Below are 108,601 nucleotides of genomic sequence, written 5' to 3'. Positions count from 1 at the left end.
AAACGCCTTCTATAAGCTGAAAGTTTGCAGCTAGGATGCAGGATTCATGTTACACAATAATACCCTTAGCTTTGCTGACCACCCTTTCGGGCAAGTCTTCCTGCTGCATCCCACTTATTTTGGAACATACCTTCAAAATTTTATTCAGCAAGCTTTTGTCTTTTACACCCATGCCATTTGAACCAAGAAATGAATGAAAAAGTTAAACGTCTTTTGATAAAAGACTTCTAAAACAAGCACTGTACCCTCCTACTTACATTACATTAGTTCAGCCTTCTGAGAAGATTAATCTTTTATTGTCCTTTGGCACTCACCTCTGTATTGACATCAAATTGTCTCAAAAACAATCCCCAAATATTTGTAGGAATCTGCAATGTCCACATCCATGTCATGGATGAAGTTAGCAACAGATTTGCTTTAATTCTTGCTAAAACTGTGTGCACACACGTTTAACGCACAAATCTGGGATTCATCAATTTCTTACCCAAATTTTTTCCTACTCCATGAACAAATTAATAACTCCCTCAGACCATGAAAGAAATTTTCTTGGAAATGTTAACACACACCCTTTTAAATAAATACATTCTATAATATTTAATCTTTTTTTATCTGAAAAAAAGGCTTTAACCATAACAATAATTGAATTTACTAATGTATGGGCCAAACATAACTGCCATGTCATCCTCATAATCTATTATCACAATTAAAATCGTCAATCATAGCAATTCTGTTATGAATATAGCTGCAAGCAGCAATGAGGGGTCCAAGCAGTTATGGACTCCATACAGCAAAATAACGCCATGGGGAGATGAAAAAACCCGGCTGTCAGCGGTTCATTTAAAAAGAAATTTTCAAATGAACCCTGCGGGATAGATGTGAAAAAATTGACCAGCAGTGGTTCATATGAAGAGACAATTGAAAATGTGTGGTCTTTGAGCTCCCCCTAGTGGGAAATGAAAAGTAGTTCAGGCCCACATGCAAACACGTCAAGCGATATGAGGCAACACGACATTTGTGCTACCTACAGCGCCTCCGAATGGCCTAATGACACCAAATTTGGCATGTGTCATAGGGGTGGGGTCTGGAGATATAGTGCTAAATTGCATTTTGATATGCGTTCCTGAGATATGACCTCATCTCCCGTCGGGCCCAATGTCTGGCTTTTGAACTCCCCCTGGTGGGAGATATGTGGGTCTTTGAGCTCCACCTAGTGGGAAATGAAAAGCAGTTCAGGTCTATATCCAAACACATCAAGTGACATGAGGGAACGTGACATTTTTGCTACCTGCAGCAGCCCCGAGTGGCCTAATGACACCAAATTTGGCATGTCTCCTTGGGGCAGGGACAGGGTCTGGAGACGGATTATTAAATTTCATTTCGATATGTCTAAGCATTCCCGAGATATGACCTGATATTCCGCCGGGCCGAAATGTGTGGCCTTTGAGTTCGCCCTGGGGGGACAGATGTAAAAAAAATGGGCCAGCAGTAGTTCATATGAAGAGACAGTAGAAAATGTGTGGTCTTTGAGCTCCCCCTAGTGGGAAATGAAAAGCAGTTCAGGTCTACATCCAAATACATTAAGGTATATGAGACAACGCAACATTTTTGCTGACTGCAGTGCCCCGGAGTGGCCTAATGACACCAAATTTAGCATGTCTCCTTGGGATGGGTGCTGGAGACGCATGGGAAAATTTTATTTCGATACGTCAAGGCGTTCCTGAGATATGACCTCACATCCCATCTGGAACCTTCGCTGGCTTCACTTTTACTACCTGCAACACCCCCGAGTGGCCTAAAGACACCAAATTTGGCATGTGTACTTGGGGCAGGCTCTAGAGACGTGTTGCTAAATTTAATTTCTATACGTCAAAGCGTTCCCGAGATATGACCTCACATCCCGTCTGGAACCTTTGCCACCTATTTCGATTGGCTATTGCGGACAAATGGATTGGACAATGAAAACACCACTAGGTAACTTTTGTGCGGCTCGGTCTGAAGATAGTCTGTGTCGATTTTCGTGAGGATCAGACAAAATTTGCGACCCGTGAAACTTTTTAAAAGTTTTTGACAAAATCCAATATGGCGGCCAAATTCTTCCGATTGCGTGAAAACTTTTGCCAGATCCTGAAAGGGGACATTCCACAGTATCAGTAAACATGAAAATGTACTCGGAAATCCTAATACATCAAAAGAGCAAAAACGCCCCCTCGTGCCTAAATGACACCAAATTTGGCATGTCTCCATGGGTGCTGGAGACGTACAGGCAAATTTTATTGCAATATGTCAAAGCGTTCCCGAGATATGACCTCACATCCCGTCTGGAATCTTCGCCGCCAATTTTGATTGGCTGTTGCGGGCAAACGGATTGGAAAATGAAAATGCCACTAAGTAACTTTTGTGCAGCTCGGTCTGAAGATAGTCTGTGATGGTTTTTGTGAGAATTGGAGAAAATTTTTAGGCGCGTGAAATTTTTAAAGGTTTTTGACAAAATCCAATATGGTGGCCAAATCCTTACGATAGCGTGAAAAGTTTTGCCAGATCCTGAAAGGGGACATTCCACAGTATCAGCGTGCATGAAAGTCTAGTGGGAAATCCTAACGCAATTTTGTTAATTTCGACACCAAATTTTTATTGCGCATTTCAGAGGGAGTCCCAAAGTGTCCGACCAAGTTTGGTCTTTGCAAGTCAAAGCGTCGCCGAGATACGCGCAAATTTCCTGTTTGGCGGCGTTGCCGCCGACAACGATTGGCTAACACCAAAACTTGGCATGAACTATCAATGGGGCACCCTATAGTACGTGTGGATGTCACAAAGTCATTTCAAATACAAACCCATCAAGAGATATGAGCAAAAAAGACGTTTTTCTAATTACAGCGCCCCTTAGAGGCCAAACAACACCAAATTCATTGTGTCCACTTGGGACCGAGTCAGGACCCATATTCTTAAATGTGGTGTCAATATGTCTCACCGTTGCCGAGATATGAGCTCACATCGAAAACGCCGCCTCCGCCGCCACATTTGATTGGCTGTGGTGGGCGTACACATGTGACGGCAAGGATAGCAATTTGTAACTTTTGTGCAGCTTGGTCTAAAGATAGTCTGTGCCGATTTTTGTGAGAATCGGACAAAATTTGCGATGCGTGAAACTTTTAAAAAGTTTTTGACAAAATCCAAGATGGTGGAAAATCTATCATGACTCATTTTGACGTCATAGGGTAGGCTGAACTCAGCATCATCCAAGGATCACAAAGACACCTTGTTTGTAAATTTCGGGCGTACAGTTCAAAAGTTACGTGCACAAATGTACTTCCAACTTTGACCCATTGGTGGCACTAGAGCGTACTTACTGGCAACATATAACTCAGGCAAATTAAAGATCCTACTGTCCTTAATCAATGTGCAAAATTAGACAACTTTTTACCATATGGTTCTATGGACTGCCATAGACTCCAATGGCAGAAGACGGAAGAATAATAATAACTAGAAAATTCCCAAGAGGAAATTTTGAACGAGGCAATGCTGCTTGTGCCGACTAATGCCGAGTTCGACCTATGGCAAACATCTGAGGTGGTCATGATGTTTTGGCAGGTTGTCTGAGATCCAGCATTGTGTCGGTAGAGAGACCAGAACCACAGCTGGGCCACGAGTGTCGCGTTAATGACGGTCCCTGCCCCATTTTATTGCCGTAATGGCCTGGATGGTCATAATGTTTTGGCAGACTTATTTGAATGTGAGGTCAGGGTTGGCTGCGCAGTTGGTTGTGCGGAAGGAGCATGTGGTCATACGCTACAGTGGGGTGTTTGTGGAGTGAGTGGCCTCCTTCTCCTTCTCCGTCCATGTCTAAGGTGGTCATAATAATTTAGCGGTGTGAGTGATTTAGTGTTCCATTATGATGGCCAGCAGGTACACAGCTGTTGTGTTAATGAAAGCCCCCCTCCTTAGGTACTGCAGCAAACATCATGAGCAGGTACACACCTGCTGTTAATTAGACCCTCCTCCCTATATAATGCTGTCACTATGAGATCCTCCCTCCTCCTCCATTGCTGGGAGCTCCTCCATGCGTGTGGGTTTTGTAACCATGGTTACGGCCCCTCTCCTGCTCTCTCACAGCTTACATAAGAACTTTAGTTCTTATGTAAGTGGGGGGTAGCTATCTCTGTACCATACGATTAGGCCTCCGAACAAATGTTCATAACTCCCCAACGATAGGTTGTACGGGGAAAATGAACGCATTGTGAGCGTCAGACGAGGGTCCTCTTAAATTTAATGTTGGTTCCACGCATGTACAGAGAAAATTGTGGCCGCTGTGACGAGAGAGAGAACACCTCGCGCTGTCGTTTTTCACCCCAAATCTGACTTCTTTTAACATGGGAGCGGATGGGCGGAATGTTGGTTGCACTCCTCACTCGGAAGGGCCTGGAGTCCAAACCGTAGGACGACGCCAACAAAAATCGGAAAGCCAACAAAAATTCCTACGTTTTTATGTCATTTTTATTTCTGTAGCTCCAAATTTGTGGCCGCCAGACCACTTTGAACCATTTTTTTTCGGTTAAAACTAAAAAATCCTCTAGCTAGAGTGCGATTAGAGTGCGGCCATAGGGTCCCATGTTAAACGATAATTTCAACTTTTTTAGCAGGTACAGAAACGCCGTTTTGTGGAAAAGAAAGCTACACTTGTCGTGCCTCGTACAAACTTTTCAGAATTTCTCTACTCCAAAGCATGGCCGAGTAATCATTCAGCAAAGCGAGCGAGGCAATTTTGGAATGTTGGCGCTTTTTTCTGGCTTTCCCATTCATTCCTATGGGACGAAAATCTCACTTTTTTGTCGTTTATTCTCACCCCGTTTCATCAATCCCTTATAAAAGTCATAGCACACGATTCCCGATCAAGTCCCAAGTCTTGATATAACATTGTCCATATCGCTCAGGAACTCTGGGACAAGCAGCGCGCCGAAAAATGCGCCGGAAGAAGTTTAAGAAGAATAAGTATGCACAATAACAATATAGAGGCACCGCGTTGCATTGCCTCGGAAACTAGAAAATTCCCAAGGGGAAATTTTGAACGAGGCAATGCTGCTTGTGCCGCGTACTGGCAATATCGCCAACATCTGAGGTGGTCATGATGTTTTGGCAGGTTCTCTGAGATCCAGCATTGTGTCAGTTAGCAGTCCAGAACTGCAGCTGTGCTACTAGTGTCGGGTCAATAACGGTCCCCGCCCCATTGTAGTGTTGTAATAGCCTGAGTGGTCATAATGTTTTGGCAGACTTATTTTAATATGAGGTCAGGGTTGGCTGCTCAGTTGGGTGTGCGGAAGGAGCAGGTGGTCTCACGCTACAGTGGGGTGTCTGTGGAGTGAGATCTGGCCTCATTCACCATCTCTGTCCATGTCTAAGGTGGTCATAATGATTTGGCGGTGTGAGTGACGTTATCAAGTAACGGGTGAAGTTTAGTACTAGAGTAAAAGTACTCAGTTACTCTATTAATGGTGGAGTCCAGTAGTCATGTAAAAGTACTCAGTTACTTGATAACGGGTGGAGTCTAGTACTAGAGTAAAAGTACTACGGTTACTCTATTAATGGTGGAGTCCAGTAGTCGAGTAAAAGTACTCAGTTACTTCATTAATTGTGGAATCCAGTACTAGAGTAAAAGTACTCAGTTACTTTATTAATGTGGAGTCCAGTACTAGAGTAAAAGTACTCAGTTACTTTATTAATGTGGAGTCCAGTACTAGGGGACAAGTACTCAGTTACTTCATTAATTGTGGAGTCCAGTACTACAGTAAAAGCCCCCCTCCTTAGGTACTACAGCAAACATCATGAGCAGGTACACACCTGCTGTTAATTAGACCCTACTTCCTATATAATGCTGTCACTATGAGATCCTCCCTCCTCCTCCATTGCTGGGAGCTCCTCCGTGCGTGTGGGTTTTGTAACCATGGTTACGGCCCCTCTCCTTCTCTCTCACAGCTTACATAGGGGGGTAGCTATCTCTGTACCCTAGGATTTGGCCTCCGAACAAATGTTCATAACTCCCCAACGATAGGTCGTACAGGGAAAATGTGAGCATCAGACGAGTGTCCTCTTCAATTTATTGTTGGTTCCACACACGTATGGCCAAAACTGTGGCCGCTGTGATGAGAGAGAGAACACCTCGCGTTGCCGTTTTTCACCCCAAATCTGACTTTTATTTCACATGGGAACGGATGGGTGGAATGTTGGTCGCACTCCTCGCTTGGAAGGGCCTGGAGTCCAAACCGTAGGACTTAAACGAATCAGAGACGCACCATCGGAAAACCAACATAAATTCCTACGTTTTTATGTAATTTTTATTTCTGTAGCTCCAAATTTGTGGCCGCGAGACAACTTTGAACCACTTTTTTTCGGTTAAAACTGAAAAATCCTCCCGCTAGAGTGCGATTAGAGTGCGGCCATAGGGTCCCATGTTAAACGATAATTTCAACTTTTTTAGCAGGTACAGAAACGCTGTTTTGTGGAAAAGAAAGCTACACTTGTCGTGCCTCGTACAAACTTTTCAGAATATCTCTACTCCAAAGCATGGCCGAGTAATCATTCAGCAAAGCGAGCAAGGCGATTTCGGAATGTTGGCGCTTTTTTCTGGCTTTCCCATTCATTCCTATGGGACGAATGGGAATGTGACGATCTCACTTTTTTGTTGTTTATTCTCACCCCGTTTCATCAATCCCTTATAAAAGTCATAGCACACGATTCCCGATCGGGTCGCACCTTTTGATATAACATTGTCCATATCGCTCAGGAACTCTGGGACAAGAAGCGCGCCGAAATTTGCGCCGGAAGAAAGTTAAAAAGAATAAACACGAGCAATAACAATATAGAGGCATTGCGTTGTATTGCCTCGATAATAAACGCCGAGCAATAACAGTATAGAGGCATCGCTTTGCATTGCCTCGATAATTAGAAGAAGAAAACGTAGAAAAACAATGGGTTCCAGCAGCTTCGCTGCTTGGACCCCAATAATAATAATAATAATAATAAAACGTAGAAACACAATGGGTTCCTGCAGCTTCGCTGCTTGGACCCCAATGATAACACTAACAAAAACAATGGGGCTCCTGTAGCTTCGCTTCTTGGACCCCCAATAATAATAATAATAATAATAATAATAATAATAACAACACTAACAAAAACAATGGGGTTCCTGCAGCTTCGCTGCTTGGACCCCCAAATATAGCTGCATACAGCAATGAGGGGGTCCAAGCACATGGGCCAATCGGCCATAAGGCTAGACGAGAAGTTTTGAGCGAATCGAAAGTCAATATGGCGGACAAAGTTTTGCAATTTCCTGAAAAGTTTTGCCAGATCCTGAAGGGGGACATTCCACAGTTTAGGTAAACATGAAAATTTACTCTGAAACCTAACACATCAAGAGAAAAAAGCAAAAATGCAATTTGTTAATTACAGCACCCTCTAGAGGCCGAATGACACTGAATTTTTAATACGCATTTCGGATGGAGTCTTGAAGAGTCCGACCAAGTTTGGTCTTCGGAAGTCAAAGCGTCGCCGAGATACGAGCAAACTTCCTGTTTGGCGGCGCCGCCGACTATTGGCTAACACGAAAAGTTCTCGTGACCTATCAATGGGGCACCCCACAGTACCTGTGGATGTCACAAAGTCATTTCAAATATATACCCATCAAGAGTTATGAGCAAAAACAATGTGTTTCTAATTACAGCGCCCCCTAGAGGCCAAATGACACCAAATTCATGGTGTCCACTTTGGACCGGGTCAGGACCCATGCTGCCAAATTGGATGTCAATATGTCACACCGTTGCCCAGATATGAGCTCACATGGAAAACGGCGCATTCCCCGCTGATGTCGATTGGCCGCAGCAGACGAACGAAGTGGAAATTAAAAATCCCATCTAGTAACTTTTGTGTGGATTGCTCTGAAGATAGTCTGTGCAGATTTTCGTGAGAATCCGAAAAAATTTGCGACCCGTGAATCTTTTTAAAGGTTTTTGACAAAATCCAAAATGGCGGAAAATCTATCACGAAGCGTCATCACGTCATAGGTAAGGTTGAACTCAGCATGATCCAAGGATTCGCTTCGCTACTTGGACCCCCGATAACACTAACAAAAACGTATAATAAGAAAACGTAGAAAACGTAGAAAAACAATGGGTTCCAGCAGCTTCGCTGCTTGGACCCCAATAATAATAACACTAACAAAAACAATGGGGTTCCTGCAGCTTCGCTTCTTGGACCCCCAATAACAAGATGGAGAAGAAGAAGAAAACATAAAAAAACAATGGGTTCCAGCAGCTTCGCTGCTTGGACCCCAATAAGAAGAAAACATAGAAAAACAATGGGTTCCAGCAGCTTCGCTGATTGGACCCCAATAACACTAACAAAACAATAGGGTTCCTGCAGCTTCACTGCTTGGATCCCCAACTCGAAAATTCCCTCTGGGAAATTTTGAAGGGGCTACGGAAGTGCGCGGAGTGTGTGAGTCTATGTGTGAGTCAATGTGTGAGTCAGGACACAGTGCGCGGAGTGTGTGAGTCTATGTGTGAGTCTATGTGTGAGTCAGGACACAGAAAAGAGCTAGATTTCCCGCCTTTTCGCTTGCCTCACATTTGGGCTCACTATAACAAAACGGTAGCTCCTATCAGAAAAACAAGCAGACCGTGGATGTCGTAAGACCTCCCTGAAGACATTGATTTGTTTTTTGTCCTCCTGGAGTAAATCTTTTGGACACACTCGCGAGTTAAACACAAAGGTCCCTTCTCCTTCTCACAGAAAATCTTTACATTGGAGCGAATGGAAAGCAGGCAGGTACTTTACCGTGAACAGAGGCTCGCAATTTGAATTCTGTATGTCTCACTGCTTTGCAAGCACTTTGTGAGAGACACTTGGAGACACAACAAGTTTGTCTACAAATGTGGAAAAAATCATGTGTCTAGTGTGTAAATTGTGGCCGGGACGAGCATGTAAAGAGAAAAATGTCAGGCGATTTCACACACACTCTCTCACTCTAAGTACCAACATTCCGCACTCTAAAACGAGATTTTTCAAAAAGATCATGGTCACTGAACAGTGATTGATCAACAACGATAAGACCTATCAAAACGAGAAAATAATACACCAATACACAAGGCTCGTGTCTACATTTTCAAGTTCAAATGTGGTGAAAGTATGCCTGAGCAATAGACCTTTGAAAAACTGTCTTTTTTGGGTTATTTTTTTCGTCTGTCCCATTCATTTTCAATGGGACATTTTTCGACAATTCCCTCTGAGAAACTTTGAAGGGGCTATGTCAGCTAATGCCGGGGTTGAAAATATGTGGGACACTGGGATCATGGGAATTAGCACAGTTAGCCTACATTTAGCACAATTAGCTTACAGTTAGTACAGTATCTGCAGTTAACACCTTGAATATATAGTATACCTTGAAAATGTTTTATTGCAATGGACGACGTGGAGGGGAAAAATTTCAACCCCAAGATATCTAAAGCTTTTAACTACTGATATATGAGGTGGCAGGTGAACTTGAATTGCAGCTGAGTTTAAATGCATCAACACTGACTTTCCAGTTAATTTTGTATCCAGAGAGTGAGCTGAATGTATCAAAAGAGGAAAGCAAATGTGGGATTGAGGAACCAGCACTGCCTACATAAAGAAGGATGTCATCAGTGTACAAGGATATACGATGCTCTGTATTACAAAAAGTGATGGGATATACTGATGGATGTTGTCTTATTTTCTGCGCCAGTGGCTCAAGGGAAAGAGCAAAACGTGATATTGGGTACAGAGCAGAGCAGATGTGGCCTGTGCAGACCATTGCTGAGGGATTTGCATGTAAAACCTTAATCATATTAATAAAATGTATACCTAGTCCAAATTTGTCCAACGCTGTCCAGAGATATTCCCATTCTAACCGGTCAAACGCTTTTTCAGCGTCCAACGACAGAACCGAGCAAGGGGGATCAATGCTACTAGCTGCATGGATGATGTGTAACAGGCGGCGCACATTGTCAGATGCTAGGCGAGTTCTGATAAAACCAGTTTGGTTGTTGTGTATAAGTTTTGTAAGATGTATCTCCAATCTGGTTGCAAGCACTTTAGCATATAGTTTAATATCCCCATTCAGGAGGGAGAGAGGTCGGTAGTTACCACATTTAGTTAAATATTTATTTGGTTTGGGCAAAACTGTAATTATAGCTGTGTTAATGCTAGAGTTAAATGCGCCCTTATCAATGGCTGTATTAATCATATCCAATAGTGGTTTTCCCAGTACATCCCAGAAAGTAAGATATAGCTCAGGTGGAATTCCTTCCCACCCTGGGGATTTGCCCTTTTTCATATTAACAAGAGCCTTCCTCAATTCTTCTAGAGAAATTGGGGTATTGAGTAATTCTGATTCATTGTCAGACAGAGAAGGTAGATTTAGATCCTGAAAAAAATCTGCACACGCCTCCGCATCAAGGGAGATTTCAGAGTTGTAAAGAGATGAGTAGAAAGATTTAAATTCCAAATTGATATCAAGTGGATTGCTTAGGGCGCAAAGAGGTGTTTTAATGGGTGTAATATTTGAATATTTTTCATGTTTTTTCAGTCTTGGGGCTAAAAGGTGACTTGGTCTGGCGCCATTGAAATAATATGTTCTTCTGGTTCTGTGCATTAAAAACTCTTTCCTACATCTTAACAAAGAGTTCAACTCCGTTCTTGTCACAGCTATTCTGCCTTGTAATGCCTTAGAATACATGGTTTGTTGTTGGACCTCTAGCTGGGTGAGAGTATTCTCCAGTTCAGTTATCTTGTTTAATCTGCTCTTATTAAGGTGGGATGAGAATGAGATTGAAGAGTCCCTGATACAACCCTTTATAGCATCCCATACAAATCTAGGATCATCTACTGAGCCTGCATTAACGTCTATGAAAGTGTTTAACTTTTCTCTGAGAAAAGTGAAAAAATTTCCATTTTTAAGCAATGAGGCATTGAACCACCAGCAAGGAGCTCTAAGGGGTGTACCTAGGAGCGTGAAGCGACAATGCTATGATCTGATACAGAACAAGGCTTGATAACAACATCGTGTATTTCAGAAAGGGAAGTAGCTGAAGTTAATATATAATCTATTCTGGAGAAACTCTGATGTCTTGCTGAATAAAAAGTGTATTGTTTAGATGTAGGGTTGACAATACAGTAAAGGTCTGTTAAGCTAAGTACTGACAGAAAGTTCTGAAAGTCTTTTGATGCTTGAAGCCTCAATACTACTAGTGAACCCCTAGTTTTGGTGTCCAGTGATGCTGAGGCAGCCACATAATAGTGTTTGTTTGAAAATCGGTGGACATCTATAGTTCTTAAGTGGGACTCCTGTATAAAGGCAACATCCACATGTTGTCTGCGTAAGAGGTCTAAGCAAGCTGTACGCTTAATTTGACCATTCAGCCCGTTTACATTCCAGCTAATTACATGCATACTACTCATAATGACTAATAGAGGCTAGTATAGTGAGATATACAAGATGCAGCGTGGAGAAACAACCTATAGTGCAGCTGATTGACCAAAATGTGAAATTAAAATGCTGAGAGAGATCCATCCCACCCCAAACTCCCTGTCGCCATGAACCTGCCACTCTCCAATGAACGAGAGAGGGCTTGAAGACAAAAACCCACACAAATGTGAAAACATAGAGAAAACAAAAACAAACTTTGACTCCTCGTAGGGAGCCCGACTTCCCTCCACAAGTTGGACCTGTGATCCTCGAGAGGCGTGTTCCTTCCCAGCTCGCGCGCAGGTCCCCCTCCCAACAATTACAATTATTATATCATACCATAGTACTGATCATAATAATTGAAAATGAGCTACACAGAGTGGTCAAACATGTTCTAAGTAATAGGTGCATATTAGTACTGAGTACAAATAGAGCATGGCTGGTAAAATTTAACAATTTATAGTAAAGCTGGCAACATGCCAGCACTATAACACCAGCCTTTCTTTTTGAAAACAGAGCTCGAGATCCCAAACAAAAATAAAACAGAAAATAAACTAACAACAGCAACATTAAATCCGTAGCATTGTGCAAGATTGTGAGATTGGTGCTACTAACTGAGCAGAAGAACAAAAACAAGAAAGAGGAATATATATATGAGGCCAGCTGAACTTATTCAGAGCATGAAGAGCTAGAGTCTGTTAACATTCACGTATCTTTACAGTTAGAACATAGGCAATGTAGGGTCATTGTAAAGCATGTTAAGCCGGCTTTTATCATTGAAAAGAGAGTAAAATGAACTAATAAAATAAAATAAATAACCAAAAATCTCCCTGTAGAAAATCAGTGAGAATGTCATCGCAGGCTATGCCTGGTAGTCCACACCAGACATCTGGTCAAAGTTGCCTATTAGCCTACATGCAGAACATTAAGCATTAAACTAGTCAGCTGGTCGGATTACCTGTGTAGTTGTAGACTATTCACCGAGAGAATTGATGAAATCCTTTACCTCCCGTGGGGTGCTGAAAAGATGGTTCACTCCTCCTCGTGTCGCCTTAAGTTTAGCAGGATAGAGTAGAAAAGTGCGAAAGTCCAGTTTCTGCAGAGCATCCATTGCCTCGGAAAAGGCCAGCCTGCGCTTGAAGGTGTGTGGGCTGTAGTCCGGGGTGAAGCGGATGGTCCTTCCCTCCAACTCCAAGGCCACACCCCCCGCTGCTTTCAGGATCTTATCTCTGTTTGTGAAGCGCAGCAGCTTAAGGATGATGGTGCGAGGCACAGGTCTGCCATTCGTGTCTTCTTTGGGGGCACCTACGCGGTGTGCGCGCATAATTTCAACAGAGCTCAGGTTAGGAAACCACTTTGGTATGGCATCCGACAGGAAAGCAAGTACATGCAATGTCTCTGCGTTTTCAGGGACTCCGTGCACCCGTAGGTTGTCTCTGCGCGACCTGTCATGTCGGCAATTTTGTCCTCCAGCTGGACGTGCTTTGCTGCCAGTTTGCTCACCGACGAAGAGAGCCGGCTGTCCACCTCCGCCACACGGTTCTCGTCCTTCTCCATATAGTCTGTTGGGTTTAAAGGGGTTAATAAGGCCTCCAGCCTGTGTATCAACTTGGGAAGAATCAAGTAGAATGTTACTTACGCTATCTCACCATATCAATCGTTGTGTTTAGCTTCGCTACAGCTTACTCACAGACTAGGACACATTACACCTAAATATCTCACATGCTGGAGACCAGATAAAGCCAATCGGCTACACATAGAAACTCACTGACACATGAGAGGCAGTACTCCTCCCCATTTTCTTACGGGCGGGGTCAAGGTAGAATAAGATCACTGTACGCCCCTGAAGTGGGGCTTTTTGCTCTTTTTACCCCTAAGGTGAACTGACCGAAGCCTCAGCGCTGAATCAATATCTATTCTCTGTGTACCAAATAAATATCCAAAATGTGAGAAATTGTCATATGATTTGTGCGTAGGTGAACTACCCTTTCCAAACGGTATAAAGATCCTGGGCTGAAGGAGAGGAAAAGATTCCTCCTTCACAAATTGGGGGCTCGTCCGGGATACCAGGAAAGGAATGTAATTACACTGGAGGAGCATCTCTTACAGTCAGCGGCCGCAACTAAGTAAAAGGTGAGCAGAAAACCTCTTAACCAAATTTTTGCATGTCTTATGAGACATCTCGTGGCTGTGAGAGCATGTTTCAACAGTAGTACTGTTTGTAAGAATAAAACACAGAGAATACGTACGGATTAGTCTACCAGAGAAGGGTTTAGAAGGTCCCCTCGTCCAGATAGTCAGGCTGGATATTGCCTGATTGGCTGGATGTAAAAGCTGCCCTCTGAGTTTATGAGAAAAGGCCAGAAAAGAAGATAAGATAAGAAAAAGGGCCGAGTGCACGGTTAAGAGGCCGGAGGGGTCTGATCAGCCCCCAAAAAGGACCGCCGTCTAGGAGTTAAGGGTTTAGAAGGTCCCCTTTGTCTAAATATTCAGGCTCGTAGATCGCCTATGTATTCAGAGAATAGAAGCTGCCACTCCGAACGCCCTGTAGCCAGACTAAACGAGTTAGGGTTTAAAAGGTCTCCCTTTGTCGGAATATCTAGGCTTGTAGATCGCCTAGGTATTCAGACAATTAAAGCTACCACTCTGAGTGTCTGAGTAGATAAGACTAAAAGAGTTAGGGTTTAAAAGGTCTCCCTTTGTCGGAATATCTAGGCTTGTAGATCGCCTAGGTATTCAAACAATAAAAGCCACCACTCTGAGGGTCTTGAGTAGAAGAGACTAGGAATCAGGGTTTAAAAGGCCTCCCTTTGTTTGAATACTTAGGCATGTGGATCCCCTGGGTGTTCAAAGAAAAAAAGCTGCCACTCCGAGTGCTCGAGTAGAACAGACTAGGAGTTAGGGTTTAGAAGGCCCCCTTTGTCTGAATATTTAGGCAGTGGATCCCCTGGATATTCAGAGAATAAAAGCTACCACTTCGATGTCTGAGTAGATAGATAGATTACTTAATTCATCCCCGAAGGGAAATGAGGTAAGGGAGTAGGAATAGGAGAAGTACAGGAGAAGAATTTAGAGGTCTCTCATTCAGACGATTTGGGCCCGATATTGCCTGTGTGTCTGAGTGTAAAAGACACCCTCTGAGGTAATAGAATAAAAAAATAAGAAATCATTATAAAATAGCAGAAATAGAGAAAGATAAAAGAGCCTAGGAGGTTTATGTAGGTATTAAAAAGGTGTTTTTTGTTTTTACTGTTGTGAGTGAGATCTTCAGAGCATGCCGAAGCAGCGGGTGGACGGAAACCTAACAGTGATAACATAAGTCCACTGTCTGTTGAAGTAAGCTGTTCAATGGTCTAAATAAGCTCTGGTGTCGTGACCGGGTCCTTACGTGAATGGTCACTTGGGCTGAGAACTCGGGACATAGTGTGCCGTACCTCTCAGCTGGCCAGAGTGTGTGAATGAGAACACAGTATGTGTGATTCAGGACACAGCTGAACCAGGGACTTTAGGAGCCCATATAAAGGAAAGGAGGGACAGAATAAAAGGATCCTTCCTGGAGAAGAGAGCAAAACAGTAGCTTAAAGATTTTGAAAAATGGTGCAGAGACGTAACAACAGATGGTCTGTTCGGTGGCTTAGGGGGGGCCCCCCCACCGACAACCACTCTATACGGGAACTCTCTAAAATATAAAAACCAAACAAAGACAATTGATTCAGCTGATGACACAATTTGAAAAATCGGGAAGGTTATCAAAGGGAAAGAAAGAAAATTAATGAAGAACTCTAATGAACAATATAGCCCAAATAATTTGTTTGTACTGATGCCACAAATGATTGTAACCAAAGGCATGCTTACATGTGAATTAAAAACCCACGCCAGAGGAGGCTGTTGAGCAAGCATATAAAGAAGCGGTAAGAGATGAGCAGTTAAAAGAAATGAAAAGTACGTTGAATGAATTAAAAGATGAGACTCCAAATTAACCGTTAAAGCCAGTGAAGTAGAGTCAAGGACAGAGTATGGAGACACAGGAGGGAGTGAGGGAGATAGAGCATGGGGGTTAAGAAAGTGGATGACAGGGACATGATAAGATATCTGGAAGAACAAACAACCAAACCATATGATACAACACAACTAACAAAGGTCCTGAAACAGTTGGGAGAGCAAGCCACAGAACGGATAGAAGCCTTGGAAGGATTAGAACACGGGCCGCAACACAGTTGTAACAAACCGCGTCCTAAACACACTAGTACAGAAACAAAAATTATGGAGCCAGACCGAAAACAAGCTGTTCTGTTTTACAATTGGACAGCGACACAGAACAAGGGGGGGGCTACACCAACATACATGCTGTATCCACGTGACTTGACCCAAGATACAGAACGGGTATATGGACAAAAAAGGGACAGGTCATTATTAGCTGAGGTCTGGACAGAAGAATGAGGCTCCTGATCAGTTCCCCCTGATAGAAACTAGGACCAGTGTGGGACAAATAAAGGAGAGACAGTACAACCCACTGTCCTATGCAGACCAAGCACTGCTAAAAACCACACTGCCAGAAGCCACAAACGGAGGAAATAACTGGATAAGAGAATTTCTAAAAACCTTTAGTGGGCAGGTGCTGGCCATGGGAGACGTAAAAGCGTGTTTGGTTGCACACTTGGAACCCCATGAATTAGCCCGGTTGGAAACAGTCGCCGGAACCGTACAGGTCGTTACAGCGGAACCTCTTGAATGCCTGGCCCCCAGGCTCTGGGTGGCTTTGAGAACTCAATACCCAGTAAAAACTGACTCTAATCAAATGAAAGATATCTACAAAAAGCCCAGGGAAGCAGGGAAGGAGTATATAAACCGTTAGTAAAAACTATGGGAGGGTTACACAGGGTCCAGCCCATTAGCTGACTCGCTACAGAGACTGTTTAAGCAAGCCGTGATAAAAGGACAAACAGGTGCGGTTAGAGAAGAAATGGAGAAATTGGTAATCGGAAACAGCATGCCCCTGGAAATGTGGATTGTCACTTTGGTTCACCACTTAGATCGGGAAGATGAGAGTAAAAAGAGACATACAGGGAGTTTGAAAAACTTAATATGCAGCTGCTGCAAGAACAGTTGAAGGAGCTGAAAGACAAGGTCACTGATAAAATTAAAGAAACCAAAAAGATTAAAGCCCAAATGCCTGCTGTATCTACAGCTCTGCTTAGTGGCCAAATTCAAATACCCCTGCCAGCAGATGAAGGGCCGGTACGCATATATCAAATGTATCAACAATATCCCCCAGGTGGCCAATACAGGGGAAGCTAAGAACTTAGGACCTATGATAACACAAGCTATTGATGCAAATGATTGGCAGGCAGTGACAGGGACCACGCTAATGGAATACAGTCCCTCTTGTAAATGCTACAAGCTAAAGTATAATGGAACAATGCCAGAGAAAACACTGACTCTGAATTGGCTATGCAACTCTTGAAACAAATACCAGACGAAGTGTGGGCAACTGGACCTTTTGATGTAGGACATTGCAGAGAAATACCTCCTATCATACTACAGATGAAAACACCAGAGATCATAAACCAACCTCAATATCCCCTATCGAGTGAGAAGGTAAATGGAATCAGTGGAACGATTGAAAGCCTGCTTAAAGCTGGAGTATTGATACCATGTAAGTCCGATTACAACACACCTATCACTCCCGTGGCTAAACCAGGGAGGGAAGATCATAGGTTAGTGCACGATCTCAGAAAAATAAATGCAGGATTAAAGACTTCACATTTTGAGACACCCAACCCATACACAATGCTCTGTAATCTAGATCAAAAATTTAAATGGTTTATGGTGATGGATCTATCAAATGCATTCTTCTGCATCCCTATAGCGCCAGAGTGTAGACACCTGTTTGCGTTCACTTTTGAAGGGAAGCAATATACCTATATTAGATTACCACAAGGCCTCACGGATAGTCCTTCCCTGTTTAACCACTCACTATGGGTTCTAAGGTCCAAATTCCAAATTCCAAAATCTGTTGTATATTGCAATATGTTGATGACATTCTAATCTCAGGCGAGACTGAGGAAAACGTAGCACAACTGACAACCACTTTGCTTACATGGTTAGGGGAGAAAGGGTTACATATCAGAGTATGCTGAAACTGGGTCCCCTTTAAGGAGACTCATTACAGATACAGGACATAGCCAGCTAAAAGCTAACCTTACCTGGACTAAGGAAGCAGAAGAGGGCTTCATCACCTTAAAACAACAGCTAGCACAGGCTAGTGAGCTCGCCGCTCCTGATTTGGGGAAAATGTTTGAACTTGATGTGAAAGAAAAAGATGGTTTTGTGAGCCCCGCACTGTGGCAGCCCGGAGCTCAAGGGAGGACCGTGTTATGCTATTATAGCACTAAATTAGAACCAGTGGAAAAAGACCATCCTACTTGCACCAGAGCACCATGTGCTATAGCTAAAACACCAAAAGGGACAGCTCACATCACACGAGGACAGGACATCACAGTACACATAAGCCATGCGGTAACAAGCTACATTTAAAGCCAAAATGTTCACCTTAAGCCAACAAAGGACCAGTAGAATGCATTATGTCAGTTCATGAAGGAAGAAATGAATGAGACTATGAAACAGAAAGTCATTAGTGAAGTAAGAGTATGTAAGAGTATGTAAGAGAATGAGTACGTTGAGTATGCAAGCTAAAGCAGCCCCTCATGAAAAACAGGCGTGGGTTGACAAAAGAGAAAAAAAAATGTGAAATAACAGGCATATGGAGGTCACATGATGGGAGAATTGTTACCTCCTCTACCTTACTGATGATGTTATGTGAAGAGGGACATAAAAGGGGACATCAATCAGGGAGAAGGCTTACTGAAATGATAGGGGGAAAAATGGTGGCATCCCTATCTATCAGAAGTGTGTAAATATTTTGTAGATACATGTTCCAGTTACTCCAAGTTTAACCCACGAGCAACTCTTAAGATGGGGATGGGAGCGTTTCCCGTCCCAAACAGACCATGGCAAGAAGTGGTGATTGACTTCACAGACATGGGAATTAATCAAAGAGTAAAAGGCTGTAGATATTTGCTTGTTTGTGTTGATACTTTTTCTAGATGGGTGGAAGCTAAACCCACCACAACTGAAACAGCTCAAGAGGTCATAAATTGGTTGATATATGACTTAATACCTTGCTACAGGGTCCTAGAAAGTATCTGTTCGGATAATGGGACCCATTTTATAGAAGAGTCCTTAAAGTTGGACAGAGGCTAAACCTCTGGTCCTATTCCCATTGAGATCCAGCCCAAGTGACACAACAGGACTCTCGCCTCACGAGCTGAAGAAAAATGCCCTGTCCATTCACAAATAACCTACATAGTGGTGAAGCTCCTGACCTGGCCAGTCAGGAGAAAGAGATGCAGGAAGCAGTTTAGTTTTTGTCTCCCTGGATACAGAAAATCCTTAAAAAAGGAGCCCACTGGAGCTCCACCAGAGGAGATAAAAGAAGGAGAGTGGATTTACAGAAGAGTGTTCCACAGGACGTGGGAGGAGCCAAGGTGGATCGGCCCGTTCAAGGTAGTATCATCAACTACATATGGTGTGAGAGTCTGACTGGATGAGGAGCAGACTAAGCTAAGTAAATATTGGCGCAAAACACACTGTAGAAAAGGACTGCCGTCCACAGAGAGAAACCTTAGAGAAATCAGAAAGCACCTAAGGGACATAGGCGAAGAGACAGAGGGAGAATAAGATGATGACCTACAGGTCATGGCTTACACTGGCCTGTTTGGCAGTGGTAAGTCTAATAGCGGCCGTGCTGTTAGTATGGCTAAATGTAGAGGAGAGATCACAGATTAAGGAAAAGGATGCTGTAAGTATCCGCCACAAAATAATTATTCCAACAGGGGGACCTAAAATTTGAACACGATGAGAAACTCACCAAGATCAATATATACAGAAGTACGAGTGCTTGAGCTTTATTATGAACGGGGTACCAGATAAGTATAAATTAGCTGATCAGATCGCAGCCGGGTGGGGAATCCACATTCCTCTGGATCACCCCTAACAAAAATGTGAAGGGAATAAATTATTTACATTACAATATCTAGAGATTGGCAAACTATACAAGAGATGGGTCTCTTACTGCACACCAGAATAGACTTGCTTCTGCTCTGATCCTGACTGAAAAGGGAGGTGTCTGTAGCATGTTTGGAGAAGTGTGCTGTACATTCATCCCCTTCAATACTGCCCCTGATGGATCCCTGACCAAAACCTTGAGAGGCCTTAGAGCCCTCTCGAATGAATTAAAAGAACATTCTGGGGTCACAGACCCCTTATCTGGCCTGTTTGACAAAATCTTTGGTAAATTGGGAAAAATTAGTAGTTAGCGTAGCTACCTCACTGGCTATTGCATTTGTGGTGGTTGCTCTGTGTGGTTGTTGTTGTATCCCATGTACTAGGGCTCTCATCGTGCGGTGTATCGACAAGGCGCTGGGGAATATGGAGTTCAAGGGAGCGCCACCAGCGCATCAGATGAACCTAGCAGAGGGCGTGCCTCTGCTTGATCCAAGTGCTGAGATACAGGAGAGGCCATTCCAATATTCAGATGGGGACTCTGACAATGAGCCTGACCTGGATGATGTAGTATGAGCTCAGGGTCTACAATAACTGATCTTACTATGTTAGAATAGCATTTTGCTTTGTGGCTTGCTTCTAGGCTTTGGCTTTTGATATATACGTATATGTGCATTTTATACACATATAGTGAATGTTAGTTAATTTTCCAAAGATGTTGCACACACAACCTGAGCCTACCGGAGAGATGGCAATGTGTTTGGGGGAGCACGTTCACGTGAATGCTGGAAGGAGACCCAGGTTACAAATATAGTTTAGATTGCATCCATACACCCATTTCATACTGGGTTTTTACATTACATGATAATTTAGGGGTGGCGTACCCTTAAGGCACGCCAACAGGGGGATTTGTTGGGTTTAAAGGGGTTAATAAGGCCTTCAGCCTGTGTATCAACTTGGGAAGAATCAAGTAGAATGTTACTTATGCTATCTCACCATATCAATCGTTGTGTTTAGCTTCGCTACAGCTTACTCACAGACTAGGACACATTACACCCAAATATCTCACATGCTGGAGACCAGATAAAGCCAATCGGCTACACATAGAAACTCACTGACACATGAGAGGCAGTACTCCTCCCCATTTTCTTACGGGCGGGGTCAAGGTAGAATAAGATCACTGTACGTCCCTGAAGTGGGGCTTTTTGCTCTTTTTACCCCTAAGGTGAACTGACCGAAGCCTCAGCGCTGAATCAATATCTATTCTCTGTGTACCAAATAAATATCCAAAACGTGAGAAATTGTCGCGTGATTTGTGCGTAGGTGAACTACCCTTTCCAAACGTGTATAAAGATCCTGGGCTGAAGGAGAGGAAAATATTCCTCCTTCACAAGTCCATACACTTAGACATATCAGCCTGCATGGTAACCATCTCACCACGGAATACCGCGACCTGTGCATCCACCAGAGCCTGTGTCTTGCTTGTCAGCTAAGATACCACGTCCTCCATGAGTGAGGGGATAGCCTCCTTAATAGCTTCTGTGACTGCTAGCTTAACTAGCTCAGCGAGCTCCACATTGTCAGTTAAACGAGTTGTTGCTGGCTGTTTATTTGTCGTTTTTTTCGAACTTGCTGCCATCTCAGTGTGCACAAAGTTTCCACAAAACAGAAAAATTAACCGAAGCTTAAAAGGTAGCGTTGGGTATGAAAATAAAGTATAAGTATCGGGGGTTTCTGTGGAGCGACGAAACGAAGCGTCTACATCCCTCGCGATGGTCACGTGACCCTCCATCTTCTAGTTTATTGAGGGGAGATCTGCTAACACAGTTTAGGTCGATTATTTCATAACCAATAGCATTTATTTTGTTTTTGGCAAATTTCATGATTCTAAATTTTTTTCTTTCTCTCTGCAGATAAGTGGTGAGAGCTGATTTCATGTCATAAATCGGTGGTTTAACTGGTGGCCACTCCTTTCCATGCTGAACTGTTTAGGGAAGCAGTGCGCTCTGCAGTACAAGAAACCTTAGTCAAAGAACCCAATGTTGAGCAGCTACCAAGGTGCAGTGGAAAGGCACTCAGTACAAAAGGGGACTCCTGTGTTTAAACCAAGGTGAGGCACTTGGCATTCGGACAGATTGAGCTCATGCTGTATACTTTATTGTTACACCTCATGATGTGTCCTATATGCCAGCATTTGCATTGTATGAAGTGAAACAAGCAAGACAAAGCATGAAATGTTGGAAGCCTGAGCGGAAACTAGATTATTACCATTTGCCTGTGTACAAGCTTTGTGGGACAAGACTAATTTCACTTAAGCATAGCACTGTTGACTCCGAGTCACCTGGAGTTTGAAAGATTAAAATCTGACAGTAACAGTATTTTTCATCCCTTCTAGTCCTCCTAGTCATGGATGCAGAGAGTCCGCTTCTGTCTTTCATCAAATCAGTGCCTAAACTGAGAGACCCTAAGCGTTTGCTGGAGCATCTGCAATGTTTAGGAGTTGAGGACCTGAGCTACCTGCAGGATAGTGACCTCCTTTCTGTCCTGAAGTAGCAACACCTGATCTGCTGAAACAAGCCGTGCAGAAAATGAGAACATTTAATAAGGACATGGGTGAAGGACCATACGTCTTTTTGTATCCTGACTGCTCAGAGGTGGGCCATGTGCCTGGGACAGAAAGGCCATTCAAATTGACTGAATATAAAAAGGAAAATGGGAAGGCATATTGCAGGATCACTTTTTTCCTTTGCCTAGAAACACACTTTAAAGGAGGTTTGTGGATTTCATAATTCAATTTTTTTTTTTACATATTTACATACTCTAGCTTACATAATATTAATTATGTGTTGGCTTTTTTGTTTTTACCATAGTGGATGATACCCCAGACTCTGATTCCTCAGATTCTGAAATTGTGATCACATCCAGCAGCATAGCTCAATTCAATCGGGCTGACACTGTGGTACGTTGATTTTTTTTTTACTCTTTTTGTTTGTTTAAATTACTTCTTTTTTCATTTTGATTGATTTATCATTTATTTATTGGACATATATTTGAGCATTAAAGCATTAAATCCATATTCTGGTCAATATTTTACAAGAACCAAGTTTTGTTTTGATTATTTCTATGTTAGCATTACAAAAACACAATCTTTCACCATTGATATATACTGTATGTGGTAAGGAAATGATAATGGAAGCTGTTTAATATTGTAGATAATTGTATGCTTTCCCTCTCAGGTGTTTGAACCACAAAACCAAAGTACACCCAAGCGCAAACCTGAAGATAAAGGGTGAGTAATAATTTTCACAAAAGAAGTCATTTATCTTTATGTTGTGTGTGTGTGTGTGTGTGTGTGATGTGATTAGCTGAGAGTATTTGCTATGGTGAACATAAAGTACAAAATATCGTACATGTAATGTGATTTATAACAAAATAATCTCTTATTTACAAATCTTTCCTCTACCTCTAAATGTTTCTCAAAACTCCACATATTCATAAAGGTAATGATTTTATTAATTGTATTGTGTTTCAGAGATGCTCCTGGGAATTCAAGCACAGTTCAACCTGGACAGGTATTAAGGCAGACTGTGCCAGCCATGTTTGTTGCTCTCAGTGTTATTTTAGACCTTTTAATTTGTTTTTCAGATTGTAATATCTGAGCATGAGGATCTGGAGCCACATGAAGCAAATCCACACAGGACTACTTGCTACAGGTTAATAAAAAATGATGGTGACTCAGTTAATTTTCATTAGTTGATTACGTTTTGTCATGTTATGTTTTAACATGCAAAAGTTAATTTTCCAACAGTAAATACACAGACCTGTATGCACCGTGTATTGACGAAGAGGATGAGGAGTTGGTTGCAGACAATATGAAGAGTGTACAACACACACCAATGTAAACTGAGCTATTGGCACTCTGTACAATATTTCTGGTCTTTAAATAATTTTTGTAAAAGTAGAAAATCCACTAATTAGGTCCTTTTTGTCATTACAGCGAGAAGATGAACATTACACTACCTGACATTATTGCCAACCTATCGCATCCCATTGATCATGAAAGAGTCAGCAGGTTCAACATCTCAAGAACTAATGTTTGGGATGGAGCAGTCAGAGGTTTCAAGCGTACAACATACTCTGAAACCTGTGACATGCTGGTCAAATTTACTGATGATGCTGGTGTATTAGGGTCAAAGACGTATAAGGATTTTAAAAGTGAAAAAAAAAATCTAAATCAGCTGCTATTAATAATAATAAAAGAACAACAGTACAACATCAAATCAATGTCTAAAAACCTACAGCTACTGAATTGATTAACATGTCCAGTGTCTCTAACAGAGGACATGTGCTGGGTAACAGAATACCTTCATTATCCAGGAAGGACATATCGTTACCCAGGAAGGACAAAACAATGTTTTTTCTTTATAATCAGGCACTAAACTGGGTCTACTGTGTAAAACATTAGCTTAATCTTCAACACATCAATGTCATATTTCACATGAAATAGGTCATTTTAAAATTTAAAAAATTATAACTGTGTTATTAGCGTTATCCAGAAAGACACATCATGGTGATACATCACATACCACTGAGCGAAAAGGTCAAAATATCAACATTTTAAGAGAGATTTATTGATATTGTCCTCTCTTTTGGGGGTCCTTCAGAATCTGTTGGCTGATACAACACCCTGTAATATGGCTGTCCAAATCCAATTATGGTCATATAGGAACTTTATGTGTGATACACAGGAAGGACATTTGAGAATCCAAAAATGGGGACAAAAGTATTTCTTGAATAAAAATGTAAATGAGCTTAGTGTTGTTACTATATTTGTAGGTATCATTACAAACACCAACACAATTATGCCCCAGTGTATCATTAATGCCTTTATTAAGATTTTTGACATTTTTAGCATAATTTTGCTCTTTGATCTTTAGCCCGGACGTTATCCAGGAAGGACAGTTTTGTACTTTTGAGCTAAATAGGTCCTTAAATTTTCATTTCTTACAGTAAATACTCATATGAGCAAGTAAGGTGGGGAGAATTGAGTAACAAATTGTACTTTTTAAATTTTTTTATTTATTTTTACTATTATAAATATGCCTCTGACACCACAATTGACATGTCTCGTCTTTGACCCATTAGAAGAAGGAATTGACAAGGCGAGAGTTTTTAACTCTGCTAATGAAACCATTTTCATTTTTAATGGACCAGAAGGACATCAGTTCTTGGTCTACAATGCAAATGGTATGCATAGGGTTAGATGTGTACTATACTAATGGTTAATGATTAATAGCCATATATATCACGTGACATATACTTAGTTGCTTGAGTTTCATCTTAATACATTATAGTGTACATAATACATTGCATGTTTTGAATTTGCTATATGACTTCATTCACAGCTGTTAGGGAGGATGAGTACTACCTGGCAGGAAAGATGATTGCGGTGTCAATTGTGCATGGAGGTCCAGGACCCCATTTCCTGTCAGAAGATCTTGTACATTATCTTGCTGGCCAGCCTTCATTTAAAGCAACAGTTAATTCAATAACTGATGAAGAAATAGGGAAAGCAAGAGGTGAGAATAGCATAAGGCTGCAGTGTGGTATAGCAGAGTATTACATAGTCTCTGCAGTGTTTTGAAAAGATTTTTACTTCCTTAATCAGATACACAGAATTGTCTTCATTTATCATTTTGTGATTGACTTGAGTGGTTATATTTCTTTTTATGGTATTCAGATTGAGAATGCTGCTTCAGTTGATGCTCTGCGAGAATTTACCATGAGACACAGCACAATGTTACAGACAGCAGGTTGTCTGAAACATGTGGCTACTATTGAAGCAAAGAAAGAAATTGTGTCTGACTACCTCCACTTGTATATTATTGACTGCAACTCATCTGTAATTCAATTCAATTCAATTCAATTCAATTCAATTCAGTTTTATTTATATAGCACCAATAACAATACAAATCGTCTCAAGATGTTTCAGAAAAACCAGCCTGCAACCTCCAGAGCAAGTTTGAGGGCAATGGCGGCAAAGAAAAACTCCCTTTTAACAGGAAGAAACCTTGAGCAGAACCCAGGTCAAATGGAGGGACCCATCTGCCGAAGGCCAGGGGGGAGTGAGACACAATGGTTAGTAAATTATAAGAGATAGAAAATAAAATGATAAGATATTAGAGGACAGGAGCCAGAGAAGAAAGAGGAGAGGTCATGTCCTCAGTGCATCGTCCCCCTGCAGCCTAGACCTATAGCATAACTAAGGGATGGTTAAGTCCAGCCCTAACTATAAGCTTTGTCAACAAGGAAAGTCTTAAGCCTGACCTTAAACGTAGAGACTGTGTCTGCCCCCCTAACCCAAACTGGGAGCTGGTTCCATAGGAGAGGAGCCTGATAGCTGAAGGCTCTACCTCCCATTCTACTTTTAGAAACTCTAGGAACCACAAGTAGACCTGCACTTAGAGATCATAGTGATCTGTTGGGACAGCATGGTACTATGAGGTCTTTCATATGTGATGGAGCTAGGCCTTTCAACCCCTTGTATGTAAGGAGGAGGATTTTAAATTCAATTCTAGATTTTAAAGGGAGCCAATGAAGAGAAGACAATACTGGAGTAATATGATCTCTCTTGCTAATTCCTCTCAGTGCTCTTGCTGCAGCGTTTTGAATCAATAGGAGACTTTTTAAAGAGCTACTTGGACAGCCAGACAGTAACGAGTTACAATAATCCAGCCTGGAAGACACAAATGCATGAACTAGTTTTTCCGCATCACTCTGAGAAAGGATGTTCCTAATTTTGTTGCATTAACAAAAGCAGGTGATTAGATAATGAATCTCTGACATGTTTAGAGTCAAATACAATAACTTCAGTTTTGTCTGAGTTAAAAAGTAGAAAATTAGAGGTTATCCAAGCCTTTATGTCTTTAAGGCATGCTTGGAGTTTAACCAGCTGATTAGTTTCATCTGGTTTTATGGATAAATATAGCTGGGTATCATCTGTGTAGCAATGGAAGTTTATGCTGTGCTTTCTAATGATATTGCCTAAGGGAAGCATGTATAATGTGAATAATATTGGTCCTAGCACAGAACCCTGAGGAACTCCATAGCTTACTTTGGTATTTATAGAAGAATTGTTGTTTACATGGACAAACTGGAATCTGTCTGACAGATATGATTCAAACCAGTCTAGTGCAGTTTCTGTAATCTTGATCACACTTTCAAGTCTCTGTAGTAGAATATTGTGATCAATAGTGTCAAATGCAGCACTGAGATCTAGCAGGACAAGTATAGAGACAAGTCCATCGTCTGAAGCCATGAGGAGATCATTGGTAACTTTAACCAGAGCCGTTTCTGTACTATGATGAGCTGTAAAACCTGACTGAAACTCTTCAAACAAACCATTCCTGTTTAAATGATCAACCAACTGATTGACAACAACCCTTTCCAAAACTTTAGAGATAAAAGGAAGGTTGGAAATTGGCCTATAGTTGGCTAAAACATCTGGGTCAAGAGTGGGTTTCTTAAGTAATAGTTTAATTACAGCAGTTTTAAAAGACTGGGGCACATATTCTGTTAATAAAGAGAGGTTTATCTGATTTAATATGGAGGTATTAATTAATGGAAAAACCTCCTTGAGCAACTTAGTCAGGATGGGGTCTAGAAGACAAGTTGATGGTTTAGATGCTGTAATAACTGAAGTGAGCTCAGGAAGATCAATTAGAGAGAAAGAATCCAAATATTGACTAGGTCCTACAGAGGTTTCTAATGCCACTGTACTTACATCTTTGACAGATGGAAGGGTGCTATGAATTTTATCTCTAATGCCAACAATTTTATCAGTGAAGAAGCTCAACAGAGCTGTGACTCTTTGTCAGCCTGGCTACAGTGCTGAAAAGAAACCTGGGGTTGTTCTTGATTTCTTCTATTAATGAAGAATAATATGCTGTTCTAATCTTACGGAGAGTTTTTTTTTTTGTATAAGTTGTTAAACTGTCTTTCCAGGCTATGTGAGCTTCTTCAGAATTAGTGGAATGCCAAATTCTTTCCAGCTTTTTCGAACTGCCTGCTTTGAACTACACAACTGTGAATTATACCATGGAGCTACCCTCCTACAATTTATCACCTTCTTTTTAAGAGGAGCAACTAGATTTAGAGTTGTACCAAGCGATGCTGTCGTGCTGTCAACAAAATAATCTATTTGTGATTGTGTTGGATTGTGGTTGCTGACATCCACATCACTGACATAAGGCACTGAGGTAAATACTGAAGGTATTAATTCCTTATATCTAGTTATAGCATCATCGGATAAGTGTCTACAATTGACAGGTAAGATCATATTTGTAATGATGGGATTTTTGTGGGGGGGTTAAGAATGCCTCATGGTCTCCCTCTCTGGTTTATACTAGCATGCATATCTGTAGTATACCTGATATTTGATGTTTGTCTCTTCTTTCCCTGTCTGGTGCCAGTGTAAAAGAGCTTAAGCCACCCTGCTCTCTGTGTCATTCCAGACTTGCCATGTGCAGAGCAAGACATGGGATTCTTTAGATTAGTTATGATCAACACACAATCAATTCATATAAAATCAATTTATAGAATATTTAATAGTTTTCTTTGGGTAATTTAAATGTCATTGTCACTACACAAAAATGAAACATTTGTGTTCACTCTTTAGATTCAAAGATGGTCTTCCAGCCCTTAAGTTTTTCACTGTAGTTAAGCAACACCTTGCTTTGTTGTCCCCTGTCCTGACCCACTCGGAAAAGGGGCAAAATGCTCTTGAACTTGAGAGACTCTTCAAACCTGATCTCAGTCCACCAGGGAATAACAGGAGACTTAAAGAAAGTGAAACTTTGGGCTACTGGATGAACTATCTCCTTGACTGTGAAGGTTTGTAAATCACTCATATTTTTCATAACTAGTTGAGAAAGCACATTGCCAAGGTGCTGAACATTTTTTCTTTGCAGAAGGTCAGGCTGCTGTATCTGTGGAAGATGTTTTCATGTTTGCAACTGGACTGACGTCACTTCCCCCATCTGGATTGGAACCATCAACAAGAATAGAGTTCCTGGATGACTTTCCATTCCCAAGGGCAAAAACATTTTGCCCCAAAAATTCCCCAGGATTTGGATGTTTTTAAGCCATGAGGTGACCCCTGGGGACTCTGAAAAGGTTGTTATTAAAGGTTAAGAATCTTTAAAATGTAAAGATATGTGAGCTTGTTTTTTTCTCACAGTTAACATTTTGGCCATTCTACTTTAGACAAAATAAACAAAAAAGAAGTCCAAGGAAGAAGGCCAAAAGGTTTTTGATCTTTGTACTTACAAAAATGTAATAAATATGCATTACTTTACTAGTACTTGATTCATTTATGTCACCAAAAAACTGTGGGTGACATTCAGACATTCAGTGTTCCACCACTACAAATCAGATTTCAGGACAAAGAAAAAAAAAAAACATCTTAAACACTCTGAAAAAAAAATATAAAAAAAAAATAGCAGGAAGAAAAGAAAAGCCTCAATGAGCAAGCACTTGGCTACTAACTTTGTTATTGTTTTATAGCTGAGCAATTTCTTTTAGCTTCATGTACAGTCCTGTTGCCCACTCCTAGTTTTCTGGCTTCTGTAGAAAGTCCAAGTCCCCCTGCATGTTTGGGTCCCCACATGTAGCTATTGATAGGCTTGCCTCAGGAAAGCCATCCAATTCAGTGTTCAATTTCAAATCCACAGTTTCTGGAGCCAATCTATAGAAGACATAACATTAACTTACATTTAAATTAAAAAATAAGACAGAAGACATCAAAGTTTTACCTGTGTGGTAAGTAGTATAGTTCATTGGGCACTCCTCCTGGACATGATGCTGTTCTGGAAGTGCGAATCCTGTGACTGTTCCACACTCACACACTCATCCAAGTCTTTTCTGAAGAACAGCACCATAGCAAAATCTCAAAAGGCACTGATGCTCATGACTCCCGTTGAAGTATCCTGCATCTCTGAGGTCTGCAAATAACTCCATTCAGAACTGAGATCTATAGACATGGATGTATGACATAATGATATGTCTCTGTGTGTATACATATAACATATATTTAAATATAAAATTACTTTATGAAGGTCACTTACCTTCCCTTTCTGAATATGGACCACCAGGACTCAATGCACTGGTTATTAGTGGATGAGCCATGCATGTGGCTGGACGCTTCAGAGTAGTAGTCATGGTGATGGTGATGTAGGGTACACTGAATCGCAGCCATACTTCTGTTCACCGTGCTGCAATCAGTTCTCAGTCTCATGGGGATGACACCAAGGTTTTGCATGCATGACAGAAAATTGTGAGCAATCACACTTGGGTTATTATTTGTTGGTCTACATTTAAGCCACAGTACTTTACGTGAAAATCCATCTATGCATCCTCAAAGGGCCAGACAGAATGGTTTAAGTTTATCATAGCCATCAGCATGCCACATATAGTTTGGTCCCATTGAATGGTAGGTTCTTCTTATGAACCTTCTGCGTGCTCTCCTCTCGCACAGTTCCCGGAGCAAATTCATCACATCTACTCTCCTCACTCAAGGGTTGTACTTTTGTCTGAGTACCTGCCCCATTGTTCCAACACGAAGTTCCAACCTGATGGCATTAATTACGTCACTTGGAGAGGAATAATCCTTTCTGCGGTACAACCCTGCTTGACTGAGTATACTTTTTAAAGTTCGCAAGCTGATGTTTTTACAATGTAACCTTGATATCATGTCCACGATTACATGGTATGAGTGTCCCTCATTAAAATATTGTGTGCAATAATGCAATGTATCTGGTCCTTCCGTCTGGTTCGTGTCTTTTAAAAACTCCAGAGACCGTCCACCGGAATGCAAAATTGCGGTAACAGATTGAAATGGTTTCCACAAAACGGGCAAAACATCATACAACTCCATATAAACTACACAACACTACTCGCTCAGTACAGGATTTTCAAAACAAACCGCTCACTCAATCACTTCCGGTTAGATCTGGCTTTTGGTTGGATTTTGTAGGAGTTTGTAGAAGTGTTTCAGAGTTTGTAAATTTGTTTCAGAGTTTGTAAAAGTGTTTTGCACTTACCAGCCACCCTAATGAACAGACTGTGACTCGCACAGAAGTCCAATAACTGAACACCAACTGGGTTCATATCAGGCATGCTGTTCTTCCCAATCACGCCGCTCAAAATCACGGTGTCATTGCACACATGCGCGTTGAAGACCCCAAGCAGCACAAGGGAGTCCCCAGTTGGGGACGTAATCCAATGTCTGTCCTAGGGCCTCCAAAAAGGGTGGGTACTTTGAACTGCTGTTTGGCGCATAGACACAAACAACAGTCAGGACCCATTACCCAGCCCAAGGGCACAGTGAAGCAACCCTTTCGTCCACCCAGGAGAACCCCAACATGCAGGCAGGGTGTCTTGGGGCAAGCAAAGATCTGGGCTATGTTTAATAGTGAAAACCAACAACCAACATGGCTAACCGGAGAAAAAAGACTTCAGGTTGCTAGGGAGCATACAGATTGGAGCATATAGATAGACAGACATATAGATAGATAATCTGACATATTGAAGAATGTAGACTGCTTTAATTTCAAGGTATAATCAAGTAATAACATGGAGGAGACATTGTGGGGGCTTAGGCATGAATGGTTTCCAGTGGCACTGTATCACAGATTCATTACAAAGATAGATTCATGTAAAAGTATATTGTCTGCTCAGTCGAGTTCAGCAAAGTTGACTGCAATGACTGGCTCTGCCAAATTAGTCAAATCCAAAAATGTACTTTACTTGGTGAAACAACAAACTATAAAGGCAGACAGCCCCCAAAATACAACTGTACACAATGACACATTTCAAAATTACACACATACAGTAAAATATGAATTACTTAGGATATAATTCAGTATTATCTTCTGTAAAAGAAAGTTCTCATGATGTGACATACATTGTGCTGTCTCATTAAGCAAATCAGACAGTGGTGAGAGTGAAGCGAGTGACATGATGGTACTCCTCCCCAGGATGCAGAAGACAGTCAGGAAATGAAGGCTGAAAACACACACACACACACACACACACACACACACACACACACACACACACACACACACACACACACACACACACACACACACACACACAGGTATTTGTAATATTTGTATAGCTATCTTCACAGTACACATTTATCTTACGTAATTCTTTTAAAGATAAGTACTATGTCTTCTTTTAAGGAGATATTTTGTTACCGACTTGACAGTTTTGACTGTGTCTACAGTCTTCCTCAGAAGCGTAATCTGATGTGTTGCTGACGATATCATTTATCAGCTGTGTAGCTCTGGTTGAGATCATCAAACCACTCCTCGGTAAAACCCCAAAACAACTGTCACAAGACCTCAACAATATCACAGTAGGAAAAAATTAAATATTCATATCACACAACATAGTAACACTATTCAGAAAAACCTGTGTTGATGTTACATTACTGTTGACTCAAAAAAACTTAAAAGTTAAGACATTTTCACACTCTTACACTTTGTTGCGAAATTCACCTATTTTTAGTTCAAAGGCACCATATATAGACATATAGAAGGCTTCGCAATGGGAGATATACTATCCGCAATAATGAGCAGCTTTTTCATGCAGGAACTGGAAACCAAAGCCATCCACTTCCACAGACTATAAACCCACTCTCTGGAAAAGATACGTTGATGACATCCTGGAAAAAACAAACAAACAAACAAAAAAAAACGGACACACAGAAGAACTCATAGATCATTTGAACACTATGGACAACAATGGCAACATACAATTCACACACAAAGAAAACAAATAAACCGGATTTCTCGTCATGCTTCTCTTCACCATAGAGAAGCATAAAAATCAAGGTTTACAGGAAATCCACGCAGATATAAGATTCAGGAAGTCTATATGATAACATCACATACTAATATCTAGGCAATGTTAGAAACCCACTTGACAACTCATTTGAGGATGGTCAACTATTGATAAAAGGATACAGTAATTACAGGAGGGACAGAAATATTTATGGGGGAGGAGTTGCATTCTATGTGCAAAGTCACAATCCAGTCAAGTACAGAGACAACTTGATGTCAAGTGATGTAGAAATATTGTGGCTGCAAGTTCATCACAAATACTTGTCAGGGGATGGAAGTCGGAGGGGGTATCCTCTTTGCAAGAGTGGGCTGTGAGATGGCACGAGTCGCAGTGAAAAAATGTTATATAAACAACTGGGTAGAGGGGATCTGTATGAAGCAAAGTGGGGCAAATACTTAACATTCTTAAAAGGTCCCTGAAAGGGGGTATATAGTGGAGAGATGCAAATTTTCAGTTAATTGTGTATAGATATATAACTGTGCTTCTTATTTTTGTATGAATTTTATTTTGATATTGTTATTTTAATCTTTTTGTTAACAAAATATTTCTGTGCTTATTTTATTTATTTCTGATACTGACTTTCCTTCGAATAATTTTCTTTGTTTAGTTTTGTTGGTTTATTTTACATCATATCTTCATTGATGGAGTCAGTACTTCTGTAATATTTGTACATGAAGGAGCACGGGAAATGATATTGGTAACCTGAAAAGGATTAGCACAGTTGGTGGTGTTTGTTTGGGTGGGGGATTTTTGTTGTTGTTATTGTTGATAATGAAAATGAAAAATAAAAAACTGTTAATCACAAAAAAAACAGCAAACAACCCTCGCTACAGTGGGAGTTAAAGTGTGTCCAAAGACTCCAATGTCAAATGAGATTTTTCAGCATTTTTATCCAAAATTTCACCAAAACATAAACTGAAAATCAATCCAAACTTTTAATAATTTCTGTACTCCAAAGAATGGCTCCACTGCATGTTTTGTTATAATATTATCCATATTGCTTCAACGGTTCAGGAGCCTTAGTGAACCAAAAAACGGCAGAAGAAGAATAAGTATGTACGATTGCAACATAGGAGTCAGTGCGTTGCATTGCCTCCTACATGGCTATTGTTGCTAACAATGTCATCCCTTTATGACCACAGTGTATCCATCTTCTGGCAGATACTTCCAGCAGGATAATGCACTATGTCACAAAGCTCATATCAGACCAAACTGGTTTCATGAACATGGAATTAGTTCACTGTACTCCAATGGCATCCACAGTCACCAGATCTCAATCCAATAGAGCCCCTTTGGGATGTGGTGGAACGAGAGATTCGCATCATAGATGTGCAGTCAACAAATCTGCAGTGACTGCGTGAGGCTGTCATGTCAGTATGGACCAAAATCTATGAGGAATGTTTCCAACACCTTGTTGAAAGTATGCCACGAAAAATTAAGACACTTCTGAAGGCAAAAGGGGGTCCAACCTTTTACTAGCAAGGTGTACCTAATAAAGTGTCCGGTGAGTGTATAAGATTAATAAAACATCCCACCTTTATAATCAATTAACTTTAAACTCTGTTATACATGCATATCCAACAAGACATGCCACAAGACGTTGCTATCAATTGCCTAAAGCTAAAAAAAACAGTGCTGTATTGAGCAATGGTAGCATGGAATGCACTGCCAAAACATATTATTAAAGAAATCAGGCTTCAAAAACCAACAAAAAAGTCACCTAGCAGCTCGTAAGGAATTGAGGTGTGGACTGGACACATACATGCATGCACACATGCACACACATATACACATGGACATATACATTGGTATTCTATTGATATTATTGCAATGATGGTGATTGTTAATAATGACTGTTGCTGTTGGTGATAATTGTTGTTGTTTATTGTTGTTATTGTCATTTATAAGTATTATTCCATTGGCTTTCAGTTTGGTTTAAGGAAAGAATGTCAAGTCCATGAATCCTAATATCACCAAGGGTTATCGTTTTATTGTTGTTATTGTGTTATTCTATTTCTATTTTTACTGTTTTTATTTTATGTGTGTACCCCAGGAAGAGTAGCAGCTGATATGCAGCAGCTGATGGGTATTCCAATGAACACATTAACACGCAGACCAGTACCTCCTCTGGATATCAGAACATCCCAGAGCGCACAAACTCTCATACATCAGAACACTCTACAAACGAGCCAGCATCATCAACAGACAGGAGGAGGAAAACCACATAAGCCTAGAACATGCACTCACACTCTTTCAGTATCCGAGATGGGCCATAAACAAAGAAAAACAACAAGTAAAAAACAAAGAGAAGAAGCAAAAAGAAAGAAGAACAAAATACATCTAAAATGCGCTGGGGGCAAACTGACAAACTGACAGGTCAGCTCGGCCAGATGATAAATGACACATCTGGCTTCTCAGGAAGACTGGAGGCACAGTCGAAACTGTCAAGCAGGTAACAAAACATCTTTAAAAAATTGTCTGAAGATAAGAAAGCACAGTACATACACAGACAAACTGCAAAACACCCTGTTGACTGATACGAAATCACAGTTTCTCAACTCTCAAATCAGAACATTATAAGGAGACAAGAATGTAGGAGATTTGTCAGGCTAGCAGAAGTGGGAAAACTATTAAGTATTAAGGTTTATTGAGCCTTTATCAGCAACGGCAAGTAAAACAAACCAACTAACCACTAGAAAAACACTAAATTCAGCCATTTCCATATTATAAGGCCATGCATTAAATGTTCATCTTTTCAGTAGTTTTTGTACTTGAGCTTAGCAGGCTGTCTTAGTGTGTGTGTGTGTGTACACAAAGTCATATATGTACTCTTTCAAGGAAATAAAAATGTGGGCCCAATTCTCTCACTGCATGTCAATGTGGAGAAATCTGGCTGGAGTCCTGTCATAAACTATATGGAACCAAGCTGTCCAGTCATTTCATTCCTTTGACAACCAAGGAGCAAAATGAAGGAGTGCTTCTCTGTGGAAAAGGTTCAGGGTGAAAACATTTGATGTGTAACTCCCAGAGACAAATGCAGGAACGTGAAACATCTTCAGAAGGAAACTCTAATGGTAGGTGGATTTTCAAGATCCCTTGTAATCAAGAAGGTTGTGTACAAGTTCTCCCTCTCTGGAACGACCTTCCCCACACTGTCCCAGCACCAGTCAAGAGTCTAGGGAAGATGTTCAACCACAGCCTTAAAGACAAAGCTGCCATCCAGAGGAGCAGGAAGAACTTTGAGATCTGGCTAGCAAAGGTAGACAAATCTGGGCTACCAGGTCAAGTCATGGGTGTACCACCATGCGGTCTTCAAGATTCAAGATTCAAGATTCAAGATGACTTTATTGATCCCTGCAGGGAAATTGTTTTGTTCAAGTCTCAAGCAAACAGACAACATAAATGTGACCAGACATAGACATAAGAGTATGAGTCAAGGAGAAAAAATAGAATAAGATAAAAAATAAAAAAAATATTGTAGCGTAAGAATGAGGTAGTAATTACAAGAAAATATTCTGAAAATATACAATCCAATCTACAATCACAGACATGAGATATATATATGTACATTTTAAAGTGTCAGTCGGGATCCAAAGTGTCTCAGTGTTTGTTAAATAAAGTTTCTATAAAGTAAAGTGTCTTGTATGCAGATACAGATGCGCAACAGACAGTGCAATCACCCAAGCCATTAGCCGTTAGCCTGCTGACAGTTAGCGTTGTGTGTTCTGATGGCTGTGGGGATGAATGACCTCCTGAAGTGCTCCATCCTACAGCTCAGTGACAGGAGACGTTGGCTGCGGCTGTTTTCCTGTCCAGCCAGGGTGGGGTGAAGGGGGTGGCTGCTACAGTCCAGGATGCTCTGAACTTTCCTCCTCCCGGGGCGCTAGCGAGCAATGAACGAGTAAGCTGCACCTCCAGATAGCTCGTCAAAAATCCGTTAAAAACTGAACAAAAACGCAAAATTACTGAACATTACCCACTTTTTGAAGAACATAAACGCAGCAGGATTCACGGGAGCATAATATTCTGCTCATTTTTCACAATGGTTAAACCGAGAGGCAAGAAGAACAAGTCACCAGAATCAGGACCTGAAGCCTCGAGCACGCCAAACTCGGAGGCCCCGGAAGCTGACAACAGTAGCATGGATGAACCCTCTAATAAGACGGTACTTGAGGCCATCGGTGCTTTAAGCTCACAGGTGAACCGGATCAAATCAGAGGTCTGCGCTACCACAGAAAACCGCATCAAAGAAGTTTCTGCTACCATCATGGGCGAGATTTCATCACTAAGTGAAAATGTCCAGAAGTCTATTTCGGAGCTCAGAGGCAAATCAGCACGAAGCCACTCTTAAAGAGATAGAAGAAAGCGCTTCATCCCACTCCAACATGCTTTCCACACTGCAATCTAGAGTGGACCATCTGACAACGAAAATTAAACACCTGGATGAAAAATGTGAGGACCTTGTGGCGCGCTCAAGGAGGAACAATATTAGGATCATAGGAATACCGGAGGGAAAAGAAGGACCATGGCCCAGAGATTTCATCGCACAACTTCTAACCGAAGCGCTGTCTCTGCCGGAGGAACCGCTGATTGACCGGGCACACAGGATAAACCGCCAGAAACCGAAACCCAAAGACCCCCCGCGTAGGGCCACAGAAAAGAATAACCTGGAATACCAGGGGCGGAAAATATTCATATTTCCAGACTTTCCCTCTTCTGTGGTCAAGCAGAGAGCCGCATTCACTAAAGTTAGAGGAATGTTACGAGGAAGATCAGACGTCAGATACGGACTGATTTATCCGGCCAGACTGATGGTGACGCACGGAGGAGTGAAGACGTCGTTTACCGACCCGAAGGAAGCTCAACATTACGCCGAGAAACATTTTGGACAGCCACAGTAGGCTTTGACATTGAACTGGACACACCAGGCTGCCTGACCGAGTGGATAATGAGCTGCATATAGACATTCATCTTCCAGAACGGAGGGCTACGAGAGGACACTGACTGTCGTGAGACATCACCGATGTGGCGAACTTGGTGGTACTCTTTCCTCTCTCTCTCGCCCTCTTCTCCGTCCTTTGCTCGTTTGTTCGCGGGGAGAGTAATAGCCTGCATTTCCGAATAGCATATGTTTAATGTGTTGAATCTGAACAGATGAACCGCCCTAGCAGATATGCATACTGGTTTCATTTCCCAAAATTCAGGGTAGGACTGTGTTACAGTTAAATTGTTTTCAAGCTACAGTGAAAATGTTTTTGTTATATTCAAACTTAAGACATTTGACGAGCTATATATTTTGAGAAACGCTAGTTACTTAGGTTAACAAGGGTTAACAGTAACAGCTCAGGGAAGTATTAGATTTTGGTTGGATTATTATTATTATTATTATTTTTATCTTTCTTTCTACGTTTTGAACACTTCTCGAAGCATTCTCGCACCATGCCCGTTTGGTACTGGCTAGAAATGTCTTTGTTTTTGGTCTACTCAGTTTGTTCAAGGGGATTGAAGGGAGTTTATGGGAAGGGAGAGGGAGGGATGGGACTTAGCCGTCTAGCTACTGTAAAATCACAACCTAAAGGTGGACTAATTGAAACAGATATTTACTCAGCTTTTTTGTGATGTCAACACAAAATGATCTATATACAAGAGAAAGGGGAAGTTTAACTTTAGCTAGCTGGAATGTGCGTGGACTGAACAACCTGATAAAAAGGGGTAAAGTCTTTGCTCATCTTAAATCATTAGCCCCAGATATGATATTCTTACAAGAAACCCATTTGAAAAAGGACTCTCATACCAGATTAAGGTGTAAAAGGATGAATAATATTTTCCACTCATCTTTTAATGCTAAAGCGAGAGGTACAGCGATAATAAGGAAAGGCGTCCCCTTCATCCACAAAGACACCATTTCTGATAAGGAAGGTCGCTTTTTGATTGTAACTGGGGAAATATATTCTACACCTCTCACCTTGATGAATATATATGCTCCGAACATAGACAATCCATCATTCTTTCAGAAGGTGATGTCTCTTATACCAGATTTGTCCCAAACTAATTTAATTATCACAGGAGATTTCAATTGTGTGTTATATCCGTATTTAGATAGATCTTCCACTTGGAGAATGGAGAAAAGCAACTCAAGTGTCTTTCTTAATACATTTATCAACAATACTAATTTGTCTGACATTTGGAGAACTGCTAATCCGACTGGCAGGGATTACTCCTTTTTCTCGGCAAGGCATAACTCATACAGCAGGATAGATTATTTTCTCATAGATGCAAAACTGATGCCATATGCCATAACTGCGAAATACCACAACATTCTGATCTCAGATCACAGCCCCCTCACGTGCACTCTGAATATTTTAAATATGGTGAAGCCGCAGACAAACTGGAGGTTAAACCCTCTGTTATTAACCGAAAAAGAGTTTTGTGATTGTTTAGAAGCTCAGATATCCCTCTATTTTGATACTAATGATAATTCAGAAACGACCCCTGCTACACTCTGGGAGGCATTTAAAGCTTTTCTTAGAGGCTCTATTATTTCATTTGAAGCATTCAGAAGGAAAAGGAACAAGGCTAGGTTACTTGAACTAGACAACCAAATTAACCTTCTCGATAAAGAGAATGCCCAGTCTCCTTCCAGTGATTTACATAAAAAAATATCAGTCTTAAAATATGAATATAACAAGATACTCTCGGCAAGGATTAGTAAGGCATTTTTGTATACTAAACAGAAATATTTTGAGTTTAGTGACAAGCCACACAGACTCTTAGCCCGACAACTCAGAAAACAGGAAAATGATCGCACAATACATAAAATTAAATCTGAAAAAGGTGAGGTTCTCATCAAACCCAAGGATATTAACGATCGGTTTCTCCAATTTTATAAAAACTTGTACACTTCCAAAAATGTTACAGATAGCTATGCAGAATTTCTTAGATAAATGTAATCTCTCCCAACTAGATGAACACGAGTCGGCTCAGCTGAACTCTGAAATTTCTATTGAAGAAGTTAAAAAAGCCATCCCTTCACTTAAAAGCAATAAAGCCTCTGGCCCTGATGGCCTCTCTTTGGCCATCAGGGCTTTTGCCCTTATCTACATAAGGTGTTTACTCAAGCCCGCATCGATGGTGTCCTACCTTAACAGAAGCAGTCATTACTGCTATACATAAAAAGGGTAAGGACCCAGAAGAGGTAGGCTCTTTTCATCCTGTTTCCCTCTTAAACCAAGATGGGAAATTATTTTCTAAAATTTTAGCAAATAGATTAAGCCCCTTTTTAGAGAAATTAGTGCATTCAGACCAGACTGGTTTTATACCTAGCAGAAATTCCTTTTTCAATCTTAGACGATTATTTAACATCATGTATGCTACAGACAGACCAAAAGAAGAGTTAGCCATTCTCTCACTCGATGCTGAGAAGGCATTTGACCAAGTTGAGTGGCCTTATCTATTTGAAATCTTAAAAAGATTCAATTTTGGGGAAAAATTTATTTCAATGGTAAAACTTCTCTATAAGGACCTTTGTGCTCAGATACTCACAAACCAAATATTGTCTCCCCATTTTAATCTACATAGAGGAATGAGACAAGGGTGCCCCCTATCGCCCTTGATTTTTGCTTTAGCAATCAAACCCCTTGCCGAGAGTATCCGCTCAGACCCTTTGATTCATGGTTACAACACACATAAATCTTTAAAAAAAAAAAATCATTATATGCTGATGATGTTTTGTTATTCATCTCTCAGCCGCAAGTCATGATTCCGCAGGTACTCGATAAAATCAATTCTTTTGGGACCTTTTCTGGTTATAAGATAAATTGGAATAAAAGTGAGCCAATGCCCGTACATGTACAGAATAATGCCTGGTTACAGAACCTCCCTTTTCGTATTTCTCCAGAAAAAATTACATATTTCAGAATTCAGATCACAAAGTGCCACTCCCATTTATTTAAGGAGAATTTCCCACCACTGTTGTCTAAATTACAGTCAAATATACAGTTTTGGAAGTCCTTACCAATATCATTACTGGGCAGAGTCAATGGTATTAAAATGATTTTCTTGCCCCAGTTACTGTATTTATTTCAGAACATTCCAGTGTTTCTTCCTAAATCCTTATTTAAAAAAATAGACTTGAACGTGCTTCCTTTTTTTGGGACTACAAAACTACTACAAAACACCATTGTAAATCTAAATTGGAGGGGGGCTTGGCACTCCCAAATTTTTTTATCATATTATTGGGCCTCACAAATTAGGATGATGGCATACTGGCTAGATGACACAGCAACCCCACCAAACTGGCTCGAATTAGAACAAGAGACATGCCAGCCTAACTCTATGGGTGCCATTCTTCTAGCACCTTGCACTATTGAGAAGTCTTTATACAATTGCAATGTGATGATCCATAGTACAGTGCGCATTTGGAAACAAATAAAGTCACACTTTAAGTTGAAACCCATATTTTATGTACTTCCTATCGCTGGAAACCCTACCTTTTCACCATCCATTATGGATAATACCTTCAATCTCTGGAGGAATATAGGCATCCATACAATAGGAGACCTATACATTGAGGGCATATTCACATCCTTTGCACAATTACAGAGTAAGTATAATCTACCAGAAAGTAGTTTTTTTTAGGTATTTGCAAATTAGAGACTATGTAAGAACACATCTGCAAGACTTTGAGACTTTTAGAGGCTCTTGTCTTGATCGATGCCTCCGGCCCATGTCTTGCTCAGAAAAAACGATATCTTACATATATGACACTTTGCAATCTATCAGTCCAGTGAACTCCACCCTAATAAAGACAAAATTGGAGGAAGAGACACTGAGATCTCGGACACTCTGTGGGAAAAGAGTTTGGAACACACTCACTGATGCTCCAATAATGCTAGGCACTGCCTAATCCAATTTAAAATTTTACATCGTCTTCATTACTCTAAGGAAAGGTTACATAGAATATACCCTGAGTTGGCCCCTACATGTGACAGATGCCACGCAACAGACGACATGCTGCGTCAAAGCTTTGCTATATGTGATAGGGTCAAGATCTTTTGGTTTAATATCGTCAGTTTAATATCTGAAATACTTCACATATAGTTAGATCCTAAACCACTCACTATTATTCTGGGAGTGTTAGATGATGTTAAAAAGTTAAACAACTCCCAACAATGTTTCCTCTCTTCTTGTCTCATCGTTGCAAAGAAGTTACTTCTCATGCACTGGAAAAAGAAAGAAGCACCCACCACAAAGATGTGGCTTAGTGATCTTACTAACACTCTCCATTTAGAGAGAATAAAATATACTCTTATGGATAAACTCCTCTATTTGACAAAATTTGGTCACCTCTCATTCAGTATCTCACACCTCGTAGTGGCAATTAATTTTTCTCCTTTATTACAACAAAGTAGTGAATAGACGGTAGGGTACGGCTGGGTGGGTGGATAGGTGGGTAGGTGGGGGGTATTTGCTTAGGTTTTGTCTTTTTAGTTTATCATTTCTTCATCTGTATTTTGCATCCTACATGTTTGACTGTCCTTTCATTTTCCTTTGTTATATCATAAAACAAAAAGAGGGCGCTTTGTCCTAGCTGCACACATTCCTGTGTGGATATACATTGCTCACTTGTATGTTTGTTGTAACTGTGTGACACTGGAACAGTGTGCTCTAATGAAAATATTTGAAACTTTCCTTCTCCCCCACAGAGTCCAAACTCCTCCTCACAACCGAACCAGCCCTACGGATGAGCTTGTCCAGATGTCTCCTGTTCTTCTCTGTCAGGCTGCCCTCCCAACAGTTCATCTTCCATCTAGTTTGTTATCGATGTGGACACCCAGGTCAATGTCAACCCCTTCACTGTTGACTGGAAGTGTGTGTGTGTGTGTGTGTAGTGGTGGTGGTGGTGGTGGTGGTGGGGGGGGGGTTGTGGCACCATCCCTTGGGGGGCCTCTGTGCTGCTCCTGACAGACCCTGTTCTCGGCCGCTCCTCCAGGTGCGAGTGAGCCCTGTGGAGCATGTAGAGCACTGCATCTTCAACCCCAATGTGCTCCTGATAAGCAAACTGAAGAGGGTCCTGAGCATGTTCTACCTGAGGCCTCAGGTGGTGAAGAACCAGTCTCTCCAGAGTCTTCATCAGACTGGAGGTGAGGGCCACTGGCCTGTAGTCATTCATCTCAGCCAGCCACCTAACTTTAGGGACTGGCACGAGACACAATGTCTTCCACAGAACCGGTACCCTCCCCAGATGGAGGCTCCTGTTGAAGGTAGTTCAAGTGAAGAAGATTCACTGGAGGGGCACAGCCAGTTGAGCTGCACAATCCTTAAGCAGCCTGGGGCACACACCATCTGGTCCAGCTGCTTTATGTGGTCGTAGTCTCCTGAGCTCCGTCCTCACCTCGTCCATAGTCAGTGCCAGAGGCAGGCTGACGTTGCCGCTGCTGGTGTGCGTGGTGTTGACCCCAGATGTTCAGCTGCTTGTCTCATAAGTTGACCAAGAGATAGAGGTGCTCCATCTGCTCTTGGTGGGTGTGCAGTAGCTGTCAATGAAGGTGGATTTGGAGTTGAGGGGGGAGGAGGTGGAATGGGGGCAGGGAGGGTGACTGGCCCAGCTGCAGGGGAGGTGTCAAACCTGTTGAAAAACTGATTGAGCTGGTTGGCCTTTTCCACACCTCCTTCTGTCGCCTGGCTGCTTCCATAGCCTGTGATTGTCCTTATCCCCCTCAACACTTCTCTGGTGTCATTGTTCCTCAGCTTGCCCTCCACCTTCCATCTGTAGTCCTGCTTTGCTTGACTCAGACTCTTCTTCAGTTGTTGCTGAGTGAGTCTGAGCTTTTCCCTGTCATGCTCCCTGAAGGTCTGTTTCTTCCTGTTGAGAAGCTCCTCGATGTTACTGTTGATCCAGTGTTTATTGTTAGGGCGAACTGTCCACCTTGGATGAGAGTTTTCCTGCAGAAGTTTATGTAGTCTGTGATACAGTCCACCGTGTTGTTAATTCCACAGTCTACATCTTCTCCATAAACTCTAGAAGCCCCCAACAATACACTCCAATCTGTTTCTGCCAAAACAGTCCTTCAGGGCTTCACCGGCCTCAGTTGTCCACTTCCTGGATGTGTGGTTAGATGCATGCAACCTCCGTATGGAGGGGATGTATGAGGGCTGGAGGTAGACCAGGTTGATGTCTGATCTACCCAGCGGTGGTAAGGCTGCAGCACTGTAAGCGTCTAGGTCCAGTGTGTTGTTTCCTCTTGTAGGACAGTCAACATATTGCACAAAGCTGGGCAGACTAGAAGTGAGGCTGGCATGGTTAAAGTCCCCAGAAATCACAATAACTGCCTTGGGGTGTTGCGCCTGTACACAACCAGCCCCCCTCCTTTCTTCTTACCGCAGGCTTTAAAGTCTCTGTCTGGTCGTACCGTTGTGAAGCCGGTTATATCTACACACGAGTCCTCAACATGGTTATCCAGCCAGGACTCAGTGAAGAGAAACAGACTCCATTCCCAATACTTGTAATGAGTCTTCACAAGTGCTTCCAGTTCTTCGCACTTGTTGGGCAGGGAGTTAACGTTCCCCATGAGAATCAACAGTAGGCATGGTTTGTATCTCCGCCTATTAGCCCTCAGCTTATTGTGGCTCTGCATCCATGGAACCGTGCTCTCAACTCTGAAGGAATATCATGCCAGATTCCATGTTTATTCCTCCATAGAGCCAGTAGATCCATCCTTGCATAGGTTCTCCTCTCCATGTTGCCCAGAGTTGAGAGAAAGTCATCAGAAAACATAAGAAAAACACATAAAAACAGCACAACGCTTGCGAGGTACTTGGACTTCATTCGGCGCATGTGCACCAGTCAGACTTGCCCAGAATTGTGTTTTGCCCTTGGACCTGTATAAGTTCCTGATGTCATACGTGGAAACCCTGGAGAAGAAAATCAGCAGCTTCCTGCAAAGACAGCTTGGCTTGCCCAGAAACCTGAGCAATTCTGCCCTCTATGGCACTTTGAATGCCCTTCTAAAGCCTCACTGAGGATTTTGTGGTCTTAAGAACAAAAGCACGGCAGTAGCTCAGGAGGTATAATAACTGAAAGTTTGGTGGATCAATTCCACCCTATCCCTAGTGTGTGAGGAAGAGAAGGGGGTCCATGTTTTTATTTTGCTGAAAGAGTGCATATATGTGTGTGTACACATACAGCATGCACACACACAACTCTGAACATGGCTTTGAGATTAAAATGGAACTTATTGGTACATTTTTGTCCACCAATTACTCAAGAGGGTAGTAAATTTAAAATCTGATGCTACACACATAACCTAAATTACAATTACAACAATTAATAGAATAGAATATGCATATAAAATATAAGGCGCTAATCTGAATCTCCATATCTGTTTAAAACCCCTCATCACTTACACACATAAAAGACACAACTGCCCTCTATATAGTTTAAATGGCATCATGAGTATTATCATAATATGAATTACATTACATTTACAAAGAATACTATAGCTGTTTGTAACAGATATCATAACATCATGGTATGACTGACTTTTTTTATTCTTCATACCTGGTTGACAGCATCAGGCCAGTTCTGTGTCTCTAGACAGAAGGAGCTGTGCTTTCCATATTTACACCCACCCTTTCCCATTATAGAGCCATCCAGGAAGTTGGCAGTATAGAACTGCACTCCTGGTTGGTTGGTCCAAACATCCAAGACACGGCCACTGGCTGGATGACAGACTCTGAAATTAAGAAAGTTTTCCTTAGACTTTACTAAAGAGAACAGTATGTGTGTAATGTATGTAAGGAAGGAAATGTCTGCTTCAGCAAACCTGGCGACATGTCTCTCTTCCCAGGTATCTCTGGGTGATGACAGACAGAAATTGTGGTCAAATCCCAGACCTGGAACTTCTTTGAGTCGAGGGCCAATGAGAACCAGCTTTCTGAGGTCAAAGGGTGTACCTTCCACTGATCTGATTTCTCCTGTGGATAATTGATTAATGATTGGTATTTCAATACTATTATCAGATACAGTGACACATCCCTTTCTCTGAAAACACCATAGGACATTTATGGTTAATTCGTTGTTTATTAAAGCACAATGCCTACAATGCAGCAGCTAAACAAAAAATGTAAACAAGAAATGTGCAAACTTTGGGAGTATATATAAAAAAATAAAATAGATAAAATATATTGTGTATATAAAAAGCCCAAACTTAATGAAAATGCTCCATATAATCACCTCACTCGGAATAAACAAAGCCAAACCAAACCAATGGAATTTCATTCAATTTCACAAGGGTAGAATAGTTGTTTTTCCAAACCAATTGAAAGTTATGTAAATGGTGAATCGGAATGAAGTCAGGCTCCGTTCTGTCTGCGCATGCTCTGTCTTGACGTAAATGCTTTTTTCATAACAGCTGTGAAAGAACTAGACATTATCACACACTTAAGTGGCAGAAAAAATAGAAATACTAAATTGTTTAAAAAGGTCCATCAAATATTAATTGAAGCTGGGATAGACCGAAGCATGGAACAAATTTCGAACTGCTGGAAAACCTGAAAGACCAGCTACTACTGCTAAACAACACAATAGCAAAAGTGGACATGACCCCACAAACTTTGTTTGTTTCTTTAATAGTGTACAAACTATAGGAACTACAATAGCAACTACTATGGTGATTAGATGAGAGATTAGTCACGTGATGTTTCCATCAATCTGCGCATGTCACACATCTGTAAAACAGCTGTTCTGATTAAAAGTAGTTGCACATACATCAGATTAGAATAGATCACCTCACATGTATAGTTCACCTGAAACCTTCGAAAGGACAAAAAAGCTTGAGTTTGGGATTTAAATACTTTACCTGTAGGAACTGATGTATCATCCACAGGAAGGTAGGACGGTGCATTAATGAACACTTGGTGGTCGTAGATATCTGCTGCACCCTAAATCCATGAGCACACACATGCATTTTCAGAAACAAACACAACTTATACATAACCATCACAACAGTTAGGTGGAGACAAAACCACAGAGAAGAATAGGTGGCTACTGATATCAAAATGTCATCTTGCTGTGTTGTAGGAAACCATAATCTAAGGACTAAGGTTAAGAACTCCAAACTCCAATTTTATTGTATACCAGCTGCCACTCCAAGCCAAAAAGATTGGTGGTTTAATGAGAAAAAGCCAAGGCATCATCAAAATGATTTTATGTGCATCTACAAATTAGGCATTTGTAGGTTTGGTTACTGCTTTGAAGATTGTTCATGTCCAACTAATCACAAATTAGTGCATTAGATAACTTCTAGTTGTATGTCTGCTTGTGCAGTTTGCTGTTCAGTTCAATTCAGTGTACACACTGGTTTCTCTATCAAGTGTAATCCTGTCAGATTGTCCATCATAGTGTTATTGTGTAGGGATATACCAAGAAGCAAAAACTGTTACCACCAGGCTCTGAGGTGGCAACAAGGAGGGAGGCTAAATTAACTTATTTACAAATGAATGAGATATGTAGGAAAGTAAGGTGTCAGTCATGTCAGCAGTGTGTGGTTGCGTGGTCAATGTGGTGAGGTGTATGTTGTATGGTGCAATAAACCAAACAAAAGAAGCCACAACGGCAGGTCTGGGGCCTGTTGGGAGAGAGCTGTGAGAGAGAGAGAAGCTAAACAGAAGGTCGTCTTTATTGCCCTCTGGATAGCCCAGCCTACATGGGCAGGCAGAAGTACGACCCTCCCACTCTACCCCTTAACTACTCCCCGTACCTGCCACAGACAGCAGAAGTAAACAGGTAGGCAGAGTGGGAGGGATCTTCACAAAACAAACTTGCGTTTTCTTCCCCCTTTTGTCAAAAACAAGACACAAACAAGACTCAAACTGCTAGTCAGAGTGTATAGTATAATGTGTAATGTATAATCTATTCATGTGGGTTGTTTCGCCTCCTGCTAAGCCCCACCTTCCAAAACACAGCATCATGTGTACTGACACAAAAGAAGCCAATACAGCTGATAATTTGACCATACCTGTCCAGCCAGGTTGAAGTAGGAGTGGTTGGTGAGGTTAATGGGGGTTGTTTTGGTAGACCTGGCTCGGTATTCAGCAGTTAGGGTTTCCCCCTAAAAAACAACTCAAATCTTACTCAATTCACAAAATAAACAACTGATGTTCTCAACCTACAAGTTGGTTTGTTTGACATACACAGACACCATATTACAGTTTTCTTATCTTCAGACATAATTATGAGGAGATGTTGGTGTTCCCTGCTTGACAGCTTCAACTGTGACTTGAGTTCTTGTGCCAGTTGTTTTGAGTTTTTGCAATGGTGTTCTGATCCGATGCTGTCAACTATTGGGCGGAGAGGGGTTTCTTTTTTGGGAATTTTTGGTGTTCTGTATGTCCAGGGGGTGGTGTTGGCTGTGGGTATCAGGTGTTCGTATGTGTCCGGTGTTGTTTTGTTACTTTGTAGCAAAGGTTTTAGTAATGATTTCAAAGTCCTGTCTCCTAACATGGATTCCATCTGTTTTTCGTATGTTTCTGTGTCCATGACGACTGTTGTTCTTCCTTTATCGGCCAGTAGGATGGTAATGGTTTTGTTTCTTTTTAGTGGTTTAATTGCCTGTTGTTGTTCCTTCGTGATGTTGCTTGGTGGAAGTTTGGCAGACTTTAAAATTCCTGACACTCCATTCTGGAGTTCTGCTTTTTGTCCGTGATCTTGATTGGCATGCCAATTCTGTTGCTAGGGTGTATTCTTCGTGTGGTATTTTTACGGGTGTAATGGTGAAATTTAGGCCTTTTGCTAGGACCCTTTTTTCTGTTTCGGTCAGGGTGTGTTTGAACAGGTTTTGCACCCATTTTTCATTGGTTTGTAGTTGGTTTGGTTTGTTTGGTTTGTTTGCCTCTGCTTTTTTCTTTCCATTAGTTTGTTTAGTTTCTTGATGATGCGTTGTTTGGATAGGTTAGGTTAGGATAGGTTTTTTTATTTGTCAATCTTATGAGTCACATAAAAATGAAATTGTGTTTCACAAAACCACTGTTTGAGATCAGTGCATTAATTTCAACAATAAATAAATAAAACATGGATAATAAAAATAACATATGAAATAAATGATCATGAATAAAAGAAGATAAAAATTATCATTGGATAAACACCCTAAAATCAGTTCATGCAATTCACATTCTTTTGCTAAGGAGTCTGATCACTGTGGGGAAGAAGCTGTTCAACGTGCGAGTGGTCCTTGCTTTGATACTTCGATACCTTCTTCCAGACTGCATGATTGTGAACATGCTGTGAGGGGGATGTGTGGGGTCCTTTAGAATGTCCTCTGCTCTGCATGGGCTCTGTAGATGTCCGGCAGATGTGGCAGTGACCCACCAATGATTTTCTCTGCTGTTCTCACTACCCTTTTTAGATTATGCCTCTCTTCTGCTGTGTTCCTCCAGGTCTATACAATGCCTGGATGTGGCAAAGCAGCCTTGTAGAGCTGTAATGGCCTCCTGTGGCCACACTCTAACTTCCCCGGTGGCTCTTGTCTCACCTTTGGTCTATATGCACAGCTGCCGATATGGTAAATGGTAAGTGGTCTTGCTCTTATATAACGCTTTTCTACCTACTCAAAGGTACTCAAAGCGCTTTTACAGTCAGAGACACATCCACCCATTCACTCACACAAGCACACACACATTCACACACCAGCGCCAGTTGCAACTGGGGGTTCAGTGTCTTGCTCAAGGACACTTCGGCATATGGCACACTCGGGGGATCGAACCGCTAACCCTTCCACCGTCCACCGTTCATGGACAACCCGCTCTACCTACTGAGCCATAGACGCCCCAAATATGGGGTAATGGGGCCGCAGTGTATGCATTCTTCAGGTTTGTATACAAGTGGTCCAATATTTTTTCCCCTCTTGTTGCACATGTCACATGCTGGTGGAAGTGAGGTAGGACGGACTTCAGTTTGGCCCTGTTGAAGTCCCCAGCTATGATATAAAGGGCATGGGGGTGCACAGTCTGTAACTGACTGATTGTGGTATAAAGTTCTTCAACAAAATGTAGGTGTGCATTTATTTCCTCTTCCATATTGTGCTCCAGTGTGTAATGTTCTTTGAAACCGTCCATTTCCTTTTTTATTTGTGTGTTGATTTTGTCTATTTTGTTTGCTGTTGTTATAATCCGTTCTCTGATAAGAGACTTTTTTTTGCTTTGTTGATGATATTTTCGGCGTTTTTTGTTGAATTAGGGCTTTTTATTTTCAGGCTTGTCGGTGTTACTTCCTCAGCTTTGCAACGAAGGTTGAATCTCAGAGGTTTTTTTTTGGTGTGCTTGCTTTTTTCCCCGAATTTCTCCAGTTGACGAAATGTCTTAACACAATCATATCCAAAATTTCCACGTAATACATTAATGAGGTTCATTATGTCTTATTTTAGATATATATTACGGTTTTCTTATCTTCAGACATAATTATGAGGCCGGCCTGACAGACTCTGATAGGTCTGGCAGGCCGGCCAGCTGATAAATGACATACGTCAGATGACGCTTCTGAGGAAGACTGGAGTCACAGTTGAAACTGACAAGCAGGTAACACGAACATCTCCTCATAATTATGTCTGAAAATAAGAAAACCATAATATATATCGAAAATAAGACATAATGAACCTCATTAATCTACATACACAGACACCATCCCAGCCAAAAGATAAATAAAAAAGTTAGGGCTATGAAGATCACTCGTGTGTTTTTACCTGTAGGGTGTAGGCAACAGATGCCTGAACCTCTCCAGGATAACCTTGGTCTCCATCTGGGCTGGTAAGACTCAGCTGCACTCCACTTTTCATTGCTGTAGCACACCAGATAGCCTGGACACACACATGCGCGCACAAATGTGAATGTGCTCACATGCACACACAAAGTGGAAGTAGCCAGAGCCAAGTCTTGTGTGACATGATGTGTGTCATGATGTAAAATGAAATATTGCTGCTATATTTATTAATTCAGCTGTTGAATATTAATTCTGGTCCAAGCAACTAATAATGTGAAAGAATTATCATTAGTGCTTGCAAGATTGATAGTGGACAGAGAAAATAATTGTTTAATGTTTAGACCAGGGGTGCCCACTACGTCCATCGTGATTGATCAATATAGCACCAGCACCAACTGCGCCAGTTACCAGAAACATTTAGCTGCTGATCTTGCTGCAGAATGCCTTCAAAGCACAAAGTCAATGAAACATAGATTTCACTTAGTCCTACCTTATTAAAGGCCTTCAGGCCTCCATGCAGTGAATTTGGTCCATTGTTGATATCTAGTTGGTATTCTTGTCCCTCTACTGTAAAGCGTCCCTGTGCAATCCTGTTGGCCACACGGCCCACCACAGCACCCAGATACCGTTTATCAGCCACATATCCTGAAACCACAACACAAAATAAGTTTTTTAATATCCAAATCCAGCCTGCCAGAAATTGTATTTCCTAGTTAGGCTATTAAGCTATGGAAGCCAGCCCATCTCCTTCTGCCCTTTGCTTCCGTCTGTGTGCTGGAGGAATGTTGCTTAATTCATTACATGTAACATGTCTTTCAGAGCCATTTTGTTACATTCTTTAACTTTTATATCCCAAATCATCGTTATATCATGTTTACAAATAGAACTTCAGCATACATTTGGCACTGATGAACATGACTTAAATACAAGACCATACATTGTTTAACTGTAAGGGGTGATAGAGAAAAACACATAAATACCAAAGTCTTCAGGTGATTTTGTCTCTTGATCTCAGTGTCTCGCTGGATATAAATAAACACAGACGAAATGCTGCTGCTGTCTCTTATAGATCTCTATTGACCCTCTGACCTGAAGCATATCCGCTCTGTTTGTTGTTTCTATGGCCTAAAGTTTTTGACATAGCTGTCCACAATTCAGATTATAACTATAAATGTAGCATGCATGCAATGATCATACCAATATGATGGTAGCAGCAGTGAAAATAAATATTCTGTTAAAACATACAGATTTTTGTTAACATTGAGGAAAATGTATTAACATATTAATATTTTTATACATTAATAATATATGGCTAATCAACTACTAGTCAATACCACATGTATTATGGAATTACAGACAGTCAACTCACAGTCAAATGCTTTTTGTTAATTCTGATATGGATTAATTGTTTTATTTTTGTTATTTTTTAATTCATTACCAAATCAACTTAAAGCATGTTTAGTCAGATAATACCAAAATGCACCAATATCACTAATGATGATGGCGTTTATATACATACAGCAGATAAAATAAATATTGAAAACATCACAATTAGTAGTCATAATAAGCAGATGCTTAAAGGTGCTATTGACATGAAATTCTCACCAGGTGTTGGTAACAACTCAAGTAATCCATACATGGAAAGAAACCAAAACAAATAATAAAAATACATCTAATAATGTAAAATAACAGAGGGAAAAAGTATTGAACATACGCAGAAAGGGAGGTGGAAAAAAGCATGGAAAGCCAAGACACCAACTGAAATTTGTCAGTGATCAGAAAGCCATCCTGAACCTTGTCAATGCAAATGAATATTAGCTGGTTTTAGTTCTCTCCATAGATTTTCAATTGGACATTAAAGGCCTTCTTAACAGGACGAAGAGAGGCTTCATGGCAAAAGATCATGGACTGTTCAAAAGGAGCTGAGAGGGACACTGAGTGAGGCTAGGAACAACTATAAGGAGAAGATTGAGGCCAAGATGGGACAGAACAACACAAAAGAGGTGTGGAAAGAGATGAAAAAGATAACAGTCTCGACTTCCGGTGGCTGCCCAGACGTGATGCGTGTGTAGTTCTGAGCTCCGTCTTAAAAGTCCAATAAATACACGAAATATCCCACAATTCAGAAACTATTCTAGTCTGAATTACGTGTATCACTACAAAATGTCGAGTGGGAGAGGAGCGAAGAGTAAACCGCCATCTTGTTAGCATTGCGTGTGCAAGAGAAAAGGCTAACTGGAAAAGTTAAGTCGGCTGTGAAAGAGGCAGTCGAGAAAATGCTTGCCCTGAAAACTATGATTGAAGCCTCTAATTCAGCAGTGAACAAACTCAGTATCGCAAAGCAAGCCGAGGCCGGTAAAAAGCTACAGGGGAGGCTAGATGCTACATCGGCTAATGTCAGAGATGGAGGACAGATCACAGAGGCGTAATCTCCGGCTTGTCGGCCTGCCAGAGTCAGCAGAGGGTGAAAACGGCATTCGATTTTTGCAAGATAATTTGCCCGTGTGGATCTCCTCTCTGGCCGGGGAGAAGATTAAAATTCAGTGGGCACATCGTATTCACCACCTAGGACAAGACCAACCATCCACGGACACTCATCTTCCGGCTGCTTCGCTACCAGGACAGAGAGAAAATTCTTAACAGAGCCCTCGTCTGCGCCCACACACCAAACATCCAGCGACGGGCGGACATCGACATCCAGGTTGCTCTTTTTTCCCGACTACAGCAATGATACTGCTCAGAGGAGGAAGGCATTCGACGTGGTGAGAAAACAGCTTGTCAACAGAGGACTGCAGCCATTCCTGAGATATCCAGCTACCCTGAAGGTGAGACACAACGGCTCACTGTATTTTTTTCGAATGTGTGGCAGATGCCGGGGCATTCATGGCCAGGCATGGAATGGATGGAATGTTTTGTTGTAATTGTTCTGTGTTTGTCTCAGAATAGATATTATAAGTGCGTTGCTCATTCTTCAGGGACAAATAGGACAAAGGGAGTGGCTATTGTATTCAGTAGGAAGTTAGGGGTGAAGGTGGAAAAAGCGGGTAATGATGACATTGGTAGACTGACTGACGTCTGTGTTACAATTAATAATACAAAAATTGGGAGTCACATGGGTGCAGCATCCAAGATGGCCGCAAGTTAGGGGAGCCTGCACATGCTAATGTTTTGAGTTAATAGTGTAAAACGCACATTTTAAAGTAATTTAACACTCACTCCAAGTACTTTAATTGCTAAAACGGAATATTGTAGGTAAAGGAAAGGCCTCAAAGATATGACGACTTCAAAATACTTCGAAAATTCTTCTCGCATGTCCACCCGGCTAAGACAGGCGCATGAGGATGACCAGTTGCCGCTGTTGACTGTTATCCGTTTTCTGAGGCAATCTGCGAGGGAAAAGGTGATCAATGCAACTAAGGAAAAGCGAGGATTTGTCTGGGAAAAATGACGCCTTTCTGTATTTCCAGACATGTCCAGAGAGTTAGCGCAGAAGAGGAAGGCATTCACACCGGTGAAGCGCAAACTACACGAGCTTAACATCAGATACACGCTGTCTTTCCCCGCAACGCTACACTTCAAGTGGAGGGGGAAAGACGTGGGGTGCAACACTGTCAAAGCTGCGAAGAAAGTCATTAATGAGCAATAATCGGGAGGAATTGCGGATTGAGAATAATGGAGTGAGGTGAGCTGCTGTTTACCAATGTAGGTTTATGCGTTTTGTACTGAACTGAACGGTCCCCTGTGCAGGCCTGTGAGAGGCATCTCTTGACAAGAACGGTTACAATGGGAGCAGCGTTAATCCCACGGACCTTTTGGGAGTCATACTTTTTCTTTTCTTTTTTCTTCTTTTTTTTTCCAACAGCGTGAAGCGTCCAGCACCCGGACACTGGTTGCATTATAGCAGCCAGACACCTTTTGTTTCATATTCATGTGCAAGTTCAGTTTGCATTGTTACATTGTGGTTTTGTTATATTTGTTCAAAAACAGGCAGGTACAAGGTAATAAGTGATTATTATATGGAACCAAAAATGATAACATTTTCCAATACAAATGGTTACAGTCAGACATTCAAAGCACAGAGTGCTTTCATCTTCATCTTCCTTCTGTTTTTTTTTCCTCTCCTTCTTTTATTTCCTATTGGTATTATCATTATTATTATTATAGAGAGATTATCTAGAAGGGAAAGAAAGACATGACTAGTAGACCAGTTAAGTTTATTTCTTGGAACATAAATGGATGCAGTAGTCCTATTAAAAGAAGGAAGATACTATCATTTCTGAAAAATAATCAGGCAGACATTGTTCTAATACAGGAAACTCACATGCAAGGTTTGGAAGCGGAGAAATTTAAAGGGGGATGGGTGGGACATATATTCCATAGCTCTTTCTCAAATAAATGTAATGGGGTTTTGATTTTGGTTCACAAAAACGTAAGTTTCATTTTGCGAAAACAAACTAAAGATGCAGAGGGAAGGATTATTTGTGTTGAAGCAGTGGTCGAGGGAGTACCTCTGGTATTATGCAACATATATGCTCCTAATAAAGGAGATCCCAATTTTTTCCACAACGTAAATAAAATACTAGGAGATACTGAGGGTGAAATTGTTCTAGCCGGGGACTTTAATGAAGTTATGGATCTAGTACTGGATAGGAGTTTATTCAGACCTCCTCTCGCGAGTAGGGAGAGAGAGGCCTTACATATGTTGAAAAGAGATGTGGGACTAATAGATATATGGAGGTTGACAAACCCAAATGCGAAGGATTTTACTTTTTTTTCCCACTGCCATAAAACTTACTCCAGAATAGATTTTTTTCTAATAAGTACTTCCCTGGCAGGCAATGTGGCAAATTGTGACATAAAGACAATCTCTCTAACAGATCATGCAAGAGTCGAGCTATTCATTAAGGCCAGTCTAAAGACTGAAAGGAGAGGTAGATGGAGACTAAACACTGGATTAAGGTCGGACTCAACTTTTAGAAAGACAATAGAAGAGGACTTAAAAACCTTTTTTGAAATTAACATTGGTAGCACGGAAGAAATAACGACTATGTGGGAAGCCTCAAAGGCATACATAAGGGGAAAATTCAGAGCACAGGCTGCTAAAAAGAAAAAAGAGAATCTTACCAGAATTAAAGATTTAGAAAAAGAGATAAAAGATAAGGAGTTAGACCTGTCGAAACACTTTTCCAACGGGAAATTTCAAGAACTCTGCTTAAATACTCTTTGCATGAGATTTATAATAAAAAAGCAGAATGTGCACTTTATAGATTGAAAACAAACTTTTATGAAGGGGGAGAAAAATGGGGAAACTATTAGCAAGACAGTTAAAGGAAAAAATCTCTGCTAATACCATACCAGTTATAAGGCAAGGGGATGCACAATTTTTTGCCGCTACAGATATAAATAGAATATTCCAACAATATTATGAGAAGTTATACACATCTTCTATATCTCCAAATGCCTCACAAGAAGATATAGAGCAGTTTCTCCTTAACATAGATGTACCCAAGCTCCCACCTCAGGAGGCAGCTGGATTGGAATTACCCATAACTGAAGATGAAATTAGGGAGGCAATTTCTTCAATGAAAAATGGGAAGTCACCGGGTTATGACGGACTCCCAGTGGAATATTATAAAACCTTTATAGACATTGTTGTACCAGTATTACAGAGTGTGTATCAGGAGATGTTTGACAAGGGTCGTGTAGCACCAACTTTTAATGAAGCTGTAGTCTCACTAATTCCCAAAACAGGTAAAGATGTTGCAGACCCCGTCAATTTTAGACCTATAAGTCTGCTCAATCTTGATTGTAAGATTCTTAGAAAAATTGTAGCGACACGTTTACAAGTGGTTTTGCCGAGTATCATCCACCCCAACCAGGTTGGTTTCATGAAAAATAGAACTTCAACTGATAATGTCAGACTCCTTTTACACTTGATGTGGCTGAGTCATTCCCAAAATGTTCCCATAACTGCTATTTCTTTAGACGCAGAGAAAGCTTTTGATAGGGTGGAGTGGCAGTTTCTGTTCTAAACCCTATCTCATTTTGGCTTCAACTCCAATTTTGTTAAATGGATAAAGATGTTGTATAAAGAACCCAAAGCGGCAGTGATGACAAATGGAATAATCTCCCCCTTCTTTAATCTGACCCGTGGAACTCGACAGGGATGTTCATTGAGCCCTTTTTTGTTTATCATCTTTTTAGAGGTTCTAGCAGTGTCTGTTAGAGCACACCCTGGAATAAGAGGAGTAAGGGGAGGAGATAATGAACATAAGTTATTATTATACGCTGATGATATTTTAGCAGTAGTATCTGAGCCTTTAACTTCTCTGCCGCATCTGATGGACACCATAAAATCCTTTTCAAAATTTTCGGGGTACTCCATCAACTGTAGCAAATCTGAGGCAATGCCTCTCTCCAGGACATGTATTTCATCTATGGTGGAGAAGTTTAATTTTAGATGGGTACGAGAGGATATGAAGTATCTTAGCATCAAACTTTCTGAGGACATAGACAAAATTGTGGCATTAAACTTTAATCCTTTACTTCAAAAGATGAAGACAAACCTTGGTAAGTGGGGAAAATTAAAACTAACATTGTGGGGAAAAATTAATGTTATAAAAATGGTAGTTGCCCCACAATTAAGTTATATGGCAATGATGTTACCAATTAAGATACCACCAACCACTTTTAGACAACTGGATGATGTAATAAAAATTTTTCTGTGGGGTGGGAAAAGACCGTGAATTAAACTGAGAAAGTTATGTACACATAAAGAAAAGGGAGGGCTGGGCCTCCCTGATTTCAGATTGTATTATTTAGCTTTCAAGATGGCCAAAACAGCAAAGTACTGGCCAACTGCAGAGGGTAAAGCAGCCTGGATGGAGGTAGAAAAGGAGATATGCTTGCCTTTCCAACCAATAGAGGTATTAGCACAAAAAGGTCAAACATTACAAATCCAATACTTCTACACTCAAAGGATGTTTTGAGCAAAGTACACAAAATGTTTAAACTTAAACACACTCTACAAAGATATTCATCGTTCTCGTAAAATCCTGATGTCTGTATTGGGAAGAAACCTGTGTTTTGGAAACAGTGGCACGCTAAAGGTTTAAGCACCATTAACGACCTATTTGAAGATGGGGTGTTTTTGTCATATTTAAGTTGACGGAAAAAGATAACTTTTGGAAATTTCTGCAAATACGGAGTTGTATCTCATCAAAACCATACAATATTATTGATAATGTGCTGATAGACTATATGAAACTTCCACTTGGAAAATGAAAAGCCTCACAATTTTACAAAATCGCTAATTCTTCTCTTGGTAACGACTCTAATCAGTTAAAGATGACTTGGCAGAGGGATTTGGGTGAAGAGATCAGAGGTGATAGATGGGAAATAACTATGGCTGATTGTGGTAAATATGTTAGAGAGGCGAGGGGTAAACTTACCCAGTATAATGTATTACATAGATACTACTACACGCCATCTAGACTGTATAGGAGGAAATTACTGGATAATGATTTGTGCTGGGATTGTAAACGGGTAACTGGAACCCTTCTCCACTGTTTGTGGGAATGTGTGTTAATTAGACCTTTCTGGACTCAGATTTTAAATATTTTGAGTAATTGGCTTGGAGCAGAAATCCCCTCAAGCCCAGGATTCTGTTTACTGTGGGATAGATCTCAGTTACCCAATATTACTAAATGTAACTTTTCTGTAATTTCGGTAGGCACAACAACAGCCTGTCGAGTAATTTTAACGCATTGGAAAGCATCAGAAATTCCACAGGTGAAAGAATGGGTCAGTACTATAACTGAAACTGCATCCTATGAATGTATGCTTAGTAGACTGAGTGGTGACAGGGGGGAGGGGGTGACCCCTTGGGGTAGGTTCTGGGACCACATAAGGGTAAACGATAACCCTCAATAGAATCCAGGATTTTGGTTTTCTGATTTTGTTATACTTCTGATACTGATTGATTTTGTTGTGTGCTCATTTCTTTTGTTTTCTTTTTTTTTTTTTTTGAGAGAGACTATGTGTTATGTGCTAGCTCTGTCGTAGGGGACTTCAACCAGGTGTGTGACACACATTTAGACAAATCTATGAATACAAGTTCAAGCCCAGACTCCCCTTGTGGGATCAACACCTTTATTTCTGAGCTCAATATTATCGATCCATGGCGCTTTTGTTAAGAATTATACTTTTTTCTCAACCAGACATAAGACATATTCGAGAATTGATTAAATGTTCATTTCCCGCTCCCTGAAGCACTGTATCAATTCCACTGATATCCTCCCTATCATAATATCAGATCATGTCCTTGTGTTATATAATTGTAAGTTCCTACTGACACAGTAAAGACACACACAGGTGGCGGTTCAATACAGCATTACTCCAGAATGCAGAATTTTTTAAAGAAAAAAAGAGAAATGATCTTAAAGTATTTTTAGAAATTAATTCTGAGACAGCAGCCTCACCCCAAATACTTTGGGAAACAACTAAATGCTTTATAAGGGGAGAGACTATGTAATTTTCCTCCCATTTGAGCAGGGTCACGCAATTAGAAGATGAGATACAAACTTTGGAATCTAACCTAAAACAGCAGTTTTCTGAACAAAACCACTCAGCTCTCTTGGCCCTGAAATTTGAACTGAATAATTTGCTCAAGGCTAAAGCTGAGTTTATAATTCACCGTACGAGACGCACATATTATTAGCAAAAGATCTATCAAGATTTTAGCTGCCAGATTAAAACAAAATGAAACCTTTTCCACTATCAGTGCAATCGAAACATCACGTGAACCTGTCACCTATGATCCTGGTGAAATAAATAATACTTTTGCAGAATTTTATTCACATCCCTGTACAGTGGATCCTGCTCCTGACTTGGCTGCCCTTACATTTTATCTCTCAGAACTTAAATTACCATGGCTATCTGACAATGATGTAGAATCCCTTGAAACACCATTTACTCTTTTAGAACTTAGAGAGGCATTGAGCTCGATGCAAAAGGGAAATCACCTGGCCTCCTTAAGAAAGATAAACCACCTTTGAAATGTGGTAGTTACAGGCCAATATCATTTATCACAACAGAACTAAAGCTATTTGCCAAAGAGTTAGTTAAAAGACTGGAGCCATATTTTGGTAAATTAATTCATTGTGACCAAACGGGTTTTTTAAAGGGGAGACTTGCATCGGACAATATCCGACATCTTTTCCATATATTACATGCGTCAGAATTGGATACACACCCCGCAGCTATATTCAATCAAGTGAGCTGGATATATCTGTGGCAGGTTTTGTAGGATTTTGGATTTGGCCAGAAATTTATATTAAATGATCAAACTAACTACTGTGTCTTACTCTCTCCCCTCCGCCCCTCCGCCCCTCCGCGCCCCTCCCCCTCCATCATCTTGTGAGGGTCTCTGGTCTGGAGTGCTGAATATCTGACCTGTGGAGTTCTAAGCTACATCTGCCCCAGTCATCATGGCCTCCTCCAGTTGTCCACTCCTACCCAGATGAACAATTCACCAACCTGCCCATGATTCCTGTTATACTCACAAACTGTCACAGATCATCAGCTATGTGTTATATTACTAGACCCTACATGTTTCAGCTTGATGTATGTATCTATGACAGAAGTTTGTTTATCTTGTTTCTCCTGCTCTTCTTTTCTCTCTATCTTCTCTGTTTCTACCCGGCTGGCCTTCGGCAGATGGGTCCCTCCATATGAGCTGGGTTCTGCTCAAGGTTTCTTCCTGTTAAAAGGGAGTTTTTTCTTGCCACCGTCGCCCTCAGGCTTGCTCTGGAGGTTGCAGGCTGGTTTTTGTGAAGCATCTTAAGATGATTTGTATTGTTATTGGCGCTATACAAATAAAATTGAATTGAAAACACTATACACTAACCCTTGTGCAGTCGTACAAACAAATAATACTCTGTATAAAATGTTCCCCCTGCAGCGTGGAACTCAGCAAGGCTGCCCACTGTCCCCACTCCTTTTCACTCTGTCACTCAAACCACTTGCCCAGACTGGACCGCATCATCTCACCCATTAGTGTACAAAGCACACAACATAAAAGTTCGCTTTACGCGGATGATGTTTTGCTATTTTTTACTAAAATTTCTGAGTCTCTACATCAAATACTCAAAGTTTTCACACAGTTTTTTCTATTTTTTGGTTATAAAATTAACTGGGATAAATCCCTCCCCATTCCTATAAATGCCCTGCATTCCTATAAGATGCCACTGCAGGGCAGAATTGCAATACTGAAAATGAATGTTGTCGGCTGATTGAATTTTCTGTTCTCTATGATTCCTTTGCCCCCACCACCTAAGTATTTTGATGAACTACAATCCCTCACCACTAAATTCATATGGAGTGATAAAAGAGCTCGCATTTGCCTACGCACGTTCCGACGACCAAAACACTCTGGAGGCTTGGCAGTACCTGACTTTAAATTGTACTATTGGTCATTTCAAATAAAGTAACTGACAGTTTGGTGCAATGAGAATGTCACACCCTGGTGTCAGATTGAGAAAGAGATGGTGAAGCCACATAGGTTGATGGACATACTATTTTGTGGGTTAAAACCTCTGTGTGTAGAAAATTTGGACCAATCATAGGCAACTCCTTGAAAATCTGGTCTGCTATCCAGAAATGAGTAATGGTATGGAATGGAATGGAAAGTTTTGTGACCGTTCCCCTGTTTGGTACAACTACAATTTATTGCAGCATACTGTTCCATATTTTAACGACAGTTGGGCTTCTGGAGGAATTCATACTTTCAAAGACCTGCATGACAGAAATGGTTTGATTTCACTCCGAGAGCTTAAAGAACGCTATTCTCTCCCTGGGTTTCCTTGGATCTTGTATTTCCAGCTAAGGTCGGCAATCCATGCCCAAGGAGTTCCATGGGATTCACCATTACTCTTTCATCCGGTGGACACTTGGATTTCCTCTCAAACACCCTCTACTGGATTAGTATCCACTATTTACAATGACCTGCTCACTAAAAATGGCAAACCTCTGGGAGTGATCAGTTCCTGGAACCGTGAACTTGGGGGTCTTGGTTGTGATCTGGATTTCATGACTCCATTCTTAGTGGCAATACTAGATACTAGATGGCACAGAGGAAAATTATATTTGCAGGACTGACTGCTGCTAAGAAAACCATAATACAGTCATGGTTTTCTCCAGACACCCTATCTGCAAAAGAATGGCTAAATTGCTTTAGAGACATTGCTCTTTTAGAAAGGTCACTGGCTGTCATACACAAAGCCCAAGCATTTATGCAGGCCCGGGGTGCCCCTATCAGTTCTCTGTCTGACGTAACTTTATTCCCATATAAGGTGTTACTGTGTTACCCTCTATTTTTTCTTACTAAAATCTTTAATGGCAGGGCAATGGCATTATGTTTGTTAGGTTCAGAGGGAGTTTTCCAGGCTGAGGCAGAATAAAGCCAAAGGGCCAGATGACATCAGCCCCAGGCTCCTTGGGGTGTGTGCTGGGCAGCTGGCTGGAATCTTTCAGCACCTCTTTAACCTCTCCCTGAGGTTGATGAAGGTATCCGACCTCTGGAAGACCTCTTGCATTATTCCAGTACTGAAGAAGGGACGTCCCAGTGCTTCCAATTACTACAGGCCAGTGGCATTTATATGTTACATGCATGTCATGAAGTCATTTGAGAGGCTGGTTCTCCTGCACCGGAGGGATCTGTCGTCTGTTTTCCTGGACCCCCTGCAGTTTGCTTACCAGCAGCACATGGGTGTTGAGGACGCCATCATCTTCCTCACACACAAGACCCTTTCTCATCTGAAGAGTGCAGGAAGCACTGTGAGAGTCACTTTCCTTGACTTCTCCACTGCCTTCAACAGCATCCAACCCATCTTCCTGAGAGACAAGTTACTGGACATACACCTTCACCCTGACATGGCTGCCTGGATTTTGGACTATCCTCACAGGATGGCCACAGTGTGTCAAGGTGGATGGACGCACATCAGCGGTCCTGACGAGCAACACGGAGGTGCCCCAAGGAATGGTACTGGTACCATTCTTCTTCACCCTCTACACCTCCAACTTCCGCAACCACTCCGACACCAACCACCTCCAAAAGTTTTCCGATGACTGTACCATAATCGGATGTATCACCAATGACGACCAGGAGGAGTACAGAGGACTGATCGAGAGCTTTGTTGAGTGGAGTAACCTGAACCACCTACAACTCAACATCAGCAAGACTAAGGATGTGATGGTGGCCTACAGGAGGAACCGGAGACCTGTCCCAGTCACCATCCAGGGTGAGGAGGTGGAGATTGTGGACCCGTACCTTAGGGTCCACATCAACAATAAACTGGACTGGTCTCATAATACAGTCGCCCTCTACAGTAAAGGACAAAGCAGGATGTTCTTCCTGAGAAGACTGAGGTCGTTTGGCGTCTGTAGTACACTCCTCAAGACCTTCTACCAGTCTATGGTGGCCAGTGTGTTCTTCTCTGCTGTGGAGTGCTGGTGGGGCGGGGCCAAGACTGTTGAGGTCAACAGATTCAATTAACTGGTGAGGAAAGCCCGCTTGGTGGTGAGATTGAACTTGGACTGCTTAAAAACAGTGGCTGGGAGGAGGGTGAAGGACAAAATCTGTGCAATATTGGACAATCCCTCTCACCCTCTGCACAACGAGCTGTAGCTGATGGGCAGCTCATTCAGCCAGCGGATCATCTCACCCCGTTGCAGAACTGAATGCTTCAGACGCTCCTTTGTGCCCACTGCCATCAGACTGTACAATATCAGTGTGAAGAGCACACAGCTGTGACCTCACTGAGCCCATACAGTGGGGGAAATAAGTATTTGATCCCCTGCTGAATTTGTAAGTTTGCCCACTTCCATAGAAATGATCAGAATCTGGTTTTTATGGTTGTTTACTGGTTATGGGTATAGACAGAATATCAGTCGAAAATGCATAAAAAACACACAATCTAAAAGTTATAAATTGTTATGTATTTTATTAAGGGAAATAAGTATTTGATCCCCAAGCACAACACAAGTCAGTACTTTGTAGAGAAACCTTTGTTGGCAAGCACAGCGATGAGACGTTTCTTGTAGTTGGTCACCAGGTTTGCACACAGCGCAGGAGGGATTTTGGCCCATTCATCTTTACAGACAGTCTCTAAATCCTTCAAGTTTCTTGGCTGCCTCTTGGAAACTCGGAGCTTCAGCTCCCTCCACAGGTTTTCAATCGGGTTAAGGTCTGGAGACTGACTAGGCCACTCCATGACCTTAATATGCTTCTTCTTGAGCCACTCCTTTGTTGTCCTGGCAGTATGTTTTGGGTCATTGTCATGTTGGAAAACCCACCCACGAGGCATCTTCAGTGTTCTTGCTGAGGAAAGAAGGTTTTTGTCCAAGATGTTACAGTACATGGCTGCATTCATTGGCCCCATAATGCGGTGAAGTTGCCCTGTACCCTTTGCTGAAAAACAGCCCCAAAACATGATGTTTCCACCTCCATGCTTAACCGTGGGTATGGTGTTCTTTGGGTCATACTCACGTTTTTTCATCCTCCAAACACGGCGCGTCGAGTTAATGCCAAATAGCTCAACTTTGGTTTCGTCAGACCACAGCACTTTCTCCCAAGCCTTCTCTGAGTCATTTAGATGTTCACTGGCAAACTTAAGGCGGGCCTGTACATGTGCCTTCTTGAGCAGGGGGACCTTGCGGGCACTGCAAGAGTTCAATCCATAACGGCGCAGTGTGTTGCCACCTTTTTCTTGGTGACGGAGGTCCCAACTGCTTCCAGATCATTAACAAGCTCCTGCCGTGTTGATTTAGGCTGCTCCCTCACCTTTCTCATCATCATCCTCACTCCATGAGGCGAGATTTTGCGGGGAGCTCCAGACCGAGGACAGTTGATGGTCCTTTTATGGGTCTTCCACTTGCGAATAATGGCACCAATAGTTGTCACCTTCTCACCAAGCCTTTTGCTGATGGTTTTGTAACCTATACCAGCCTTGTGCAGGTCTACAATCTTGTCCCTGACATCTTTTGACAGCTCTTTGGTCTTGTCCATGGTGCTGTAGAAGTTGGAATGTAAGAAACTGATTCTTAGAGCAGGTGTGCTTTATATACATGACGAGTTAAGATCAGGAGTATTGGTAATTAGTTGACTGAGCATAGCTGTGTGCCACATGCGCACCAGCCAATCTGTAGGAGCTTGAATTCTAAGTGAATTGTTGGGGATCAAATACTTATTTCCCTTAATAAAATACATAACAATTTATAACTTTTAGATTGTGTGTTTTTTATGCATTTTCGACTGATATTCTGTCTATACCCATAACCAGTAAACAACCATAAAAACCAGAGTCTGATCATTTCTATGGAAGTGGGCAAACTTACAAATTCAGCAGGGGATCAAATACTTATTTCCCCCACTGTATGTAGCATTTTTCCTAGTGTCCAACTGATTGATTGATTGGAAAGGTTTTTTTCTAATTTACCGAGAAACAATGCCCAGGTCAGCAATGCATACTCAAAAACACGTCATTCATTCGTCTCCTCCATAAAACCACACACAATCAAACCAAGCCAGAATGACGATGATAAATCATAAGTGATCCCACGTTGTGTCGGGGAGACTAGTGCTTTCTTGGTTAAATCATTTTAGCATATATTAAACTGTAACCCTTTGGTGCTTATTTGCAAACTGCTAACGTCACTCATGTAATACTACTGCTGAGACAAAATCTGCGCTTATATAGCAAAGGTGCCTCGCAGGTATTTTACACCGGAGATTTTGGCCAGGGACACTTTGGAAAGGGGCAATGAATTGTGGCCTATAATTGTTGTTACCATGAGTTGTCACACTTTTTTTTTTTTTCTATTGGCACAACATTTCACCAATACGATAGAACCCCCAATAGAAATGGAGCCGCCGCCATATTGGCCCCCGATATATCGTGACCGATAATCGGTCGGTCACTAATACTTACACCATCACTTCATCCACAACTGCTGTCACTTTGTGTACTGTACTTTTTGTACTGTACTTTTTGTTGCTGTTGCTCTGTTTAATGTTGTTGTCCTATTTAATTTCTTTAATTTCTTTCTGGTCACTGTTGTGCTGCTGTAACATTTGAATTTCCCTAATGGGGATCAATAAAGTACTACCTTATCTTATTCAAGTCAGCTTTATTTTCTTTCTCTGAAGCCAGTTGAGAGTTTCCTTGGCTCTGTGTTTGGGATCATTGTCTTGTTGAAATGTCCACCCTCGTTTCATCTTCATCGTTCTGGTAGATGGCAGCAGATTTTTCTTAGTACATTTTTCCATTCCTCCTCCCTTCAATTATATGAAATTTGCCAGTAGCATATACAGAAAAACTGCCCCAGAACCATGATGTTCCCACCTCCAAACTTCACTGCCAGTATGGTGTTTTTGGGTTGATGTGCAGTGCAGTTTGTCCTCTAAACATGGTGTGTGTTATGGCATCCTATGTTATGGAGTTCAACTTTGCTCTCATCTAACCAGACTATGTTCTCCCAGTATTTTCAGGCTTGTCCAAATGTTGTGCAGCAAACTTTAAACAAGCTTCAACATGCTTTTTCTTACATAGTGCGCGTGCATACGGGCCATGGCCGTCGAGTGCATGGCTATTTATTTTCTTAGACTTAGACAGACTTTAATGATCCACGAGGGAAATTACTTTGCCACCACAGTTTCGTTGCATATAAAAGTAAACACAAAAAAGATCAAATAAAATGAGATTAGACTAAAATAAAATAAAAATAAAAAGTGTAAAAAAATTTGCGGAATTAGAATTATGACAAAATGTTTAAAAAAAATGGTTGGCAAAACAGAGTCTGAGGTTGTTTGGTCAGTTGCATGGCAACAGCGGCATGGATCGTGCCATGGCATGGTGTCTCCTCTCCACTGAGGGAAGGATGTAAACGCCAACAGCGTGTGTCCGACCACAGAGTCTGAAGCCGGGTATAGACGCACCATGGTCCTATGAACCAGGTCTCCATAGCACCTCTCATGACACACTCCCTCTGGGTCCCATCAAGCGCACACAATCCATCTATTCCACTGACAAAGACCCCGCGTTTCCCATGAATACAGACGGCACTGCCAACCTGAACCTCCTTCTCCGCTCCTCCATCTCCGACTCCAGTCCGGCATCTCCAGCACCTCTCCTGAAGTTCAGCGGGACTCTCAGGCCTCACTCCAGGCAGCTCAGCGCTAGCAGCTGATCACAGGAACACACCAACAGACACAACGGCCGCTCTGCCGAACTCCACAACCAACGACAGTGTCGAAAAAAACAAAATGAAAACAGCACGAAAAGACCAAAAATGATTTGACTGGTTCAAGACACAGAAAAAAATAAGTTACACAAAAAGCAACCATTAACACACAGAATAACCTAAAAATGTTATTCTTGGCGGAGCTACTGGTGACATGCAGCCACTCATTCAGGCTCTGTCAGAAATCTTGCTGGTTGTGGCCGGTTTATGGTCAAATGATGTTCTTTCCACTTCCGAATTATGGCCCCAACAGTGCTCACTGGAACGATCAGAAGCTTAGAAATCCTTCTGTAACCAATGGCATCAGAATTTTGTTATTATTTATTTTGCAATAAATGTTCCATGTCTTTTTCCACCTCCTTTTCTAAATATGTTCAATACTTTTTCCCTATGTTATTTTACATTTTAACACGTAACTTAATTTCTTATTTGTTTTGGTTTCTTTCTATGTATGGATTACTTGGGTTGTTACCAACACCTGGTGGTTTCATGTCAATAGCACCTTTAGAAATATGCTTACTATGAAAAAGTGATGTATTCAAAACTTATTTTACCTGCTGTATGTATGCGATTACATTAGTGCCAAAAACCTGCGCGCATAAAAACCATAGCAGCGCACATTAAGACCGCTCTCTGTGCTCTCACTGTCTCTTACTACGCGCTCGCTGTCACTCTCGCAGTCTCTCTCTATGTGCTTGCCGTCACTCTCTGCACGCTCATGGTTTCTCTCTACGCTCGCTGTCTCTCTCTGCGTGCTTGCTGTTAATTTCTGTGTCTCTCTACATGCTCGACTTTGATGACTTTTGCTCACATTAAACGCTACTGTCTCCAGGTCAGAGGCAGGCGCGATGAAGCCCGTACGGAAGCCTTGGTCTCTCTGCTAGTCCTCACCTGGGCTTATTACATCCACTCAGCTGAGTTCGAGGTTCTGGTCCATTTTTGGATCATTTTAAATAAAAAATAATAGTTGTCTGCTTTGCTGCACCTCCTATAAGGCCATCTGCTAAGTGAATTTGGAGAATTATTTTCATATTTATTTTTTCAATCAAACAAATCAAAAACATTGTTACACAATCGTCAACGGAAGCGCATAGGTGAACGGCGACTGTGCGACTGTGTTTATAGTTTGTACAGCGATCTCCCACACTTTAACAATCATGACTTTGTTTACAGTTGGAGATGGAGTAATGTTAAAATTAATATTATAGTCTGAAAGGATTTGCCGTGTATTTTTGTTGATTTTTCTGTGCTTTCCACAACTTAAATGGTGTTTTTGTTGTTCTGTTGACAGAAACGTGTAGCACGGAGCTAGCTTAGTTTAACATGATGCTGCTTTCTTCCGTAGACATGTGCCCATGAAAAAGGAGGAAAATGTTACCTACCATTCCCTGTTTTTCTGTCATACAACCAGGTGTGTGTGTGAGGATGAGACAGCAGAGGTGTCGTTATGTTATGTTTATGTCATGTTCATCCCACGCCAGTTACCGTTATGTTGAATATAAAAATGTAAAAGGTAATAGGTAATAGAAATAGAAATTGCACTTTATTTTCATTTTTTCATTTATATTTAATACACATTCCCACTTTTATTTACAGTATATTTACAATTCATACCTTGCTGTTACTTTTCATTTTATTCAGACATTCCAGTATAAAAAAATTAAGTTAAAAGTATTTTATTTTATTTTGTTTGTCTCATAGCTACACTTTATTGTGATATGTAGAAGAAATGAGGATTCCACCAAGGAGACGTGTGCCCATGAAAAAGGAGAAAAGTGTTACCTACCATTCCCTGTTTTTACAACCAGATGTGAAGATTCAGCAAAAAGACAATAAACTGGCTGTTACCACTACTACCGGCTTCAAGTGATTATTGCCTGACTGAGAGGACATCAAAACCAAGAGGGTTACAAAAGCACCAAAGGCGAGTTGACCTGGGTCGACCCGGATCTTCGCCGTGGAAGCGGTACATGTGTACAAGTTGGGGTCTGAGGTGCAATAAATATTAAAAGTTCTGTGTAAGTACGCATCTATGCAATGCTACTCTATGCAACTGGCTTGTGAAACCTGCTAAGAAAAAAATAAAAATTATTAAACATACTTAAACTTAATATAAGAAGAGTCACAATAGTTACTTTCCCTGGTAACTAGTTACTTTTATAATGGAGTAATTTAGTTACAAACTCAGTTACACATAGGATCATCAGCTATGTGTCATATTATTAGATCCTACGTGTTTCCTTCAGCTTGATATATGTATCTATGACAGAAGTTTGTTTATCTTGTTTCTCCTGCTCTTCTTTTCTCTCTATCTTCTCTGTTTCTACCCGGCTGGCCTTCGGCAGATGGGTCCCTCCATATGAGCTGGGTTCTGCTCAAGGTTTCTTCCTGCTTGTACCCAGAGCAAGCTACAGCAAGAGGTACCATTCATTAGGATTTACTTTCACCGGGGATGCTCTGTTGTGCTTGGTGTGTGGTGAAAAGCTATCCAACAGTGCTATGGTACCAAGCCAGCTAAAGTGCCACCTCGAAAACGAAACTAAAACACAGACTATTTTGTTCGCTTGCATGAACACACGGAAAAACAGGCAACTTTTATGAGAAAAATCACAAAGGTAAATGTGAGAGCCTTTAAAGCTAGCTAGCAACTCTTCATATTTCTCAGTGTGGAAAAGTGACATTTTTGGGGGTCCAAGCAGCAAAGCTGCAGGAACCCCATTCTTTTTGTTAGTGTGTATTGGGGGTCCAAGCAGCGAAGCTGCAGGAACCCCATTCTTTTTGTTAGTGTTAGTGGGGTCCAAGCAGCAAAGCTGAAGGAACACTATTGTTTTTGTTAGTGTTATTATTATTATTGGGGTCCAAGCAGCGAAGCTGCAAGGAACCCATTGTGATTCTACGTTTTCTTATTGGGGGTCCAAGCAGCAAAGCTGCGAGGCATCCATTGTGATTCTGCATTTTCTTATTATTGGGGTCCAAGCAGCAAAGTTGCTGGAATCCATTGTTTTTCTACGTTTTCTTCTTATTATTATTATTCCGTCTTCCGCCATTGCAGTCTATGGCAGCCCATAAAACCGTATGGTAAAAAGTTCTGAAATTTTGCACATAGCTTAAGGACAGCCATATATTTGATTTACCTGAGTTACATGTTGCCAGGCAATACGCTCTAGTGTCACCAACGGCTGGCTGGCCTTCAGCAGATGGGTCCCTCCATATGAGCTGGTTTCTGCTCAAGGTTTATCCCTGTCAAAAGGGAGATCTCCTTGCCACCATTGCCTTCAGGCTGACTCTGGAGGTTTCAGACCGGTCTTTGTAAAGCATCTTGAGACAATTTTTATTGTTATTGACGCATTATAATTGAATTAGATCCATGATCTTTAAGCACTTAAAGATTTACAGTCCCCTCCCAAAATATTGGAACAGCAAGGTAAATTCCCTTGTTTTTGTTGTTCACTGAAGACATTTGGGTTTAAGATCAAGAGTTCAGAATTTACATCTTGAGTTGAAACAACTCAGGACATACCACCCTTTGTTTGAACCTTTCCATTTTTCAAGTGACCAAAACTTTTGGAACATGTGGCTGACAGGTGTTTCTTGTTGACCAGGTGTTGCCTTTAAGGTTGTTTGTTCAAACATTAAATAGCTCTGCATGACAAGTCTACTTTTTGGCCTGGGTTAAAACCTATAAAGTATGCAGAGAACAAGAAAGAGAACTGTGAAGAAAAACCCCAAAACATCAGTTAGTGACATCACCAACAACCTCCACAGTGCAGGGGTGAAATTATCATAATCAGTAGTTCAAAGAAGACTCAGACAGCAGAAATATAGAGGCCATACCAAAAGATACAAACTACTCATCAGTAGTAGGAAACGGAAGGCCAGATTGAAATCTGCAAAGAAGTACAGAGATGAGCCACAAAAGTTCTGGAACACAATCTTATGGACTGATGAGACCAAGATTAATCTCTACCAAAATCATGGAAAGGCCAAAGTGTGGAGAAAGAAAGGAACTGCTTATGATCCAAAGCATATAAGCTCATCTGTGAAGCATTGTGGAGGTAATGTCATGGCTTGGGTGCGCATGGCCGCTTCTGGAACAGGCCCATTAATCCTTACTGATGATGTAACTAGATGGTGACAGCAGAATGAATTCCAAAGTGTAGAGAAACACTTTGTATGCCAATTTATGGAGAAATGCATCCAAACTAATTGGGAGGAATTTTATCATGCAGCAGGACAATGACCCAAAGCACACTGCCAACAAAACAAAGGACTTCATCGGGGGAAAAAGGTGGAAGGTTTTATACTGGCCAAGTCAATCACCTGACTTTAACCGAATTGAGCATTTCACCTCCTGAAGCGGAGACTGAAGGGAGAAACCCCCCAAAACATACAAGAACTGAAAGAAGCTGTGGTAAAAGCCTGGATAAGTATCACAAATGAAGAATGCAACAGTTTGGTGATGTCGATGGGACGTAGGCTTGAGAGAGTCATTGCAAGCAAGGGTTATGCCACCAAATATTAAATGTTATTTACTTTAAGAGTATTTGTTCCATTACTCACCTAAAAATGCTGTGGTGTAATACAAACGGTGATATATCCTTAGTTGTTTAACACATCTAGATGTAAATACCAGGAAATAAAAGCTGACATTCTGAACTCTTGTCTCATACTCATCTTTTGAACTTAAACTCATATGTCTTCAGTGAACAACAAAAACTAGGGAATTAACATTGCTGTTCCAATATTTTTGGAGGGAATGGTATACATACAGATGTCTTCTCTGGACATTCCCTTTCCTGTAGTATTTCTTTCACTGAAGTCACTATTGTACTCGTTGTTTAACATTTCCCCAAGTTTACACACAGAAATCCTGTTGACGGCAGCCACTGACTGACTTGGTCAGTCATTCTCTCCGTCATGAAGGGGACCAATAAAAACCCAACCAAATACTGTCTTCACTGCACATGGGCCTTTCCCTCAGCTGTTGACAACTTCCCAGGGTTCCAATACCTTGTGGCCATTGGTTCCAATCAACATGTCAATCTTCAGCATCTATGCTGAGGATCCAAATGTCAGAGAGGTAAGGCCACTTTGACAACTCTTTCTATTTCATAGGCAATTTACTTAGTGTGAGAACCTCTGGAAGACTGTAGAAATTGCTATTGTCCAAACCAGCCACCTCAAAAACATTCAGTGGATTGGTGGAAACAACCTTTTCCTGTCACGTGGTTCGCAACAGAAAATTTGTTCTTCGACCAGTTATGCTCAGAGCATGAGATGCTCTCAACAGAAAGTTGCTGTACTGCCAGGATTCAAAAATGCATAGGTTTGTATTATTGCGTCTCCCTTCCTGACTTTCACTTGGATTGGCAGAATGGACAAAATCATATCCTCCCTTCCGGTCCCTGTATGGTAAATGGTCTTGCTCTTATATAGCGCTTTTCTACCTACTCAAAGGTACTCAAAGCGCTTTTACAGTCAGAGACACATCCACCCATTCGCCCACACAAGCACGCACACATTCACACACCAGTGCCAGTTGCACTGGGAGCAACTGGGGGTTCAGTGTCTTGCTCAAGGACACTTCGGCATATGGCACACTCGGAGGATCGAAACGCAAACCTTTCGGTTCATGGACAACCCACTCTACCTACTGAGCCATAGCCTCAGAAGAGGGTGTTTTAACATGTCTGGTTGCTTTCCCTGCTGGTACTTGGCTTTTCAAAACTATGAAGCACAGTAGGCTGTGTTAATTTTGACAGCAAATTCTGATTTAGTCTTAGTTTTCTGAATAACACATATTTAGTTTTGGTCTTATTTTAGTCATCTGAAATCTTTTAGTCCTAGTCTAGTTTTAGTCAACTAAATATCATAAGAGCTTTACTCTTAGTCTAGTCTTAAGTCTTTCAGTCTTAGTCTAGTTTTACTAGACCAAATATTAGCAGATTTTAGTCGACTAAATGTTTCTCCAGAATTTCTGGTCATTGGAAGTATCCATCAGTCAGTTTTGGAATGGTATTCAGGTTTGAATATGCAATACAGACATAGATCTAACAGTTGTACTACAAAACAAGTATTTTTTATTTTATTCTGAATGCAAAGATGACTATGGCCTATTTACACACAAAAAAATCTCCCATAAATATGCTCAAAACATTAAGAAAAATAAAGTGCAACTCACAAAAATAATAATAAAACTATAGGTTGTAATGTCATTGCACACAAAAGGAGGCGGAATCAAGTTGTGATTTTTTCTTTCTTGCCCAATCTCCTCAGATCTCTCTCTCTCTCTCTCTCTCTTTCTCTCTCGTGCATGCTGGGAGATTGTGGCGTGTGAGTGAGACGCTGAGCGAGTTGTGTTTTCGAACTTTTTTTCTGTTTTTTGTCATGTATTGTAGTTTAATTTAACACAAATTAATTACTGGGTGAGGTTTTCAAGTCTTAGTTGTTGGTTTTTGGGGGGGAGTTGGGTTTTTTTTGTTATTTTTTTGTTTTCTTTTTTCTCCTGCCGGCGTCTATGCCGGCCGGCGTCTCAGACGCCATGGTAAATGGAGAGTTTTCCAGGCTCACGCGGAAGCATGGCATTAAAATCTCTGCCAGCTTCCCGTGCAGCGTGGAAGAGATTGCACTGGTGGTAGGGGAGAAAGTCGGACACGGCAGCGTAAAGTCGGCTGCAAGGATGAACGGGGCCGTGGTCATCTTCCTGGACCAGGTGGACAAGGTAACCGCGTCATCGAGACCGGCATCACGGTGAACGGTATGTATGTATCAGTGCTGCCGTTAACAGCCTGCAACCAAGGTGATTCTATCAAATGTCCCTCCGTCCATAACCGATGAGTTTCTCAGTAGAGAACTATCCAGACACAGGAAAGTGGTTTCCCCGATCAAGAAGATCCTGTCTGAATGCAAGTCTCAGTTACTGAAACATGTAGTGTCTCACAGGAGACAGCTTTATATGATACTTAACAACAACTCATACTCAACCTCATTTTCCGTGTCAAAGTAGATGATTGTGACTACGTGATATTCGCAACCTCATCGGTTATGAAGTGCTTTGGTTGTGGTGAGGAGGGACACACCGTGAGGGCCTGTCCGGGGCTGGGTGATCCGAGTCCGCCTGGTCCTGGTGGAGCGGCGGCTGCTGGAGCCTCCGGCTCCGCGGGTGAAGCGCCTACACCAGACGCAAGGCCGCAGCCGGCTCCACACAGCTTGCCGCGTCAGGGAGCTGCCGTGTCTGGCCCGGTTCTAGGGGGGTCAGACACTATTACGCACAATGTAAGCGGTGAAGATGAGGGGAGTGAAGTGGTGGTAGGTGAGGTAGGGGAAAATAAAGGGGGTGCTGAGGTGGGGGAAGAAACTGGTGTGTGTGAGGAACAGATGGACAAGACAGGTGAAGTTAGTGGGACACAGGAGGGAAAAACAGGTGAGGAAGGGGAATTGCAGGCAGATGAGGAGGTGTACAGGGCGGGTGAGAAAAGTGACGGGAAGCATGAGCAGGTGGAGGAGGCTGAGATGGAAGAAGAAGGGGCATCAGCAAAGCCAAAACCTGCTCATAAGCATAGGAGGAAAACAAAGAACACCGTCAATGAGGCAAAAACAAGTAAAGTGGGGGTGGACAATGGGAGGAGGCAAGTACAGACGGATGAAAGTGGGAGGAGTGTGTGTCAGATAACAGTGATCAACCTGAGTAGCAGTCAGCAGAGAGAACTGTACACTGCAGAAAAGATTAAATGTTTTCTCCAACAGACAAAAAACCAACACGGTGTCAATGTAGAAGAGTTTTTCCCTGATTTATCATTGTTCTATACGTCTGCCAGACTCCACATGAGCCAAAGAGGAGAGTCTGGCATCACAGACCAGGAGTTTTTTAGACTAAGAAAACTTGTGTTGAAAGTGAAAAAACAAATGAACAGTGATGATTTAAAAAACTCCAATGTGTATTTTAACTAATTTATTGATTTTAAAAGTTGCTCTCCTTCTTTCTTTTAACATGGATAGTTTTAGAATGGGCAGTTTAAATGTTAATGGAGCAAGAGAGGTGAAAAAAAGAGCACTTATTTATGAAACTACCAGAATGAAACGCATTGATGTCATGTTTCTACAGGAAACGCATAGTGACTCTGGTAATGAAGCAGACTGGAGGAGAGAGTGGGAAGGGGAAGCCATTTTAAGTCACAGCAGCACTCTGAGTGGAGGAGTGGGCTTCCTCTTCTCCAGGAGTTTCTCTCCAAGCTCACTGGAGGTCGAGCACCTAATCGAGGGGAGGTTACTTTTAACTAAAGCTCGGTTTGAACATTTTACTGCTGTTTTTATCAACATATACGCTCCAACCAACGGTGCAGAGAGGAAGCTGTTTTTACAAAAAGTAAAGATGTTTTAAATAGCGTTTCCGCGGAGGATTTCTTATTCGTGGGTGGGGATTTTAACTGTACTGAAAATGCGCTTTTAGCCGACCTGCTGACAGTAAAGTACAAGGTGCACTGGTCAGGTCCCGATTCCAGAACATCACCATCCATGAAATGGATGCTCCCTCTCGCTACTTCTTCAGTCTAGAAAAGAAAATCGGACAGAGGAAGGTCATCCACTCGTTGCTAGCAGACACAGGGCAGGAGCTCCCTGAACCAAGCCAGATAAGAAGGCGAGCGGTAGAGTTTTACTCCTCTCTCTATACTTCCGAGTATGAGGAGGAAGTTGCATTGTCTGAGGAGTTCTGCAATGGACTGCCTCAGGTCTCCACAGACACCAACTCCCACCTTGAAGAGCCGCTGCAGATGCAGGAGCTTCAGGCCGCCCTGCAAAGCATGCAGGGACGGAGAGCTCCCGGCATAGACGGCCTAACTGTGGAGTTTTTTAAAGCCTTCTGGGACATCCTCAAAACGGACATATTAGAGGTGTTTAATGAAAGTCTGGCCTCTGGTTCCATGCCAGTGTCCTGCCGCAGGGCTGTCCTCACGCTCCTGCCCAAGAAAGAAAACCTACAGGACATTAAAAACTGGCGTCTCTGCTATGTGTGGATTCTGTCCAAGGCCTTGGCCAACAGGCTGAGAGGGACTATGGAGCAGGTAATCCATCGGGATCAGACCTATTGTGTACCCGGCAGGTCCATGGTAGACAATGTCTACCTAATTCGAGATGTTTTGGAGCTCTCCAGCTCATTGGCTATAGACACTGGTCTGATTTCCCTAGATCAGGAAAAGGCTTTTGACCGCGTTGAACATGGCTTCCTCTGGAGGGTGTTGGAGAAGTTCGGGTTCAGCGCAGGGTTCATAACTAAGATCAAGGTGTTGTACAGTGAGGTTGAGAGTGTGCTGAAGTTAAATGATGATCTGTGTGCTCCTTTTAGAGTGTGTAGAGGGGTCCGACAAGGGTGCGGTCTGTCAGGGATGCTCTATGCACTCTCCCTAGAACCCCTCCTGTACAAAATACGCTCCTGCATGCAAGGACTGGTTTTACCTGGTTTTAAGGGAAACATTATTTTATCAGCTTATGCGGATGATGTGGTGGTTTTTATCAGAAGCCAGAGGGATGCAGACAGGCTAACAAACATTGTTAATAAGTTTAATATTGTGTCGGCAGCGAGGGTAAATTGGATGAAAAGTGAAGCCCTTGCTGTCGGCAAGTGGCATGGTGGTCTCCCGGTTCTTCCCCAGAAACTAGTTTGGAAAAGAGATGGTTTTAAATACCTGGGAGTTTTTCTGGGGAATGAAAACGTGGTCCAGAGGAACTGGGAGAACGTTACAGAAAAGATTGAAGGGAAACTTGAAAAATGGAAATGGCTGCTCCCTCAAATGTCTTTTAGAGGTAGGGTCCTGGTTTTAAACAACCTTGTGGCATCCCAACTCTGGCACCGATTAACATGTATAGATCCCCCATCAGACTTACTACAAAAACTGCAACGAAAAATAGTAGATTTTTTCTGGGACGGTCTCCATTGGGTGCCACAGGGGGTGTTGTTTTTAACGAGAGAGGAGGGGGGACAGGGCCTCATCCACCTGGCCAGCCGAACTGCTACATTTAGACTACAATTTATACAAAGGTATTTAACAGGCCCGGCAGATCTAGTTTGGAGGGATGTGGCCAGCTGCATTCTCAGACGTGCAAATAACTTGGGACTGGATGCTGCTCTGTTTTTAACTGATTTAAAATTTTAAAGTTAAGTGGGTTGCCTCCATTTTATCAGGGTGTTTTTAAATCATGGATCCTTTTTAATCAAAAAAGGTGCCAAAAGTCTGACTCTCTGCACTGGTTGTTAAAGGAGCCACTGATACACAGAGCCAGGCTAGACGTCAGCAGCAGCGCCACACCCGGCCTGATGGTGGCGCTGTGCAGGAGCAAAACCCTGTGCCTGCAGCAGCTGGTAGATGCAGTGGGGCCGGCGATGAGCGATGCCGTGGCCCTGGGGTCTCTGCTGGGAATATGCTCAATCCGAGTTGCTAAAACGTTTTAGGAGCTCTGGAGGCAAAGGCTGTCTGGAAGAGAAAGGAGCCTCCTGATGGACCATAACCAAGGAAAGGCTGTCCCGGACTCCACAGACCCCTTTCCAGAAATCTACCTGACCCCAGGACTAGGAGACTTGACCGGCCCCTTGCTTACCGTCATCAACGAAAATAAATTGACATTACACCGAGCCGACTCAAAAACTTTCTACTCCAATTGTGTCAAGTGTATCAACAGGAATGGACTGAGCAACAGACCGGCCACAGTGTGGAGAAAAAGACTAGCTGGGGAAACTGGACCCGGCCCACAGTGGAATGTTTTATACAAACCTCCCCTTAAAAAATGAACTGCCGACCTCCAGTGGAGGATTTTACATGGTGCCATTGCCTCCAACGCTTTTATTTCTGTTCTTAATTCTGCTGTTAGTTACAAGTGTCCTTTTTGCCACGTACGTGAGACTATCTACCGTGTTTTTATTGAGTGTAAGAGACTCACAGAGTTCTTCGCTCTTTTAACATTGGTTTTTAGTCGTTTTGGTGTAGTTTTCTCCGAGAAGGGTTTTATTATGGGTGCTGGCTATAAAAAGACAAACAGAGAAAAGTGGCTGCTTCTAAACTTTCTGTCAGGAGAACCAAAAATGGCAATTTACGTTAGCAGAAAGAAACGCATAGAGAACAGAGAGGGACAGGAAGCCAGGTCAGTCTGGCTCTGTAACATCAGGGCCAGACTGTGGCTCGAATATAGATTTTATAAACACATTGGAGATTTGGATACTTTTAAGCAGCGCTGGTGCTATAAAAACATAATTTGTTCAGTAAATGTAAATGAAAATGAATTGAAGTTTACACAAGTTTTCACTGGATAATTTATTTTTTTAATATGCCAAAACATACAACATAACACTTTGTAAATATCATTTTGTAACACCACTGTAAATATGCTAAGAATGTAAATAAAGTGTATTTTTAAAAATCAATCTCTCTCTCTCTCTCTCTCTCACACACTCACACACACACACACACACCAGTCAACACCACAACGTCTACTTTCTACTACATCTACTTTAATAGTACACATTTGATTCAATTTGAGGACATTGAATATTTATACTCATATTAATTCAGGTAGACAATCGTCTAATCAATACAGTTAAGAGGTTGTTTTCTTTAGCTTCTACTTTATTCCAAGTTTAGCGGAAACACGGTGAATTAGCTGATAAAATAACCCCAGCGTGTATGCTTACCTTTCCATGTATTTCTGGATGAGTCATCTGTAAATGATGCTTCAAGTTGGTGGTGTTTTTCCCAGTGATTTTTGCTCCACAAGGTTTACAGACCATCTTGTGTCCTTGTTGTTGTATGTAAAGCTGGACCAAAGGTCAATTCTTCGTTTTCTTCCAAGCTCTGACATTCTGTCTCCACGCTTGATTCTGTTCTCATGTGTAAGTGCTGTGTTTGTTGCGCCCATGGTTGCACCTGCATTTCGCACATTTTGTTTTTAAAACAGCCCTGCGGCTCAACCTACCCTCAAAAGATTTTTTCTGATTGGATTTCTTCCCAACTTGTCTCACAACTTGTTTTTATTTGTTGACTAAACTGTCAGTTATAATTTGTCACAGTTTCGTCCTCATATCTGACTGTTTTTTTTTTTATTTAGTTTTTAATTAGTTTTCGTCCGTAAAAAAGGTTCGTTGACAAATATTTTTGTCATAGTCTTTGTCAACAAAATTAACACTGAAGGTAGGATGATTCAGACCACACTCTTTGCAAGTTAGGCACTTATCACAACCTTTGCTCAGGTGTCCACTACAAAGGCAGCCAAATCCCAGACAAATGTATTTGATGCCCTTTCTGTTAAATACTGTTTCTTTGGGATTGAACTTAAACCTTTGTTTGTGTCGACAGCAGTAACTGTAGTGGCAAAGCCATTACCCTTGACTCTTGCGACTCTGTCGGACTGACGCTTGAACTTTAGTGCCGGAGAACCTGAATGTCCCCAAAGAGTGGATCCGAAATGATCTGAACTTGGCGTTCAATAAATGAAACCAGTTCCATAAAGCAAGCTCTGCAGTTGTACCTCTCCAAGGCCTCATGTGCTTTTGTCCTCCATTGTTCTCTGAAAGTGAATGGTAGCTTTGCCATGTTGGTTAGCATGTCAAGCTCTTGCATATAGTGAAGCTCCTCCAATATGTTAGAAAAAAACATGCAGGAGAAAAGACTTGTAGTGATTTCACATCTTGCTCTACTGTAGGCCAGGTCAGAGCCCGAGCTATATAAGCTGCAGCAATCCTGTATTAATTTCCAAAGTGTTTATGTAGAAGTTCTTTAGACGGTTGATATCCTCTCTCTGGAATAATGTGCCGAGAGCTCCTTATTAAATATCTTGGTTGATCCTTTGTTAACTGCTTCAAGAAATAAAGACAATCAGCCATATTTGCCTTTGACTCCACTGCATGCTCAAAGGATCAAATAAATTTTCTGTACTGTAGAGGATCACCATCAAATACTGGAACATCTTGAGAAGGTAAGGACAGTAAGCGTTGTTGATGAACCAGAGCTACTGTTATGTCATTCTGTTTATGCATAATGGTGCATAGATCCCCTGGAATTTGTGCAGGGTGTGGCTATGGTTCCTGAAGTAATGCAGGGTGGTCATTATTTTGTGGCAGAACAAGAGTTTGCTGTTGTGTGTCTCCATATTGTGTTGTTCTGTATGTTTCCATTGGTTTCCCCCATTGTATCTCCTGTCCTGATTCAGGGATATCCTACCGCGTCTTTTCCACAAAGTGTGTGTCCATGCACTTGAGTCCTTCTGATGTACTGATAAGTTGGTTTGTGGCATTGCACATTGCATCTGGGGTTAATATGGATTTGCTGCAGGATTGAGACCTTTGGAAGTGTGTTTTTGTTCCTTCTCCCTTTGCAGGTATGAAATCATTCCATGTGATGCTGCTCCTTGAACATTCTGAAGCAGACTAGAAAACCACTAGTTTTGCTATAGATGCAGCTATCTCAGCATCAAGTTTAAGCTGCTTTCCTTTTCTTCTCAGCTCTGCTTCTTGCATCTCCAGAGCATGTTTGTCCTTTAAAGCTGCAGCTCTAGCAGGAAGTGTGGCCTTTTCTGCTTCTGCTTTAATGTAGGCAGATGCTGTTGTGTGACCACCTTTGTTGCTGCTTTTATGGCTGTGGGTGCTTTTTTGGTGAGAATGTTGGCTGGGAACATTTGACATGCTATCCTCTGGATGAACATCATCAACCCCACCACCAGCGTTTTCATTATTTTTCAAGCATTGTTTTACAACTACACTGTCAATGAAACCATATTCAACCAACATTGTTGCAGCAAACCGTACATTATGTTACTTTCTTCTCTTCAGCAGTTAATGCACAACTTTTGCTTATTTTCACAAACAAAGAATTTCTTCCAGTGCACATTTTACCTGTTTATCATTACATTTATGCATATTGTAGTGATTTGAGTTACAATGCTCCTAATGGACTATTCCACTTTAAGAGTTCTACCCAGAATGCCATGTGTTTAGGAAGTGTATGTATTGTTGCCAGAAGTGTTTTGTTGTGTTCAATTCACATATGTGTTAGACTAATGCTAATGTTCACTGGTGAAAGCACCTCTAGTTATTTTAGGAGCTCAGCATCTGACTATGGACTAAGTCCATCCTCTGTGTTGAAGAACCTCTCTTCCTTTCTTCCTTCTCTTGCCCTGCTGTTTTGCCACAATGGTGTCAGAAGGGATAACTACGACAACCTAATGTGCCCAGCATGGAAGAAATAGAACGGGAACACAGAGCGATTACAGAGCCTCCCGCACAGTCCATCCACCTCAAGAGGCACCATCTCTGCCCACCACTGCTCTGCCACAGCATGTGGAGCTCATTGGCCGTGCCGGTCCGGTCAATGGAGACGAGAGACACTACTTCCACATTACCACCACACCCACTGCCACGGAGTGCCTTCATCTTCCGAGATATCCCAGCACCTCAGCACTGGAACCCTGCCTCGCTGAGGTTGGAATGGCAAAGCTAATGAACAGATGGGCAGAGACAGCTGCCCACATTGTTCTGGCCCTAGAAGGAAAAGCGCTACTGCTAATGCGCCAGAGGAGCTAAGTGACTATTCGACCCTGACCATGGCTCACAGACACCAGGCAGGAGGTGAAGCACTGGGTGCATACGGCAGTTCCCTGGGAGGCTGCAGGCACGCCAACCTTCCAGGGCTGAGGAAGCAGACTGGATTTTCCTTGTGAGTACTGAGTTTCCACTTCTGTAGGAAACTGGTGACACTGCTGCCACCGCGGTTGCGGTGACTGCCCGCCACCAGCGTGATGATGGACTGTGTTATTGTCATGCTCGGTTTGGAGCCAAGTCTAAGCTGTGTTGCAAAGCATATAGTTTTGGGGTCCAGGGGAAAGCCAAGGCCGGCGCTCATTAGCGGTTTTGATCACGTGAATGTGGACCTGGTGGGCCCCCTGCCTCCTTCCCGTGGGTCCACTCACCTCCTCACCATGGTGGACAGGACCATCAGGTGGCCAGAAGCTATTCCCCTTTCCTACAGAGGTAGCACGAGCATTCATCACATCCTGGGTGGCCCGTTTTGGCACACTATTGGACGTTACCTCCGACAGGGAGCCACAGTTCATGTCGTAGCTCTGGACTGCAGTCGCTGAGCACCTCGGGGTGAAGCTCCTCCGCACTACAGCGTACAACCTGGTCTCCTGCTTCTCCCCCCTTCCGCCAAGACACATCCTCCTTATATAACCTTTTCGGTTAACCCATAGATCAATAAATCAACAACTACACAAATAGACAGACCACTCATACCATACCCCTCCATATACAGGGAAAAAATGTACTGTATTTTCCGGACTATAGAGCCCACCTCAATATAAGCTGCACCCACAAAGTTAAAAAAAAAAAAAAAAAAAAAAAGGAAATATACATACATAAGCCACTGATATCTACTGAACTGATTACTTTAACTGAACATAACTGAACTGATCAGTTTCCGAACGGTGCCTGTAACATAAAAGTAAAAGTGCTGATCAAACAAAACAGAAAAGTTATTGATTGGTTTATTCATCCTTCTGCGCACTGAAACCACTGAAGTCATCTTCTTCAGTGTCAGAGTTGAACAGCCTCAGAAGAGCTTCGTCACATACCTTTTCTGTGTCTATGTCAGTGTTGCTCTCCATGTCACTGTCATCCCAGGGTAAAGCCGGCTGAAAATTATGCTTTTCGCATGCGGCCAGTTTTTGTGAAGGATTTATCGCAAAAAAAAATTTTAAATCCACAGAAAAGCCGCATCTTTGTATAAGCCACATGGTTCAAAGCGTGGGAAAAAAGTAGCGGCTTATAGTCAGTGAAATAGGGTAATTCCTCATATGATAAAAAAAAACATGCCACTTTACTATAACTTTCATTTTATTGCCTTATGGGCTACACTCCATTCATTTTTTTATTTATTCTTGGTGACACCGTCACATGGTGACCCACAATAGTTAACTTAGTAAAGACATTCACCCAGGTTCCCAAGGGCTTGTGCCTTTAAAAGCTAGAGTTTGAAATGGTTGCTTAGCAACTCAGGAGTTCACGGTTCCACGTAAACGGACTCAACTCACTTCAGTCTCTGAGACTTTTATCACAATAAGAGCCATTATTACATTATTACATTATGGACCTTTATTACATTTAAGTTATTACATTAAGAGCTGTTATTACATTAGGAGCCATTATTACATTGTGAGTTGCTACATACGCTTAGGCTGCTGGAGGATGCACTGAGTCCTCTACTCTCTTCTGTCTTGAAACCAACTATCCTATCCTATCCTCTTTTTTGTTATTATGCATATTACACATAATGCATATATTTTGTATACTTTGGTGAACATTGAGTTGACAATGACATTTTAATATAAAACATGACATTTATAGTGAGTACAAAAGACCTAAGGAGTGTAAATACAAATACAATTTATTGAAATGTGACCCTTACTTTGTAACATAGATTTGTTTTTTAAGTACAAGATATTAAACACAGGGTCCAGCAACCCCCGCGACCTTAGTGAAGGATTAAGCGGTATGGAAGATGACAAAATGATTGTGACCAAACTTAAATGAAAAATAAATGAATGAGTTAGAAAAAAAATCACGAAGTGACTTTTTTAGGTACAAACGTGTACAAACAAAATGTTTAATATTTCTGTAAAGTTGGGCTTTTAAACATGGGTGTCGATGGGGATTTCCTCCCTTTTGGAACCAACTTTTTGATCCCTGCATTTTGGAATTAGTGAGAGAGCAAACAACGAAGCACAGACTAAACAAACATTTGTCAAGGTAGAAGTACTGATTTGTCCTTTTCACGTTATTGGATAACACATTCTACACAAATCAAATACACATGCTCTGAGCAGGCTTCTAAAATAGCCACACGTAGGAGGAAACCCATAACTGTTGTTTCACAAAACTTTGCTCTGACTTAACAAGTGTTTTTGCCTTTGCATGGGCAGATTTAGGGCAAACAACGTTCTTTGTGGCGGACACCTGACACATGCCAACATACACACATTTTTTGTTCTCTAGTTGTGTCAATTTTGATTGAACTGTAGGCCTATGTTGTGTTGTTCACCTGTATTACCTTTTGAATGCTGGGTTTGGAATATATATTCTTACCCATTCCATGTCACTTAGAAATCAAAATTCTATGCTCAGCGTTATTAGTTATTAGATAAGGTGATTATTGCATAATTTAAAAATACCAGTTCTAAGCCGTTTTTTTGCAGTACAGATGAAACGTTATTATAATTTTTTTTAGATGTTATATTATAATTATTATAATATTAACATTATACATAATTATTTCACTCCTACCTTCCAAGTCATCATAGCCCAGGACTAAATCCTCCATCTGTCCATTCTTCCCTCTGCTGCTCAATGATCTGATTGTAGCACCAAGGGTGAGGATCTCCACCTGCACCTGGAAAGTCTGGAGGACCCAGAGGTCCACACTGCCCAGGCCAGGCATCTCTCCCCAGTGCTGACAGCTTACATGGGTCATCTTGAACCTGTTATCAAACTCAGATTATCATACAGAACAGGCAGCAGTGTCACGTCAGGACAGTTTCAATTGAGACTACCCATACACAGTTACCTGCATCCAATTATTTATGTTTACTGTAATGTTACTGTAATATTTTAGCCAGTTTATTGTTATGTGGGGCAACACCAGTACTCAACTGTGGTGCACTGCGGTTTGCAGAAAGAAAGTCACGACAGTTGCAGTCGGATTTTTCTTGCACGTCTACTTCTGTACTTTTGGTACAGGTGCTGAGACATTTTAAATTTTTAAATAATTTAATGTTTACATGTTTACGTACATCAAAGAGTATGGACGTTTTTCTGTGCAGAGTTTGAATATGAATTGCTAGGTACATTTAGTTTACATAAAAATATCAACATAAAAAAAGTTCAACCTCATAAAATTCATCATCACAAAACGTTTTAACCTCATAAAATTCAACATCACAAAAAACCCAACCTCATAAAATTCAAATTCAATTCAATCTAATGAAATTCATCATAAAAAAAATCAACCTCAAAAATTCAACCTCAAAAGTTAAACCTCAAAGCTTCAACCTCCAAATTTCAACCACAAACCTTCAGCCTCCAATTTTCAACCACAAACCTTCAACCTCCAACTTTCAACCTCTGAGCTGGACTTAACTTCTGGGTGACCAGGGAAAAGCATTCGATCCCTGTCTCTCATCCAATTCATCCAACGTCTAGCCAATCAGGTTACGCTCCATTGGTCATGAGTCGACACCAGCACATAGGACAGATCAGCCATGGCCACCAGAACGACTGATGGAGCTTCGGAGCAGTATTTGCTATTTGTGTTCATGAAATTGTGTAATGAATATTACTCAATCAGTTGAACATTGACGACATATTGATCAGTATCTACACTGAACTTTTAATGAAGTGGTGTCATTGAAAACTGCATTAAAAACTAGCTAGTAACTGGCTGTGAGCACCTTTACCTTCAGCAGCTACAAACAACAAGCCAGTCTGAACTGAACAACTCTGCAGTGATGCCTATACTGCGCTACTTAGTAGTGTGTTACAGGCATCACTGCTACCAGTAATCAGAGTAACTGAGTTGCTTATCCACCTCACTGTGCGTTACTATTTTTGTACATTTCCTGAGTAAAAAGGTATGTTATTGCTTTCATCTTATACATTTTACCACTGCTGCTGTATGTCATCACTGGTAAAATATATTTTCCCCATTTCTTTAATATTTTTTCTTTTTTTCTTTACTTTGTGTCTGCACTGTAAAGGAGAAGCTCTTTAATCTTGTTATACATTATACACTGCATGATGACAATAAAGGATATTCTATTCTATTCTAGCATCTCTGGAGTGACGTGACTTATGCGACAAGTCACGTTTTCAGCATAAGGAAAACTCACGTGTCATACTACGCAGCGACACAAACGTAATCAATAATACAGGCAGGAGAGATGCACGTTTTCTGGCTGGATATACCGCCCCTATTTTGAGTTTGTCTCAGCTAAATAAATATATAAAGTTTCGCTGTACTCTCTGTGCTGGTGACAAATTCCTATGTAGCTTCAAAAATGCTACTTCAAATTTGAAGAAACACTGGAAGGCACAGCACGGTGAAAAGAACACAATAAGTCTATATTTACTAGTCAACATTTAAGTCCCATCCAGGGCCTCATTTATCAACCGTGCATGTACGTGTGCATAAAGAGAGCATAAGCACATTCCGCTGCAAAGTATTGAATTTTATCAATTTGTACAAGTGTATAGAAAAATGTGTACATTTACGTTTCTTACGGTTTGTTTTTCTTCAAGTGAGCGTGAGCAAGTAAACTAGCAGGCAGAGGGGAAGATCAATTACGATGATGATCCCCAGCCCCACCCTCCAAACAAAGCACAAATCTGGACACCAGAAAAGACTTGAGAGGTCGAGAGGGAGACCAGGAGTAGGAGCAGCAGAGCAGAGACCCAGTACATCAGAGCCTAGCTGTGATCGGGTGAGAGGCGGGATATACTTGTAGAGCAACGATTCCTGGTGTAGCTAACTGAACGTTACTAATTAGGAGGCTATGTGCAGCGCTCTGTATGTGTTACACATGTCATCTGTGGACAGTGGCCCAGCAAAGCATAAGCACCCACACAGTTACGAGGTTTGCATTGAATTATATTGTGACGCATTCAAGTTCTACTCAGTAATTAGGAGCATCAGACAAGGGTCAATCACTTCATCATGATGTGTTCAAATGTAGCCTTGTAAAATGTTGTTATTGGTGGGACATTTGAATAGCCTGAATACAAAAAAGTAAAGAGACAATTAAGAATTTGTTGCCTGACAAGCGTCAGATTACTCAAAAGAGTAAGAGTCTGCCTAGAACTGTGGTACTGAGAAACACATTTAGATTTTGTGTATTCCAAGACACAAAGTATTACAAGGTTAGTTCTTCATCATTTTTTCTACAAAGCATAATATTTAAGGTTTACAAAATGAAATATATAAGGGAACAATAAACTTTCAGCTCTGCTGCTCCACTAACAGCAGTGGTTGCTTCACCCGAGTCTGACCCAACAACAAACCCTCACCCCCAGCAATTATGGATACTATAGCATACAAATCAGAAAATGTGAATAAGACAACTAATAATTTACATAATAATACTCAGACTCACTGTTGAATGGTTAATCTTAAAAAAGAAAACAATTTATATTAGGCACCTACAAGAACTGAAAAATTAAGGAAAAACATAATCTACAGTTGTAAAAAAAAGTGGCAATGAAAATGAGGGGCCCATGCCGATATTCTTTGAAGGGGTCCAGAATTCCTAGCAACTGCCCTGCACGGGGCAAAGAGAAAAACTAAAATACAAATAAACACCACTACAGCTAAATATCACACACACACACACACTCTTGAAGAGTCCGTCAGCCAAATAGCAGCATATTTAACACAGCATCAGCATGACAACTTAACGCCATGGTTAGCTCCTTTCCACTACATTAGTCCCACTAGTCTCCTCACATGTTTGTTTGTGTATATGTCGGTGCAGAGTTCTGTCAATGTAAAACAGAGAGCGGAGTACAAGGTACAGTACTTTACCTTTCTGTCAACTTCAACGCAACATCAGATGGCAGTGTGAATGTGCCCCATGCACCAGAAATCTCAGCTCTGAGTGCTGACGTTGGTGACAGCAATGTCTGGGCTCATTTCATTTAATCCCTTTTACTACCCTTTACCATACCCTGCACCAGTTCCTACCAGCACCACTTGCCTCTCTTCTCTGTCCATCCTTCCACATTCTCTGAACTTTGTTCTCATTCTCCCCTTCTATTCACTGAGGTGTAGCACTGTCCTCCCTGCCACACAAGGTCACTCCACTCAATAAAGATGGTGATGGCCTCTACATGCACCGAAACAATAAAGTGTTCAGCTTCAAGAATATATCTGCTTCAATCTCATATAACATTAACACCCTGTGGTGTTTAACTATGTGGACAAATGCATACAAAAAATAATGATAATAAAAAAAATAAATGTGCATCCCAACTGATAATTGATGTCTGTGCGGATTGATACTGAAATACCAATACTACCGATACCAGGTCTTTATCGTCTAAAATCGATTCTCAAATCAAAAAATCAGTACTTTCAATACTTCAGTCAGTCAAGGTAATGTAGGAACACAGTGGAAAGTAAATAAACTATTGAGTTGTGTCAACACAACAAACTTTGTTAAACACCTCAGGTTAAACCAAAACACAGGGACATACGCTGCAGTGGAGGGGTCATGGAATGAGATTGGCGCTCGTTCTCCATTAATGTCTGAGGTGGTCACAATCTTTTGGCAGACCGTGTTTGACTCCTCTGTGCATGTGGGTTTGGTTGCCATGGCTACGGGGACGGTCTCTAACCAGCTCTTGCTAGAGGAAAGGGTAGATACAAATACTCTACCCTAGGTTTTGCCTTCCGTACAACTGCTTATATCTCGGCAACGACAAGTTGTATGGGGACAATTAATGCATTGTGAGTGACAACTGAGGGTCCTCTTCGAGTTAATGTTTGTTCCATGCATGTACAGTGAAAACTGTGGCCGCTATGATGAGTGAGAGTAAAATGTGAGTGAACTACCACATACACACAAATGGGGAAAAGTTCAAAGAATACTCGGCGCACTCTTCGCTCGGCTGAGCCTGGAGTCCAACCATACAGGGCCTACAGGAATCAGAACCACACCACTGGAAAGCCAATAAAAAATTATATTTTTATGTAGTTTGTAATTCTGTAGCTCAAAAAATGTGGCCACCAGAGAACTTTGAACATCTTTTTTACATTAAAAACAGAGAACCCCGCTCACTAGAGTGGAGTTACAGTGGAGCCAGACTCATGCTCAGGGCAGGAGTTTCACAAGGGCCGCCCTCTCAATTTGGCCTTGTGCCCTTGAAATAAATATCTGCTGTAAGGCCACAGTGGCCTTGATGCCCTGCAGTTTTGTGGTCGAACAACCCTGGATTTTATCGTCACAGCTCGATGTGGCTTTGATGTGAACAGGAATGCCACGACTGTATCATTGTAGAAGCTTCAGCTCAAAAACAAGTTTTGGTCTACTCCAATAAAGACCAATCTCTGAAGGGCAGAGATTTTTGTTAATTTTTTTCAATCAAACAAATCAAATGTGTTGTTACGCGATCATTCAGGAAATTGCATCAGTTGGGGAATACATGTGCGAGTGTTTATATACGGCTTGTATAGCGACATTCCACACTTTTTTTTACAATTATAGCAGCGTTCTACATCCATGGAGGTGATTTTGCAGCAGATATCGGGCTCTGTGCAGGACAGTAATTTATTCAAATATCAGCGGACTTTTGAAGGAGCAGGGGTTTGACCAGTCCATTCTTCAGCTTATCAGCAAACTGCAGTGTTATCTGCAATGTACGCAATTACGTATGAGGGAGGAAAAAACGGGCACGCAGCTCTCACAGTGGGAGGTCAGACCTGGGACTTCTGACGATGTGAAAGCGCACCAAAGGCAAATCGAAGTGGGTCGACCTGGGATTTTCGGTGTGAAAGCGGTATAAGATAGGAATTTCAACATATAGGGCCTAAGTTTGTTACCATCTAGGTGGTGTCAAGCCAACGACGTGGCCTACGTTGATAATTGGAACTCTTTCCAGGGAAAGCCTGGTCTGATTAGACGAGATGGAGTTCACCCCACCTTGGCGGGTGCTTATCTTGTCGCTAGGAATTTGTCTGATTTTATTAAATCCCCAAAACCATGACAACCCAGAGTTCAGCCCAGGTGGCAGAGTTGCAGTCTTACACGCCTCTCTGCCGCTTCGCTAGTGCTGTCTCACACCCATAACTCCTCAAACTCCATAGGTGTGCTGTCTGCTCCCAGATTTTTTAAATGGAAAAATAACAATAGAGGAGTTATTCATAGGAACCTTATACAAATCAACACAAATTCACTAGTACAACAGAGCAATAAGAAAATTAAGTGTGGTCTTTTGAATGTCAGGTCTCTCTCATCTAAATCACTTTTAGTGACTGATTTGATAACTGATCATCAGATTGATCTAAGTTAGTTAGTTTGGAGGAGGATGAGTATGTCAGTTTAAATGAGTCCACACCACTCAGTCACAGTAACTATCACATTCCTCGAAGCACAGGCCTAGGAGGAGGAGTGGCAGCAATCTTCCACTCTGATTTATGTGTTAATCCTAGACCTAAGCAAAGCTTTAATTCGTTTGAAAGCCTTACTCTTAGTCTTGCTCATCCAGACTGGAAAACACAAAAACCAATTCTCTTTATTGTGGTGTAACGCCCACCTGCTCCTTACTCGGAATTTCTAGCTGAATTCTCTGAGTTTCTATGTGATTTATTGCTTAGAACAGATAAAGTCATTATAGTAGGTGACTTTAACATCCATTTTGATGTTGGCAGTGACAGTCTTAGCTATTTATTTATGTCATTATTAGACTCAAATGGCTTTTCTCAGAATGTAAATGGTTCAACTCACTGTTTCAATCACACCTTAGATCTTGTACTAACTTATGGCATAGAAACTGAAGGTCTAATCGTATATTCTCACAACCCTCTATTGTCCTATCATTTTCTTGTAACATTTGAAGTTACTATAAGTAATTACACAGAAACTGGAAAGACATTTCGCTATGGTAGACACTTATCCGATGATGCTATAACTAGATATAAGGAATTAATACCTTCAGTATTTACCTCAGTGCCTTATGTCAGTGATGTGGATGTCAGCAACCACAATCTAACTCAATCACAAATAGATTATTTTGTTGACAGCACGACAGCATCGCTTAGTACAACTCTAAATCTAGTTGCTCCTCTTAAAAAGAAGTTGGTAAATCGAAGGAGGGTAGCTCCATGGTATAATTCACAGTTGCGTAGTTCAAAGCAGGCAGTTTGAAGGCTGGGAAGAATTTGGCATTCCACTATCTATTCCTTCAGCCCTCAGCAGTAATGACTTCATGAGCTTCTTCACTGATAAAATTGTTGGCATTAGAGATAAAATTCATAGCACCCTTCCATCTGTCAAAGATGTCAGTACAGTGGCATTAGAAACCTCTGTAGGACCGAGTCAATATTTGGATTTTTTCTCTCTAATTGATATTCCTGACCACACTTCAGTTATTACAGCATCTAAACCATCAACTTGTCTTCTAGACCCCATCCCGACTAAGTTGCTCAAGGAGGTTTTTCCATTAATTAATACCTCCATATTAAATCAGATAAACTTCTCTTTATTAACAGGATATGTGCCCCAGTCTTTTAAAACTGCTGTAATTAAACCATTACTTAAAAATCCCAGTCTTGATCCAGATGTTTTAGCCAACTATAGGCCAATTTCCAACCTTCCTTTTATCTCTAAAGTTTCAGAAAGGGTTGTTTTCAATCAGTTGGTTGATCATTTAAACAGGAATGGTTTGTTTGAAGAGTTTCAGTCAGGTTTTAGAGCTCATCATAGTACAGAAACGGCTCTGGTTAAAGTTACCAATGATCTCCTCATGGCTTCAGACGATGGACTTGTCTCTATACTTGTCCTGTTGGATCTTAGTGCTGCATTTGACACTATTGATCACAGTTTTCTACAAAAGAGACTTGAAAGTGTGATCAAGATTACAGGAACTGCACTAAACTGGTTTGAATCCTCCAGTACTACTATGAAAAACCTTGATGTTATATTTGACCAGGATATGTCCTTTAATTCTCACATAAAGCAGCAGGTGACCAGGACTGCTTTCTTTCACCTGTGCAATATCATCAAAATTAGGAAAATCTTTTCTCAGAGTGATGTGGAAAAACTAGTTCATGCATTAGTGTCTTCCAGGCTGGATTACTCTAACTCGTTACTGTCTGGCTGTCCAAATAGCTCTTTAAAAAGCTTCCAATTGATTCAAAATGCTGCAGCAAGAGCACTGACATTAGCAAGAGAGATCATATTACTCCAGTATTAGCTTCTCTTCATTGGCTCCCTTTAAAATCTAGAATTGAATTTAAAATCCTCCTCCTTACATACAAGGGGTTGAAAGGCCATATCTGAAAGACCTCACAGAACCATATTGTCCCAACAGATCACTAAGATCTCAAAGTGCAGGTCTACTTGTGGTTCCTAGAGTTTCTAAAAGTAGAATGGGAGGTAGAGCCTTCAGCTATCAGGCTCCTCTCCTGTGCAACCAGCTCCCAGTTTGAGTTCAGGAGGCAGACACCATCTCTACGTTTAAGGTCAGGCTTAAGACTTTCCTTTTTGACAAAACTTATAGTTAGGGCTGGACTTAACTATCCATTAGTTATGCTGCTATAGGCCTAGGCTGCAGGAGGACGATGCACTGAGGACATGTCCTCTCCTCTCTCTTCTCTGGCTCCTGTCCTCTAATATCTTATAATTTTATTTTCCATCTCTTATAATTTATTTTCTATTACTAACCATTGTGACTCACTCTCTCCCTTCCCCTCCCTTCCCCCTCCATCTTCTTGTGAGGGTCTCTGGTCTGGAGTGCTGAATATCTGACCTGTGGAGTCCTAAGCTACATCTGCTGCCGTGGCCTCATCAACCAGCCCAGTCTTCATGGTCTGGAGTGCTGTGTATCAGACCTGTGGAGCTCCATAAACTACATCTACATCTACAGTCCTCATGGCCTACTCCAGTTGTCCACTCCTACCTAGATGAACAATTCACCAACCTGCCTATGATGCCTGTTATACTCACAAATTGTCACATAAGATCATCAGCTATGTGTTATATTACTAGATCCTACGTGTTTCCTTCAGCTTGATGTATGTATCTATGACAGAAGTTTGTTTATCTGTTTCTCCTGTACTTCTTTTCTCTCTATCTTCCCTGTTTCTACCCTGCATGGGAAAAATGTACAGACCGCTGTTTTATCGCTTGACACCCAAAAGGCATTTGAAGAAGGATATTTGTTTATTAAGTGAACCAATTCCTTACGCCTGGACTGTCAAATGCTCCAACAATGTGTCCCGATTACGTAAAGATTCCGAATTTTATAAAACGACCACTCACAATAGGGTTATCCCTGACTTGGTCTTGCCGCTCTACCCCAGCTTGCTCCAGGTCACCTGACCTGGCCCCAACAAAAGCACAGAGCTAACCTGTAACTCCCTACGGATGTTTGGTCACTGTTACACACAGCACAGGAGTAGTATTGCTTCAGCAAATTAACATGGCAAAGCTGAGTGGCCTTCCTGCGGTTGGAAGTGGCAATAATGTAGTTTTAATGTATGGACCCATGAATCTAGCTTGGAACAGTGAGCCCGCAATAGGAAGGAGGGCCAAAAACTGATCTCCAGCGCTCAACGCGAGTTTCTGCTCTGCGGTCATGGAGTTTTTTTCATTTTGTGACTGTGTAGTTGCCAATTTCCCTCAATTAGATTTACTGGTGGATCAGCCCCCCCTCCAATCCGTCTTCAAAAGCGCCAGTAGGCCGCGTACTGTATGTCCAAACACGAGGTCATTTGGGCTGAAACCAGTACTTTCCTGTACTACCTCTCTATCAGACAGCAAGAGCCATGGCAACCTATCTTCCCAATCTGGGTCCATCTGTGTACAGTAGGCATGGAACAGAGATTTGAGAGTCTGATGCAACCGTTCCAACGCACCCTGACTCTGTGCATGGTATGCAGATGCACAGTGATGCTTTATAAGCAGCTGTTTCAGAACCTGTGAAAACATGTGAGAAGTAAAGTTAGACCCTTGATTGGTCTGCACTACTGAAGGTATCCCAAAGATGGAAATAAATTGGGTAAGCGCTCTCACTACAGCCTTGGTGGTTATTGTGCGTAAAGGATAAGCAGCAGGATACCGTGTGCACTGGCACATCACAGTATGCAAATACATATTACCTGCCTTAGAGCGAGGAAGAGGGCCCACACAGTTAATAATCAAATGGTCAAACAACTGCTGGAATCGGCACCAGGGGAGTAGGCTTAAGGTTCTGATTTGGCTTCTCTGTGAGTTGACAGGTGTGGCATGTTCTGATGTAAGCAACAACGCAACTCTTTAACCACGACCAAAAGAAATACCGCAAAATGCAGTTGTATGTCTTTTGCACCCCAAGATGTCCAGCTTGGTCATGAGACAGCTTCAATATCACATCACAGAACTTGGCCGGCACCACCACCTGAACAACTGGGTCACCCACAAAACAGTCAACACAAGACACCCATTTCCTCACCAGCAGCTCCCCCTGAAGAAAATAGCCCTGTCCAGCACTAGCCAACTTGTCCGCTGAACCAGCTTTGATCCAAGCCACAATTTAAGGACAGGTACAGGCAACATGTGCAACCCCATTCCTCTCATCAGAATAGTGTCCCCTGTATCAGACTGAATGTCTTGGCCCTGTGTCATGCAAAATTCTAATCGGCACCTTCAACCTACTGCTGCACCTTGACACAAACCCCTCAATAATGAAAGGTTTGAAATCATCACAGCTGTCCCTTCCCACCTCAACATAATCAGCCTCACAAGGTGACACACTAGAGCAGAACAATACATGAGCAAATTTACCTTGAGCGCCAGATTTCTCATACCCTTGATTTCTAGACTTTGACCTGAGGACAGGGCATTCATCCTTCCAATGACCCAGTTCATGGCAATAGTGGCAAGTCTTGGCCAGCTCAGGTTCAGTATGTGAACCTCTAACCACATTTGATGCTGGCATACTTTTATAGTAATAATAATACATTGGGTTTATATAGAGCTTTATCATAGACACTCAAAGTCGCTTTACATTGAATGCATTATTCATTCGTCCACAAAGTCACACCCTGGTGGTAAACTACCTCAGTAGTCACAGCTGTCCTGGGGCAGACTGACGGAAACGTGGCTGCCAATGTGCGCCTATGGCCTCTCCGACCACCACCAACATCACTCACTCGCAATCATACACCACGGAGCATTAGAGCCTTGGATATGTCAATGATTAGTAGCAACATTGATTTTGATGAATTTTTATTTTATTTTTTTAGTGCCCGATATAGAAAAATTGTTGCGTTGTTACCATTAAGAGACAAAAGTGTCCTCTTCAAAAATACCCTAAAAATGGCACCTTAATATTTTTTTCTACTTTTTTTTTTTTTTTGACATAAATCTTTTAATCCGCTTCAATACTAATCACAAACACCAAACATTTGATTATTTTTTTCTATTTTTAATCCTTTATATGCCAGTTTGTGATGGCAGGGAATTTTTATTTAATTTTTTTTTTCAAAAAAACAAACAAACAAAAAAAATGCAAAAATTTAAATATTTTCAATAATCAAAAGCAAAGTGGATTTTTATTGGGGGGGATATTAGAGCCTTGGACATGTCAATGATTAGTAGCAACATTGATTTTGATGGGTTTTTATTTTTTTGTAGTGCCCGATTCAAAAAAATATCACCATTAATTCACCATTAAAACCCATTGAAAAGCCACTCAAACTGCTGCTGCAAGCTGCACTTTGTTTTTTTTTCACATTGAGACTGGTTCTCTCTGTCTTTCAAGTAACAGGATAAAAGATATAGTTGGAAAACCCTAAATTACACACACACATGCATGCAAACACACACATACACTCACACAGACACCCAGTGCAGAGATCACTATGAACCCGCTTGTCCTTATGACCTAACAACGCCATTTTTTTTGTCATAACAAACTTGGGAGCTGCAAATCACAGTAGGGCAACAAAAACATTTTATTTTTTGTAAACAACATTTCAAAGTGTGTGCACAAACAGACACATGCATGCACAGCTCAATACAGAGATCGCTATGAACACTGTGACATCACCTCTGCATCATATCAAACTTGGGAGTTTAAAACTACAGCAGGACAAAAAGTGAGCACGGCCTGGAACCATCCACTCCTCCCTCTTCTGCTACTACCAAGACCCACACTGACATCTCCTACATCCCAAAGTGTTGAAAGGACACGCTGCTGTCCAGTACTGGACACTGGGAGCTGGGCTATTATTGATGAGGCTCACCAGAAGATCATAAGAATCCTGCAAATGCAGTGTGGACAACCTGGATAAGGTGCGCACAAGTATGTATCAATTATACACATGCTTCATTATTACTGGAGTTATGTTCTTGTCTTAGATACATGTAGTGCATTTATTAGAAGCTTTTACAATAAAATTATATATTTAGGTGTGATGAGGAAGAAGTGTGAAAACGCATGTGAAATACATGCATGTGTGTATGAGTTCAGTTCACTCCCACACAGATGGATGTGTGAACTTTGTAAATCTACTTTCCACACATGCAGCAGGTATTGGTAGCTGAAAGCAAGCAGCTGAAAGCAAAGACAACTAGGATGTTGTACAAAAAAAAAATCAGTGGCCAACAGCTGGTCTAGCAGTGACAGTTGTTTTTTGCACCTACATACTGCAAAAGTCATTCAGAAATTAAATAGACTATACTTCCTCATTAGGGATGGAACAGTTTCTGAAAACCGTCAGAACCGTTCGGTTCGACTGTCTCGGTTCGGTTCACGTGTGTTGCGTCTGGTTCAAAAGCACAAGCTGCTCCTTTTTTTTTATAATGCTTTGTCTCATAGGCAAAGCGTGTACACTCCACATCAGGTGGCGGTACTGTGCCTTTAAGCCAACCGCCTGTAGTAAACAAGAAGAAGAAGGGAAGCAGCAGATAGTAGATAGACAGATACCAGTTGTTGTGGAGACTTGTGTGGGTATGAGGAGTGGGAAAGAGCCAAAGTTGGAAGATGCGCCAGCAGCACTTTATAGGTCTGCAGTGTCGGATCACTTTGCATTTAGACTTATCTACAATGATGGCTGTAAGAAAGTTGTTGAAAAAGTGAGACAGTGTGCAAGCATTGTACAACACGTGTTGTTTATGGTAACGGTAACACGACCAACATGTCAGCTCATCTCCGGAGACATCATCCCAGTGAGACAATTGGCAGCGCAAGGAGGAGTGGGAGAGAGTCGACAAGGCAACTGCTACTCCCTGCAGCTTTTAAAATGCCATTCAGTGATGAGTCAGACAGGGCAAACATGGTTCCAGGCTGTGCTCAAGTTTTGCCCTACTGTAGTTTTAAACTCCCAAGTTTGATATGATGCAGTGGTGATGTCACAGTGTTCATAGTGATCTCTGTATTGAGCTGTGCATGCATGTGTTTGTGCACATACTTTGAAATGTTGTTCACTAAAAATAAAATGTTTTTGTTGCCCTACTGTGATTTGCAGCTCCCAAGTTTGTTATGACAAAAAAAAATGGCGTTGTTAGGTCATGAGGACAAGTGGGTTCATAGTGATCTCTACATTGACCTGGGTCACTGTAAGTGTGTGTTTGCATGCATGTGTGTGTGTAATTTAGGGTTTTCCAACTATCTCTTTTATCCAGTTACTTGAAAGACAGAGAGAATCAGTCTGAATGTGAAAAAAGCCAAACTGTAGCTGCAGCCACAGTTTCAATGGACTTTCAATGGTTTTAAGGGGAGTGATTTTTTGAATCAGGCACTACAAAAAAGAAAAATAAAACCCATCAAAATCAATGTTGTTACTAATCACTGACATGTCCAAGGCTCTAATAATCCCCCCATAAAAATCCACTTTGCATTTAGATTATTGAAAATAAATAAATTAGTTTTTTGTTTGTTTGTTTGTTTTTTTCCGAAATTAGAAAAAAATATTAACATTTGCCATTATTAGGGCGTTTTTGAAGAGGACACTTTTGTCCCTTAATTGTAACAACGTAACAATTTTTGTAAATTGGGCACTGCAAAAAAAGTAAAAACCCATGAAATCAATGTTGCAACTAATCATTGACATGTACAAGGCTTATAATCCCCACATAAAAATCTACTTTGCATTTAGATTATTGAAAATATTTCAATTTTTGACTAAAGATTAGTATTGAAGTGGATTAAAAGATTTATGAAAAAAAAAAAAAAAAAAAGTAGTCCCTTAATGTTAACAACGTAACAATTTAAAAATCAAGTATGAGGGTTAAATACAGGCACCAACCAGAAATAGAAAGAGTTCATGAAATTAAATTTTGGGGGGTAATCATAGATGAGAGAATCAACAGGAAATCACACATCAAACATGTACAAATTAAAGTCTCAAGAACCATTGCAATAATAAATAAAGCTAAAAAGGTTTTAGATCAGAAATCACTCCACACTCTTTACTTTTCCCTGGTCTCACCATATTTTCAATACTGTGCAGAAGTTTGGGGCAGCAACTACAAAACATCTCTACGGCCACTAACCATCATGCAAAAAAGGGCAATACGAATAATTCACAATGCTGGCTATCAGGAACACACAAACTCATTATTCCTAAAGTCCAAATTACTAAAATTTACAGATATCGTATGCTATCGAACAGCTCAAATAATGTTTAAAGCAAAAAATTATCTATTGCCAACAAATATACAGAAATTATTTAGTATTCATGAGGGGACATATAATTTAAGGGGTAAAAGTAACCTTAATTTAACATCAATTGGCACAAACAGGAAAGGTTTTTGTGTTTTAGTCAGCGGGGTGAGACTATGGAACAAGTTCACTATGGAGTTGAAGCAATGTCCAAATATGAAACAGTTTAAAATAAACTACAAAGACACTATTTTTCAGAGGTACAGGGATGAGGAAGATGTTTGGGTGCACCAAGTGTGATAAGATACGGTGTTTATTTATTTTTATCTTTTTATACTGGTTAGTATCTTGTGTTGTTGTTGTTTTTTGCTTTTGTTTTGTTTTGTTTTTTTGTGTGGCTATGTATGTATACATGTAAGTGGGTACTGGTATGTATGTATGTATGTATGTATTTATATGTGTGTGTGTGTGTGTGTGTGTGTGTGTGTATAATTACTGTGTATAGGTAATATTCATGTATTTTTCGTAACTTAAGACAGGTTTAAACAAGAATTTTAGTTAGTTATATTCAAGGAGAGGAGGTGAGAGTTTATAAGTTTTACTTCTCACTCCTTTTCGAATATGTACTCTATATCTCATGTTTGTCTTATTGTCTTTTTTTATTATGGTGTTTCATATTCGAAATAAACACTTCAATCAATCAATCAAAGACACTTACCACGTCACCACAACACTACCAGAAGGGGAAAAAAAAAAATTGACGTAACCCAAAGGGGAAATGTCACGAAGCCTAACAGGGAAAATGTTGTGTCAAATAGGAGACCTTTGTCAAAGAAAGCCCCTGGCAGTTGTTTAATTCAGCCTGGTGGAGTTTTCTCGTTGGAGTCTCAAAGAAATCGCCAGAAGTCAGCATTCAGAGCATCAGAGTGATCAATTTCCAGCAACAAAGGAACAAAGGAGTCTTACACTGCACAAAAGTCCACCACAATCCTACCCTAAAGTGTAAAGGCCTTTGTTCTCGTCTTTTATACTTTTGGGACCCCACAGGTCACACCTTCTGACCATCCCCTACATTTGGGGCACACCTTTATACCACCCCTTCATTTTAACTAATTACACTGTTAGAAATTGTCGTCATCATTGTTGCTGAGGTTTTCATGACCTTCCTCATCCTTTTTTCCCATTGCGCCGTGGCTCTGAGCACCTGGTGCTAATCCTTTTTTACCACTACGCTGTTATCAACTACTTTTTTAATTTTTTCAAGGTAGCTTCAGAATTCCCCTAGGTTTCCAGTTTTATAAAGTCATTCTTGCCCATTTTACACCCTTATTTTTCAGTTCAAGCTTATTTTTATAATATTAAAGTTTATTACAAACTGAATTTCACCAAGTGCAATAAGTGCAACTACCTTCTACATATTATGTGCCCTTACATACGAGCCCTTGTGAGGAATACCGTAGATATACTTTTGGTTTCAGTGCTCTCCCTCTGTGTACTAGTAGCACACAGAGATATAATCAAACTAATGTCATTATGATCAGACATATCATTGTAATCAATACAACCTTATAATCAAATAGGACATCATTATCATTCTGGTTGCGTCTTTTTCATTTATCTTCTCCTTAGCACATCACAGGCTTTAAAATTACACTACAAAAACTCTAAATATGCCCCCAGAGTGGTGTGCATTCCAATACCCAGACAAAGACCAGAATCACTCCAGCCATCAAAACATGTAGCAAAGCCCAGCAAACAGCTGACCAAGATTTCCTAATCAGTGTGTGCAATCAACACCACGCACCCACTGCTAAGGTACAAACAACCTGCCCAACAAAACCTTGACAGACGAGCCCCCAATTTGTTATGACTGGCTCCTAGGACATAACAAATAAGGTAAACACACCAATAAACTGTTAACAAAAAGACTGTATTGATTAACCAAATTCAATATGCACTTTGTGGGATGTGAAAGTCAGTAACATCAGTAGTGCGTGTAATGCCTGAGTGAGCAATGTATGTGTGGATGTTGTAAAACTAAAGACTAACTAACTAGACTAACTAAAGACTTCTTCTCCAGATTTAAGACCAACAACTCCACCCAGCTAGAGGACATCAGATCCACCCTCATACCTGACGACCGCATGTCCCCTGCATCTCTTTCCTCACCATGGATGTAGTGAGGGCCCTAAAGCGATCCAAGACTAACAGCGCACCTGGAGCCGTTGGTATCAGTGGCCGGGTCCTCAGACACTGTGCGGACCAGTTAGGGAGTGTCTTCCAGGAACTGTTCCAGACCTCCATCAACTCAGGAACTGTCCCCAAATGTTGGAAACACTCAACCATTATCCCCGTTACCAAGAGAAGCCCCCCCAGGGCCCTGAACGACCTGCACCCAGTGGCTCTCTCCTCCCAGGTGATGGAGGCTATGGAGAGGCTAGTAAGCAACACACTCTCACTCTGACCAAGTCACAACTCGACCCACTCCCATTTGCATATCAAGGCCACACACTTGGACTCCCTGCTCGCCTCCTGAGCACTATGTACAAGCAGCAGGCTAGCGGCCTGGCTCATCGAATTCTCAAAGACGCAACTCATGCTCTGTTACCAGCATATGAGCTGATGCCGTCTGGTCGCAGGTTCCGATGTCCGGCCTGTAAGACCCAGAGGAGGAGAGCAACCTTTGTTCCCAATGTTATTCTCCTCCTGAACTCTAAGAACTTTACGACGGTCACAATAACTTAAGTCCTCCTGTGTTACACTTGAATGTAACACAATGTCACATGTGCAATACTGCCTCTTGTGCAATACTACTTTGACACTTTAACTACAATGTCACTTTAAAATTTTATTGTTTTTTTTTTGTTTGTTTTTTTGTTTAGTTTTTTTTTTATAACCATGCCTCACTTTATTTATTTTATTTATTTCTTTGTCATACCTTATCTGCTGTTTTACAGTTTTATTTTATGTACTGCTCTTCACCCTCCTAATTGCCCTTCGGGGATAAATAAAGTTTTTTCTGATTCTGATTCTGATTAAAGCAACATGACCAAACCAGTCGGACACCTGAGCAGGGACCGCAGCAGTGTGGCAGACAGGGTAGAAGGGGGGCGGACTGACAACATCAGCCAAGGCTGTTGTGTAATATTGATAATTTTTCCTTCTGTATTTGGATCCTCCTCTCAGGGCTCTCTCTTTTTTTTTTTTTTTTAGGTGTGAGTGTGTGCATGTTTCTTCTCTTGGTTTGTTTTACTTTTTTTTTTAGCCATATCCTTGACACTTGACTACTTTGATTGTTGTATATATCTTCACATAGCCTCTGTCTCTCTTCATATTATTCATTTGACAACGTCAGATGCTGTTAACCCATTTTGGATGTATTTATTTTATTTTTATTTATTTATTTATTTATTTTTTTGCTGTATTTCAGTTAAAAAGAAAAAGGAAATATTCCAAAAAAGTATAAATATATATTACTGTTGAGCATACGGTCTGTGTGAGAAGTATGAAAATACTCGTTCTCAACATAACATCATCATCCTGTATGATAGCCACATGTCTGATGTTTGTAGCAAAGAAACCCGTAGGAAATCGGTTGAGAATACTGTCAGTTATGGTCACATGAATACCCTTTGAAAAGATGAGTTAATGGAGCGGATGACCGGTCCTATATGGCGGCCACACGGCTCGTCAGCTCCTACAGATGGCAGCAGTCAATGCGGTACCTACTCTTTGTTATGTCTCTGGTAGAATACTAATCGGGCACAAATATGACGCTGGGCACTTCTGAAGCTCTGAATTCCGTAGTTACAGAAGTAGACACGCACGAAACTTTTGACCGTGACGTCTTATGCAAACCACGGCTTGCTTGACCGCTGTTCTACACAGTATAAAAATAAACCTTTATTCCAAAATGTCAAATGCTTGCTTGAGTCATCACAGAATCATTGACAACTTTCTTTACAGTGAGTAAGTCACCGACCACGAGTTGTGTCGTTCTTACCTTAAGCACACTTCAAATGAGAAGACGTGTGATCCTGGAAGTGTTCACATCCTGCTTCCTACAATGATCACGTGGTCGGGTTGGGCGCACTTAATTCCCTCAGTGAAGCCTAACAGGCAAGTCCGTCAGGACGACTGATCGCTGCATTGACATAGTGGGTTTGGGGATTTTTAATATGGGCTACTTGTACTTCCCATTGATCTCAGTTGACCAATATTTCCTGGCGTCGTTAGACCTATTTTATTTTTATATTATATATAATATATATTTATATATATTTTGAATATTCTACCCCCCACCACCCCCACCCTAAATAAGTTGGTGTTGTTTTATTTTTTTGTTTTTTTGTTTTTGACAAAAAGTGCCGACAAAAAAACAATAGAAAGTGGCCACAATATGAGTTTCAATAAGTAATTATATATGATCACTTAAATGTGATTATAAATCTGTCCGTTTCCCTTCACTTCATACCGTATGGTAGAGCGAGCCCCTTCAGTGCGTCCTCATTAAATCCATTCCAGTTGTTCATATAGAGAGCACTGAAAACCTACTGAAAACCTAGTCCACGTTGTCAGTGCGACCGCGGTACTCGGATCGATATAAGAAAAAGGGCTGGTAGTAGTGGTGCGCGATACTGAATATTTTGGTAATTATCAGATACCAAGTAAATACGGGCCAGTATCCCCGATACCGATAACGATACTATTCCATAAATAAGGTGGTACTGGATACTAAATCGCGAAGTGTTTTTGGTGATGTTTCCTTTTTATTATTAAATAGTTAAACCCCAGGACAGAATTAGGACAACGTAGGACAACAATAAAAAGTGCATGCAAACCAGTAAACAAATTAAAATGAACAAGCCCTGTTGAGAAACTATAAGGCAACAATATTTAATAAATTCTGAGCCATATTATATACAGTATATGTGTTTCAATTCCAGTAAATGTATTCATTAAAATAACAAATTTCAATGGGATAAATGTATTACATTAAGGTCTTAGCATAATGTATACTTTTTGAATTGATAAAGTAATAAATAACAGTTTCACTTTGTTACTTGGTACTTTCTTTGTTACTTTGGATCGATCCGCCCACCACTAGCTGGTAGGGCTGGCGTATCGATCTAAATATCGATACCGAGGTCAGTGTCTGTATCGAATCGATACTAGCGTGCGGAGATTGATATTTTTGTTTTTCGTCTATAAATACAGCAAATTACTCATCACAAAGTTCATGTAAGCGCAGCCTATCATTAAGTCTGATCGCGGCAGGAGCTTCTTCATCCTCACCTCTAGTAAAAGGTGGATATGAACAGTTTGACACTCTAATCCTAGCATCACAGCAGTATCACACAGCTGATAGTGATGTCTTTATTGAAATGCGTTGGTACTCAAAGAGAAGACAACTACAGGGGATATAGACCTATTTCTGTCGTGGAAAATGGATGAACAACATTTTCCTAATTATTTTTCTTGTAATTTTTATGTTTATTATTACATTGTTGTTTTTGTTTACTTATTTGCTCAACTTTACTATTACCAACTTTTACTGAATAACTATTTCCCATTGTTGTTGTGTTGTTGACATTGTTTTATCTATATTTTTTGTTAGATTGTTCCGTTTTCTTGTTTTGCACTAGTGACTTTTTTTCTAAAATAACCGAATGCAATTTTGTCGATTCAAACCACTGTTTGAGTGAGATACGATAATTCACAGACCGCATATTTTAACAGATAGCTGAAGATCCACTCGGTTCTGAAGGGTTGGAAAAGCTTAGTAACAGGGCACTCGTGAATACAGATAAACTCATATGATTCAGGTAATTCAGGCACACATAATATCAGCCTGTCCTCTATCTGCCTTTCGTGCTGGGACACTGCACACACACTCTCTCAGCTGACGGCTAAAACAATTGTATGTAGTGTAATAAATGTGGATTTTACCTTTAGCTATAAAAGCTGAGGATGTCAGGACCTCTGAACAGACACACAGACAGGGGTAGAGTACAACAGAAAACAATCTTTATTAATAATTAACAAAAGTTCATAAAACACATCTCCGATCTGACCGAGAGATGCCGGTCGAGGACGCAGGCTTCCTTCTGGAGGGCCACAACAACGGCAGGCTCGCCTCTAATACAACTCAGTGACAATCCAATACTTACCGGCTAGCTTCACTAGCTTTTAAGGCACGCTTTCAACACAGCACACGGAATAAAACCCACTGCACATAAGGCTAGTATCACTAGCTTTTAAGGCACGTTTACACACAGCAGCAGAGTCAACACACCACCCCAGCTTCGCTGGATGGCAAGGACAGGACCTGGCCTACGGCAAGAAGGGCGCTGCAGTGGCTGCACAGGGAGCGATGGACACACGACACTCTCTACAAAGGCCCTGATCTCGCTACAGGAGGCAACCAGCCTCCCCTCCTAAAACGTGAACCACTAACTCCCCCTGGCTAACTATCTTCATCACTGGCAGCTCTATATCACTGCGAATGACACCCTCCCCAGCTAGCAGAGTACCGTAAAAGGGGAATTGTTAAAATTTTATATTGTTCAATTGTTTTATATTGTTTATTTGTCTAAATGTTTGTTTAGTATTTTATTATAATCATAACTAATTAAATACAAAATTACGAAGTTATTCAATGATCAAGACGTTTCAGCAAAAAGTATCGGGATTGGGATCTGTGATACTAGCCCAGTATTTACTTGGTATCGGATCGATACCCAAATTCCCAGTATCACCCAGCCCTAATAAGAAAGTATTTTTTGTGTGTGTGTGTGTGCGTTTGGTTTTCAGATAAAGTATTCATCACTGCTGTCAGTAACACTTAACACTTAACCCCATCTGTGAAAGAACACTGGTAGCTAGTTAGTGTGAAATAGATTGTGGAGGTCCTGGTTCATATATAAAGCCAGATAAGTTGAGCTCGCTTTGTTATACAGGCCTCAGGTCCCAAGAAAAACTCTGTTTACTACAAATTAGTTTTACCGAAAACACCGTTAGACAAATATGCATTAGCTTCTGGCTAACGTTAATGGCAAAATGAATGTATATGCTTATGCTAACATTCGCCGCGATCGGTGGTAATCCAAATATTATAATCAAAATAATACACAGTATTAGCAGTATTATAAACAATGTACACAATCTACCCACAAGCATATTGTTATTTTTTGGTTCTTCAATCTTAATTTATATTACCGTCTAACTTAAACTAGTAACATATAAACCTTGTTTCAATATCTACCGTAACGTTATGAATGAACCCATACTGTAATATGACATAAATATTTTTTCCATATTTTACTGTAATATTGGTCGCATCGGAAAGAAAACTGCAAACATTTCATCAACCTGGGGATTGACGGTAGGTCGAAGGGGCGACCTCTACCGTGAAACGAGTTTAAAATAGGTCTAGGTTGCACCTCAACCACTTACAAACTAGATGAAAAAAAAAATGTATACAACCAATTGGGTGAGTGTCCTTCTAGCCAATTAGAGGCGAAAAGGACGGGACCTTCTACCATCCTGGCTGTGGAACACGATCAGCGGAGTGCTAGCAGAGCAGCAAGCAGAACAGAGCATCAGTTTTTCAGTAATTTCTTTGACATTAGTGATGGCCAAATGAGGCCTCATGAAGCTTTGAACCCTTTTGAACCACTGTATTGAAAATTGGTTCACTATTCGAAGTTTTATTCATTTAGCATGTGGGTGACATCTGCCAGTTGGATTTATAGTTACAAATCCCCAATTACACACTGGACAGTGGAGAGTCTAGTAAGCAATATGACATAGTAATGTAATGTAATATATTATGGTATGTTTTTAATTGTGCTTGCTGTAAACTAGGTGTGCTTGTGTAACTTAGGCATTTTTATTCAAAAATAAAAGTTTCTCCACAGTACATGGCTTCAGGCGATTTCTCGTTTTTGAAACAATTTTCCCAGCTTTAGAGAAGACCCTCTCACAGGGAACTGAAGACGCTGGTGTCGCCAGGAAGTGTTTGGCCTAGCGGAAAAGGTTTGGGTACAGGGATTTCTGTGTTGTCCAGAACTCCAATGGGTCTTGGGATCTATCAGTGGCATCAGCAGTTGCATTTCTTGACTGTCTAGCTTCTGCTGCATCTTTATCCAGAAGCTTCCAAAGGTCAACACCTGAAAATAAAACATGACATTTATAATATAGAATATAGAATATAGAATAATATATAGAAATAGATTCTCGCTGTACTGTTGCTGCTGAAGTACATGGTTGTGTATCATGGGTTGCATTTTGGATTAGCGCAGTACACTTGGACTTCAAGCAGCGCACAGCTGCATCAGCATTGGCTCGATTGTGAAAGCCAAGTAATTTGAACCTCGGATCCAGCAAAGTTGAAAGGGAACTGATGCTCCAGGTCTCCACCCCAGACAGTTTTTCTGTCTGAATACGGATAAGGTTGTGCCCCAATTGTTTTGCCATCTCATTTGTGAACCCATCATTGAGTGTATGTTTAAGCATACGAATCAGCTGTATGAGCTTTGATCCCGACACTCTTTGCTCTTGAGAAAGCTCAACTGTGGCAGTTTGAAATGGTGACAACATTTTTACACACTGGAGTATTGCTTCGTATTCAGTGGCAGTCAATGGAGATACATCTGTGCTCAGTGTTGCCAGGGCTGCTGCCACTGCATCCCTCTGCTCATATAGGCGCTGCAGCATCTCATAGGTGCTATTCCAACGAGTCTCCACCTCCATTTCCAGCTTTGTGACCCCACGTCCCATTTGCACCTGCATTTGCTGCAACCTTTCTTTTGCTGTGGTGCTTGTTTTAAAATAAGTTACCATTTCTCTTGCCCTTAACCTTACATCATCAAGGCCAGGAGTGGCATCAGTGGATTTTTTTTTACAACTAAGTTGATAGCATGTGCAATGCAGACAGCATGCCTAACTTGCATAATGTTTGCTGTTGCTATCATATTCGGTGCAGCGTCAGTCACAAGGCATCTCACCTTATCTTTTGTCCATTCCTCCATTAGCTCCAGACCTATTCCGGCAATATTCTCTGCTGTGTGAGCCTCTGGGAAAGGGCGTACCCCCAGAAGGGTGGTGGAGAGTGTTTTCTCACTGACATAGCGGCATGTCACAGCAAGATGTGCATCCATGTTCATGGAGGTCCACATATCAGCTGTGAGGCTGACACTGTCAGCGTGCAGCAATGCTGCTTCGGCCTTCTCCTTTTCTTCCACATAACGCTTCTCCACCATGGCTCTAACAGCCTGCCTCGAGGGGAGAATGTATGTAGGTTTAGCTACCAATGCCCGGAATCCAGGATCAGACACCATAATGAAAGGCTGCGAGTCTTTCACGATGAAGTCAACAGGTGCTTCATCAAGCTCTTGCTTCCTGGTCCCTGAAATATAAATCAAGATAATAATTACATTAAGAGCTTTCCATATAAATGTATTAGGCTAACAAGGAAAAGATACAAGTTACCTGAAGGATACGTCATCCTGGTAGCATTACCAGGTTGACTGTTTTCATGTTTGGCTCAGTAGTGCCTCAGCATTGATGACGTGTTGTTATTGTACATCACCTGCTGAGGACAGAGCAAACACTGAACCTGTGAAATCACAGTGCTTGATTTATTTTTCCTGTGTTTATTCGTAAACTTTGTTGTATGTTGTATGAACAAAGACTTTAGAACGTGTCTTGGAACTTCAAAGTTGGAAGTTTAAAATACCTTATTCGGTGGCACCATTTCAAAATGTTCCCACGCTTGAGAACGCTTCCTTGATGGCTCCATAGCGACAAAATCCAGAGGGTAATTAAGCAACTCAGTCCAAAAAAGCAAATTTGAAATGAGGTGTTAATAACACAAGACCAAGTGCTGTTTCATCCATCTTTATATACCTCTAAATCGCACCAATGTTTTAAAGCTCCGGCTATCGAGCCGAATCAGTCAGCTGATTCAGTCTGAATGAAGCAGTGAAGTGGTTCAAACGTCATCAATCACGTGGTTTTTCCCGATGTGAAGCAAGCTCCGGCACAGTGCTTTGGAGAAACAGCCTGTCGAGTTTGATACGTGTGTCAGAGGGAACATCACTAATTGACATAAACATAATAGATGGTTTATATGTGTTCATATGCAAGTTTCTGTGTTTTAAAAAGTGGCATTGACCGTGAAGGAGAGGAAATTATCCTCCTTCGACAACTGTGTGTTATGTGTTTAACTGTTGAGTGCATTTCAAGCTAGCTGCTCACTCGGCTAACAGCCTCTGCAGTGTGCTTTCTGTCTAATATTCAGATATTTTTGGACTATTGGAGTTTAGAAATCCAGACATAAATCAGTGAAGCGCTTGAAAGCGCTTGTCCAGAAAATGCATTTTTCCCCAAGATAACTCGAAAATGTGAAATTATCTTCATCCGAAAAAACAATGCCTAATCTATTGAGTAGCTGTTAAAATGTTAACATTCAGTGGATTGTGAATATAAAAATTTGACTCCCAATGCAATGTCTGCTTTGTTAGTCAACAATGCATTTTCTATTTAAAATATTTTAATTTTTTTATTTTATCATTATCTGGGACTATTTGGCCTTTTGGCCCCAACACAGGAAAGCCAGCTCATCAGGAAACGACTCAGCAGTCCACCTCGACCTGAAGGACAAAGGACACTCCTTTGAGGATACCAACGTCAAAGTCCTGGCCAGAGAGGA

The 108,601-nt window shown here is 41.3% G+C and overlaps 2 protein-coding genes across 9 annotated transcripts; one reads left to right on the top strand and one right to left on the bottom strand.

Annotated features, from left to right (window-relative positions):
- Positions 1-13,447: 13,447 nt before the first annotated feature.
- LOC125018456 lies at positions 13,448-28,892 on the top strand. 5 transcript variants are annotated; one of them, XM_047602362.1, is made up of 10 exons: positions 13,448-13,606; positions 18,919-20,107; positions 21,451-21,647; positions 21,933-22,309; positions 22,408-22,496; positions 22,774-22,826; positions 23,070-23,109; positions 23,183-23,250; positions 23,346-23,435; positions 23,535-23,860. In XM_047602362.1, exons 4-10 carry the CDS (start codon positions 22,126-22,128, stop codon positions 23,848-23,850), a joined length of 840 nt encoding a protein of 279 aa, XP_047458318.1. In that variant the 5' UTR covers positions 13,448-13,606; positions 18,919-20,107; positions 21,451-21,647; positions 21,933-22,125; the 3' UTR covers positions 23,851-23,860. The 5 variants fall into 5 exon arrangements, 3 of the variants coding, with proteins under 3 accessions (XP_047458318.1, XP_047458317.1, XP_047458319.1); XM_047602361.1 differs by lacking the exon at positions 18,919-20,107; XR_007113946.1 differs by lacking the exons at positions 18,919-20,107; positions 23,183-23,250; positions 23,346-23,435; positions 23,535-23,860 and adding exons at positions 28,215-28,429; positions 28,507-28,892.
- Positions 28,893-31,118: 2,226 nt separating this feature from the next.
- Positions 31,119-102,004, bottom strand: galm (galactose mutarotase). 4 transcript variants are annotated; one of them, XR_007113945.1, is made up of 10 exons: positions 101,891-102,004; positions 83,818-84,011; positions 50,689-50,843; positions 50,182-50,295; positions 47,464-47,556; positions 47,206-47,282; positions 46,306-46,387; positions 45,271-45,421; positions 45,006-45,180; positions 31,119-31,600 (listed from the first exon to the last, which is right to left on the bottom strand). XR_007113945.1 is itself a non-coding variant. In XM_047602359.1 (10 exons), the coding sequence occupies exons 2-9, from the start codon at positions 84,002-84,004 to the stop codon at positions 45,086-45,088; spliced, it is 954 nt and encodes a 317-aa protein (XP_047458315.1). In that variant the 5' UTR covers positions 84,005-84,011; positions 101,891-102,004; the 3' UTR covers positions 31,119-31,600; positions 45,077-45,085. The 4 variants fall into 4 exon arrangements, 3 of the variants coding, with proteins under 3 accessions (XP_047458315.1, XP_047458314.1, XP_047458316.1); XM_047602359.1 differs by having other exon boundaries at positions 45,077-45,180; XM_047602358.1 differs by lacking the exon at positions 47,206-47,282.
- Positions 102,005-108,601: the final 6,597 nt, after the last annotated feature.

Source organism: Mugil cephalus, chromosome 13, assembly GCF_022458985.1.
Source record: "Mugil cephalus isolate CIBA_MC_2020 chromosome 13, CIBA_Mcephalus_1.1, whole genome shotgun sequence".
In the NCBI taxonomy this organism is placed as follows: Eukaryota; Metazoa; Chordata; class Actinopteri; order Mugiliformes; family Mugilidae; genus Mugil; species Mugil cephalus.
Note: the sequence above shows the minus strand (reverse complement) of the source record. Positions and strands in the feature narration are given on the sequence as shown.

Excerpts from the sequence above, each read along its gene's own strand:
- LOC125018456 (XM_047602361.1), top strand. The coding sequence starts at position 22,126 with ATGAGAACATTTAATAAGGACATGGGTGAAGGACCATACGTCTTTTTG. Across the intron at positions 22,827-23,069 it reads CGCAAACCTGAAGATAAAGG|AGATGCTCCTGGGAATTCAA; the intron begins GTGAGTAATAAT and ends ATTGTGTTTCAG. Across the intron at positions 23,436-23,534 it reads AGTGTACAACACACACCAAT|CGAGAAGATGAACATTACAC; the intron begins GTAAACTGAGCT and ends TTGTCATTACAG.
- galm (XM_047602358.1), bottom strand. The coding sequence starts at position 84,004 with ATGACCCATGTAAGCTGTCAGCACTGGGGAGAGATGCCTGGCCTGGGC. Across the intron at positions 50,296-50,688 it reads GCCTGAAGGCCTTTAATAAG|GCTATCTGGTGTGCTACAGC; the intron begins GTAGGACTAAGT and ends GTGTGTGTCCAG. Across the intron at positions 31,601-45,005 it reads GGCCTGATGCTGTCAACCAG|CCTTCATTTCCTGACTGTCT; the intron begins GTATGAAGAATA and ends GTGTGTTTTCAG.